General features: G+C 39.9%; 1 long non-coding RNA gene across 1 annotated transcript; it reads left to right on the forward strand.

The window, feature by feature from the left end:
• Positions 1 to 34,364: 34,364 nt before the first annotated feature.
• Positions 34,365 to 86,557, forward strand: LOC126075870 (uncharacterized). Its single transcript, XR_007517307.1, has 3 exons — positions 34,365 to 34,453; positions 35,682 to 35,742; positions 85,951 to 86,557. It is a non-coding gene; the product is annotated as an uncharacterized LOC126075870 (long non-coding RNA).
• The last annotated feature ends 57,622 nt before the right edge of the window (positions 86,558 to 144,179 follow it).

The following is a 144,179-nucleotide window of genomic DNA, read 5'->3' on the forward strand; positions in this document are numbered from 1 at the left end:
ATGAACAGGAGATGTCAGGCATATAATGGGGAGTTATTTTCTTTTTTTTCCAAGCTGAATGAGTATCATGTGTAAAAGTGTGGAAACACCAGACAATATGACATGGAAAGCATAAAGGATGTGCTGGGACAATAAGGCTGGGCTGCATATGCAAACTCATACACAAGGCTTGGCTGCTACTGGGCTAGAGAATAAAAATCAGTTGTGCTAAGAAGATATTTTATATTGAAATCAGCAGAGAGCATTAAAATATTCTTTAAAAGGGAAGAATTAGGTCAGATCTTTAAGATTAATTAGATTTAGTGTGCCACCACTGAGGAGGATGATACACAAAAGCCAATCCTGGACAAAGATCAGTTGAGAAGTTATTGTAGTAAGTCTTCTGTGAAGAGATAAGGAGCAGAATCAAGGCAAAGGTAATGCAAATGGAGTGGAACGTATGGCTATATGATATATTAAGGAAATCAAATCCACTGGGTTTGTGTTTGATTTAGATGTAGGAGTTGAATAGGAAGAAAAATCTCAAGTAACTCCTAGGTTTCTGGGTTTGGAAATAAAAGAGACGATGATGCTATCATTACGGAAAGGAGGAGGAACAATTTCATTTGCAGACATGTTGAGTGGCTGTGAAACATCCAAAAGAAGTATCCAGCAGACAGTTTTATTTATAATTTATATAACCACCAAGTGAGAGTATGTCATTGGGGACAAGAAAATGTTGAACTGATTGAGAGACCTACCACATTTGCCCTGTTCTCCATATGCAAGTTCTATTTTTCTAATCTAATCATCCTTAGAATCTTAAGCAAAGCGAAGAATGCTCGAGTCACCTTTTATATGACACTATATAACTGAATTTCGACGGCACTGGGTATATAACTAAAGAGATACAGTACTTCCACAAATAACCAAGTGTTTTCTTTTGGCCTCAAAAATCCAATGATATAGGCAAAAGAGATAATTATTTTGGTTTTCATTTTACGAGGAAAATGATATTTAAAGAGGTTAAATGATTTGTCCGAGGTCATACTTACTCTGTGAGAAATATGACTAAGTCCTTTGAAATTTTTTTCCCCTTAACATGCTCTGAGACCATTTATTTAGCGATGGGCAAGTGCTGCTATTTACTATAGTGATCATTCTACACATTCATTCATTCACTTGTTAATGCATTAATTTATTAAACACGTTTATTCTGCTACTAACTACCTGTACGCATTGTACAAGTCACTTATCTCTCTGGGTTTATTTCTTCATTTGTTGATAAAAGGGTTAGGCTAGGTCAAAATTTATTTTGTTGTTGTCTTTGTTCCAACACGAGAGCTGACTTATGCATTGGACACACTAGGCACAGTGCCTAGGGCCCAGAGTACTTTCAAGGCCCATGAAAATACTTAATTTCTTTTAAGACCCAGAGGAAAAAAATGACTTTTAGAGTCAAAGAGTATACTCTTCTTTTTACCAACACGGTTGTAAAATATAATTTTTATTTATTTTTTATTGAGGAAGGTGCCAATAAAGGCACAATGTAATGGAATGCATGGCTATATGATATATTAAGGAAATCGAATCTACAGACCCTACAGTACCAAGGACCAACAAAAGTCATAATATGGCCCTGCCCAACACATCAAGGGATATGACACACTGGTAGTGCATTGCAGCTCTGATTCTCAATGAAGGAGCTCTGGTGGTGGACTACGCGCTCGGCTGCTAATTGAAAGGTTGGTGGTTTGAACTTACCCAGTGGCTCTGCAGGAGAAAGACCTAGTGATCTGCTTCTATAAAGACCACAGCCTAGAAAACTCCATGGGGTAGTTCATGCTGTTACACGGAATTGCCATGAGTTGAAAATTAACTCGCAGCACCTAACAACACCAACACCATTAATGGGTCATGTTCTCATCCCTCCATCACTGAGAAATCATAATATAAGATTCCAAACCCTTGTGTTCCCAGAACTCTTTGTTTGTTATCTATTGTAGCAACACATTCATTGTCACTTATCTGGGTATGTATCTGACTCTCTTACTGGATCTCAAGCTTCTCCAAGGTAGTGACACTGCTTTATAATGTCTGTACTCTAATGTCTGGTGCTTAGTATACTCCACTCAATAAATGTGAATGAACAAATGATATCCTTTACTGGCTACTCAAACCATTTATAGTTAGAAATGTCTCTGCCACCTTTGGTAGAAGGAGGAGGTATGACCATCAAGAATAGGACATTGGCATATAGTACTTTCTTAACTATAAAAAGAAGCTTAAAGCAGAGACTAAGGCCAGGTAGGAGGAACAACTGTTACTCTTGGCTTGAGTTAACATCTGTATTCTACACCTCAGTCCCAGGGTCTCAGTCGGACTTCTTTATGGTTACTGGGTGACTCTTTGCCCAGCCACAGGAGCTGGTTACACAGTGGGTGAGATTCAAGGTGGGAAGGCGTTTTCAAATCAAGCCTGATATAAGACCTAAAATGTAAATTATTAGGGTTTTTTTGTTTGTTTTTTAACTTTATTTATTTCACTGATGTTATTGAGACTATACACGACAGAACATACACCAATTCAACATTTTCTACGTGTACAATTCGGGGACACTGATTACATTCTTCGAGTTGTGCAACCATTCTCGCCCTCCTTTTCTGAGTTGTTCCTCCCTCATTAACATAAACTCACTGCCCCCTAAGGTTTCTATCTAATCTTTCAAGTTGCTGTGACTGTTTGATCCCATATAGAGAGTTCTTAAAAGAGCATAATGCTCAAGGCCAAGTTTTTTTTTTTTTACTAGTTAAGCCAAACTATTGTTTGGTTTTAAGAAGACTTCAGGGGATATTTTTAGTTTAAGGTTTAAAGATTATCTCAGGGAAATAGTTTCAGGGGTTCATCTACCCTCCATGGCTCCAGAAAGTCTAGAGTCCATGAGAATTTGAAATTTTGTTCTATATTTCCCCCCCTTTGATCCTGATTCTTCTATGGAATCTTTGATCAAAATGTTCAGTATTTGTAGCCTGGCACTATCTATTTCTGGTCTCAAGGCAAAGGAGGCAGTTGTTCATGGTGGCAATTAATCACACATTCCATTTCCACCTCCTATTCCTGACTCTCCTTTCTTTGTTGCTCCAAACGAATAGAGACCAATTGTCGTGCCTCGGATGGCCGATCACAAACTTTTAAGACCCTGGGCACTATGCAACGAACTAGGAGATAGAACATAAGCACTAAACACATTATTAGGCCAATTAACTGGGGTGCTCCATGAAACCATGACCCTAAACCTCCAAACCATGGAACCAAATCCCATGAAGTCTCAGCAGCTACTCTTTTTTTTTTTTGTCATTGTTGTAAACATATCTATGACACAAGTTTTGCCATCCAAATTTTTACAGGTGTACAACTTATTGACAGCAATTACAATAATCAGCTGTGCAACCTTACCCTTAACCAACAAAATTTTTCCATCACTTTTAACCCCCCTTTTTCCCCTCTCTCTCACCTCTGGTAACTACTATTAAACTTGGGGCTCTGTACATTTGCCTTTTCTTGTGTTTTTATATAAGCAAGGTCATATAATATTTGTCCTTTTGTAATTGGCTTACTTTTAATACGCTCTTTTGAAGACATCACATAGGTTCACCCGAAGAGGATGCTTTCAAAGGACATATAATCTGTCCCCCATAATAGTTTTACAGTAATAGCAATTTAATCTGAGTAATCAACCCAGGTTTTTCTACTTACCAGTGAAATTGCACATGGAAACTATAGAACTTGAAACTCTACCTTTCACATTTCTGCCTTGATCCTATTTGATGGTTAGCGATGTTAAGAGGCTACATATCAATCATCTAGTGTTTCAAAATCAAGCCCTTCAAAGTGGGTTAACCCATGACACAAAAGGTGCTCGGTTACTTCTTGGCTCTACAGGGTCATTAAATCCTGACCTCTCTCTCCACCCAGCTGCTTAGGACTAACTGGCTTTCATTCTTAAACAATTATTATTATTTTATCAGTTGTATTAAGAATTCCAAAATTTCAGTCTGGTCTGGAATATCTGCTGAGGTCATATTCTTAAATATACTAAGTGGTAATGTCATAAATTACCATCTGAAAAACACTAATATTTGAGAAGCTGCAATTTTCTATCAAGTTCACTACTGTAGTATCATAAATTGCCACATTACATGGCTCTTAAAAAAGTTAAATATATAACTAAGAGATTTATATGTGTATATATATATATGATTAATCCCACATCAATTACTTTCTTTTTATTCTCATGGCTACTCAGGAATGCAAAGTGCAGAGCTTACATAAGTGCTTTTCTTTAGTGTATGATGAAGTAAGACAAGAATATTTTGTAAAAGGGAGAGAGGACAGTAATTTGAATGTCTGTAGAGATGGCAATATGTTTCGAGACAGCTTGAATTGTTTCATCTACTAAAAATTCCAGGTTGAAAAGAGTAAAATTACCTCTTCTCTCTAAATGCTTTTACCCTGGTAGCATTGTTACATAATTATCCACAAGAGGGTATGTCATGTTACACAGTCACTACCTTTTTTTTAACTAGAGATGTCAAAGACAAATAGATGAGAAATGATGTCCCTCAAAAGAGACATCAAAAGTTCATCCAGACAAGCTTCCTTGTATTAGTTGCCCTTTTAGTAATTGAAGTCAAGCTATGTGTTTTCATTTAAAAACACATAAAACCTTAACTTGTTCCTCTCTCTTGTCACAGCCTAGAAGGCCCCATATTAGTTCTCTAATCTCATCTGTTTCCCTTTTCTCCAAGGACATTGCCTTCTTTTCAGTTCATTGAATGCCCTAAATTCATTCCTGCCTCAGGGCCTTTGCACATGCCTCTTCCTGCCCACCCCCTACTACTACCCAGTGGTTCATTTGGGTTAGTCCCTCCCATTCTTTCTCTATCACTTCACCTTGTTGATTTCTTTTACACTGTTTATCACAACTTGAAAAAAAAAAAAAGGGGGTATTACTTCTTATCTATCTTCCCCAGCTCCATCAGGGCTGCTACCATGCCTGTATGTTTGTTTGGGACGTCCTGTATTACAGGTGGCTAGTACTATGCTTGCTCCATCACTGATGATTTGTTGATTGATCGAATAGCAGAAATTTCTACTCGAATTTTCAGTTGTAGTTTGTTTGGGACGTCCTGTATTACAGGTGGCTAGTACTATGCTTGCTCCATCACTGATGATTTGTTGATTGATCGAATAGCAGAAATTTATACTCGAATTTTCAGTTGCTGCCTTACACACATATAATTTATTCTTACAGCCTCACATCCAAGCTCAAATATCTCTCTTAGGTAGGGGTAAAATTCACCCATAGAAATAACTCTCTAAGTTTGTAAGCAGGAGAAAGATAACTGAGCTTTTTTGAAATTGAGAATTCTTTCTGCTCATGTTTATTTTCTAATGCTCACATATCTTTGGAAAACAAATATTTGGCTGTCAGTAAGTTTCAGATATGTCATCAAAATGGAGGATGAAGCCTGAAGCAGTCAATCTGATATGAATTAATGAATATGATTGTGGAATTTGTGTGCTATATGGGCCCTGTCTTCTTGGTAGAATGAAATGTAGTGTTTGCAATACTTCCCTACCTTTTAGCTATAGAGAAGAAAATGCCACAAACTACAATTTAAACTCAAAGAAAGCAATTATTTTATCTAACTAAGTACCATCCAATTTATTTTTTTGTTTTGTTTCATTGATGATGGAATTTAACCCAACCTTTTCCTTTAAAGAAAAAATCCATTCTAGAAGTTTGGAAACCATTATTAAAGTATTAAATCATTTCTGAGCCATTAGTATCTTGAGTATCTTAATCCCATCTTGTTCTTTTGTACCCTTCCTAATAAACATGGCCACATTTTATGATGGTATAAGACAAGCTAAGAAAATTTTAATGCAAACTTCAGCAGGATCAGGGAAACAGCTGAGAAACCACTTACTTGTATTCAGAATAATCCTCCCACTTTTAATTTAACACAGCCTCACTAGTGGGAGTTTATCCTTGCTTCTCTTTCAGCAGCACAAGACCTGGGTTGCCATTTTGGATGTTCTGTGTTAAGGGAAGTTGGTAGACTGAAAGTGAGGTGCTTATATTAGATAAAGTGTTGGCAAACTATTTTGTGTAAAGGACCAGATAGTATATACTTTGGGCTTTACAGGTCATACAGTGTTTGTCACAACTCACAACTAAACAACTCTGCCATTTTAGTGGGAGAACAGTTGTAGACAATACATAAATGAATGGGTGTGGGTACGTTCCAATAAAACTTTATTTACAAAAATAGTCTGTGGGTCAGATTTGGTCCACAGGATATCGTTTGCCAACCCATGTGTCAGAAGATCCCTACACAGATGGTTTTGTGAGAGTGTGTTGGCCATAGGATAGATTGAAAGTCAGCACATAATTATTAAATACCTACTAAATGCTAAGGTTTTCAGATGTAGTGTCATAGCTAAGCTTCACAACTGATCCTCATTTTGAAGGTATGCAAACTGAAACTGCCTGACTTCTAAGGTGTGCAGGCAGATTGCCAACCCATTCTCCTCCTCCAGGTTCAAACACATGCCATACAGTCAAGCAACCTGGGTTCGTATCTTACCATGGCTATTCACCAACTTTGTGCTATATGGCAAATTGCTTGACCTCTGTGTGCCTCACAGTCTTCATCTGTAAAACAGGGATGAGAAAAGTACCTACCTCATTGAGTGAACCACATACAAGGTCAGAACAGTACCTGGTACACTGTGGATGTGTCTAACTTCAAGCACAATTCTGCAGAAACTGAAGGTTCCAGAAAACTTTTTCAGAGGTTCCACAAATATTTGATTCAAACAATGCTGTTAGCGTATTTTTTCACTATTTAAACCACTTTAATAAAAGGAAACATATACTCACATGCAGTTTATAAAAGTTAACACATTTTCTTCCTCTCCATGTTAACTTATGCTCACAGTTAACTTCCCCCACCCCGTGGGCAGACATTGCAGCAAAGCTTTTCCTGGTCTTTCTGCTTACTTAAAGATTGTGCAGAGAGTTCAAGGTAAGCTGATAAAAAATAGCTACCACCACTTGAAACCACTTATCTGTGTGAATCAGGATTGTCTTGATGGTGTGCAAGCAAAATAAAACAAAATCTAAAAAAGGAGGCTGAAGTAGGTATAAATTTTCTGATGAACAGAAAAAAAATTTTCATTCTTTCCTTGATCAACTTTATAGTAAGTAAACATTGTAAATTATAAAATACCTTTGTACTAAAAATTACCCACCTTTTTTTCTATTTTATATGTTGAGGGTTCATGTATGTTATCATTTGGCATTGAGAAAGACTTTCCCCAATAAAAACGTTTAATATTTACTACATCAGAGCTTCAGTTTTAGATCAACGCATTTTTAGATCAAGACTTGAAACCCCTAGCATGAGAATCATTCCTGTGTGTCTTTTAAAGAATCATACCCTGATAAAAACTAGGAGAAGGCAAAGAGCTTCCCAGGTCAAGTTCCGCATTCTCTTCCACTCCTCGCCATTATCATCATATCCTAGTGGCTTTAATATATATTTTCTCATATGAGCCTCATGATAATCCTCTGAGTTTGTCAGACAAGCAGTGTTAGTCTCATTTCATAATGAAGAAATGGAATGAGACTCAGAGAGTTTAAATGACTTCCCAAGACTACACTAAGTAAGTGATACAGTTAAATCTCAAATCAGGATGCTTACAACTACTGATCCAGGGCCTTTTCCCATCATTTTGATGTTAAAAAGATCACTGGGACCTTGGGATGGGGCTTTGAGAGTTCAGAGGTCAATCTTCAGCCATCACAACTACCGCCGTCATGGAAAGCTAATGGAAACACCAAATATAATCTCACTCCATGGTTGTTTTCCTATTGCTGACCAGGCTCACTGGGAATAGAAGGGCAGCCTAGAAGTTTGTGAGGTATTTCAATTTTTGTTCTAGACTCTGTCCCACTTCCTGCAAGAGTCATTCTTCATAATGCTTTACTACGAATCCACACATAGGTCTGAAACTCAGTCCTGTTGATGGTCTCCTAGAGTCTATGCCATGAGGATGGGGCTGCATTGGGTATTTGTATTCATAGCACAAGGAGGTGTCTGATTCTTATCTGGAAGAAAGGTATGATTTAGTCAAGAATCACTCTTCATTCTTCTTTTTCTTTAGACCCCACTTGATTTAACATTTTCTTTTTCTTTGGCTATCACTATTTGGGGGACACTTATAACCGGAACATTGTGATAAGTTACTAAGTAATTTTAGAAATTTGATCCTGTCCCCCTCAAATTTTTTGTGCATATTACCATCAGCATAATTTTCTCAAAGCACCCAGCAAATTCACAGTGCCTCCCAGAGCAAGGCCAAATGTATCTTCCTGTGATTCAAACATCTCCATAACATGGGCATGTCTATTAACACCTATTTGCATACCCTCTACCGGGGTCCTATCCACCTCTCCACAGTCTGCTCTCCCAGACATGCTTATTGCTGCTTTGTGTCTCTGTCATTGATGATCCATCTGCCAAACTTCAGTTCTTTCCACAGATCCAAATACCACCCCTGATTCTAGACCCAACCCTAGCACCATTTTCCATGATTTCTTCTCCAGTAATTTTTAGCCCTTTAGAGTTTTCATAACAAAAATTTTGTACTTGATGGCACTTGTTTTATTTTATGTGTTCATCTCTAATCCCTAAGCACACCATAGGTAACCAAATAAAATACTTAAATTGTACCCATGCTTTCCTGCCCACCCATGGTAGATACCTACTAAATTAGAGTAAATGCTTAATAAAATAATTCATAGATTTAATGAAATTGAGATCATCCCAAAGCATAGATATAAAAACAAACATATTTCTGAGACATGTCTAAGCACATGGTTCATGCTTATTTCCAGGTAATTTTCCACTCTGCTTTTAAACAGAAGAGACACCTCAATCATACTTCTATAGTTTGTTTTTGTTTTTCTTCCTTGGGCATTGTCATTGTTATGATAGTTATTAAATAAAATGTGCCACTGAATTATATATAAACACTGGAGAATGAACTATAGCAAATATTTAACAACCGCCTCTCTTCTAATTGGTTAAACAGAATGAGTGGTGCATTAGCTGGTTAAACTCCTTCCACGTGGGGAGATTGTTTTGATTTCCTTTGTCTAGAAGATTTGGAAAAGTCTAATGGAGCCCTGGTGGCATAGTGGTTAAGAGCTTGGCTGCTAACCAAAAGGTCAGCAGTTCGAATCTACCAGATGCTCCTTGGAAACCCTATAGGGGTAGTTCCACTGTGTCCTATAGGGTTGCTATGAGTTGACCTCAGCAACAATGAGTTTGGGCTATTTATTTATTTAACGTAAGGGCTGCAAAAGACTTCTCTGAAGTATTAAACAGCAAAGATGTCACTTTGAGGACTAAAGCACACCTGACCCAAGCCATGGTATTTTCAATCGCCCCATATGTATGTGAAAGCTGGACAATGAATGAGGAAGACTGAAGAAGAATTGTTGTATTTGAATCATGGCATTCGCAAAGAACATTGAATATACCATGGATTACCAGAAGAACGAACAAATCTGTCTTAGAAGTACAGCCAGAATGCTCCTGAGAAATGAGGATGGTAAGACTTTGTTTCCGGAGGGACCTATCCCTGGAGAAGAACATCATGCTTGGTAAAGTAGAGGGTCAGCAAAAGAGAGGAGGACCATCAGCAAGATGGATTGACACAGTGGTAGCAACAAGGGGTTCAAACATAGCAACAATTGTGAGGATGGTCCAGACCAGACAGTGTTTTGTTTTGTTGTGCATGGGATCGCTATGAGTAGGAACAGACTTGATGTCAATGAATGGGACATAATTCTGTCTTTCACTACCCACCAAAGAGAAAGAACTAAACACAAAAAGATTCTTTGAGTAAATTTCTCCATATCACCCTATCATTCTTCAGCCCTTATGTGTTTAATTAAAAAAAAAAAAAAACTACAGCATGAGAGAGAGGCACATTCTGTTTGTATGTAAGAAGTGAGAAGAGAGGAGTTGGAAGTGGTAATACCAGCAGGCATTTTATACCTGCTCCAGAGGATGCACGTGCATTTTGCCTTGGAACCTGTCCGTAAGTCACATTTCTTCAAAACTAGTTGAGGCCAGTCTGTTCTGGTCACAGTCTGTGGGTAGGAGGAGAGGGTGAAGACACTGCTGGTACCAAATTTTATCTACTTTGATATGTAAAAAGACTTTCTCCACCTTAAGTTGATGTCATGATGATTGGAAAAGAAGAACTTGGTTCACTGAGCAGAAGCAATCTGTTCTGCTCTGTTCTTTGAATCCAGAGGAGACCAAGGGCTGTTATTTCAGATCCCGACTGGCCTAAATTTGAGTGGGGGATGAACTGGGAATGTGAGATAACTGGATAAGGTGTGCATATTAAAATTAAAAAAAAAATAAAAGCACATGCCTTTTGAAACTTTTTAAGACTTTGCTAGTATTTTTGTTCTCTTTAACTTTTTTTTTCTATATTCTAGACTCTTCTGCTGTGCTAGGATTTAACCTATTGGATTGGAGGAAATGACTAAAACTGTAATCATATTTGCAAAAAGCACAGGAAGGACATTAAGGGTGTAAATGACAAAGTTCTCCCCTAGGGTAGGAATTGGCTAGGCAAATGGGGACAGAACTGTATGAATATTTAAAGAAGTTTTCCTTGAATTCCTAATGGGAAATTGCTACTCTCTGTATTGCTGTTCATTTGTCACTCAAGCCTTTGTTTTGTAGATTATAGTAAGGCAACCCCACTCTTCGAGCCCTGGTGGCACAGCTACGGCTGCTAACCAAAAGATCCGCAGTTCGGATCCACCACGTGCTCCTTGGAAACTCTATGGGACAGTTCTACTCTGTCCAATAAAGTTGCTATGAGTTGGAATCGACTCCATGGAAATAGGTTTCTTTTTGTTGTTGATGTTGTTGGGATGTGAAAGGAAACATTGAATGCACACACCTTTTAGGAAAAATGGCACTAGACTGGATGGTAGTTGGAAGATCTGGGTTCCAGTTCCAGCGCATCCCTGTTGGACCTTGGATAAGAGTCTTTACCTCGCTGGGTTCTCAGTCCTTAGTTAATAGAAGAGCTTGAACTAGAACAGGATTTCAAACGGTGCTTAGTTAGTGGAGTGGTACGTAAGAGCAAAATTAAATCAACCAGGATTCCTATCCACCACTCCCTGACTCAATTAAAGAAGCTTTTTTGTTTCCTGAGGGCTTTATCTGGTGGCACCGTGGTTAAGCACTTGGCTGTTAGAGGTAGCCAGTTTGAACCAACCAGCTTCTCCGTGAGAAAAAGATGTGGTGGTCTGCTTCTGTAAAGAGTACAGCCTAGGAAACCCTATGGGGCAGTCCTACATTGTCCTATAGGGTTGCTATGAGTCGGAAGCAACTCAACAGCAATGAGCTTTTTTGGTTTGGGGGCTCTGTGAAAGAAAATTCATAAACCAGGGGCCTGTGGGCCAGGTGATTTGGTGGTCCTGCATTTTTAAATTTGAAGTAATTGCTAATAATTGAAAACAAGATTCCACTTTAGAAATTAAAGACTGCCAGATTCTCCTGAAAATTTGGAAGCTAATAGCTCTCGTCCCTTAGACATACCAAGTGTTCAAAGGTGCTCATACGTGCTTTTCCACTCCCTGGATTGCTCACCCCTCTCCTTCCCACCCCCAGGTCTGCATACGACTTATTCTTATCGTTTAATTCTCCACTATAACACCTTGCACAGCTCATTCCAGACAATTCTGTCTACTACCTCCTTTCCCAGCTATTCCTTATACCCTTGCCCTGCCTTCCTTTTCTTCTTGGCACTTACACTACTTGCACATGTATACATTTTTTTTTAATTGTCCTCTTTTTTATTAGTCCTTCCTTAGAATATATAGCTATGAGAGCAGGGATTGTATCTGTTTTGTATATACTTACACTAGTACCAGAAACCCTGGTGGTGTAGTGGATAAGGGCTATAGCTGCTAACCAAAGGATCGGCAGTTCAAATCCACCAGGCGCTCCCTAGAAACTCTATGGGGCAGTTCTACTCTGTCCTCTAGGGTCGCTATGAGTCGGAATCGACTTGACAGCAATGGGCTTGGGTTTTTTTTTGTTTGTTTGTTTACAAACAGTACCTGCCATCTATGAAGCAGTTAATACATATTTATTAAATGAATGGGCCCTCACCTGGCAAAGGCAGCAATATTCTAGAAAGGAGTAGTAGATAAACCTTCTAAACACAGTAAGGTGACCATAGTCCCCACCACACCTATTGTGTTGTGAACACCGAGTCCATTTGTTATTGAAGTAGCTTTTCTTACACTCAGTCCACTTGTCCCATTTATAATCCTGCTCGTTCTCTGTGTTTTAATTTATGACATGCCACACCTGGTATAAGATGTTGTTCCGGGCAAAAAGTTCTGCTGCTAAAAATAGTTTGGAAAACGCTTGGAAAAGAGTGCCTTTCAAATCCTTTCCAGCCCTAACAGTTAGTCAATTCATGCTTCCCAGTCATTCAGATCTGTAAGCCTGAAATGCGAGTCGTGAGTGTTCAGCCTTCCTTCATAACCTCCTTTAAATGTTTTTTTTTTTTCTTTTTCTTTTTCTTTTTTAAGTCAATCCCCGCAGGAACAGACCACGTGAGCCCATTAAGGGAACAGTTCATTCCCACCTGCCACTTATAGCTGGCCAACAATCTCAGCTTCCCCACTCCATCGGCGATTATGTAAAACCATTCCAATCCTGAGTGACAGGATTTGCAAAGACAGCTGTTGAGGACCACAAACACTTGGAGAAAGGGAAAATGTGAGGTAGGTTGCTACATTCTCCTGCTTCTTTTTACTGAAAGAAACAGCTGCAATGTTCGCCTGTAAGACGAAGTAAACAAAAGCTGACGAGTGCCCGGCACCATTTAGCAGCAGCAAATGCTCAAATGGCTTTTTCCCCAGCAAGGTCGCCGTCCCAGCACCCCAGGCTCGTTCCCCACAGCACGGAGGGAAGGGAGCTCTTTGCAAGCCCCATTCACTTGGCCAAGCACTGCCCTCAATATGCAATTCAACCCGAATGAAACAGTGTGATTCAAGTTCCCTGACTCTTTCAGCATTCCATTACTGGTTATCACACACGGCATTCTCAGTTTTCGGCAACCTCTGTGTGCACCAGGCACAAATGCCGTGTTTATCTCTGAGAGGCAAGCATTCTTAGGCTCAACGGCATGAAGTGTCTGCGCGACACAGACTAATGGGGAAGTAGATCCCTGCATGGGAAACTGCAAGGTCTGCTTCGAGGTTCTCTCTCTAATTCAACCGTGGCTGGCTTGCTCCTTTTGTTTGCTCTGCCCTTTTATTTGCTTATACAGAAAACAGAGTATTCATTTATTCCGATTCCCGCCCCCCTCTCTCTGCATCTCCAGGGCCATCTGTCTGTCTGAAACCGTCTTTGGTCGCACAGTTGTGAATCCAGGTGACAATCAAAATGAAGAAGTGATTTCCCCTCAGTGTTTTCCCTGAGTTAAATTTAAAAAAAAAAAAAAAAAGAGCTTTTGTTTGAGTTTGTTTCAAGTCCTCCAGTTGAAAAACTGTACTCTGAACAGAAGGGAATAAAGCCTACTGATCAGGCACTGCACTGATGTAATGTAAGTACACTGTGCTGGGGCACTATTTCCTAAATATGGTTGAATTGAACAAGTTCTTAAAAAAAATGCATGGGACTTTGGACATTTTATTGTTATTGTTAGGTGCTGTTGAGTCACTTCTGACTCCTAGCCACCCTGTGTACAACAGAATGAAACAGTGCCCAGTCCTGGGCCATCCTCACAATCACTGCTATGCTTGACCCCACTGTTGCAGCCACTTTGGATACTTTACGTAGTTGTATTTTCTCTCTTTTCTGCTTGGTTTAAAATTAAGATTGTTTTCATGTGTGTCATTCAGAGCAGCTGCGTTGACAAGTGAACGTGCTAAAAAGTAGGGAAAAAATTATTTTGTCCCCTGACCTCCAACTATTCAGCAACCGAATATATCCATCACCTTTGATTTCTAATCAAAGATACTCACAGATGGAGTAAGGGATGAAGAAGGAATTTGTCGAGAGGATTCTTTTATCGTAGGATGCCTCCTGACACTCAGTTGTGTTACTGACTTTTACAAACCCATTGCTCCTCTCAGAAGTATTGATTCAGTTGAGTTAACATGGCAAGTGAGAGGAAGAGATCAATGGATTACTTCTTCAAAACATTTATCTTCCTAATGGAATCTGCTGATTTTTAAAACCTTAAAGAGACAGGTACAGGAGTTGGGGGAGGAAGCTGAATGGAAATGTCTCCGTCTTCTTTTTTTTCTTTTTTTCCTTCATTTCCAGAGATGAAACTATGAGTTAAGGACTATTATTTTCTGGGTCTTCTTCTCCAACATCCTCCATTATCATCACCTTTTGTTACTGCTGCTGCTCTGTCTACCCTGAAGGAACATGAGATGGCCTTCCTCAAATATCTAGGTTTTAAATTCAATTCACATCTCTTAGGTGAAGTGGGTTTGGCTGACAACCACTCACTGTCACATGGTCTAGCGGTGTTATCAGCAGAGGCATTCACCCGAGCGCGGGAGGCAAACACAGACGTCTCCTATAAGCTCATCTTTCCAACCGTGTCCTGAACGCAGGTAGCCATTCCTGAGCCAAACATCTCTCTAACGTCACTCACTCTCAGAACGTTTCAGGAATAGGTGATGTCCTTATAAATACCACATGTAATGGGAGGAAAACTACATTCAGTTGATGAATTCTGTGATCTCTAAAATTCAATAAAGAGTACTTAACATTACAGAAGTCAGCATATGGCAGGTTCAACATGGGATCAACTCAAGGGGAATTTATAACTCAAGTACAAAAGGGACTCATTACAAGACAGATTCAGGTGATGGGGAGCCCCCCTGTAGGGTTTCTGCAGCAGACGCACTGAGGCCACAGGGCATCTACAAAGCCAGTGTCCAAGGCCATTCTTCTAACTCCCTTTGAGTAAGAATGGTTAGCTGCCATTTGTTATTGTTTTTGTTGTGTGCCGTTGAGTTGTTTCTGACACATGGCAACCCTATAGGATGGAGTAGAACTGCCCCATAGGGTTTGCTAGGCTGTAGTCTTTAAGGGAGTAGGTCACCAGGTCTTTTCCACTGCAGAGATGCTAGTGGCCTCAAACTACCAACTTTTTGGTTAGCAGTTGAGTGCTTTACCACTGTGCCACCAGGCTTACATTTTGCATAGTGTATTCCAAGAACTGTGCTTTTATAAGGTATCTTTAATCTTCACAACTGTGCCAAGGAGAAATTAGGTGCATTTTTTCAGATTAGGAATTTAATGCGTTGGAATGGAAGGTGAGTTGCCCTAGGCCACATAACTGATAAAAAAAAAAAAAAAAGTTTTTTTTTTGATAGGTATCATTTTTTAAAACGTAGCATAAAAAAAATAAATGTAGCATAGATGATGAAAAAGGGCTACCTTTTCAAAGGAGTCATATAGACTCAAAGAGCCAAATTCTTCTATAGTTTAGTGTGTTCCTGGGTAGAGAGGAGCTTCAGGCAGCTGAATTAACTCCTTTTTATTCCCTAGGATATTATTTATAAAAGTTCTTATATGGGTCAGCTTAGTTTTATGTAGTAAATACTGATCTATCTGAAAGGATCCTTGCCTTATTTCCTCTGCTTATTTGTAGGAAGAAGTTTATGTATTGGGGGAATTTAACTTATTTCTGAATTTTATCCGGGAAACAAGATCCAGATGTTTGTAGACATTTGTTATTTGCTTTAAGTAAAACAGTAGGTTAAAATGAAGGAAGTGTATTGATTACATACTGAATCTTCCTCTGGAGAAAGTGAAATCATTATATCCTATATCCTGTCACACCTTAAAATCTTAGGATACACTCTAATAAAAAGGAAACTTTTTATTGCCTTTTTATTTGTAGATGACAGGGGTGGAGAGGTATAGTAGATTATATTAACAGAACCAAATTAATCTAAATTCAAGATTGAGACCACTGGGAAAGGCAGAGCTGGTGAGCAAGAGCACTTTCTAGGAGAGTTCACTGTCAAGTTCAGACCAAGTTCAGGGTCCTCTCCCCCTCCCCCACCACTCCGGAGGCCTGATCCTTGGATTCCCTTTCAGGCAGGGGCACTCCAGGAGTAAGAGGAGCTGGCTGCAGCCCTGTCCATATGTGTGTGTCTGCTGGCTCTCCTGCCTGTCTGGCATCTCCGTGCCCTTCCTCTTCCGCACTCCCTTACACAGCCTTCCAAGGGGAACGTGCTGTCCTTCCAAATATGACCCTAACTGATTTAACAGCTGGAGGCAAGAGCAACACAGATTGAGCTTTTTTTTTTTTCCTTGCTAAAAGATGTTCGGAAAATTCATCTAAAAAACTTTTTTTAAAGTTTCATTCATAAAAATTGTTGAAGAATTTCTCAGTGTCTCAGGTTAACAGGTCTTTTGGAGGGAATGATTGTTTGGTTGATTATTTTTTCTTCTCTCTATCCACAAATTTGGAAAGGACTAGAAAGTCTAGGAAAGGAGAGACAATTCACACTTAGCCACCCACACTTTTCCCAAGAGATTCTCCACTGCCATGCTATCAGGGAGTTCCCTGGAAGAATACAGAGCCACCATATTTGTGAGAGAACTGGGTCATGCCTTGGATACCCAGGCTTTCTCCCTTTACTTGCCCTGGAAACAATGTATACCTTCTGGCTCTGTACTGTGTGTCAGAGAAGTGATCTGGTATACATTTAAGGAAGCACCTCAATCTCTGACTCTCTACAGAGAAGGCACATTCCTTGTCTTCTTTACATAGTTTTGTTATGACTTAGGGGACTTGGAAAAAATCCAGCTGAACAACTGAGTCAGCTTGAGTTCACATGGAACAACTCATTTCACACCAATGTCATTTCCTTTCTTTCCCTCTTTATTTCCTTCCTTCCTTCCTTCCTTCCTTCCTTCCTTCCTTCCTTCCTTCCTTCCTTCCTTCCTTCCTTCCTTCCTTCCTTCCTTCCTTCCTTCCTTCCCTCCCTCCCTCCCTCCCTCCCTCCCTCCCTCCCTCCCTCCCTCCCTCCCTTCTTTCCTTTCTTCTTTCCCTCTTTATCTCTTTCTTTCTAGTTAGCTCAAGGATATCCCAAATATATAGCAGGATATGTCTTAGTTATCTTGTGCTGCTATGACAGAAATACCACCAGTGGATGGCTTTAACAAAGAGAAGTTTATTCTCTCACAGTTTAGGATGCTAAAAGTCCAAATTCAGGGTGCCAGCTCCAGGGGAATCTTTCTCTTTCTGTTGACTCTGGAGGAATGTCGTTATCATCAATCTTCCCCTGGACTAGGAGCTTCTCTGTGCAGGCACCTCAGGTCCAAAGAATGTGCTCTGCTCCCGACGCTGCTTTCTTGGTGGTATTAGGTCCCCGTGTCTCTCTGCTAACTTCTCTCTTTTATATCTCAAAAGAGACTGGTTTAAAACACAACAAATATTGTAGATTGAGTCTCATCAACATAACTGTCAATAATTGCACCTCATCAATATCATAGACTTAGGATTTACAACACATAGGAAAATCACATCAGATGACAAAGTGGTGGACAATCACACAATACTGGGAATCATGTCCCAGCCAAGTTGACAGATATTATGGGGGGACACAATTCAATCTATGACAAGATACTTGTCCAACTCTTGTCATAGTATTTGTTTAATGAGTTGAAGTCAACTTCAAAAGTTGTGGCTAATATGTGCTTTGGAGTTTAGCCCTTGACCCAACACCTGACTGGAGATCACAAAACTGCAAAGGACAAGTAACACATTGAATGACAGGATCAGGATTCAGTAATATCTCAATGTGGGCTAAACCCAATAAGATAAAATTTAGCAGTACTTAGTAATTATGAAAATTGCATTTAAGCACAAAATATTTAATATTATAGCTTTGGGGTAGGATAGGCCAAGTTTAATATCAGTTAAAAATAATTTGAAGATTTTATTTTTCTACCTTCAATGTGACATAACTTCTAAAATATCCCAAGTTATTTTAATCTGAATTAGTAATAAAAAGTAATAAAAAATAATACCTATCATTAAGTACCTAGTAAGTGTTAAGATAAACTTACAATGAAGGTATAACTATTCCTATTTAACAGATGAGAAAACTGAAATACAAAGACGTTAAGTAACCAGCCTGTGGTCAAAAGAGCTAGCAAATAGCAGAGCTAGGACTTTAACCAAGGTTGAGTGGCTCCAAAGTCCTTTCCTCTGTGCTATTAATGAAGGAAATTTTCCATGGAACTTTGCATTGGTTATTCATATCACATAAAAAGAATGCTATTCATTTCAAGGAACCAAAATTAAGTCAAGACACTAAGGAGTATCTAGAGAAAGATGACCAGGATAATAAAGTGTCTAGAAGCTATACACTAAAAAACACAATTGAAGGGATGGTAAATATTTAACATGAAAAATAAAAGATTTTGAGGATGTGGGTGGTGGTGGTTGTTAATTGCCATCATATCAATTCTGACTCATGGCAACCTCATGTGTGCAGAGTAGACCTGCTTCATAGGGTTTTGAAAACTGTGACCTTTAGGAAGCAGATCACCAGGTCTGTCTTCCAAGGCACATCTGGGAAGTTTGAACTGCCAACCTTTCGGCTAGTAGTTGAGCACTTAACCATTTGTGCCCCTGGAGGTACCTTCAAATATTGCAACCTAGGGCCAACTGGAAGTTATAGGCAAACAGATTTTAACCCCAAACAAACTTTCCAACAATAAAAGCTTTCTTACAAACAAGGGAAGAAAAAGCTCTGAAAATTGAGCACTTTCAGTGACTAGAAGTACTTGAGCAGAGACTGAGAGCCATTATTGAATGAAATTCTGTCTTTGTAGACACTTTGCCTACGTGTTGTTGTTGTTAGCTGCCTTTCCGTCATTCCCTGACTCATGGTGACCTCATGCACAATGGAATCAGACTGTTGTGATCCATGGGGTTTTCACTGGCAAATTTTCTAAAGTAGATTGCCAGGCTTTTCTTCCTGTTGCCTACTTGAGGGCTTCTTAATCTGAGATCCATGAATGAACTTCATGAAGTCTTTGAATGCCCTGAAATTATATGCAAAAATACATGTTTCCCCCCAAACTGGGGAGATGGTATATATATTTTATCAGATCCTCATAGAAATCTATAGTTGATGAACCAATAAAAGAAGTCCTTTCCAGTTCTGCAATTCTGTTCTGTAAATCTAGTTTTACCCATCACAGATGTGCACCCCAAAGAATTTTGTGTCTGATTTAATGTTAGGGACAGGGAGGATGAACAATTGAAAACTTTTTAAGATTTTAGTAGTTGAGAAGTTGGTGATACCATTGGGAGATAAAGAAAATGAGGGAGGAGCAACCTTGAGGAAAGATAAGTAAGTCGAAATACATGGACAAGCTGAACTCTGTCTAAGGAAGCACTGAGTATATAACAACTATTCTTCTATATCATATGGCAAAAAATACTGAAATCTAGGGATAGTACTGTGGTTTGCATGTTTCTATGATGCCAGAATCTATGCCAATGGTATTTAAATACCAGCAGGGTCACCAGTGGTGGACAAGTTTCAGCAGAGCTTCCAGGCTAAGACAGACTACAAAGAAAGGCTTGGAGATCTACTTCCAAAATAAGTCAATGGAAACCTTATGGATCACAACAGAATATTGTCCGATATATTGCTGGAAGATGAGCTCCCTAGGTTGGAAGTCACTCAAAATACACAGTGGCCATGACAATGGACCCCAGCATATCAAGAGTCATGAAGATGGGGCAGGACTGGGCAACATTTTGTTCTGTTATACATATAGTTGCCATACGTCAGAGCCAACTTGATATCGACTAATGACAACAAATTAATAGAGAAAAAGCCATTTGAAACATAGCACCCTAAAATGTTACACCTGTAACTGGTCTAGAGATGACTTAGTCCAATATTTCAACTGAAGATACCACATCTCAGCAAACTTAGGGGCATAGTCTCTAGTGAGTGGCAGAATAAGGAGGTTCCCTGGCAGCCAATCCAGGACTCTGTCTATAAATTTAAGAAAGAAAGAAAGAAAAAAAAAATCCAAATTTCTAAAACCCTGAAATATGGAATAAAGATACGACCTAAGTTTTCCAGCCAAAAAAAAAAAAAACACTAGTCTTAACTACGTATAATACACAAAGGCTCACTTTGTTAGGGTGTAAGGCGAGACTATAACTCTGTCCCTTAGGAGTTTTTAACGTATGAATTCCATTCTTCAACTTACTATGGGATGTTTTCACAGTGTGTTTCAACCTTGGTGCTCACAGTCTGAGTTACCTCGGGAAATTTGCACAGATTTTTAAACTACAAAGAACAAAGAAGCACATGGACACGTTAGCCTAAGTGAATTAGGTCTCACACGTCTTTTGGTTTCCTTTCAGGTGTTGTCTTTTGAGCTTCTAAGATCAGAGGGATACTAGCTCCGGGAACACTAGGACATAAGTCAATGTTCTTCTCTTCCATCCTTACTACTCTGATGAGGAGATTCAGTCTGTGTCATCAGAGCACTGCCCAGGCCCGTTTCTGAGTCAGCAGCTCTTCAGTATATACCTAAACTTTTCCATTGTCTAATTTTTTTTTAATCTATCTGACAAGGTCAAGGTGGGGTTGAGACATGAAAAATTTGAAGCTGTTTTGTTTGAGACTTATTTCCTGAGAAAAACAAAGTGCTTTTCATAATCTGAAAGGTTATGGAATTTCAACAAGCAAGTTTTGAGTATGTGAGTATGTGTGTATGTGTTCATTTTTTGAGGTGCTCAAATTAAATAAAATTTTGATTGGGGAGTTGCTAAAATGACTTGGGTGTCAGCTGTTATAACTTCAACTTTGAATAGTAAACCCAAACACACGCTCCAAGTTCCAATTCATACTGAAGCTTTATAATATATGGCCTTGAAGTAGAGGTAGAATGATCTCTTGGGAGAGGCATGAACCAATTAAAATTCAGTTGGCTGTCTTTAGGAAAGACATAAGCACTTATATATCCTTTGAGAAGGTCTTAAGAGATATACACCTGAGCTTTAAATGGCTACTCATTTGACTGTAAAGTTGAATTTCAATTCATCCGGGAGTCAGAGCATAAGAAAGATTCAAAGAACAACACTCTGATATTTCCTGTTGTGCTAGCAGGGAGAAAAGAGCTCCTAGAAAATGAATGCCTTACACATTCGCAGATATTACCAACCACTTATAAAAACAAGACTATTGTTATACGTAAAAGTCACTCCTTTTAGAGGTAGCCTAAGATCGAATTGAAATGTGGCTGACATTTCCAGCTCAAGATAAAATGTTTTTTATATCATGTTTAAGCTCCCTTAGTTAAAAATAAATAAATAAATAAAAGAAAAAGAGAAAGGAAAAAAAATCCATAACCTAGTATTTATAAGCAATTCCAGCTAGTCAACCAACAGATCTGTTGAGTGCCTCCTCTATAAAAGGTACAGTATAAAGTGAAGAGGAAGAGGGGGACTATAAAAATATACAAGACTACATCTACACTCGCGAAGGTCAGCATCTAAGAGCAACAATAGAGAGAACAACTGGCATGTATGGAGCACTCAGCTGTGCCTGGGCGTGTGCTAAGTGCATTATTTTCATTATCTCATTTGGCATCAACACAGGTAAAGCACTTAGCCAGGTACCTGGCACAGAAAGAATGTGCAATAAGTGGTAGCTGTGATTTCATTACCAATTCTATGAAGGGGTTATTATCTATGCTTTCAAAATAAGGAAAGTGAGCCATGGTGAGGTTAAGAGATGTGGGCAAAGTCCCTTAGCTGGAGAAATCTTACATACACATACGTAAAGATAATATTCTGGGGAAAATGGTAGCCTGAACAACCATCCTGCCGCCCCAGCCCTCAATTCTAATTCTAATCAACTTCCAGCTACCTAGCTTAAGCAGAGCATCTTCTGAGGCAGGGTGGCAGGTAGTACCCGGGGGGTTGATACAAGACCTTCCATCTGTAGGGATCCAGATGGAGAGAGCCAATGGGAAAATGATTCCCATGCACCAGTAGTGATAAACCTGGGGGCAAGAATCAGAGTGCCATGTTTCCTGAAGAAAGCATGGCCCTAGGAGTATCTGTAGACCCCTAAAGGACAGTGTGCCAGCTTGAGGGTAGCTGCTGGTCTCTTTGGCTTGGGAGGAGTTTGGAAGGAGCTAAACAGGTGGGCTCAGGTCCTCTCTGCACTTAAAGCTGGTCAGGCACCTTGTAGCTGTTTAGAGAAGTGACTTCCTCTTGATACCTTAGCTGGAAACTGACAATTTGTCAAGAACTGAGACCTCAGTATCTTTCTCTGCTGCAACTTCAGTTCCCTAACTTCTAGCCCAGACAACTAGAACCATGAGTAACCAGCTGCCCTTGAGTCGATTCCAACTCACGGAAACCTGAAGTGCATCAGAGTAGAATTGTGTGCCATAGGGTTTTTAATGACTGATTTTTCTTGGAAGTAGATCACCAGGACATTCTGTTGAGGCACTTTTGATCAAGGCACAGTGAGGTCAAACTTCCAACCTTTCAGTTAGCAGCCAAGTTCATTAATTGTACCACCCAGGGACTCCAGAACCATGAGTAGGCCATGAAAATAACAAACACCCTCAAGGGGACAAGCTGAAGACCAAGGAATACTAATTTGCACACCAAGAAGTAAAATAGAACTGCCAGAGGAGACAATAATTCGAGAAGCTGGACTCTACGAAGAGGAATGGGGAATCAAGATGGGAGGAAGATGCATTAACGACCTGCATTATGCAGAGGACACAACCTCACTTGCTGAAAGTGAAGAAGGCTTTGAAGCACTTACTAATGAAGATCAAAGACCACACAGCCTTCACTGTGGATTATACCTCAAATAAAGAAAACAAAAATCCTGACGACTAAATCAGCAAGGGACATCGTGATAAACAGAAAAAAGATCGAAGTTGTCAAGGATTTCATTTTACTTGGATCCACAATCAATGTCCATGGAAGCAGCAGTCAAGAAACCAAACGATGTATTGGATTGGGCAAATAGGCTGCAAAAGACCTCTTTAAAGTGTTGAAAAAGAGGTCACCTTGAAGACTAAGGTGCCCTGACCCAACTCATGGTGTTTTCAATCGCCTCATATGCAAGCGAAAGCTGAACAATGAATAAGGAAGACCAAAGAAGAATTGATGCCTTTGAATTGTGATGTTGGTGAAGAATTTTGAGTATATCATGGACTGCCAAAAGAACAAACAAATCTGTCTTGGAAGAAGTACAACCAGAATGCTCCTTAGAAGCAAGGATGGCAAGACTGTGTCTTACATACTTTGGATACATTATCAGGAGGGATCAGTCCCTGGAGAAGGAGACCATGCTTGGTAAAGTAGAGAGTCAGCAAAAAAGAGGAAGACCTTCAACAAGATGGATTGAGCCAGTGGCTGCAACAATGGACCTAAGTGTAACAACAATTTTAAGGATGGTGCAGGACTGAGTGGTGTTTCATTCTGTTGTACAGAGGGTCACTAATGAGTCAGAACCAACTCGACGGCACCTAACAACAACACCAGAAGAGACAAACAACAACTTTAACAAAAAATAAAAAGAACCCTTACAGAGATTCAAGAATAGAACTAAAATAACTTCCCAAAGTTCAAAAATGTTGCTCATAAATTTAAAAAATTTTAATTACATTAAGATAAGGATGGTTTCTGATGGGAAAGGCTCACCAATAATATGAGGTAATATATGGCAAATGCCAAATGAGTAGTTTTGATTCTCAAATTGAGTTGATCTATAGACTCACCTGGTATATTTGTCTAAAAATACAGATTTCTCAACCTACTCCACCTGAATAAATCAGAAACTCTGGAAGTAAAGCCAAAGAAACTGCATTTTACTTTAAAGTAGTCCATGTGATGGGCACTGGTTATATGGAACCATTGAAGCTGGAAGCAAATGTTGAATGAGTTATCAGGGTGAAAGATCACTGGGGTCTGTTTGGAGTGTAGAAGGGCCCCATGAAAGAGATGGAACTAAAATGGGCTGTGAAGGATGGACAGAGTTTATAGATAATGGCTCAAAAATACGAAACAAAGATCAATGAATGTTTTGTATGCATGACCCCAAATTTCCACTAGGTACACCTGTAGTCTCATATATTTGTCACAATTGTAGATCACATGTCACAACTAAACCTTTCATATGTATAAACCAAGCCCACTGCCATCAAGGCAATTCTGATCAATAATGACCCTACAGGACAGAGCAGAGCTGCCACGTAGGGTTTCCTAGGCTGAAATCTTTACGGAAGCAGATGCCACATCTTTCTCCCACAGAGTGGCTGGTGGGTTTGAACTGCCAACCTTTCGGTTAGCAGCAAAAAGCTTTAAACCACTGTGCCACCAGAGCTCTTCTTTATATATATAAGTCTAGGTTTAAATAATATGAAACACATCAGATAAATAAGAAGTTGGAGCATTGCAATTTTGCAAAAGTTTTAAAATCCTGGATTCATCTGTTGTTGTTACGTGCCATCAAGCCAGTTCCAAATCATAGCGACCCTATGCACAACAGAACAAACACTGCCCGGTCCTGTGCCATCCTTACAATCATTATATGCTTGAACTTATTATTGCAGCCATTGTGTCAGTCCACCTTGTTGAGGGTCTTCCTCTTTTCTGCTGACCCTGTCCTTTGCCAAGCATGATGTCCTTCTCCAGGGGACTTATCCTTCCTGACAACATGTCCAAAGTATGTAAGACACAGTCTCGCCATCCTTGCTTCTAAGGAGCATTCTGGTTGTACTTCTTCCGAGACAGGTTTGTTTGTTCTTTTGGCACTCCATGGTATATTCAATATTTTCACCAACACCAAAATTCAAAGGCATCAATTCTTCTTTGGTCTTCCTTATTCATTGTCCAGTTTTGATAGGCATGGATTCATCTAGTTCACATTTTTATCACTGTGTATTTGTGTGTGTGTGTTTAATAACTGGGAAACACAAGTTGAGTTTTTTTTTCAGTCCTAGTTTTTTAACACTGGTAATAACTATGGTCCATGTCTTTGCCAATGTTCCATTTCAAGAAAGATGTATCACTGTTTTGGCAAGGTATGAGTGAACAACAAGAAGAATAAATAGAGTGCTTAGAAGACAAATGTGTAACATTGTGCTCAATTTGATAGAATCACCCTTGCACATTTTTCTCCTACATTTTCTGAAGTTCCACTAAAGGAAAGGACATAATACTTCTTGGCTTTTTTTCCTTCAAATGGCTACTTCAAATTCCTTGATGTAAAATAACATGGGAATTACAGACCAATAAAATGGCTCTTGTCTTAGTTTCCTAGTGCTGCCGTTACAAATATCAAAAGTGGGCAACTTTAAAGAACAGAAATTCATTTCCTCACAGTTCTGGAGGACAAAAGTCTAAATCAGGATCTCATTTGTGTCAATTCCTTCTTTGTAGGTCATCCCAGGCATTCCCTGGCTTTTTAGATATGGTGTCTGCCTTCCCTTGTATATGTGTGTATGAGTCTGTGTCCAATCTGCTCTTTTTATAACTCAGAAGTGATTAGGTTTAGAACCCACCCTACTCCAGTATGATATGATTAACATAAGAAAGAACTCTATTTCTAAACAGGATCACATCCATGGGTATAGGGGTTAGGATTCCAGCTAATATTTTGAGGGAACACATTTCAGTCTGTAGTAGTTCCTGATAATTTCCAGTAGGCTATTCTTTTGGAGCTGCCCAGCCCTCAGGAGGTGTGATAGATTTGAATTAATCCATTCCAGATTTTTCCCCCACACCCTTGTTTATTGAAAGTCATCAGAAAGCTCCATGAGGCTGACTTTCCTGCAGTTGTGAAACCAGTCTACTTCCTCCAGATAAATGAGCCTGATACTTCCACAAATCACAGAACCCCAATCTCATGAAATATGCTGAAAAAAATAAAAAGTATTCCACATCAAATGTGGGATGTAATGTGCACACTACCCTTCTAAAACCGATTTGTTTTCTCTTCTGGCAGTCCATGGTATACTGAATATTCTTCACCAATACCACAATGCAAATGCATCAATTCTTCTTCTCTCCTCCTTTTTCATTGTCCAGCATTCACATACATATGAGGAGATTGAAAGGCTTGCCTCTAGTTCTCAGGAAATATCACACTCTTTCCAGCCTCAAAGCTTCCCCCACAACTTAGGAAGTAAATCTGATTTTTTTATTATGGTAAATATATACATACGAAAACATCTGACATTTCAACAGCCTTCACAAGTACAGTTAAGTAACATTAATTTTAGTCATCATATTGCCTTACCCATTCCTAATCCATACCATCATCCTTAACAAGGCTTTTTGTACATGTTGCTTTGGAACTCTTCTCTCCTCCACCACCCACCACCAATCACCACCATTATTTCCGAACTAAATTTGTCCTGACCTTCAGGTTTGAAGTGGTGCCCTGGTAATCAGTTCCATAAAATGATTCATTGTTCCATTGTGTCACTGATCATAATCAGCTCAACGGATGCTTTCCCTGCCAGTGTCTAAGCTACATGTGGGCAGACTCCAGGTCTATCAAGTTCATTTTTGAAACTACAGAAACTTACACAAAATACAAACTCAAATATGGATTAAAAGGCTCCATGCTTCACAGGTCTGTCCTTACCACTAACCCAGGAGCTTCTCTGGAGCAGAGACCAGGTTTAGTTCATTTTTCTATTTTTGGCACTGGTACAGTGCTTGAAAGAGAGAAGATGTTCAATAAATGTCCTTAAAATTTTTCAGGCTTTTGTTTATTTGCAGAGTCCCTGGGTGGAGCAAATAGTTAATGCATTTGACTGCTAACCAAAAGGTTGGTGGTTCCAGTTGACCCAGAGGTACCTCAGAAGGCCTGGTGATCTACTTCCAAAAAATTAGCCACCAAAACCCTGTGGAATATAGTTCTACTCTGATACAAACGGAATTGCCATAAGTCAGAAACAACTCCAGAGCAACTGCTCATTGTTGTTTATTTACATGTTTGTTTATTTTTGCCTACATGAAAGCCTGGGACAGAAATTGAGAAGGGTGGATCTCAATGATGATATAAAAATATATATGCTCTTTCTTGTCATTATAGTCCCAACATAAAATATCTGTAGAATAAAAGTAAGCCAGAATAACTGAATATTTAATGAAGTCAAGGCACCTCAGACAGCTGGTATACTTCTAAAAGCAGAAGTAACAGTAAATTAAATGATAGTTTAAAAGTATGTTTTCAGGTTGCCAAAAGATCACCTCAAATACAGCTCTTGGCAATCATCTTCTCATCACCGAATTACCAATTTACTCCTTCCAACAGCAGAGAAACCATTGAGGAGACAAGCACAGCTGCAGCACAGCTGGGATCTGTGGCAGTGACCTGGCTTCAAATTACATAAGTAATAGGGACCTTGCATGGCCCATACCTCTCCTTCTCCTGAGAACATCTCTCAGCTCTTCAACTTTTTCATAACATTTTGTTCCTTTCAGTGAGAACATCCAGCAGTCAAGTTGCTTCTTCCCATAATATTGAAAACTGGTTCCACAGTAACTTACCGTTCCTACTTATTATGTAAAACAAGGGTAATGGCACATTTCTCTGAGAAAGGGTGGGGCTATAGCTTTGTCTCTCTTCAATATTCTGGTGTGCAGAGCTGGTCACAGGGAGTGGATATGAAAGTTTGCAACAGGGCCAAGTCACCTCCTTAGAAGGAAAGAGATTAGGATCCCATCCACTTTCCTTCAAGGTTAATGGATTTTAACTTCCTTAATGGTTTGGGATAATCCCAACTGAGGTCCTTTGGCAAAAAGGGACTCTCTCTTACAGAAGAAATATGTGGACTGATGACAAAGCCTCAACATCAGGGCTTGGTGTTCCGGAACAGAGTGGCTAAGACTGAAAGTATCTCCTCATGCAAATATGGCAGAATTAGGAAAATGGCTGGGCTTGTGAAGGACTGCAATCACCGTCACATGAACAATCACCAAGGTCCTAGTCCAGCTAGACCATCATCACAACAGTAGATTCATGTGTGCCAACTTCACAGAAGGTTTCCTACTGAAACAATGTGAAAACCAGAGTCAATCATGGGTTCCAGCTCTCTTGTCGCCTGTGGTTTCTAAGCAGGACTAGTGTCTGAGTTACCTAGTGCTGCCATAATAGAAATACCACAGTGGGAGGCTTGAAAGAAGAGAAATTTATTTTCTGATTCTTTAGGAGACTAGAAATCTGAATTCAGGGTATGGCTTAAGGGGGCAGTCCTTCTTTGCCTATTTCAGCTTCTTGTAGCTGCTGGCAATCCTTGGGGTTCCTGGACTTATAGATGTATCTGCCTTCTGGGTCTGTCTTCATAGGCATCTTCCCCCTCAGTGAGTTTCTATATCTATTCTACTCTTTCTAGAACTCTGAAGTAATTAGGTTTAGGACCCACTTTACTGTGGTAGGAAACCTTGATGACACAGTGATTAAGTGCTATGGCTGCTAACCAAAAGGTTGGCAGTTTGAATCCACCAGCTGCTCCTTGGAAACTCTATGGGGCAGTTCTACTGTATCCTATAGGGTCACTATGAGTCGGACTTGACGGCAACGGGTTTTTTTTTTTTTTTTTACTCTGGTGTGGCCTCATTAACAAAGCAAAAGAAACTTATATTTCCAAATAGAATCATATCCACAGGTACAGGGGCCAGGACTTCAATATATATTTTGGGCAGACACAATTCAAATCATAACAATTGGTATGCCCTTTTGTTCTAGATTGGCCCCTGAGATTCAGAGCCAAAACACAGAGAAGAAGCCTCAATGGAAAGAGAAGTTAAGGTTTTAGTGATCCATTTGAATATTTTATGAAAGCAATGCTAGATGCTTTCCTTTATACTCCATGCTGATGAATGAGAAATGTTGACCATGATGTCAATTGTGTTATCGCTGCCTGAACAATTTATCAAACTTACTGGCTTTAAGCAATACAGATTTATTATCTTACAGTGTGGAGGTCAGAAGTCCCAAATAGGTCATATTTTTGTGCTGTTGAGTCAATTCCAACTCATAGGGACCCTACAGGACAGAGTAGAACTGCCTCATAGGGTTTCTTAGGCTGAAGTCTTTTTTTTTTTTTTTTTAATTGAACTTTAGATGAAAGTTTACAGAACAAAGTAGTTTCTCATCGAACAGTTAGTACGCATTGTTGTATCACATTGGTTAACAACCCCACGACATGTCAATACTCTCCCTTCTCCACCCGGGGTTCCCTATTACCAGCTGTCCTGTTCCCTCCTACCTTCCAGTCCCTGCCCCAGGGCTGGTGTGCCCCTTTAGTCTTGTTTTTTTCCATGGGTCTGTTCAATCTTTGGCTGAAGGGTGAACCTCTTATTAGGCTGAAATCTTTATGAGTTCTTTTTCTGGTGGTGGGTTTGAACTGCCAACCTTTTAGTTAGCAGCTAAGTGCTTAACCAGTGCGCCACTAGGGCTCTTCCTAGGCTAAAATCAAAGTGTCAGTGCAGCTATGTTCCTTCTGGAGGTTTTATGGGGAAATTTGTTTTCTTGTTTTTTATAGCTTCTAGAAGAAGTCACTTGCATTCTTTGGTTCATGGTCCCTTCCACCATCTTCAAAGCCAGCAGTGTAGCATCTTTAAGTCTTTCTCTTTCTCTCTCTCTCTTTTGCATCTAATGTCACGTTTTCTTCTGATACAAACTCTTGTGATTACATTGGGACCATCCTGAAATCTAGGATAATTTCCCCATCTTAAAATCTATAGCCTTAATCACATCACAAAATCCCTTTTGCCATGTAGCATATTCTAGGGATTAGAACATAGATATCTTTGGGGGGTCACAACCACCCATCATCACCTCAGCGGGCATCAGGACTTTTAAAAAGACAGTGGTCAAGATAGGGCAAAGACAAACAATGACTTAAACAGGAAGTGTTATTAGTGTAATGCATAAGACTTAGTGAATTTAGATTCTAGTTTGGATAAGTAGCATAGACATAAGTGCCATTAACTAGATCAGTGATATACTAGGAGGCTTCAAGAAAAAATACGCATATAATTTTAGACATTTCAAGTGACAAATTAACACAGTGCCAGATACAAATACAACTGTCCTTACAATATGTCCTTACAAAGAGTTTGGTGTATGTATATACTGTTATATATTTTAACCTAATATAATTCAGATAAATATCTTCAAATTTGGAAAGAGGTAACTGTTCACGACACCTACTTTCCTATATTACTAAACAGTATTAGTCACCTTGAAGACTAAGGTGTGCCTGACCCAAGCCATGGTATTTTCAGTTGCATCATATGCATGTGAAAGCTGGACAATGAATAAGGAAGACCAAAGAAGAACTGACACCTTTGAATTGTGGTGTTGGTGAAGAATATTGAATATACCATGGACTGCCAAAAGAGCGAACAAATCTGTCTTGGAAGGACAAGCAGAATGCTCCTTACAAGCAAGGATGGCAAGACTGAGTCTTACATACTTTGGACACGTTGTCAGGAAGGATGAGTCCCTGAAGAAGGATATCATGCTTACTAAAGTACAGGGTCAGCGGAAAAGAGGAGGACCCTCAAGGAGATGGATTGACACGGTGGCTGCAACAGTGGGCTCAAGCATAATGATTTCAAGGGTGGTGCAGGACCAGGCAGTGTTTCATTCTGTTGTACATAGGGTTGCTATGAGTGGAAACTGACTTGATAGCACCTAACAACAACATGTAGGTAACAAACTTAGGTGTCAGTTCACTTCTCAACTCTGTTGATCATATATCAAACAAGATGCAGAACTAATTCTTTCACCCATTTTCATAAGAAACAATCTCAGAGGGCTTAATGCGATTTGCAAAGTTTTCCCGACAATTTGCGGTGGTATGAGAAATGATCACAGTACAATGTGCACAGCTGTTCCACCCCAACCTCCTCTCACAAAGTTGCTTCTCTAGTCTTTGAAGATAGGATCCACCCAACATATGAACTCCGGAAGTTTGCCTTCTACCCAAAGTACGCAGGCTAATTTCCCCTAAAGCCATTGAGGCTTAAGGTTCAGGCCCAATTGGCGTGGCCCTGCAAGTTCTAAGAGTTTCTGGGAGCTGTAGAATATTCTAGGTGGGGCCTGAAGCCAGACAGCAAAGACAAAACATTTCTGAGAAAAAGCCTCAAGAGATTTCGAAAGCAAGAGGCCTGAATATTTCAGCCTCTTGTAATTTTTTCTGGTTTCCTTTCTTATTCTAAATATTCACTTGTGAACTTGATTTTGAATTTGTATTTCATATTCTTTTTTTTTTAAAAAAAAAAAAACCTCAAAACTATGCAAGCGTCAGACATTGCAAATCCCACATATTCTGCCAAACTGGGTTCATAAAAGCACTTTTCAAACAAAGATGGCTCTCCCCCACAAGGATTTTTCATATTAGACTTGCAGATAATAATATTTTTGCATATAATTATGTATAATTAATTTTCATGCACCTTTTTTATCCCATGTAGGTCAGAGTCTGTGCCCATGTCCAATTCATTTTTGGGGTCCACCATACTTAGGAAGTTACCAGGCATTCGGTCAGAATTTTATAAAAAAAGTATTGATCCATTAGATAAAGGAATGGATTAATTTAAATTAATTCATATATGTGATTTGATATAATGGATGAAATAAAAGATTGTGGGTCAGCATTAACTGTGTACTTGCGTTAGCCATAATGTTTCCATGCGGGAACAGGTCTCTATGAGTCGGAATCGACTCGACGGCACTGGGTTTTTGTTTTCTAGTCCCTCTGACTGAAAAATAAGTTCTCAGCAGAGGTGCAGTCTTCCCTCCTCCAAGCTGTGAGATGCCTGGGGAAGGTTCACTTTTGGTTCCCCAGCTGTTGCCCATGAATAGAGGGAACAGTTTAAGATGGAAGCTTGGCTGCGATCACAGGTCAAGCCAGGGTCTCTTTATCAATGTTGTTGCTATTGTGTGTCCTCATCTCATAGCCACCCTATAGGACAGAGTAGAACTGCCCCATGGGGTTTCCTAGGCTATAAACCTTTACAGAAGCAGATCACCAGGTCTTTTCTCCTGCAGAGCGGCTAGTGGGTTCAAACTGCCAACGTTTCAGCTAACAGTTGAGTGCTTAACCATTGCACAACCTGGCTCCTTCTTTGTCAGTAAACCCACACAGTAGTGAAGCTAATATTCTGATCTCCCATCTGCCTCCAGTATGCATCTACTTTTCACAACTTATAGTGGGGAAGCAGCATATTTACTCGTTATCCTTAAACCAGAACAACTGCTTCTGAAAAATAGGATGCTAGGCTTTGATGCTTGCTTTGGTAGGTCAGGAAGTCACTGCTCTGAGAGTTGCAGAGAAAAATTGGCCCAGCTTTGAGCTGATTTCAGGGAGAAAAATAAGAACTACAAAGTTTTGAGGTGGCTTCTGACTAGCAGCAGAATGAACAGGAAAGCAGGAGAAGTGACCCTTGGAGTGTTGCCAAAGGAGGAGAAGGATGGCAGAGAAGCCCAGAAGGGGATCAGACAGCGAAAAGCTCGGAGAAATTAGGGGTAAGACAGGAGAAAAGAACTCAGGGCCTGAAGGATCAAAAGGAGGCAAATACATGATTCTAGAGCCCAGCCAAATGGCCAGGGCCACTGAGGGTAAGAATTCCTTGGGTGGTGCAAACAGCTAACACACTTAGCTGCTAACTGAAAGGTTGGAAGTTCAAGTCCACCTGGAGGTGCCTGGGAAGAAAGATCTGGTGATCTATTTCCAAAAAACTAGTCATTGAAAACCATATGGAACACAGTTCTACTCTGACACACATGGGGTCACCATGAGTCAGAATCAACTCGACAGCAACTGGTTAATTAAGGGTAAAGAGAAAGGAAAAAGAGAGGCAGCAAGTCAAATCAAGGAAAAGGGCAGAAAAATAAGAAAAAAAGATTTGAGGGATTATGTACTGGCTAGGGGTGGGGACACAAATCTGTTTGTTGTGTTAATGTTTTCTGAAGCTCATCTGGTTCCTTTACAATCTTAGTTTAGGATTTCTTTAAATAGCTCTAAAACGGGATCATTAGCTGGGAGTTATTGCAAATCAAAAACAAAACCACTGTGAATGCGTGGGAGTTCTCATACCCCTAATCAGAAAGGCCTGTGTCATGTTTCCAAATCCTATCCCTAGAGACAATGAGACATTTTTAATGATAGTGTTTCCATAAAAGCCTGACCTAATACTATCACCATCCAGGCCAAAATGTGCAGAAATCACAAAACCACTTTCAAATCCAGGTCCTCCTTGAAATTTAAAATTATATTCTAAGACAACAGCCATATGACTCTTAAAAGAAAAGAAGCAGCACAAGGAAGGTTAAAAAGAGAAGTGGGAGAGGAAAAAAGAGTAGCCAGAGTTTGGTTACATCCTCTAACAAAACACATCCTGTCTCGTAAGTGTGGGTTTATGAGATCTTAGCCCAGTGGTTTGAAGCCTCAGAGACTCATTTTAAACAAATTGCCAAGGAACAACGCCATACTTAAGTGCTCAGGAGAATTTTATATCCCCAGTTCACTAACGTACTAGAAGTGACCAAACCCCACCCTCAATGGTCGCTAAAATGGTGTAAGTCCTAGAGAGCCCATTGCCACTGACAACGGCCAATAGTTTGGGGAATTTATGTGATGACAAACACTTGCTTTAACAGCAGAGTCTTCCTTTGTTTGATAGCTCTGTGAAGTTCTGTGGTTGGAAGATGTTTATGTTCACATGAAAATAACTGTAAGCAAACCTTCCTATGGTAAACATCATCTCTCCAGAACAAGCAAATTCCATCTTTTTAAATAGACAAAGGCAGTAGCAACATGAAGCTAATGCCTTTGGTTCATTTTGTTGTAAAAGTAGTTGGAAGTTTCTTAACTCTGTCCTAAGAAACTATTTAATTTCAACTATTTTAGGGTATATAGTTCTGATAAAGCTCTTTGCGGGCAGCTGCATCTTTAACTAGGCTGGTTAGGTAAGAACAGGTACTCTGTGGATTGAGAGCTGTCTTAACAAATGTAGGACTGGATTAATTTTTTTAACCAATGAGTTTATTTATACTCTGCCTTCTTCCAGAAAAGATTTATGCCAGCTTAGCCAGTATGAAGGTCTCAAAGGTACAACCCACCAACCCACTTCCGTAGTAGATTCTGACTCATAGCAACCCTATAGGACAGAGCAGACCTGCACCATAGAGTTTCTAAGGAGCGCCTGGCAGATATGAACTGCTGACTTCTTGGTTAGCAGCTGTAGCACTTAACCACTACGCCTCCAGGATCTCAAGGTAAAGGTACTCATAAAAGCTTCAGATTAAAATCTAGAACATATAATGTATCCAGATAGTTTTCCATTATCAATGTGTTAATCTAAGCTTGGAAAGGGCTTTTAAACTTCAGTGAAACATCAACTAGCTTTGAATCTGCATTTATAGTAAGCTATTTTGTCATTTGGGGGTCTGCACAATAAACCTATTGTTCCTTAAAAAAAAAAAAAGGAAAAGAAAAGCAGCCTGTTGATGTTGCTTTTGTTCATTTTATCATCCAGCAGCCTGTTCAGGATCATATGTGGGAAAGTATGTGTACAAGATTGAGCTCTGTCCTCAGCATGGCAATTTCTTGGAAAAACAGCCTTTTTAAATTGGTAGCTATGTAAAAAACAACTGAGAAATTTTACTACTATGATGAGGTTGTTTTTTTTATTCCGTGTGTTTCAAAGCTATAGTTTAAAATCAGGTAAAATTCAAAGTAGACCATTGGTGTGATGTTTTAATTCCATTTTTATGAAACAGACTACTTAATGGAGATTATTAGTGGATTCTTGTAATAAGAGGGAGAGAGTACCATCTTTAAGATGATCTACTGTGCCTCAAAGATTCCTTTGTTACTAAGATTAATTTAAATAGTGACAAAGAGGATATATTTTTTACTGGATTACTTCAGTACTGCATGAATGTTATGCCAATAAGAATGCTCACAAGTTTCCCAAATATAAATATGATATGAGGGCCCAAGTCCAGAAATGAAAATTTACCTCTACTGAGTTCTAATCTCAACACTGAAATGGACTCATTCTAAAATATTGGCCAGCTGGAGTAAACCCAATCTACACCCAGATTCCATCTGTGGAGGTAGTGGGGCCAAACATCTCATATTAGAAGAACATTCATTGTATATCTGTTACTGTAAGTGAGAATCAGGGAATTTACAGATTTGACAATTAGTACAATTTTACTGAACATTTAAAAGACTCCACTAAATTTGGTGGCAGCTGATTAATTAAAAAGTCCATTATGCTACTACCATCCATTTTCCTTTGGGCAATTTCATAGCCATCACTTGAATGAAAAGAAAAATGAACTCATGTAATACTAAGCATGATCTCCATAGTAGGTGAATAATTACTACCAACAACAGTTTCTACAGGCTTTATTCCTGTCCTATACAATTGAAATTCTAGATTTTACAATATTTTAGAGTGATGAAGCAAATAGCATGATGTTTTTATGTCCCTAGAAATCCAGACACAGCTTTGGAGAAAAGAAGAAGAAATACAGGGCAAGTTTCCTTGACAAAGGTGAATTTTCTTCCTTAACTTTTTGCCAGAAGGATCATCTCAGCAGATGAAAGTTTACTTCAATCTCCAAGTTATCACATTCTTTGAATGTTAGGTCTTTCTGCTGAGGCTTATGGGAAGGTATCTGTCTTAGTTATCTAGTGCTGCTATAACAGAAATACCACAAGTAGATGGCCTTAAGAAAGAGAATTGTATTCTCTCACAGTCCAGTAGCCTTGAAGTCCAAATTCAGGGCACCGGCTCCAGGGGAAGGCTTTCTCTCTCTGTCTGCTCTGGAGGAAGGTCCTTGTGATGCATCAGTCTTCTCTTGGCCTGGGAGCATCTCAGCGCAGGAACCTTAGGTTCAAAGGACTTGCTTTGCTCTTGGCACTGCTTTCTTGGTGGCATGAGGTCCTCAACTCTCTGCTTGCTTTCCTTTCCTTTTATCTCTTGTAAGATAAAAGGTGGTGCAGGCCACACTCCAGGGAAACTCCCTTTACATTGGGTCAGGCATGAGACATTAGTAAGGGTGTTGCAATCCCACTCTAATACTCTTTAACATAAAATCACAATCACAAAATGGGGGACAACCCCATAATACTGGGAATCATGGTCCAGCCAAATTGATACACACATTTTTGGGGAGATATAATTCAATCCATGACAGTATCTCATTTTATAATGTGGATTTTTGTTTTTTTTATTTTTGCTCCTACTGGAAGGATAAGACAAGATATTCATGTTACCTTAAAGAGCAGTTGAAACACTTCAAATCTATTCACAATACCTTATATGATTGCCATACAGAACAAAACTAGACAGGATAAGGAAATACATGTAAAACGGACAACTACATTAATCTTCCAATTCCCAGGGACTGCAGAAGATGCTTCCTTATTTGTCATTTCAAAATAGCTAATGAGGGATGTATAATTAGACATAGTAACATTGAATTTACATTTGTCTTAGTTATCTAGTGCTGCTATAACAAAAATACCACAAGTAGGTGGCTTTAACAAACAGAAATTTATTCTCTCACATCTTAAAAAAAAAAATAGGAGGCTGAAAATTTGAATTCAGGGTGGCAGCTCTAGGAAAAAGTTTTTTCTCTCTGGTGGCTCTGGGAAAAGGTCTTTGTCTCCTTTCAGCATCTGTGGGCCCAGTGATCCTTGGAGATCTCCATGTGTCTTGGCATCAATCCTCCCCTGGATCTAGGAGGTTATTGGTGCAGGGACCCCCGGTCCAAAGGATGCATTCCCTTCCCAGCACTTCTTTCTTGGTGGTAACAAGATCCCTCTCTCTCTGCTGACTTCTCTCCTTTTATGTTTTGTAAGATAAAAGATGATGCAGGCTACACCCCAGGGAAACTCCCCTTACATCAGATCAGGGCTATGACCTGAGTAAGGGTGTTACATCCCACCCTAATCCTCTTTAACACAACCCAATCTTGCCTCATTAACCACAGATGGAGGTTAGGATTGATAACACATGGGACAATTACATTAGATCACAACGTGGAGGACAAGCACACAATACTGAGAATCACATCCTAGACAAGTTGACACAGACTTTGGGGGGACACAATTCAATCCATGACAACATTGCTCACAGTTTTCTTCCCCTCACTGCCATCCACATAACCTGGAAGGCCTTTGTTGCTGTTGTTGTCGTTGTTAGGTGCTATCAAGTTGATTCTGACTCACAGTGACCCCATGTACAACAGAACAAAACACTGCCCAGTCCTGTACCATCCTCACAATCGTTGTTATGCTTGAGCCCATTGTTGCAGGCTTGGGCTACCTCAAATGTCATATTGGGTTTATCTCATTATATATTTTGTGGCACCATGTTTTAATGTTTTTAATATTCATCCCATTACATTTTTGAAGCACCATATTCTTGACTGCCTCTGACACTAGATTGCAAGCAGTTTGTCTTAGAGTTCTCTAGAGAAACAGAACCAGTAAGATAGACAGATGGATGGATGGATGATGACAGATAGATAGATAGAGAATTTATTTTAAGGAATAAAATAAAAAAAAACCAAACCCATTGCCATTGAGTCAATTCTAATTCATAATGACCCTACAGGATGGAGTAGAACTGTCTCATAGGGTTTACAAGGAGTGGCTGGTGAATTTGAACTGCTGACCTTTTGGTTGGCAGCTGAGCTCTTAACTACTACACCACTAGGGCTCCATTTTAAGGAATTGGCCCATATAATTGTGAGGCGTGGACAGTCCAAAGTCTGTAGCTTGCTAAGTTCTCATTTGACAAGTAAAGGACAAAATATAAAACAAATGACCATTAGCTATTATTATTATTGCTAGAGGCCAGTGAAGACTACTTGGGGCTAATGCTGCTCCTTAGACCAGTATTTGAGAACTATGGATAGTTTTTTATGTAGGTGACGAAGTGCTGTGGAGCAAACTTAGGATTTGGAGTTTCAAATTCATCCTGAACTAAAGTCCTGAATCTACCACTTCAGTAGTTGTGGCTTCTTTATAACTGCTTCGCTTTCTGAAGCCTCAATTGACTCCTCTGTAAAATGGAAATAATGATTACTACCTCTTACCAGTGTTGTTGTGAAGATCAAATGAAATAAATATATGAAGGTGCTTTAAAAACTGCCAAAACATATACATTTTGCACCATAAATATTATAAATGCCTGGCACTCAACTGCTAATCCAAAGGTTGGCAGTTTTAACCCACTCAGCAGTATTGTAGAAGAAAAGTCCTGGTGATCTGCTTCTGTTAAGATTACAGCCATGAAAACACTATGAAGCAGTTCACTCTGTAATACTTGGAGTTGCCATGAGTCGGAATCAATGGGATGGCAACTAACAGCACTGGCAGATTATGAGTGTAGCAGTGAGGAAGGTACACGGATACACTCAGACTCTAATTCTTCTGACAATATATGATAAACACATAAAAGAGTGTTTTCCCTCTGTCCAGCGCCCCTCTTCTCTGAGATTTTACCTCTTTTCATCCCCATGTAGCAATCAACCAACCAACCAACAGGAAAGGATCAGAGAAACTGTTTCACTGCTTGCTCTATATCCTTTCACCTTAACTGATTGAATCAGGGTAGATAATTGACTCAAGCTAGGCCAATTAGTTAGCTTCTTGGGAATTTAAAATTGGGACACCAGGGCTCTAGTAAACTGTTTGTGGTACTGAAGTAATGATGATGCTCCAGGGCTCAAATAGCCATATTCAAAATGGAGAGCAGAAAATGAGAAAGGTGCTCTACAGAGACAGAGTAGAACAGATGAATGAAAAGGTTAAGATAAAGAGAAAATGGAATCAGAGAGGAGACAGAGACGCACAGAGTGAAACATGGAAACACAGAGAGACACACAGAGATGAGAACAGTGATAATTTGATAAAGCCTTAGTTCCTGATGGATTTCAAGTTCCTGGTTCTACTCCTTTCTGAGGTTAATAGATGCACTTCCTCACACTGTACCTCATCAGATAGCCTATATCTGTTGAATAAAGTCTTAGGGATGCTAACCACCACTCATCTGTCAGTTTGTCATGCTGTGGTAGCTTACGTATTGCTGTGATGCTGGAAGCTATATCACAGGTATTTCAAATACCAGCAGCGTCACCCATGATGCTTCTTCTGAAAGCAGAGAATACCAGAAAGATGTTTACCTGTGTTTTATTGACTATGCAAAGGCATTCAACTGTGTAGATCATAACAAATTATAAATAACATTGAGAAGAATGGGAATTACAGAACACTTAATTGAGTTCATGAGGAACCTGTATATAGATCAAGAGGCAGTCATTCAAACAAAACAAGGGGATACTGCGTGGTTTTAAAATCAGGAAAGGTGTGTGTCAGGGTTGTATCCTTTCACCATATTTATTCAATCTGTATGCTGGGCAAATAATAGAAGAAGCTGGATTATATGAAGAAGAACGTGGCATCAGGATCGGAGGAAGACTCATTAACAACCTGAAATATGCAGATAACACAACTTTGCTTGCTGAAAGTGAAGAGGACTTGCAGCACTTACTAATGAAGATCAAAGACTACTGCATTCACAACTAGATAACTGGGAGCTCCTAAAAACCAAACACCTATGCTCATCCAAAGACTTCACCAAAAGAGTAAAAAGACTACCTGCAGGCTGGGAAAAAGTTTTTAGCTATGACATTTCCGATTAGAGCCTGATCTCTAAAATCTACATGATACTGCAAAAACTCAGCTACAAAAAGACAAATAACCCAATTAAAAGATGGGCAAAAGATATGAACAGGCAGTTCACTAAAGAAGACATTCAGGCAGCAAACAGATACATGAAGAAATGGTCACGATCATTAGCCATTAGAGAAATGCAAATCAAAACTACAATGAGATTCCATCTCACTCCAACAAGGCTGGCATTAATCCAAAAAACACAAAATAATAAATATTGGAGAGGTTGTGGAGAGACTGGAACACTTCTACACTGCTGGTAGGAATGTAAAATGGTACAGCCACTTTGGAAATCGATTTGGCGCTTCCTTAAAAAGCTAGAAATAGACCTACCATATGATCCAGCAATCCCACTCCTTGGAATATATCCTAGAGAAATAAGCGCCTTTACATGAACAGATATATGCACACCCATGTTCACTGAAGCACTGTTTACAATAGCAAAAAGACGGAAGCAACCAAAGTGCCCATCAACGGATGAATGGATAAATAAATTATGGTATATTCACACAATGGAATACTATGCATCGATAAAGAACAGTGAGGAATCTGTGAAACATTTCTTAACATGGCGGAATATGGAAGGCATTACGCTGAGTGAAGTTAGTCAGTTGCAAAAGGACAAATATTGTCTAAGACCACTATTACAAGAACTCGAGAAAGAGTTTAAACGGAGAAGAAAATATTCTTTGATGGTTACGAGAGGGGGGAGGGAGAGAGGGATATTCACTAATTAGTAGATAAGAACTACTTTAGGCGAAGGGAAAGACAACACACAATACTGGCGAGGTCAGCACAACTGGACTAAACCAAAAGCAAAGAAGTTTCTGGAATAAACTGAATACTTTGAAGGCCAGCGTAGCAGGGGTGGTGGTTTGGGGACCATGGTTTCAGGGGACATCTAAGTCAATTGGCATAATAAAATCTATCAAGAAAACATTCTGCATCCCACTTTGGAGAGTGCTGTCTGGGGTCTTAAACGCTAGCAAGTGGCCATCTAAGATGCATCAGTGGGTCTCAACCCACCTGGACCAAAGGAGAATGAAGAACGCCAAGGATACAAGGTAATTACAAGCCCAAGAGACAGAAAGGGCCACATAAACCAGAGACTACATCATCCTAAGACCAGAAGAACTAGATTGTCCCCAGCTACAACTGATGACTGCCCTGACAGGGAACACAACAGAGAACCCCTGAGGGAGCAGGAGAGCAATGGGATACAAACCCCAAATTCTCGTAAAAAGACCAGACTTAATGGTCTGACTGAGACTAGAAGGATTGCGGTGGTCACGGTCCCCAGACCTTCTATTAGCCTGGGACAGGAACCATTCCCAAAGCCAACTCTTCAGACAGGGATTGGACTGGACAATGGGATAGAGAAAGGTGCTGGTGAAGAATGATCTTCTTGGATCAAGTAAACACTTGAGGCTATGTTGGCATCTCCTATCTGGAGGGGAAATGAGAGGGCAGAGTGGGTTAGAAGCTGGCGGAATGGACACAAAAAGAGAGAGTGGAGGGAAGGAGAGGGCTGTCTCATTAGGGGGACAGCAATTAGGAGTATATAGGAAGGTTTACATAAATTTTTGTATGAGAGACTGACTTGATTTGTAAACCTTCACTTAAAGCACAATAAAAATAAAAATAAAAATAAAAAAAGACTACTGCATTCAGTATGAATTAACACCTCAACATAAAGAAAACAAAAATCCTCACAACTGGACTAATAAGCAACATCATGATGAATGGAGAAAAGATTGAAGTTAACAAGGGTTTCATTTTACTTGGATCTATAGTAACTACACATGGAAGCAGCAGGTCAAGAAATCAAATGACATATTACATTAGGCAAATCTGCTGTACAAGACCTCCTTAAAGTGTTAAAAATCAAAGATACCACTTTGAGGACCAGGTGTGCCTGACTCAAGCCATGGTGTTTTCAATTGCCTCATAAGCCTGTAAAAGCTGGACAATGAATAAGAAGATTGAAGAAAAATTGATGGCTTTGATTATAGCGTTGGAGAAGAGTACTGAATATTCCATGGACTGTCAGAAGAACTAACAAATCTGTCTTGGAAGAAGTATAGCCAGAATGCTCCTTAGAAGTGAAGATGGCGAGACTTTGTCTCACATACTTTGGACATGTTATCAGGAAGGAACAGCTCCTGGAGAAGGACATCATGCTTGGTAAAGTAGAGGGTCAGTAAAGAAGAAGAAGAAGACACTTGATGAGATGGATTGATACAGTGGCTGCAACAATGGGCTCAAACATAGCAATGATTGTGAAGATGACACAGGACTGGGCGGTGTTTCATTCTGTTGTACATAGGGTGGCTATGAGTTGGAACTGACTCAATGGCGCCTAGCAAAAATAAGGATGCTTATTTGGATTTCTGTTATTTGCAACCAATAACATTAAGAAAAAACATTCCATGAGTATCAACATATATGAGCAACTATATTAGTTAGGAGGAGCCCTAGTGGTGCAGTGGTTAAGTGCTCAGCTGCTAACCAAAATGTCAGCAGTTTGAACCCACGAGCCACTCCACAGGGAGAAAAATGTGGCATTCTGCTTCCATAAGGATTACAGCCCTAGAAACCCTGTGGGGAAGTTCTACTCTGTCCTATAGGGTCACTATCAGTCAGAATCAACTCAGTGGCACATAACAACAACAAATATTACCAGTTAGGATGATTTTCAGCCAGTTCAACGGCTTAAGTATCACCACCACCACTACTGTTGCTGTTGTGTTGACTTGGATACATGATAACTCCATGTGTGTCAGAGTAAAACTATGCTCCGTAGGGTTTTCAATGGTTGATTTTTTCTAAATAGATTGCCAGGCCTTTCCTCAGAGGAGCCTCTGGGTGGACAGGAACCACCAACCTCTTGGTTAGCAGCATTTTTTGTTTTTGCTACTTTGTGTTCATCAGATCCTATTGCAACATGGCCAATAGAGTAAACAAGCATGAGACCCTGAGGGATGATGAAGAGATAGAGCCCCTGTCGATTAAATTAGGGTAGAGAGCCAGAGAACTGAGGGAGCATTGGGGCAGCACTGTAAATATATCCTATCCCTGCCAGGTAAAGCAAATGCTTTTCTTAGCTACCAAGAAAGAAATTGCCAGCTCAGTAGCTGGCCACCAGATTTAGTCTGGAAGGCAGCTGCAATTGAAAGTGTCATCTGATTAAATTTATGATAGTACACTATCATTCTCTGTTCTGGACTGGCCAAATAGGCAAGTTCATTCATGGAATAATGGAGATTATTGCCCCTACATTTTTCAAATCTTTGTTGGTAGCCATGGTCTCTGAGACACTCCCAGAAATGCCACATTGCTTTTGGTTTACTATTTTGCTGGGCAGCGGGAGATCCAGGGCTTCCTGCCTTGATAGGCTTCATTCCACAGTCAAAAACGTAATATGTGAATTCTGCTGTTTGCTGAGCATGTGTATTTCAACTCAGGAACTGGTAAGTAAAGAATGGAAAAGTTGATATATTAGGTCCTATATGAAATGAAATAGGGCCAAAATTTCTTTTATCATATGAATTCCACAACCACTCCTACCAGTGGAATAGTATAAAGGACAGGGTTCCCAGGGATAAGAATTAGCTCAATGGCTAGTCATTCCCGAGGAGTGTGACCCTTCATCCCATGTACAGTTAACCTGGTCAATGACTAGAAATCCCTTTGAACAAGGCTAGGAAGAAAAGCTGTAATAGGTGCTTATGATGTTATCTTAGAGTTATCCTTCAAGTGTACCTGCCCTCTTCATTCAAGGGTATTTGGGTCTGTGAACTCTCTCAGACATTGGAATTGAGTAAACCACTGAGGCTTTTCTAGTGACCTGAGCCAGGCCTCTGGGGAACTAATTTGGAGTTTGGATTTTTTGTTTGTTTGCTCTTGTGTAGATCATACGTACATATGCAAAAAAAAAAAATGTGTATAGATCAATAAAGGAACCCTGATGGCACAGTGGTTAAGCACTCAGCTACTAGCTCAAAGTTTGGCAATTCAAACCTACCGAGCAGCTCCATGGGAGAAAGACCTGGTGATCTGCTTCCATAAAGATTACAGCCAAGAAAATCTTATGTAGCAGTTCTGCTCTGTCACATGGGGTCACTATGAGTCAGAATCAACTCAATGATACCCAGCAACAACAACAACAGATCAATAGGGCCCTAATGAGTTGCCTATCTATTTTGGTTCTAGGTACCCCACGATCAATTAGCCAGCTCCAAAAATCCCTTCTTGTCAAGCCATTTTGTTACCACTTTGATGATTAAGGTAGCTAAGCCCACTGGATTAAGCCTACCTTGATCCTGGAAAGTAAGAGCAGCTACTGGCCCCTGTCACAGGAGGATTCCATCATCCCCCTTAGAAATCAGAGAGCCCCGTTCAACAGCAGGTTCTCCCACCTTCACTGAGGGCAAGTGTTGAAACTCCATGGTTTACTAACCATGACTTACATAGGGAATTTAAAGGTTTGCACCCGCCATTTTCTGCTTTAAGCTCTCTGTGCAACTCCAAGAGACCCATCCTCTGCAGAGATTTTGCAGTGCTTTGTCCTCCACAGGACTTTGAGCTAACAAGTTCCCAGGCAAAGCTAATGCTGCTGGTGAGGGGCCAATTCTGAGAATCAGTAGTAGAGCAGTGGCTTTCAAAATTTATTATACATAAGAATCACCTGGGGAACTTGTTAAAATGTAGATTCTGATTCAGTATATGTGGGGTGGAAGTGCAAATTCTCAGCAGGGTTTGGAACTGGAACAGCTAGCGCAGAGCACTTAACAATTTCCACAACCCAGGGACTTCTTGAGCTGTAATATTTAAGTTAAATTCTTCAGGTATGTGTGCAACATTTTCTTCTACAAGCTTCCTAAAATAGTCTCAAATCATAAGGAATTGTCTGTACTTGGTTCCTATGTTTGAAGTCACCCTGCCCACCAGAATATACCAGCTTTCTACCCTTGGCCATAAAACAGCCATAAATACAACAAGTGCTAGAGTATTATCAGTTAAGAGCTCTGTTGGCAATGACATTAGCTTTGTGGAAATGGAAAGGCTTTGAATTGATAGTGCAAGACCAGTTCTTCATCCAGATTTTTGATCAGTTCTAGACAAGCATTCCTGGGAATAATGCCATTCCCATTATCCTCCATGCTTTTAGCAGCGTCCATTATCTGAGACGATATCCTTTTCTTCATTAGTTTATTTCCCTTTTGCTACATGAACTTCTGTACATATTGTTGTTGTTAGGTGCCATCAAGCTGGTTTCAACTCATAACGACTCTATATACAACAGAACAAAATACTGCCCAGTCCTACGCCATCCTCAGAATCGTTGCTATATTTGAACCCATTGTTGCTACCACTGTGTCAATCCATCTTGTTAAGGATCTTCCACTTTTTAGCTGACCCTTTGCTATGCACAGTCAAACGTAATTCTAAAAGTTTAAGTCATCACTTAAGGATTTGAGATTATAAAGGTCTCACTCTCCTTTATTTAGAAAAAGTGGAGTTTTCTTTTTCAATTGATATGCAGAAATACCAACTGTAACATGAGCTATAGTCAAATTCTATACCTTAGCCTGGTTGTATCTTCAGTCTTGCAAAAGCTATTAAGTCTCTTTGGGTATTGGTTTCCTGCAGTTAAAGGTACGTGTTTTGGGGAGGGAATAGGGGGAATGTTGAGAGCCGGAAATTGTTCCTCTCTATTTATCCCCCACACAACACAACTGGAACTAGAATAAATTGATTTGAAGGCCACACCTATATTCTTATCAGAGTGAATAAGTCAGGCATAAATGTAAACCAAACCCCATGTTCGGATTGTTTCTTTATTCCTCATGTAGGAAGAGAGTTGTTAACAAAACTAAGACAATGACTAAGCTAGCACCATTCTAACCCTTGGAAAAATATACCATCAGAAATAACAGAGTCAAGAAAAGGCCAAGTTTCGATTTTATTCATCATCAGAAAAATTACTTCTGTGGAGCAGAACACTTCAAATCAGTGGTTCTCAAACTTCGGCTGGCTTCATAGTGACCTAGACAGCTGATTAAAACAGTTGGCTGGCCTCAAGCCCAGAGCTTCTGATCCAGCAAATCTGGGCTTGCACACAACAATTTGCATTGCTAACAAGTTTACAAGTGATGCTGACGCTGATGCTGTTGGTCTCGGGGAACCTGACTTTAAGAACTACTTTCTTAAGGCATCATTGGAAAGGAGAACGTGAGCTCTTTACTTCATCAGTTCAGTGCCTGCCACTGGAATTCTTTGGGGGAGGGGAGAGCTTGCAATCAACTCTAGATCCAGACCTCCAACCTACCCACCTCCCAGCATGCCTACCTTGTAGGGCTGATGAAGTTGAAACATAGAAGGTACTGTTTCAAACAATTATAAAAAAGTACAGCTTGTTCATCACCCTTATGGGGGAAATTGGCTTGAAATCAGATTCTCCTCAGCTCTCTTTATTGAAAAGGAGCCAGGAAACCTTATATGATTTTATTTTCACTTCCATACTGATGGAAATCTTAGTTTTGTTTCTCTTCCCAATAGTGATATCTAAGAATCACCAGAAGAAGCCCCTCAAGGAATCACTAATTAAACTAAACCAAAGATGAAGCCAAGTAGGATAGTTTCCTACCAGGGGAAAAGCATCTCTGAGTCAAAAGAATATGACAGTGATTTAGTTGTAGTTCCTAGAGCCCACCATGTTCTTAGCATAAAATAATACTCTAATGCATCTCACACAGGTCTTTGTATATATCAGGACCTTAATAAGAGCTAAATGAATGAATGAATGAATCAAATAGCGAAAGTAAAATATTAGTTCTACAATGTCTGCTATATAGTATCGTACAAGCCCAAAGAACATTCTGAGTTGAAGTTAAAACCTCAGAAATCTCAAATTCCGTGCTTTACATCAGCACTTCATGAAAAAGGCATAAATTGTGGTGTCTCCTTAGCTCACAGTCAGAAATTTTTCCAACGACTGCCTCCAATTCATTTGGTAAATTTCAGTCTTCTCAACCACAGAGTGAGCATAAAACCAATCAAAATATCCCATTCTCCTGGCCACAGTGATAGGTCCAAGAGGTCATCAGGTGACTACACTGCAATTAATTACTTAATATGGCCCTTGTAGCCATAGTCTTTATAACTTCTACCAAATGACTGGGTTGGACTATGCAAATGAGGTGTTTGTGGCTCATCAAAGGGATTGTATAGCTTGCTAATAAATAAGGTGCATGGCACCCTTGTGGGGATGGGACCATGCAAATAAGGTATATGGAACCCTAAGAAATGTGTTATGCAAATGACACAACCTTGCTTACTGAAAGTGAAGAGGACTTGAAGCACTTACTGATGAAGATCAAAGACTACAGCCTTTGCTATGGATTACACCTCAACATAAAGAAAACCAAAATCCTCACAACTGGGCCAATAAGCTACGTCATGATAAACAGAGAAAAGGTTGAAGTTGTCAAGGATTTCATTTTACTTGGATCCACAATCAACACCCATGGAAGCGGCAGTCAAGAAATCAAAAGAAGCATTGCATTGAGCAAATCCGCTGCAAAAGACCTCTTTAAAGTGTTGAAAAGCAAAGATGCCACCTTGCAGACTAATGTGCACCTGTCCCAAGCCATGGTGTTTTCAATCACCTAATATGCATACAAAAGCTGGACATTGAATAAGGAGGACTGAAAAAGAGTTGACACCTTTGGATTGTGGTGTTAGCAAAGAATATCAAACATACCATGAGCTTCTGAAAGAATGAACAAATCTGTCTTGGAAGAAGTACAACCAGAATGCTCCTTAGAAGCAAGGATGGCAAGACTGTGTCTTACATACTTTGGACATGTTATCAGGATAGCTCAGTCCCTGGAGAAGGACATCATGCTTGGTAAAGTAGAGGGTCAGCAAAAAAGAGGAACACCCTCAACAAGATGAATTGACACAGTGGCTGCAACAATGGGCCCAAGCACAACAATGATTGTGAGGATGGCACAGGACTGGGCAGTATTTTGTTCTGTTGTACATAGGGTCTCTATGAGTCAGAACTGACTCAACGGCACCTAACAGCAGCAACAAAGGGTTTGGTCAGCTTTGCCATCCTGCTAGATTTAAAGGGAGACACAGAGAGAGAGAGAGAGGAGCTGTAACATGGAAGATGGCAAAAGAAGGCAGCGCAGCAGTAGCAAGAGCGATAGTGGTGCAAGACAGCAGGAACTCGGAGACTAGCAGCAGCAAGGCCCCAGCAAGGCCTGGCAACAGAAGGAAATAAGAAGCTATCCCGATCAAAGATCTGCATCCTGCACTGTTCCTGTTACTTCCAAATTGATCCTGATCCTGAGTTGTACCCTGTTACTTCCCTAATAAACCCTGTAGCTGTGAATATAGTCTGTGAGCTCTGAATGGCCATTGCAATGAATTATCGAACCCAGGAGAGAAGCAGAGAGTCCCATGGGAGGGACAGCCAGTGTTAGAATTGGTAAAAAGGTTGGAGAGAGGAGGTATGTCTGACATCCCCTTCGTAGGGATCAGCCTAGGGCTGTTGATCTGGATTCTCCTTCCTCCTCATGAAGTTAGAGGAAGTCAGATACTCCTGCCATGACATTTTTACAGTGACCCAAGCAGAGCCAGTAAGACTTTCTTCTGGGATATTTTTAAATTGAAACCCCAAGGGAGAACTTTCTTTTTCCTTTCTGGTAACACAGCTTTTTGGAGGTTACCTGGGAAGACACCAACTAGGTAAGTAGATATGTGAGACTGGAGTTCGAAGAAGAAAGGAAAGTTGGTGCAAGAAGTAAAGAGCTAAGAATGTATGAGCTTGTTTACATACTAGCTATCTGGTCCCAAAGGAACCCTGGTGGTGCAGTAGTTAAAGCACTTAGCTGCTAACAGAAAGGTCAATGGTTCGAACCCACCAGCCACTCCGAGGGAGAAAGATATGGCAGTCTGCTTCCACAAAGATTAACGGCTTTGGAAACCTTCTGGGGCAGTTCTACTCTATCCTACCGGGTTGCCATGAGTCAGAATCAACTTGATGATAACGGGTGTTTTTTGGTATCTGGTCCCCAAACTTCTGTCTTTCTTCCTGGTCTCATATATAGGCCAAAATTTTCAGCCCACCTTTGCAAGTTAACTTCTAGCTGATGGAACATGAGCAAAAGTAATAGGTGCTGTCCCAGGCCTGGCCCATAAAAATCGCTTTTGTCTGATCCTCCGTGCTCTTTTACTTTTTCTGGCTTATTAATAATATAGATGACAACCTTGAAGGCTATGAATTGAAGATAGCACAGTCACAAAGATACCTAGATTCCTAAATCCTTACTTGAAGAAAGGCTATTAACTGATCAAGTACACCCATTTCAACTTTATGTCAGCTGGAAATGAGCATCTGTCATGTTTAATTGGTATACATTTTTGGATATGCAGCCAGCATTTTCTTAACTAAAGAAGAAAGTATTAATGTATAAACACCATTTAAAACATGGAGTTATATGACATATCCAAGGGAGTAAGTTTAGAAAAAGAATATAAGTGGTTTGGAAATTGAACCCTGTGGCACTTCCACATTAAAAGATTAGAAAAAAGGGGAAAAATTAGCAAAGGAGTCTGAGAAGGAGCATCCAGGAAGGTGGGAGGAGAATCAAGGGGCTGTGCTGCTCTAGAAGTAATGTGAAGAAAAGTACTAGAGAAGAAAGGACCAATTCGCTACATCAAATGCAGTCCCAGAGGCCCTTTGTTTCTTCACCTCTTTCTTCAGCTGTATGTGCTACCCCAGCACTCTTCCAATAAATTTTTTATTTTCTTAAAGTAATTTGTTTTATAGTTCTGCCAATAAAGAATCCTTGACTGTGGAAAGTAGTCTCTAAGATGGACCCCAGTGATTCATACCTCCTGGTATACATGTCTTTGTGTAATTTCTGACCCTTGAGTATGGGCTGACTTATCGGCCCACTTCTAATGAACAGAATGCAGCTGAAATGACAAGATATCACTTTTAAAATTAAGTTATAAAAAGGTTATGGCTTCCATCTTGGGTGTATTCTCTCTTGCTCCCTTTTGGATCACTCATCCTGGGAAAAGCCAGCAGCCACATTGTCAGACAGCCCTGCGGAGAGGCTCACATGATGAGGGACCTACACCTGCCAATACCATATGAGTGAGCCTGGAAGTAGATATCTTCTACCCCTAGTGAAGCCTTTGGGTGAGGCCTCAACCAGAGCCAACACTTGACTTAAACCTTCCTTATGTGGGAGTCCAAGGGTAGAATAGATCCATTCATCTCCTGGGAGTAATGGAAGACCTCACAGATAAAAAGACTTGTAAGTTAGGTCTCAAAGGAAATGAGTAGGAGCTCTGTAGGTAGGCAAAGAAGAACCTTACAGAGGGTAGGAATATATATGAGAGCAAGAAGTCGGGCTGAAATTGCGCTACCCAGGGAATGGGGAGCAAGTCTTTATTAAGGAACACTGAGCGCATGGAGAAGAAGGTGAGAGGAGGGAGTTAAAATTTCAGAGGTGGGTCAAGATTTGCAAATCTAGCTCTGAAAGGATTCTTCAAGAGTTAATGTCAAAAACTGCCATTCATTGTTCAATAATAAATTTTTGTTGAGCTTCTACTATGTACCAAACACTATTTATATTATCTTATTTGCTCCTCAGTTAAAAACCATTCTATAGATAAAGAATCTGGGGCTCCAAAAAGCAAGATAATGTGCCCAAAAGACTCACAGCTAGTCCGTGGCAAGGCATGAAATCAAGTCTATATCATCTCTCTCTAAGTGCAGAGTGTGTTTGGAAAGATGGTGAGTTAAACTTTATGATTGATGTGTTAGTTCCTGCGAGCTTCCACAATAAAATATAAAGTGGGTGACTTTAAAGAACAAAAATTTATTGTCTCACTGTTCTGGGGGCTAGAAGTCCAAATCAGGATATCGGTTGTGTTGGTTCCTCCTGAAAGCTTTGAGAGTTTCATACCTCTCTCCTAGCTTCTGGTGGCTCTCAAAAATCCCTGGCTTCCTTGACCTGCAGCTGCATCTGCCTGTATCATCACATGGCCATTCTTCCTCTGTCTACATATGTATCTTCTTCTCTTTTATAAGGATACCAGTCATATAAAATTAGGACCCACTTTACTCCCGTATGACCCCATGTTAACCTGTAAGATCTTCAAAGACTCTATTCTCAAACAAGGTCAGGTTCACAGGTACTAGAGATTAGGACTTCAACAAATCTTTTGGGGTGACACAATTCAATCCATCGCAATTGGTGAAGGGTTGATATATAGAAGTGGGGTAAATGGCTAAAAAGGTATGTTGGAGTTGGATTTCAGAAGACAGTTTTGAATATGAGGCGAAGGAATTTGTACTATATCTTGAGATAATGGGGAACAAAGATTTTTGAGCAATGAGGTGACATAACTGATGTGTTTTTGGAAGATTTCTTTGGTGTCTAATGACAGTATGGATTAGAGGGGAAGAGACTGAAGGAAAGAGGCCTGTCAGGCAGCTAGTTTAGGCATATGGCAAGAGGGGTCTAAGCTGAGTGATGGCAGCAAAAAAAAAAAAAAAAAACCTGAAAGATGGCAATGAGACAAATCCCTTAAATGAAGAATCAACAGGACTTGGTGACTAGTTTAACACAGAGTTAATATCATGGATTGAATTATTATGTTCCCCCAAAAATGTGTGTATCAATTTGGCTGGGCCATTATTCCCAGTATTGTGAGGTTGTCCTCCATTTTGTGACTGTAATTTTATGTCAAAGAGAGTTAGGGTGGGATTGTAACACCCTTACCCAGGTACACATCCCTGATCCAATGTAAAGAGAGTTTGCCTGGGGTGTGGCCTTCACTACCTTTTATCTCTCAAGAGATAAAAAAGAAAGGGAAATGAGCAGACAGAGGACCTCATACCACCAAGAAAGCAGCATCAGGAGCAAAGTGCATCCTTTGGACCCAGGGAACCTGCAACTGAGAAGCTCCTGGATCAGGGGAAGATTGAGGACAAGGACCTTCCTCCAGAGCCGACAGACAGAGAAAACCTTCCCCTGGAGCCAACGCCCTGAATTTGGACTTTTAACCCACTTTACTGTGAGGAAATAAATTTCTCTTTGTTAAAGCCATCCACTTGTGGTTTTTCTGTTATGGCAGCACTAGATAACTAAGACAGTTAGGGACTGGAGGTTATGAAGAGGAAACCTAAATGATAAGGAGAAAGATGGTACCATAAACAGAAATAAGGAGGTGAAGGGAAGGATCGAGTTTGAGGGAGGTGCATGAGAGGAAAGGGAAGATGAATTTCAACTACATAAACTGAATTATAGTAAACAGTATTGAATATGAATGTGTCACTTGAGATCAGGAGAGGTCTTCACCAATGATAAGGATTTGGGATTCATCTGCATAAAAAATAGAGGCCATTAAATCATCTGAGTCAATGAGCGTCTATGGACTGAAGAAGTACAGTGTAGTAGACACTGTTGGTTTCCAATATCCATTCTACACCTTGACCTTCCTAACCAAATTTTCATTTGGTTCAGTTATCATCTCAGCTCCCTTCAGCTGTGTACTTCACTCAAGGTTGTTTCCCGATATAGTGGGTAGATCCTGATTAGTCTAAGCCAATAATATTTATTTCAGTCTCTTCGTTGGAAATTTACATGGGGGTACAAATCTAAGTAATGATAGTTGAGAAGTCTGCTAGGAAACCCCTAAGCAGGCATGAGAGGAGATGGCCCCTTCTTTTTCTCTGAAAATTGCCATGTCTTGACATGAAACTTGGAACTGTTCCACCATCTTGAAGCCTTAGGGGAGCCAGAGTTCATTATGCAAATCTTCCTAACTATGATACAACCAGGAACCAAACCTTGGCAAATTATTCAGTTTCAGAGGTCTAGAAGAGAAAACAAGACCAATGAAACACAGAAAAGCATTGGTCAAAAGCCAGGGAGACAAAGAAAATAAAATTAGGCTTGGAAGCCAAGGTATTAGGGGATTGAAAAGAAGCAGGGAATTCTGACAGAATGAGCTAAACATTTGGAGAGAATAATCCTTTCTGACCAACCTATTCAAAGAGCTGCTCTGAGGTGAGTCCAGGGTCAGCAAAAGGTTGTTCCTGAACTACTAAACACTGTTTCTTTTTTTTAAAAGTAACATTCGTACTGGCTGAGCAAGTCATTCAAAAACCAGCCTCAATTCAGCTATTATTCAGATTCACTCTGTCAGTGTGAAAATATGGATTGAAATGGACTTTGCTACTTGAAATTAAGTGTGATCACACTCAGCAGCCTAGGGAAGCTCTCCAATTCAAACCTCAATTACGAGAGGCCTTGAGCCACGGGGAGGTAGGAGTAGCATTCAAAAAGAGATTTCTTTCTGTGGGATTTTCCCTATTCATAGCCCGGGTCCCATGCGAATGTACTTTCGCTTATGTGGTTCTTTCTCCTGCTTTCAGCACTGTCTTCTCACTTCTCCCTCACAGTTATCTCTCCCTAGAACTTATACAGAACTCTTGGGTAAAAGCCACATATGTCTTCGTGAGCTTTGAAACTAACTAAAACTTACTCTTCCTCAATAAATCTCTGCCGAGCTACCACACAGCAACTGTGAATTCCCAGCGTGGGACTGGCCAAGGTACTAAGAGAAGCTGGCTGTGTTCCTGTGCTTTGTTTATCTTCAGCCCTAGAGAATCAAGAGACACTGACACCAAGATCCTCAGAGAAAACTTCAGTCTACAGCTCTTCTCAAAGCACAGCTCTTTACTTAACCTGGCTTGAAGATTTGCCACTTAGGCTTCCCAGAGTTTTGGCTGGGTTAATTTTGCAAAAAGGTAAAGCCGACAAGAGACAGAATCCAAAAAATGGTGACTAAATACAAACATTGCTAGCTATTAGGCAAGATTCAAGACTTGAGAAAAAAAAAAAAAAAACACGACTGAAATTACCCAGGGTTGTTTAGGCAGTGGCTAATCAGAAGAATGGGTAATGTTTGATTGTAAAGTGGGGGCCCAGGCATTCTTTTCTGACTTAATGCGTTTGTGGGAGTTCACATTTTTTTCCTCAGCTTATACTAATTGGAGGGGTGGAGGGGGGTAGGGGAGAGTTGGCAGCCAGTACATAAAGCATTTACTGGCTAAAAATACCTACACTTCTGCCAAAATTGTGTTTGTTTGTTAAAATACACTCCATCCTGTCGTTGCAAAACTCAATGCTGCTTCCCCCTCGCCTGCTCTGTGGAGACATGGGGATTGGGTTTCAGGGTGAAGTACCAGCTAATGTTTTTGGGGACATAAATGTGCCAGCTGCTCCTCCAGCATTCATTTTATTTCCAGTCCCTCGGCTGGTTTTACACTTTGTTTTTGTGTAAGGGAATCAGGATTAGAGGGCCTTTGTTAGTGAGGGAGAGTGAGGGAAAGAGAAGCATCTCTTTTGAGTTCCATCCACACAGGCAGCCTGGCAAGCAAGGCTCAAAGCTTTGATTTACTTCTCACCAGCTGACTTTTTCAAGAAGAAATGATCCACTGCATCAGGCCGCTGTGTTGGAAGCTGGTATGACAATGGATTTGGGTGACTGGGGTTTGCAGGATGCGATTTGTAGCCACCCAACCAGAGTTACGCTTGAGCTCCGTGCAGAAACCACACTCCCAAACCTGGCAAGAGGAGTTTGTAAAAAGAAAAGGTGGTCTCTGTCTGAGGACTGAACAGAAGGTCTGGGTTGCTACTTGATTCTTTGACAGGGTTAGCATTATTTTTACCAACTTGGAAATGCTGAAAAAGTCTCCCTCATTGGTCGGCTAGTTTCAGCATAGTGACTTGCTGTAACTCCACCAGTGAGATTCTCCTCTGATGAGCAAACCGCCCAGTCCCTGGGGAGAAAGAGTGGCCTCTTTTATTGAGCAACAACTGTTAAAATGGAATTGCTAAACACACATGCATGTGCACACCCACACGCGTGCACACACGTGCATGACACACACGCACATGCATAGCTGCGTGTGTGTACTTGCACACGGGTGCACGCATGCATTCACCCATATGGTCAGGTACACAAACACACTCAACCTATTTTTTAGCTGTTATTTAAGATTGGAACAAAATTACTAAACGAAGTTCCCCCAGTGAACACTTCCCTCTTTTATTTTTAAGAACAGAGAAAGACAAAGTGAAAAAAGGAGCGTTCCATAGCCTCCTTCTCTTCCCCCTCAGAGGCCAGAATCAAAACACTCATTCTGAGGATGGAGCAGGGGTGGAAAAGTTCAAGAAAATTAGGCCTTGTCTATTTACTGGCTCCTTAAGGCGCTATTGTGGCTCAGCAGCTGTTCTTTTGCTTCTAAGGAAGACCTGCCTGCAAGTAGACTGAGGGTGGAGGACGCCATTGGCGGGGGGGGGGGGGCAGCCACATTTAATGGTTTTTGCACCTCAGGAAAGATGAGCTTTGTTGCTCAAAAAAGAGCAGAGATCCTGTTTCTGGTTGCTGTTATCAGAACCTGCTTTTAACCAAACACAGTTGGATGGTAATATGAGGCTGTGTGTGTGTGTGAAGGTGGAGGGGAGTAGAAGAGAGGATCAGATCACACTCTACTCAACCTTTAATTCTGTATTTTAAAAAAATATATAGAAAGGGCTTAGATTTTTCAGCCAAATGAAAAGCAGCAAAGTGGCTGAGACTTTATGACTAAGAGAGCGTTGCAATGGAAAATATGTAAAAAGAGAAGCTAAACCAGCTGGCTTATTTAATTTTGGCTTTTTCCCCCCTTTTCACATTTTTTTCTCCTTCAGCTTAAACTAGGGAAAAATGTACTGTGTAAATATAGAGAGTTTTTTCCTAGTATTTGGCCCTCGCAAAATTCTTCACAGGACTTCTCAGCTGCACACTGGAATTGGGCGTGAATGAGACATTTCACTTGGGTCACAGGCTGGTTCTTGCTCGGTGTTGTAAGTAAAAGCTCTTACTATTCCAGAAGCCTCCTGTGCCTGGGGCTAGGGGATGAGAAGGTGGGTTGGTAGGAAGGGGAGGGAGAACCTCAGTAAGTCTTCATCCCCCCACATTATTTTATTGCAGGAATGTTTTTTTCTCCTGTCCTTCTATTATATCCAAAAGCTAAATTTCAAAGTACAAGGAGCCCCAGTGGTGCAATGGTTAAGGACCTCGCTGTTAATCAAAAGGTTAGTGGTTCAAACCCACCAGTGGCTCTGCTGGAGAAAAGACCTGGTGATCTGCTCTCATAAAGTTTTCAGCCTAGAAAACCCTACAGGTCTGTTCTATATGGCATTTTTTTTTATATGGCATATAGGGTCGCTCTGAGTCAGAATCAACTTGAGGGCACATAACATTCCAAAGTACATAAATGAATTCGTACATTTCCAGTGTATTGACTTATTCATATATTTGACAAACATCACTTAAGCACTATCTATATAACAGGCACTGTTTTACATGCTGGGGAAACAAAGACAACAAAAACGTATTCCCTGCTTTATACTTCAAACAAAGGAAGAGACAGCTACCTAGACCAGCAATTATAATAATGTACTAAGTACCAGGAGTCCCTGGGTGGTGCAGATGGTTAAGTGCTTGGCTACTAACCTGAAGGCTGGTGGTTTGAATCCACTAGTGGTACCTCAGAAGAAAGACCTGGCAATCTACTTCCAAAAAATCAGCTATTGAAAACCTTATGGATCACAGTTCTATTGACACATATGGGGTTGCCCTGAGTCAAAATTGAGTTGATGGCAACTGATTTATTTATTTTTGTTGGTTTGTTTTAGTAAGTACTAGTTTTTTTAGTAAACCAAAGAACAGAAAAAAAAAGTAACTCTGCCTAAGAGAGCAGGGAAGGCTTCTAGGAGGTAGTAATATTGGAATTAAGTTTTGAGAGGTAAACGGGAGCTTACCAGAAGGCCATGGTGAGGAAGGGCATTCCAGGCAGAGGGGAACAACAGTGAAAGGCCTTGTTTTCACCTTGGGTAAGTGGGAGTATCTGCAGTGGTATACTCAAACTGGGGTTCTAGAACCCCCAAAAGACAGCATTTAGAGGTGAAGGTGGAATTAAGCCTAGTGGAAAATAGCACCCATACCTCATACTAAGGAGACCAAGTGCAAAGACAAAACCCAGTAGTGAAAAAAAAAATTTTTTTTTTTTTTTGTAGTGAAGCAGCATAGATTTGGGATTGTAGGTAGGGGAGAGAATCTGGAGAGAAATTCTTGAACAGAGTAATAGGAGCTTTTTAAAAGCAGCCTATGGAGGCTGTCTAGGGATGAGGGAGGGCAGCGTTGAAGGCACAGAGCCTGTTGAGGTAGGCACGGAAGCAAGACAAAGCATACCATAGCCAGGGAGTCAAGGTCAGTCTTCATGACTGATGCCCAAGTAATTGAAGAGGATGATAGAGAAGAGCGAGTCGGGCTAGATCATGTGCTGAGTGGTTTGAGCACCTTCCTTCCAACTGGGATTTCCCAAAGGATGGCATGGGTACTACTGTTAACAATCAAGATGTTGTTACATGGTACACAAATGATGTTTTAAAAAATTTTAATAGTTATATGTTTGTTTTTATACAAATGAGAAAAATATGTAACTAGTACATTAAGCCCAAATTTTCACATGTAAGAATATTGCTTAAGATAAAGCAAAAGTAGGTAGCACCATGGTGAGTTGATATAGAGACAAAATCAGGAAAATGTACAAAGAGGCTGTGCAAAGACATAGCAAAAATTGGTAAGGTGCTCTATAAATGACTGAAGTTTGAAAACTTTGGCAGCAGGCAACAGGAAGCTCCTGAAAAGCTTTAAGCATTGCACTATATTTTGGAATGTTGATTTTTTGGGGGGTGAGGGGATGGAGACTTGAGGTACCTGCTAAGGGGGATTGCATTTATCTTACAGAATCACAATAGACTCTGCATAATTTTCAGGTTCATGTTTCAGTGTAGGTTCAATATAAACTCTAATTTGACCCCTGAAGCACTTAGATGGTACTTCTAGAAACTCCTTTTAAGAATTTGAAATGCCCATGATTTTCCTCTAATCTTGAACCACTTGATGTATATATTCAGATGAATAATTTTAGTAAAAATGTACAGTGGTCAGAAAGACTTCCACGGTATGGGGTAATGGGATACTAAACCATGTCTATTGAATGTTAAGTAAATCTGTCTTTGCAATTATCTTATTAATTTGGTATACATAGACCTTGTAGTTTTTGTTAGCTGCTGTTGAGTTAATTACAACTCATGGCTTGGGTGGGGCGAACAGTTAAGCACTTGATTATTAGCCAAAAGATGGGCAGTTCGAACCCACCCAGAGGCACCTCAGAGGACAGCCCTGGTGATCTGCTCCTGAAAAGTCATAACATTGGAAACCCTATGGAGCAGTTCTTCTCTCCACAGATAGAGTTGTCACGACATGGACCTAAGTGTCTTATTTTGGGGATATACTTGGTAACATTAAGAAAACTTAACAAACACAAATATCTGTCAAATGAGTATCTCCACCCACTTAAAAGTGTTCTCCTATGCTTAAAGATCATTAAGTATCTATGATAATCATACTCTCATGCAACCAAGGATTTGATTTGTGAGAAATCTGGGCTCAGAGTCACTTACAAATTGAAAAATGACACCAAAAAACTATGGCCTGCTAAGCAGTGTTGTTTCTTGGTTCCAGGAAAAACTCCAAAGAGGACTTTTCTCCAGCCAACACACCTATTTTGCTATAACTTCCTGTTTGAGGTGTTAGTTTTGTATGTCAGGGTAGATTAACGGCTGTAACAAATAATCTCTGAATCTCCGTTGTGTAAAATCACAAAAATGTATTTCTTACTTATCAAAATTCAATGCAGGTGTTCATAGTTGGACAGCTCTCCTGCCTGCCTCTGTGACTAGGGAATCAAGGGTTTTTCCATCTTGCGATGCGGCCATTTTCAAAACAGGGCATCCAAAATCACCTGAGAAGGTGGGAAAAATATGGAAATCATATATCAGATAGTTACTTAACTTTACATGGGTGTCAAACAAGATGTCTGCTGACATTCTATTGGTCAGAAATAGATCAGGTCCATGTGGGCAGAAACTGAATCCTTGGTACCACAACTCATTCCCTGCCTTAGTGTGTAGAATATAGTGAGCACTTAATATTTGTTGAATAGGTGAATGAATAAATGAATGTTGCAAATCCTATGCTCTGTATCTTGAAAAAAAAGCTAAGTGATAAAGGTTCTTGAAACCAAATTACTGTCTCATTCTGAGTAGTGAATAGTATAAGCAAGTCAGTGTTTCATCTGATCTAAAGAAACCTATCAGTTAGGCAATAACTTTAACTGTGCCACGTAACAACCTCTGCTTTCAGATAATTTACAATCCAGCAGGAGAAACAAGCAGTAAAACGTGTTCATTGTTATTTTAAATTACAAGGAGAGGGGCTCATTGAAAGAGTAAGGGCAGAGTAAGGGGACTACCATGAAAACAAACGTGAAGTGGGAGACTATTGGGTTAATCCAGGCCAGCTTCCTGGGAAAGATGCTCATTGAATTAAAGTTTGAAAGTCTCTTTGTAACATTTTTTGGGGGGAAATTTATTTGGTACCCTGAGGGCCAACAAAAGATTTTGTCCACAAATCTTGTTCATCTCCAGCTTTGTGTTTTGTCATTCATAAGGATAAACCTATAAATTATGAGAATGGATGAATCAGGCTGCCATTTTAGTCCTCCAGCAGAGTTCAAGACATGAAATATTTGTGCCTTGTATTCTCTCTGATAGATTGTATTATTGTTCAAAATACTTACTGTCTGTCCCTGTGGGAAGGATTTAACATCCCTCGCAGACATGGCCATGTGATTTGCTTTGGCAAATGGCATGTGAGTGAAAGTGACATGTCAAGTTTGAGCAAAAACTTTGAGAGCCATTGCAAGGTTCTACCGTCTCTCCCTTTTCCCTCTGACACAGCTCAGTCATGGCCCCAGATGGGGTTCCTCTATCAGCCTGGATCCCAGGGAGAAGAGGATGAGGAACAGAGCCACAAACTGACAGGCAGCCAACGTGTAATATAAGCAAAATATAAACTTTCACTTTTGTAAGGCACTGAGCTTCAAGGATCATTTGTTTTATAGTATAACTCAGCAAATTTGACTGATGTACATTCTTTTGTGAAAATTGTATAGAATTCAGCCCAAGCTTTGAGCTATACACCTAATGGAAGGACTGCCATTCCCTATTGGGTGGGTCTACATTTTTATCCAAGTGCACAGCTTTGGCAAGACAAAAATGCAGTCATGGAGAGAAAGTGGAATTCTCAATCACTGAAGCTAGGGGACAATTCTGTATCAGTTGACTTCAAAGATGCTGAAGATAGCTTGCCCTGTAGCTCTCTGCTAGATGTGCCAAGGAGATTCCATTTTAGATAACAGAGGAAAACTAATAATAGATTGCTGTCAACTAAAAGAGAATTTCTGTTTCTGCGAAGGAAAATCAATAAAAATTTTTTTAAAGTTTTATCTGCTAATTTATACTGAAACAAAAATAGAGCTCATCATAATATCATTAATAGTAATACCTCCTAGAGAAATATAAAAAAATGCATTCAAGACAAAAATAGTTTATAGAAGTTAGCTAAGCTTTTAGTTGATGTTCCTTCCTCCTCACTTCCTCTTCCTTTCCAAGTTTCTGCTCCATTTCCCTTCTTTGTTCTTTTTCCTTGCCCTTGCCCAGAATCTACTCATGGACATCTCTGGATAATGCAGAGTTGAGATATAGATAGACAGATAGATGATAGATAGATAGATAGATCTCCCTACTGAAGGCAAAAGAAATATATACTTATTTCTAGGAGTTCAGTCTATAACTCAAATATGAAAAAAAAAACAAAAACTTGCTTAACCCTAAACTTCTAAAGCTTGGAAGTCTTCTAAAAACCACTTGAAATTTGAGGGTTTTTTTGACACTTTCTTTGAAGTAAAGTGTATTCCCATTTCCCCGAGTTACGTGGCCATAAACAACGTCAATTCAACTCCATAAGCTTTCATTGAGTACCTGCTGGGACCATAAAGTCATGTAGAACTTGCGGTTTAAAAGTATGGATTATCTCACTGAAGAGCCATTTTGTCATAAGCTTTTCATTCCAAGGGCAATTCCAGTTAACTTTCCAAATATTCCTCCATTTGAAGTATGGTAGACATTTTTATTACCTCCCATGCTTGATAAAGTGGACGGTCAGCGAAAAAGAGAAAGACCCTCAAGAAGATGGATTGAAACAGTGGCTGCAAGAATGGTTTCAAGCAGAGCCACAATTGTGAGAATGGCACAAGACTGGGCAATTTCCTTCTGTTATACATAGGGTTGCTATGAGTCAAAACTGATCCCACAGCATCTAACAACAACTTTGCTAGTCAATATTATTCTCTCTCTAACTGTGCTGAGTTTTTAAAATGTTCAATATAAGGTGTATGTGAAAAGGGAGACTTAGAATTTAATCACTCAAGTCACTTTTTGGAAACTGAGCATTAAAAGGCAAGACAGACACTTCCAGCGTTCAGACTCAAAGCAGAAGTAGGAGCAGTTAGATTTCCGTGCCATGGTGTCTGAATATGCAAAGGTTTTCTGATAATCAGGAGAGGTATATTGAGTTACTTGTGGCAAATGTTTTGCTTTATTTTTGTAGCTTTGTAATAAAGTGAAAAGAGCCCTGGCTGAGGAATTTAGGAATCTCTAAAAGGGTTTTATATGCAATATTTTTGTAATCTAACAAAAAATGTAAATGGTTTACAATTTCATGACCATGAAAATGATAAACTACTCTTTGTTCTGGATTGCTTTATAGAAGGGTTATAATCAGATTGATCTAAGAATTCAAAGTCAATCATGTATGCATATGGAAGAGAGTTAATACCATTTTTCATAATTGCTCCTTGTTTGAAACCATCAAAAGAAAGGGGAGTATCGCAAAACACTGCAGTCCAAAAATACAGCAGTCCTTCAGTTACGCGGTACCTGAAGCATATAATGATGATAATTCCTGGGTGTATCAACCAAGGAATAGGCCAGCTGATTGTTAAGTTGCCTCACTATATGAATAATCATTGTGTGAGTGCTAGGGTAGGTCATTCCTTCACAAGTTCAAACTTTGAGGGAAGACAATGTAACAACTGCTTAGCTAGCTCTTTTCCTGGAAGCCAAATGCCAAGTAAGTCAGTGTCTTCGGATATCTGTGCTATAAGACCCACAAAACACCTAGCCTGTGACTTTGAGAACATTGATCACTGGAGGTTAGAACTAAGTGAAACTTTTAGAAATTCGTAGCCCATTTCTCTTGTTTTAAAGAGGTGAATATCGACACCTAGAGAAATAGAGTAATTTGTCAAGGTTACAAATCTAGCAATTAACACACATTGCCCTGATCTGCTAACTCCTGGGCCAGGGCTTTCCTCTCTGCTGTGTCTTTTGGAAACAAACCACCATCTTCTAAAATTGAACTCAGGAGTAACAGTCATGAAATGTGAATCTATTAGGATAGGATTCAAAAGTATGGAATATCCCCTTGATAATATAAATGTGTAGCAATAATAAAAATGAGAGGCTTAAAATGTGGTCCCCCTTACTCAGTACTATGGGAGAAAAAGGAACCCTGTAGTGCAATGGTTAAAAGCTTGACTGCTAACCAAAAGGTCAGCAGTACAAATCCACCAGCTGTGCCTTGGAAATCCTTTGGGGTAGTTTTGCTCTGTCCTGTAGGGTCTCTACAAGTTGGAAGTGACTCAAAAGCAGTGGGTTTGGTTTTTTTTTTTTTTTTGGCAGGGAGGTATGGGAAATTAAAAAAAAGACTCTTCACTCACATATCAAGCTACCAAGGGAATTCTATAAATTATTTTCTCCTCGGAGTCACCTTGCATTACTCTCACCCATTTTGGGTACTCCTTAAAGGTGAGGATTATACCTGAGGTAGAGATGGGAAAGATACGCATTAATAGTAAAATTACCTCTATACCAGGGACAAATGCTGGCCTAATTTGATTTTCCTTTCTTCTTATCCAACAGTGTTAGGACATTAATCTTCCTATTATTAAATTTGTATTATACCAGAACTATGCTTATGCTTAAATATATATATCATGCAACTATAAAATATGAAATCGAGTCATACAAACACCCTTGAGATAATTCGTATAAAAAAAAAAAAGTGCTATTAGATCAAGTTTCCACATCTATCAGGAAATTACAAACACAATACTGCCATACGTTCCTGTAGTATTTGTTGTTGTTTAGTTTTTGCTTTGTGGAAATTACCTTCAGAGCAATGAGTAAATTTAATCTTCTTATTATTGCCCTACCCTGTGTCTCACCGAAGGCCTTATCATCTCGTTTTCTATCACCTACATTTTCTTCTGATTCAGCTCCTGATTACATCTTCTTAGAAAAAAATGAAATTTATCCTCAAAGGGCACATATCTGTCACCATTAAAGATCAGCTGGAGAGAATGAAAAAATATTGATCAGGCTCTTTAAAACGTTTCAAAGATTTGATTAGCCATAGGAAGAAAACTGGAATAAGCACATGGCCTTCTAATCTTTACTACAAGAGGAGACCCTTTTCGTCAGTAGGAACACTTTCTGGCACACTTGTGAAGTATCAATCTTTTTTACTTGAATAACCATCATTATATAAGGGCTTCCACAGGTGGTGGTTGTTGTTAGGTGCCGTCGAGTTGGTTCCGACTCATAGTGACCCTATGCACAACAGAATGAAACACTGCCCAGTCCTGCGCCATCCTTACAGTCGTTGTTATGCTTGAGCTCATTGTTGCAGCCACTGTGTCAGTCCACCTCGTTGAGGGTCTTCCTCTTTTCCGCCGACCCTGTACTCTGCCAAGCATGATGTCCTTCCCCAGGGACTGATCCCTCCTGACAACATGTCCAAAGTATATAAGACGCAGTCTCGCCATCCTTGCCTCTAAGGAGCATCCTGGTCGCACTTCTTCCAAGACAGATTTGTTCGTTCTTTTGGCAGTCCATAGTATATTCAATATTCTTTGCCAACACCACAATTCAAAAGCGTCAACTCTTCTTCGGTCTTCCTTATTCATTGTCCAGCTTTCGCATGCATATGATGTGATTGAAAATACCATGGTTTGGGTCAGGCGCACCTTAGTCTTCAGGGTGACATCTTTGCTCTTCAACACTTTGAAGAGGTCCTTTGCAGCAGATTTGCCCAGTGCAATGCGTCCTTTTATTTCTTGACTGCTGTTTCCATGGCTGTTGATTGTGGATCCAAGTAAAATGAAATCCTTCCACAGGTATATCTCTAAAGACTTCTAATCAGGTGGCTTGAAGCCAAAGTTGAAAGAAGTCCTGCTACATGTCCTAGACTATTCTCTTATAGCTTGTGTAACAAAGGTTACTATAAAAAGGGCAGAAACATTTAAGCTCTAGTAAGTTTCATCTGGCCAATAAAATCACCATGTCAGTAAATTTTAATTTATTAATGCCTAAAATATAAAAATACAAATGTGTATTCTGTGTGTATGTGTGTGTATGTATGTACGTGTGTATCTGTGGTTGAGCAGTTTAATGATTTTGAATAAAAATGTTTTTTCAATCCGCTCCAAGACAATCATCCCAGTTAACCTGCACTGTAGTCCTTTGGGGGAATTTGGAAAGAAGAGAAGACGCTTTGTTTCCCCTTTTGCCACTGGACTAGAGCTGCCTTACCTCTTCCAAACACCCTGACTCATCATGGGCTACAACATCAGAGCTTTACCTCTTTCAAACACCCTGACTCATCATGGGCTACAAATATCATAACCTCCTCAATGAGTGGGAAGGACCCTAATCATTGCCCTTTCCACTGGAGTGAGGGCCACTCTCTGTAAAGGAGAGGAAAAGCTGTAGGCCTCATGGAAGAAAGGATAGCCCCCACTTTTTTTAGAACTATACCCTGAAAAACCAGGTGGAAATAAAAGGGGCACAGAAAAGTGGACCCATCTACTGAGCTAGTGAGCAAGAGTAGAGGAGAGATTATAAAATGGGGTCCTAGAGCCAAGCTGGCAGGATTTCAGTTCTACCTCTGAGCTTACTTTGTGAACCCGGGTATGTTTCATAAATTCTCTGTGCCTCAGTACCTTGTCTATAAAATGAGGATCATGGTGCCTACACTGTAGAGTTTATTATGTCATAGAGTTGTTAGAACAGTGCCTGGTACATGGTGAGCATTCAATTAATAGAAACTAATATTATTACTTTTGTTGTTAGTTTGTCAAGTCGATTCCAACTTACGGTGACCCCATGTGTGCAGAGTAGAGCTGGTCCATGTGGTTTTCAACGCTGTGACTTTTTGGAAGCAGATCCCCAGGCCTGTCTCCCGAGGCACATTCCGAGGCACTAACCTTTCAGCTAGTAATCGCGCACTAAACTGTTTTCCACCACCCAGGGACTCTTATATTATTACTAGAGACTACCATTTATTGAGAGCTTACTATGAGCTCACATCCTATGAGAAAAGACAGGACAAAGACCAGAAGTAATGACAGCCCATTCTACCCAACTTCTAAGCATGCTTGCTGAGCTAAATATATCCATGCTCTATGGAAAAAAAAAAAAGAGAGCGAGAGCACACCCTGTCAAGAAGTCATTGTCATGACAGCGGTTGTGAAATGCTGGCAACCTTGCTAGCCAGGCCACTGCTAGGGACTTCTGGAGCTGTCATAGATAAAGTGGAGGACCTAGTAAAGGAACTGAAGCTTGGGTTGAGATGCCTCATCCTTCTATAAATGAAAGGGGAGTGGTTTCTTTATAAGCCCCTTGGGCTTTCTTTAAGCTGCCTCAGCTCAAGAGCCTGAATCTAATTCTAGATATGCCTCATTTGTGCCAAAAAACACTACGGGGACAACTGGTATTCAGGCACAGGGACCAATTGCAGCATCTCCAAATTATCTGTTGTTGTTGTTGCTTTTGTGTGCCATCAAGTCAATTATAGTGACCCTACAGGACAGAGTAGAACTGTCCCATAGGGTTTCCTAGGCTGTAATCTTTATAGTGACAGATTTCCTGCAGAGCCATTGATGGGTTCCATCTGCCAATCTTTCAGTTAGCAGCCAAGTTCTTAACTCTTGTGCCACCAGGGATCCAAATTATCTACTAAAAAGTCCACTTTGAAACCAGATTTTTTTTTAATTATGTTTTAAGTGAAAGTTCACAAATCAAGTCAGTCTCTCATACAAAAATTTATATACACCTTGCTATATAATCCTAGTTGCTCTCCCCATAATGAGACAGCATACTCCTTCTCTCCATCCAGTATTCCCGTGTCCATTCAGCCAGCTTCTGTCCCCCTCTGCCCTCTCCTCTCCCCTCAAGACAGGAGCTGCCCATGTACTCTCATGTGTCTACTTGTGCCAAGAAACCCACTCCTCACCAGTATCATTTTCTATCTTACAGTCTAGTCCAATCCCTGTCTAAAGAGTTGTCTTTGGGAGTGGTTCCTGTCTTGGGCTAATAGAAGGTCTGCAGACCATCACCTCCAGGGTCCTTCTAGTCTCAGTCAGACCATTAATTCTGGTCTTCTCATGAGAATTTGAGGACTGCATCCCACTGCTCTCCTGCTCCATCAGGGATTCTCTGTGTGTTCCCAGTCAGGGCAGTCATCGGTTGTAGCCGGGCACCATCTAGTTCTTCTGGTCTCAGGCTGATGTAGTCTCTAATTTATGTGGCCCTTTCTGTCTCTTGGGTTCAAAATTACCTTGGTTTTGGTATTCTTCATTCTCCTTTGCTCCAGGTGGGTTGAGACCAATTGATGCATCTTGGATGGCTGCTTCCTTGCGTTTAAGACCCCAGATCCCACTCACCAAAGGGACACAGAATGTTTTATTAATAGATTTTATTTTGCTAATTGACTTAGATGTCCCCTAATACCACAGTCCCCAAGCCCCCACCCTTGCTACTCTGGTCTTTGAAGTATACAGTTTATTCAGGGAACTTCTTTGCTTTTGGTTTAGTCCAGCTGTGCTGACCTCCCTTGTATTGTATGTTGTCTTTCCCTTCACCTAAAATAGTTCTTATCTACTATCTAATTAGTAAATACTCCTCTCACTCCCTCCCTCCCCACTCTAATAACTATCAAAGAATATTTTCTTCTTTGTTTAAACTATTTCTTGAGATCTTATAATAGTGGTCTTATACAATATTTGTCCTTTTGCAACTGACTAATTTCACTCACCATAATGCCTTCCAGATTTCTCCATGTTATGAGATGTTTCACAGATTCATCATAGTTCTTTATCGAAGCATAGTATTCCATTGTGTGAATATACCATAATTTACTTATCTATTCATCCATTGATAGGCTCCTTAGTTGCCTCCATCTTTTTGCTATTGTAAAGAGTGCTGCAGTGAATATGGCTGTGTATATATCTATTCGCGTAAGGGCTCTTATTTCTCTAGGATATATTCCAAGGAGTGGGAGGGCTGGATCCTTTTTAAGGAAGTGGCAAGTCAATTTCCAAAGTGGTTGTACCATTTTACATTCCCACCAGCAGTGTATAAGTGTTCCAGTCTCTCCACAACCTCTCCAACATTTATTATTTTGTGTTTTTTGGATTAATGGAGTGAGATGGAATCTCGTTGTAGTTTTTATTTGCATTTCTCTAATGGCTAATGATTGTGAGCATTTCCTCATGTATCTGTTAGTTACCTGAAAGTCTTCTTTAGTGAAGTTCCTGTTCATATCCTTTGCCCATTTTTTAATTGGGCTATTTGTCTTTTTGTAGTTGAGTTTTTGCAGTATCATGCAGATTTTAGAGGTCAGATGCTGGTAGGAAATGTCATAGCTAAAAACTTTTTCCCAGTCTGTAGGTGTCATGGATTGAATTATGTCCCCCCAAAAATGTGTGTATCAGTTGGACTGGGCCATGATTCCTGATATCCTATGATTTTCTTATATGTTATAAATCCTGCCTCTATGATGTTAATGAGGGAGGATGGGCAGCAGTTGTGTTAGTGAGGCGGACTCAACCTACAGGATTGGACTGTGTCTTGAGGCAATCTCTTGAGATATAAAAGAAAGAACCAAGCAGAGAGACAGGGGGACCTCATACCACCAAGAAAGCAGCACCAGGAGCAGAGTGCATCCTTTGGACCTGGGGTTCCTGAGCCTGAGGAGCTCCTTGACCAGGGGAAGACTGATGAAAAGGAATCTTCCTCTGGAGCCACTGTAGAAAGAAAGCCTTCCCCTAGAGCTGACACCCTGAATTTGGACTTGTAACCTACTAGACTGTGAGAGAATAAATTTCTCTTTGTAAAAGCCATCCACTTGTGGTATTTCTGTTATGGCAGCACTACATAACTAACACATTAGGTAATCTTTTTACTCTTTTAGTGAAGTCTTTGCATGAGCATAGGCGTTTGACTTTTAGGAGCTCCCCATTATCTAGTTTTTCTTCTGCATTGTTAGTAATGTTTTGTATACTGTTTATGCCATGTATTAGGGCTCCTAATGTTGCCCCTATTTTTTGTTCCATGATCTTTATCATTTTAGATTTTATATTTAGGTCTTTGATCCATTTTGAGTTGTTTTTGTGCATGCAGTGAGGTATGGGTCTTGTTTCTTTTTTTTTTGCAGATGGATATCCAGTTATGCCAGCACCATTTGTTAAAGAGACTGTCTTTTCCCCATTTAACTGGCTGTGGGCCTTTGTCAAATATCAGCCGCTCATATGTGGATGGATTTATGTCTGGATTCTCAGTTCTGTTTCATTGGACTATGAGTCTGTTGTTGTGCCAGTACCAGGCTGTTTTGACTACTGTGGCGGTATAATAGGTTCTAAAATCAGGTAGTATGAGGCCTTCCACTTTGTTCTTCTTTTTCAGTAATGCTTTACTTACCCAGGGCCTCTTTCCCTTCCATATGAAGCTGGTGATTTGTTTCTCCATCTCGTTAAAAAATGTCATTGGAATTTGGATTGGAATTGCATTAAATGTATAGATCGCTTTTGGTAGAATAGACATTTTTATAATGTTAAGTCTTCCTGTCCATGAGCAAGGTATGTCTTTCCACTTATGAAGGTCTCTTTTGGTTTCTTGCAGAAGTGTATTGTAGTTTTCTTTGTATAAGTCTTTTACATCTCTGATAAGATTTATTCCTAAGTATTTTATCTCTTTGGGGGCTACTGTGAATGGTATTGATTTGGTGATTTCCTCTTCAATGTTCTTTTTGTTGGTGTACAGGAATCCAAATGATTTTTGTATGTTTTTCTTGTATCCAATACTCTGCCGAACTCTTCTATTAGTTTCAGTACTTTTCTTGAGGATTGCTCAGGGTTTTCTGTGTATAAGATCATGTTATCTGCAAATAGAGATACTTTTACTTCTTCCTTGCCAATCCAGGGGCCCATTATTTCTTTACCTAGGCTACTTGCTCTGGATAGGACCTCTAGCACAATATTGAATAAGAGTGGTGATAAAGGGCATCGTTGTCTGGTTCTCAATCTCAGGGGGAATGCTTTCAGACTTTATCCATTTCGGGTAATGTTGGCTATTGGCTTTGTATAAATGCCCTTTATTATGTTGAGGAATTTTCCTTCTATTCATATTTTGCTGTGAGTTTTTATCATGAATGGGTGTTGAACTTTGTCAAATGCCTTTTCTGCATCAATCGATAAAATCATGTGATTGTTGTCTTTTGTTTTATTTATATGATGGATTACTTTGTTTTTCTAATGTTGAACCATCCCTGCATACCTGGTATGAATCCTACTTGACCATGGTGAATTATTCTTTTTTTTTGATATGTTGTTGAATTCTATTGGCTAGAATTTTGTGGAGGATTTTTGCATCTAATTTCATGAGGGACATAGGTCTGTAATTTTCTTTTTTTGTGGTGTCATTACCTGGTTTTGGTATCAGGGATATGCTGGCTTCATAGAATGAGTTTGAGAGTATTCCATCCTTTTCTATGCTCCGAAATACCTTTAGTAGTAGTGGTGTTAACTCTGCTCTGAAAGTTTGGTAGAACTGTCCACTGAAGCCATCCAGGCCAGGACTTTTTATGTTGGGAGCGTTTAAATTACCTTTTCAATCTCTTCTTTTGTTATGGGTTTATTTATTTGTTCTACCTGTTTGTGTTAGTTTAGGTAGGTGGTGTGTTTCTAGAAATTCATCCATTTCTTCTAGGTTTTCAAATTTGTTAGAGTACAATTTTTTATAGTAATCTGATATGATCCCTTTAATTTCAGTTGGGTCTGTTGTGATATCACCCATCTCATTTCTTATTCCGGTGATTTGCTTCCTTTCCTGTTTTTCTTTTGTCAGTTTAGCCAATGGCTTATCAATTTTATTAAGTCTTCCCAAGAACCAGCTTTTGGTCTTGTTAACTCTTTCAGTTGTTTTTCTGTTCTCTATTTCATTTAATTCTGCTTTAATTTTTATTATTTGCTTTCTTCTGGTGCCTGAGAGTTTCTTTTGATGCTCTTTTTACTTGTTCAAGTTGTAGGGATAATTCTTTGATTTTGGACCTTTCTTCTTTTTGTAGGTATGCATTTATTGATATAAATTGATATCTGAGCCTGCTTTCGCTCTGTCTCAAAGGTTCCAATCGGAAGTGTTTTCATTCTCATTGGATTCTATGAATTTCTTTATTCCATCCTTAATGTCTTCTATAACCCAGTCATTTTTGAGCAGGGTGTCATTCAGTTTCCAAGTGTTTGATTTCTTTTCCCTGCTTTTTCTGTTATTGATTTCTACTTTTATGGCTTTATGGTCAGAGAAGTTGCTTTATAATATTTTGATGTTTTGGATTCTGTAGGTTTGCTTTATGACCTAGTATTTGGTCTATTCTAGAGACTGTTCTATGTCCACTGGAAAAGAAAATATACTTGGCTGTTGTAGGGTGGAGTGTTCTATATATGTCTATGAGGTCAAGTTGGTTGACTGTGGCATTTATATCTTCCGTGTCTTTATTGAGCTTCTTTCGGGATGTCCTGTCCTTCATTGAAAGTGGTGCGTTGAAGTCTCTTACTCTTACTGTGGAGCGGGCTATCTCACTTTTCGATGCTGTTAGAGCTTGTTTTATGTATCCTGAAGCCCTGTCACTGGGTGTATAAATATTTAATATGGTTATATCCTCCTGGTATATTGTCCTTTTAATCATTATATAGTGTCCTTCCTTATCCTTTGTGGTAGATTTAACTTTAAAGTCTATTTTGTCAGAAATTAATATTGCCATTACTGCTCTTTTTTCAATGTTGTTTGCTTGATATATTTTTGTTCCATCCTTTGAGTTTTACTTTGTGTCTTTAAGTCTAAGGTGTGTCTCTGTAGGCAGCATATAGATGGATCATGTTTTTCATCCATTCTGCCACTCTCTGTCTCTCTACTGGTGCATTTACTCCATTTACATTCAGCATAATTATGGATAGGTATGAGTTTAGTGCTATCATTTTGATGTCTTTTTTTGTGTTTTGTTGACAGTTTCTTTTTCCCACTTAATTTTCTGTGCTGAGTAGTTTATCTTTATATATTGTCTTTTCCTTTTATTAGTTGCTGTTGATTTTGTTTTTGCTGAGTATTTTTTTCTTGTATTTTATTTCAATGAGTAGGATTGTTAGTCTCCTTTGTGGTGACCTTAATATTTAGCCCTATTTTCTAAGTTTAAACCCAACTTTTATTTCTTTGTATCACCTTGACTTCCTCTCCATATGAAAGATCTATGACTACATTTTTTTGTCCCTCTTTATTGTTTTAATGTTGTCATCTTTTAAATAATGACATCACTGTTTCCCTGTTTTGAATGGTTTTTTATCTTGATTTATTTTTGTGACTTCCCTAGCTGGGTTGACATCTGGTTGCTCTGTCCTGTGTTCTAGTCTTGGGTTGATATCTGATATTATTGGTTTTCTACCAGAGAACTCCCTTTAGTATTTCTTGTAGTTTTAGTTTGGTTTTTACAAATTCCCTAAACTTCTGTTTATCTGGAACTGTTTTAATTTCACCTTCATATAGAGACAGTGTTGCTGGATATACGATTCTTGGCTGCCAATTTTTTTTTTCCTACGGTGCTTTATATGAGCCATCCGATTGCCTTCTTGCCTACATGGTGAAACCAGATTTTTAAAGGAAGTAGAATTTTGGAAGGGACCCACAAATCTGTTTTGCATCACCAGGAAAACAGCTTCCCTGTTATCCTTTAACAAAGAAAAGGTCTCATAGATGAATTTCCCTTAGGCAGGTATTATTTCTGGTATTTCAACTCCACAAGCAATTGACCTACAACAAATAAACTAAAATAATGATAATAATAATATAATTACCACATACTATTGCATTATCAATGCCTTTCTTCCAATCAGTGCTTTATTAAGGGCTTTCTTATAAAGAAGATCTCTACCTTCCCATCCCTAGCTCTGTTTCCCACCAACTCTGATAAGAAACCACTCTCAATAAGTCTGAGAAATGTCCAGCAGGATTATTTTAAAGAATATAATTGCAGCTGTTGAGAAAGAGACTCAATGTAATTAAGATTAAATTAGGATAAACTTGTTTTCGGGAGACTGATAATTATACCCTGGACTTTAAAATAACCAAATTTATGCCTGTAACCTCACCCAGACTGAGGACGGGTACCTACCCATTAATCTACCACAGTGCTTTGGTGGATCTCGGAGTGTAACCAACCATAGTTTTTTGTTTGTTTTGTTTTGTATTTCCCACATTGGCACACAATTCTATTTAACTAAGGCAACTTGTGTATTTGCAAATGACAGTATTTACCAGTGTTGCAACCTTCTATTGTGAAGATTAACCTGTATGCTGTCATTGAAAATGCTGCTTCCTCCTTTGAGAAGTGTCATATTGACTGCTTTCTCATCTAAACTGCTTTTCCCTTCTATTGCCTTCTTTTAATGCAACCCAAACTAGACTTCTAATGTTCACCAATAGGCCTGTTCCCCTCTTCTTCCCAGGCACAGAGCCAGAATGTCTTTTTTAGCCTCCCTTGAGGTTGGGTGGTGCTTATGATTGACATCTTACCAAGAGAATGTGGACAAAAGTAATGGGTGCTATTTCTTGGCCGGGGCCATAAGAACCTTCCACATGCGATCCTTGCTCTGTTTCCCTACTGAATGGAGAGGACTCTAAGAACTTAGAGTAGGCGGGTCTCCTGAGTCCCAGGATGACTGTGTAGAACGGAGTTTTCTCCACTCCAATCCCACCATTCCACACTGAGCTATGATGTGAACAAGAAATCTTTGTCTTGTTAAGACACTTACATTACTTATTACATTACATTACTTATCAAATAAAATTATTTTCTCACTTCCTCCACTTTCTCTATTTCTGTAGTCATATCACATTTTCTTCACTTCCTTCCTCTCATTTCTCCTGAAAGAATTATTGTGTGCCCAATGTATATGTTAGGAAAAGAATAGAGTGCACAGTAACTATGTTCGAAGCAGATCGAATGAAAAACCAACCACCTTACAATATGATATCACAATAATTTAGGTCTACTAATTTTCTAGGAGAAGGGCTGGCTAACTACAATCTGGCCTGTTTTTATAAAGTAAGCTTTACTGGAACACTGTAATGCTCATTCATTTTTATCTTGTTCAATGCAACTTTCACACTACTGTTTCAGAGTTGAGTAGTAATGACAGAGACTGGCTGGCTCACAAAGCCTAAAATATTTACTATCTGGCCCTTAACAGAAAATATTTGCTGATCCCTGCTCTAGAAGGTTTTTGGCAGGATTCTCAGGGGAGGTGACACATGAGGTGGGTTTTGGTGGAGTTTGCACTGGTGGGAAAGGAGGGAGAAGGCATTCGAGGGAAAGGAACCAGTAGCCAGGCAAAAAGTATGTAAGTGTAAAGGCTACTCAAACAGATCTGAGAAAACACTGACAGGGAGTTGTTTCTATTCCTCAGAACACCAAGCACTAGTAGGAATGAGAGACATTTGCAGTTCAGCAGTAGATTGTCCTTGCCTTCCACGAGGAAGACCCAAGTTCGATTCCTGGCCAAAGAAACTCATGCCACTACAAGTCTGACAGTAGAGGCTTGTGTGTTGTTATGATGCTGAACAGGCTTCAGAGTAGCTTCAAGACTAAGACAGATTAGGAAAAAAAACTACTTCTGAAAATCACGGAATACAAATCCAGTGGATCACAGCTGTCCAATCCCAAACCAATCATGGGAATGGTACAGGAGCAGACAGTATTTTATTCTGTTGTGCATGATGTCATCATGAGTCAGGAGCCAACTCAAAGGCAGCTAACAACAAGAATGGGAATGAACAACTGGAAGAACCACACAGATGAAGTGCTTTGAAACAAGCAAACCTGTTGACTTCAGACCCTCAATTCTGTCTTGGTGCCAAATTTTAAATGAGTAATATTATATCATCACTAAATAGTCTCAAGTTCAGATAAATAAGCTCTAAGTCTTTCTGCATCATTTCATAGCATATACCAATAATATTTCCCAGAGAATGAAGTAGAGGGAAGTGTGGGTCTGGAACTGACCTCATTCATCAATTCTGTAAAGATCCCACTGATAAAAGGGTAAACTGTGTGTTACAAAAGAGAAAAAGATGAAGAGCTCAGCAGGAATAATGAGCAAAGTATATGCTTACATACTTCTTAAAAAAATAAATAAAAATGGTAAATAAACATAAAACATATTTACTCATTTATTTATTCAGCATATTTCTGAGCACCTATTATGAGTCAGAATCAACTGAATGGCAAAGGATTTGGTTTGGTTTTTGGTATTACATGCCCTAGTGGCACAGTAGTTAAGAGATCAACTGCTAACCAAAAGCTGACAGCATGAATCCACCAGCCACTTCCTGGGAACACTATGTGACAGTTTTGCTCTGTCCTATAGGGTTGCTATGAGTCATAATTGACTCAGTGGTGGCAATGGGTGTTATGTGCCAGGCATTCTAAATTTGGGGACTCAATAGTGGACAAAACAGACAAGATTTTTGCTCCCAAAGGGCTTTCTTTTTAGCCACAAGAGACAGAAAATAAGCAGCACAATATTTGTGCAGATAAGTTCAAATTTGTATAAGTGCTGTGAAGATACAGAGCTTCTTTATAACAGAAAGTCAGGGAAGACCTCATGAGGAGGTGGTATATGAAATGACAACGGAATCATGATGTGATGTTTAATTTTACGTGTCAATTTGGCGAGGCTTTGGCACCCAGAAGTTCAGTCAAACATACTCTAGATGTTGCTATGCATGTATTTAGATATCATTAACACTTTAAATCAGTTGACTTGAAGTAAAGTAGATTACCTTCCATAATATGGGTGGGCTAATCTAAGCAGTCGAAGGCTTTAAGAGCAAAATCTGAGGCTTCCTGAAGAAGGAAAGAATTCTGGCTAAAAACTGCACGCAGATATCTGCTGGAGTTTCCAGCCTACTCCTTGTCCTGCAGATTTCAGAATCAAGACTGCCAGAGTGTCCAGACTGTCACCTGGACAAAACTGCATGGCCCAATTCCATTAAAAAGTTTATCTCTCTCTCTTTCTCTCTGCATATATGTATTTATATGTAAATATATATGTTAAAAAATATATATATATTAGATGCATATAAATACATATATTTTACCAGTTGCCTTCAAGTTGATGCTGACTCATAATGACCCTATAGGACAGAGTAGTACAGCCCCAGAGGGTATCCAGGGCTGAAATCTCTACAAAAGCAGACTGCCACATCTTTCTCCAATTGAGAAGCTGGTGGGTTCGAAACACCGTTTCAGGTAGCAGCTGAGCGCCTAACCACTGCACTCCCAGGGCTCCTTATATGCATATATACACATATACATGTACACATACACATATGTTGTTGTTAGATGCCATCGAGTCGGTTCCGACTCATAGCGATCCTTTGTACAACAGAAGGAAACACGGGCTGTTCCTGCAGCATCTTCAAAATCGTTGTTATGCTTGAGTCCATTGTTGCAGCCACTACATGGATTCATCTCATTTGGGGTCTTCCTCATTTCTGTTGACCCTCTACTTTACCAAGCCTGATGTCCTTCTCCAGAAACTTCACCCTGCTAACATGTTCAAAGTAATCAACATGAAGTCTCATAATATTTGCTGCTAAGGAGTATCCTGGCTGTACTTCTTCCAAGACATATTTATTCGTTCTTCTGATTCTGACAGTCCATGGTATAGTCAATATTCTTTACCAACACCTAATTCAAAGGCATCAATTCTTCAGTCTTCCTTATTCACTGTCCAGCTGTCGCATGCATATGAGGCGATTGAAAATACCATAGCTTGGATCAGGTACACCTTAGTCTTCAAGGTGACATCTTTGATTTCAAAACTTTAAAGAGGTCTTCTGCAGCATATTTACCCAATGTGATATGTCATTTGATTTCTTGACTGCTGCTTCCATGGATGTTGATTGTGGACCCAAATAAAATAAAATCCTTGACAGCTTCAATGTTTTCTCCATATATACCAAACTGATTGCAGTCAAGTCAATTATGACTCATAATGATCCTATAGAACAGAGTAAAACTGTCCCCATAGGGTTTCCAAGGAGCAGCTGGTGGATTCAAACTGCCAACCTTTTGGTTAGCAGCCGTAGCTCTTAACCACTGTGCCACCAGGGATATATATATACACGCACGTATACATATACAGTGTATTTGTATGCAAATAAGCTTTTTTTTTTTTTTGCCAACTGTGTAACACCCCACACATACTATTCCATAAGTGTGCTATGCTATGCATTATGTGTGTAGGCGCATTATTTATGTGAGCGTTATTTGAGAAAATATGGCATATATATAGACCCACTCCTCACTTATCAACTGTCTCACTTTCCAAGTTTGGATTTATGACAATAATAAAAATCTACTGTACAACTATTCTGTACATTAATGAAGTACATCTTGCAGCAACGAACCACAGGGTGTGAGGTGAGAGTAATGCCGGCTGTGATGGTTAATATTATGACACCTTGGCTGGGCTATGATTCTCAGCAGTTTGGCAGACATGTAATGATGTAGTCATCCTCTATTTTGTGATCTGATATAATCATTCTCAATTTAATGATCTGATGTGAGCAGTCAATGGTTTGAAAAGGGAATTGCTTGAGGGTGTGGCTTGCATCCACCAAAAATGGATGTTCCAGCAAGGCTCACTTTCATTCTTGATCCTACATCTGACTCATCAACATCTGACCTTTGGTTCTTGAGATGTGAGCCAGCAGCCTGCCACCTGACCTGCAGATTTTTTGGTTCTCCAGCTCCCACATAACACCAACTTGCTCATAACGATCTGATCTTTTGAACCTAACCATGTCAATATAAAATGGTAGTTCTGGAGAACCTTGGCTAATATACATAAGAAGAAACTGGCTATGCAAATGTTTTGGAATAGAGTGTTCTAGGCAGAGCAAACAGCAGGGATAAAAGTTTGAAAGCAGGAAAGAGGTTGGCCCATTTGAGAAACTGAAATAAGGTCCGTGTGGCTGCAGGGAAAGAGTGGAAGATGAGAAGGTTAGTGATGCTGTGAGGAAGCAATCTGCTCACATAGGAACTCATGGGTCTAAATATGATGCTTAGCCTCTCTAGTCGTAGAAAGAAAAGTATAAGAGGAATAATCCCGTTCTACTATCAAAAAAGAATAGATTTGATGCACTGAACATTAACGACTGAAGAACAGATGAATTGTGGGATGACATCAAGGCCATCATACATGAAGAAAGCAAGAAGCCATTAAAAAGACAGGAAAGAAAGAAAAGACCAAAGTGGATGTCAGAAGAGACTCTGAAACTTGCTCTTGAACATCAAGTAGCTAAAGTGAAAGAAAGAAATGACGAAATAAAAGAGCTGAACAGAAAATTTTAAAGGACAGCCTGAGAAGACAAAGTAAAGTATTATAATGAAATGTGCGAAGACCTGGAGTTTGAAATCCAAAAAGGATGAACATGCTCGGCATTTCTCAAGCCAAAGAACTTAAGAAAAAATTCAAGCCTCAAGTTAAAATATTGAGGGATTCCACAGGGAAAATATTGAATGACGAAGAAAGCATCAAAAGAGGATGGAAGGAATACATAGAGTCCCAGTACCAAAAAAGAATTGGTGGATGTTCAGCCATTTCAGGACATAATATATGATCAAGAACTGATGGTATTGAAGGAAAATGTCTAGGTTGCACTGAAGGCATTGGCGAAGAATAAGGTTGCAGGAATTGACGGAATACCAACTAAGATGTTCCAACGAACTGATGCAGCGCTTGAGGTACTCACTCATCTATGACAAGAAATTTGGAAGACAGCTGCCTACCTGGCCAACTGACTGGAAGAGATCCACATTTGTGCTCATTGTTAAGAAAAGTGATCCAAAAGAATGTGGAAATTATCATTAATATCACAAGCAAGTAAAATTTTCTGCAGATCATTCAAAAATGGTACATGGACAGGGAACTGACAGAAATTCAAAATGAATTCAGAACAGGACATGGAATGAGGGATACCATTGCTGATGGATATCTTGATAGATCTTGGCTGAAAGCAGAGAATATCGGAAAGATGTTTACCTGTGTTTTATTAACCATGCAAAGTCATTCAACTCTGTGGATCATAACAAATTATGGATAACACTGTGAAGAATGGGAATTCCAGAACACGTAATTTTACTTATGTGGAACCTGTACATAGACCAAGAGGCAGTCTTTTGAATAGAACGAGAAGACGCTGTGTGGTTTAAAATCAGGAAAGGTGTGTGTCAGGGTCGAATCTTCTCACCATACTTATTCAGTCTATATGTTAAGCAAATAATCTGAGAAGCTGGCTTATATGGAGAAGAACAGGGAATCAGGATTGGAGGAAGACTCATTAACAACCTGCATTATGTAAATAACACAACCTTGCCTGCTGAAAGTGAAGAAGACTTGAAGTACTTACTGATGAAGATCAAAGACCACAGCCTTCCATTGTGGATTACATCTCAACTCAAAGAAAACAAAAATTCTCACAACTGGACCAATAAAGAACATCATGATAAACAGAGAAAAGATTGAAGTCGTCAGTAATTTCTTTCTAATTGGATCCACAATTAACATCCATGGAAGCAGCAGTCAAGAAATCAATGTATGTCATTTGGCAAATCTTCTGCTAAAGACCTCTTTAAACTGTTAAAAAGCAAAGATGTCAGCTTGAAGACGAAGGTGCACCTGACCCAAGTCATGAGGCTTTCAATCACCTCATATGCATGTGAAAGGTAGACAATGTATAAGGAAGATTAAAGAAGAATTGATGCCTTTCAATTACGGTGCTGGTGAAGGATATTGAATATACCATGGACTGCCAGAAGAATGAACAAGTCTGTCTTGAAAGAAGTATAGCCAGAGTGCTCCTTGAAAGCAAGGATGGTGAGACTTCCTCTCATGTATTTTGGACATGTTATCACAAGGCACCAGTCCCTGGAGAAGAACTTCATTCTGACCGAGTTAGAGGGTCAGCAGAAAGGAGAAAGTAACTCGACGAGATGGACTGACACAGTGGCTGCAACAACGGGCTTTAATATAGCAAGAACTGGAGGATGGCGCAGGACAGAAGCATTTCATTCTGTTTTGCATGGGGTCACCATGAGTCAGAACCAACTCATCAGCACTTAGCAACAACAACATTGAGGTTTATAAGAATGTGTAATTTACCCAAGTCACATGACTTGGGAGCATGGAAACCCAGGAATATCTGAATCTAAAGCAAATTGCTCCTATTAGGTACTCAGTAATGAATATTATAAAGAATACTAAATATAACATGGACTGCCAGAAGAATGAACAAATCTGTCTTGGAAGAAGTACAGCCAGAATGCTCCTTAGAAGCTAAGATGGCAAGACTTGGTCTCATGTATCAGAAGGGACAGTCCCTGGAGAAGGACATCATTATGGATTGAATTGTGTACCCCCAAAATGTGTGTCAACTTGGCCAGGCCATGATTCCTAGTATTGTGCGGTTGTCCACTATTTTGTGATCTGATATGATTATCCTACGTGTGATAAATCCTGGCCTCTATGATGTTAATGAGGCAGGATTAGTTGCAGTTATGTTATAATGGGCCAGACTCCATCTATAAGATTAGGTTGTATCTTGAGTCAATTTCTTTTGAGACATAAAAGACAGAATCAAGCAGATAGGAGAGGGACCTCATGCTACCAAGAGAGAAGCACCGGGAGTGGAGCACATCCTGTGGAACCAGTGTCCATGCACTGAGAATCTCCTAGACCAGGGGAAGATTGATGACAAAGACCTTCCCCAGAAACAACAGGGAGAGAAAACATTCCCCTAGAACTGGCTCCCTGAATTAGGACTTCTAGCCTTCTAGGCTGTGAAAGAATAAATTTTTCTTTGTTAAAGGCGTCCATTTGTGGTATTTCTGTTATAGCAGTACTAGATAACTAAGGCAGAATTCATGCTTGCTAAAGTAGAGGGTCAATAAAAGAAGAAAACCTTCAATGAGATGGACTGACACGGCGGCTGCAATGATGGGCTCAGGCATAGCAATGATTCTAAGGATGGCGCAGGACGTGGTGGTGTTCTGTTTTATAAAGGGTCGCTATGAGTCAGAGCCAACTCAATGGCACCTAACAACAACAAACTATCACACTTACTTCTAAATATATATATATTTTTAATTGGTATAGTTTCAAGAAATGGTATCTTTTACAGTACTGGTCAAGGGATATATTGGTGCAAATTTTCCTGAGGGTACTTTGGTCAGATATTTATCATGACTTTAGAATATACACGACCCAGCAATTCTTGTTCTGGGAAATTATTCTGAAGAAATCATAAATGACTCTTTTGGTTCAATGATATTCTTTGTAGTATTGTCTATTTTGTTTTGTAGTATTAATATTAAATAACAATAATAAATTCCCAAAAGAGCAGACTCTTATAATCTCTTTGAGATCCTGGAACCTCCTGAAAATAGTTCCATATGGGCTAGGAAAATATATTAAGTATAAGTTGAAGACTTAACACTGTAACACAATGTTGTAAATTGAGGTTTGACAATAATAGAGTTTTTCTTTCAGGCAAGACCTTTACTCATATGGTAACAATAAGAAAAACCTGGGCAAAATAAAAATCATTCTTTTTGTAAACCTAGTAGAGTGGTGGATGCAAGGAAGCCTTGATGAATTGAATTTCAGAGAGGAACAATCAATCCCTTCTTAGGCAGGAAGCTCCCTTACCTGGGGCAAACTCCTGGTTTAGGTCTGGGTGGATGGAGAAGCCAGCATGTTGTAGCTTGGGAGGCTTTGGCAGAAAGAGGATAAATCAATCAAGATCAACCAGAAAGGCTGACAGGGAAGACTAGAGTATGAAAAACCTCAAATGAAAAACAAATTTCTCAGTCTGAGAAAGTTCTCCCTACCTCAGCTCCCAAATTATAGTGAATAGGAATCAGCAGAGGAGAGGCAAAAACAGCAAGTAATCACATAGTTACTCACATTCTCATGATGCTTGAATGCCAAAGCTCTGGTGGATTTCAATTCACCAGAGAAACTACAGCATAATAATCCCTCCTTTTCTGAGTTTAAATACTGGCAAGGTCAAAACGGCTTTGAAGTAGATTGAGAGTAGGGTTAATCACAGATGGATTTAATCTAATAAAGCTGTGTTCCAGCACCAGCTCAACGCTCCTCCAGGAGATCGCTCAATGGTCAATCTCTCACCCTGACCAAAAGACAGAAGAAAGAACCTACCCTATCGGGACAATAAACAAAACAAAACAAGAGTGTGCTTCAGTCTCCACTTTTCTTTAAATGCAATATCCAAGATACAATTTTAAAAAAATTATGAAATGTGCCCAAAAAACAGGAAAACGTGACCCCTTTTTAAGAGAAAGCAGTCTAAAAAATAAGACCAAAAGATGATCTCGCTGTTGGAATTAGCAGACAAGGATTTTAAAATAACTATTATAAATTTGTATAAGAACTTACAGGAAAAGATTAATATAATGGGTGAAAAGATAGAGTTTTCCAGGAATAAAACAGAAACACTAAAAAACAACCAAATGGGAAATTATAGGACTTCAAATACAATACCTAAAATTAAAAAATGCACTAAATGGGCTTAATAGCCATAGGTTTCTCATAAATATGCACTGCTCAAGTCTCCTTCTATGGGGAGCAAAATTGATTGCCTTGCTTCTGTTTTCTGGGTCTATCATGGCAATCTCATCAAGGCCAAGCTTTCCATAGGTTTCCCCCAGTCAGTGGCTGACAATGTCAAGGGTACCAAGGGCACTCACAGACCCATTTCTGTGGGCTGCTGGATTCTTCTAATGTATGACTTTGGCTTGAGAATTCCCCATCAGCCTGGCATTTTTTTTAGACCTGTATTAGTGTCCTAGATATTTCCTATAAAATCTTTGTGCTTTTTCCCCATCTTCACAGCTATCAAACTTTTTTGTGACCCGAAGTTTCTGTCTACCATCTTCTGATCCCTTTTCCTTTATTCTTCACAGATATTTTTCCCAATGAATCTTTTAAAAGTCTAGTCCTATATTTGTATCTACTTTTTTGTGGGCTCAAGCTAATGCAAGAAAACTGTACACTTCAGAAGAAAGAATCAATGTATTTAAAGACATGTCAGTAAAGATTTTTCAGCCTGAAACTCAGAGAGGTAAAAGATTGAAAAGAAAAAAGAACAGAGAATGCATCACTGATTTAAGGAATAAATCAAATGGTTTAACGTACATGTAATTGGAGTCTCAGCTGACAAGTAGAGAGGAAATGTTTGAAGAGCTAATGACTGAACAACTTCCAAATTTGATTAGAAATATTCACCCCTAGATAAAAGAATTTCAATGAATATCAAGCAAAATGAATACAAGCAAAACAATACCATGGCACTTTATGGCCAAATTGATGAAAACCAAGGATAAAGAGAAAATCTTATGTGTAATGCGTGAATGGGAGAGATTACATACAAGGAAACAATGATGAGGATACTGGCTGACTTTTCATCAGAAGCAAAGTAGGCAAGAGGGCAATGGAGGTGCTGAGGAAGGGAAATAGTCAGGCTGGAGTTCTACAACCAGCAAAAGTGTCCTTTAATTGTGTGGATCAGATTATCGAGGCTGAGTTTATTGCCAAAAGATCCGCATTACAGGAGATACTAAAGGAGGTTTAGGTTGAGGGAGGATGGTAGAGGATAAAAGCTCAAATCTATAAAAAGAACACTAGAGATGGTAAATATAGATGTTTTCTTTTTGTTTTTGCTCAATTTATTTGGAAGAAAGTTGATGGTTTAAAGCAAAAATGATCTTGTGCAATTTGTAGCATTATATATATATATATATTTTTTTTTTATAGAAGTGAAATGTTCAGGACCATGGCACCTAAGGCTTGAGGGGGTGGATGGTGATATATTGTTGTGGAGTTGTTTTGCCTTATATGTGAAGCAGTGTCATGTCAACTCAGAGTAGACAGTGGTGGGATGGGGATGCGTATTGTGGTCCTACAGCAACCACTAGAAAAATAAAACAGGGTGAAGCTAAACACCAAAAAATAGTAAGCAATAATAACCACAGGTTTCTGAACATGATCCACAAAGAAATATTTTATATCACTACCCGGAACCTGAGTGCCTCCACCAAACTCTCACTCACACAAATATAAATATAACCGAAACAAAAATTTTCCAAAGCAATACTTGCTAAGTACAATGAACATTCTCTATTTTATTTCATTTTTTACATTAATTTTGAGCCACTGAACCAATTTTACTACCAAATTCTTCTAGTGGGTCATAACATGCAATTGGAAAAACACTTTTCTATAGCATCTGCTATGTGCCAGGAGGTTTGTTATTTATTTATTTACTTACTTACTTGCTTTTTCTACTTACTTGATTTTCACAAAAATGTTTCATGCTAGATGAATGGATAAATAAATTACAGTATAGTCACACAGTGGAATGCTACACAAAGATAAAGAACAGTGATAAATTCATGAAACATTTCATAACATGGAGGGATCTGGAAGGCATTATGCTGAGTGAAATTAGTCAGTTGCAAAAGGACAAATATTGTATAAGACCACTGTTATAATAACTGGAGAAATAGTTTAAATAGAGAATATTCTTTGATGGTTATGAGAGGGGGAGGGAGGGTGGGAGCAAGAGGGCTTTTCACTAATTAGATAGTAAAAAATAAATAAATAAATAAGAATTATTTTAGGTGAAGGGAAAGACAACACACAATACAGGAGAGGTCAGCACAACTGGACTAAACTAAAAGCAAAGAAGTTTCCTGAATAAACTGAATGCTTTGAAGGCCAGGGGCGGGGGTTTGGAGACCACGGTTTCAGGGGACATCTAAGACAATTGCCATAATAAAATCTGTTAAGAAAACGTTGTGCATCTCACTTTGGAGAGTGGCTTCTGGGGTCTTAAACACTAGCAAGCAGCCATCTAAAATGCATCAATGTGACTCAACCCACCTGGAGCAAAGGAGAATGAAGAACACCAAAGACACAAGGTAACTATGACCCCAAGAGACAGAAAGGACCACATAAACCAGAGACTGCATCGACCTAAGACCAGAAGAGCTAGATGGTACCTGGCTACAACCGATGACTGCCCTGACAGGGAGCTTAAGGGACAGCCCCTGAGGGAGTAGGAGAGCAGTGGGATGCATACCTCAAATTCTCATAAAGAGATCAGACTTAATGGTCTGACTGAGACTAGAAGGACCCCGGGGGTCACGGTCCCCAGACCTTCTGTTAGCCCAAGACAGGAACCATTCACAAAGCCAACTCTTCAGACAGGGATTGGACTGGACTATGGGACAGAAAATGATACTGGTGAAGAATGAGCTTCTTGGATCAAGTAGACACAGGAGACTATGTTGGCATCTCCTATCTGGAGGGGAGATGAGAGAGCAGAGGGTGTCAGAAAGTGGCAGAATGGACACAAAAATAGAGAGTGGAGGAAAGGAGTGTGCTGTCTCATTAAGGGGAGAGCAATTAGGAGTATATAGCAAGGTGTATATGAATTTTTGTATGAAAGACTGGCTTGATTTGTAAACTTTCACTTAAAACAATAAAAATTTTTTAAAACAGGTTCATTCTAAAGATGTTATCCATATTTTAGAAATGGTGAAAGTAAGACTTGGAGAAATTAACTAGCATTCTCAAGCATTCTAAGGCTAGTAGGTGGGAGAGGAAGATAGAAATCCAACTACTGTGCTCCTAATCACCATACCACATGACCTCCACCTTAGCCACTGTATTTGGAGACCTGGATACCATGTATGGGAGTATGTACCTACATGCATTTTTCTTAGGATAAAAGATAAGTTTTCGTCTGTAACCTGAAAAAGCTTAAAAAACACAGTACAACACTGTCTAACTGTACTGATCTAATTTAGTTAGCTTTTTCATACCATATCACTAAGATCTGTCCTTGTTTTCTGAGCAGAAACTTTAAAAAAAAGCTCTACTCCCTTGGCCAAATTGGAACTCTAACTTTCGAGGCATCATAGCGTCTGCATTCCTTTGTACATGCAGTTGGTAGGTGGGGAGCAACAGAAATCTACAAAACATGTAAATAAGAAACTTTAATCTAGTGAGGCTATTTTTCAGTTCTAAGAGTCTATAAACCTATCATTCTAATCAAGGACTCAGTCACCTGCTATTCTATGACTAAGCCACAAGATAGGCAGTTTTCTAAATTGTTCAAAAAGACATACAAACACGGGTTCCTTTGTTTCCTTGTTACTCTGCACTGAAGTTTTTCAAGGCTCTATATTAATTAGCATTTCTTGAAATGATTTAACCATATTCCTCTTAGTTTATCATCTATCAGAGAGACAGAATGATCTAGCTTTGCTCAGGATAATAGTTTTTTCATATACTTGTATAACTAAAAAAAAAAAAAGATAACTATTTATTCACCCTGTAGCTTTTTCCTCTCCAGACTAAATAAACACAATCCCCCTCATCTTCCACCATTAGTTTTACCCTCTGTGTATTCATTTTAAGGAGCCCTGGTGGCAGAGTGTTCAACAGCTCAAATGTCAACTGAAAGGTCGGCCGTTGGAACCCACCAGCCACTCCTTGGGAGAAAGATGTGGCAGTCTGCTTCCATGAAGATTTCAGCCTTGGAAACACTATGGAGGCAGTTCTGCCGCGTTCTATGGGGTCACTCTGCAATCGCTAGGTATTGTGTGAAGCTGGACAAGCTACTTAACTTCCCTTGGCCTCTGTTTTCTTATTTGTAAAATGAGGATCATAGAGAAACCGACGTATTTTATGTGAAGATTAAGTGAGATACATATTGTATGTATTGTGTGTCAAGCATTCTGAGTAGTATCTGGTATACCATCAGTGCTCAGTAAATGATAGTTTCTTCGTTGGTTGGTTTTTGGCAGATGACCATTATCATCATGGTTAAGTTCAAAAATCCTACTGAAATTGTTTAGTTGGATTATGTCGAATCTAAAAATTTGGCAGGAATAGAAATAGAAGTCTTTCTGATTTATCTTTATTTTCAAGGATGTAATAAGCTCCTCCATTTGTCTTTTCTGATATTAGTAAAGTTTTACAGTTTTGTTTATATTAAATAGGACATGCACCTCTCTTATAAGAATACTTCGCCTTAAATATTATTTTGTTATTCTGACGTGGAGAAAAGGGCTTCTAGTTATTTGTGTACATTTACTTTGATTCACCTTCTTTATTGATGCTTATAGTTTTTTTTAATTATTATTATTCCTTTAAGTTGTGTTTTTTTAATTTGAAATCCTAATACCTAAAAATAACATTTTATTTTCAAATATGAACTCTTTTGATTTCTTTTTCTATCTTTTTGCATTGACCAGAACTTCATAAACAATATTGAACACATATGAGAATGGTCGTCTGATTTCTTATTGATTTGAAAGAGAAAGTTTCAAATAGAAGAAAGGAGAAGAAACTTTGGAGTAAGACTTGAATGTTGCTTAATGCTCGTTGTGCCTCTTACTAGCCTGAAACACGAACAAATCCCATAACCTTCCTGAGCCCCAGTTTCTTCACCAGTAAGATGAGGATATGAACACCTATCTCTCAGAGTCATAGGAATAAATGAAGTATCACGTACAAAGGGCCTGGCAGTCATGGAAGACACTCAGTATATTTTAGTTCCATCTGGTATATTCTTTATCTATTAAGGAAATATATCATTCTCTTCGTAAATCTTTAATGTTTCTGTTACAAATGGGTAATAACAGTTCTTAAATTTACTAACTTTGTGATGAAAACATAACTTGAAAATTATCTCACATACAAAAAAGACATCTTGTATATCTCCTAGCATGTATGGTTTATCACAAGCCCCTAAAAACACACTTGTTTCATAGTACCATAGTGCCAGTGGTGGTGAGATTTAAAGCAAATAAATATTTGCCGAACACTTTATTGAACGAATGAGCTCAGTTAGTTCAGTTAGTTTCATGTACTCAGTTAGTTCAGAAAAAAAATCCCTAAGATTTGTTTTCTAGGTAATTCGATAAAGGCAGCAGTTTACAGGTGAATGCCCTTCCCTTTGGTAAACTCACAAAAGGTACACATATGCACACACACACACGCACGCATGCACACGCAGTCAGATACCACCAACACAGAAAAATGAGTAAATCGGTTCTTACGACTACGTTTGATTTCCATTGGTTTTCCTCATTATAGGCACTTAGAATTTCAAGCTAGAATTCTGATTTATATTATATCTTGCCAAAAATAGTCAGTGTTTGAGTTGTTTGTCTTCTGATGGACCTATATATAATATTGGCGAACATGTAGGAACCAGTGGTGAAGAGTGAGGAAAGACAATAAAAAGGAAAGAGCAAAAAGAGAAATAACATTGATTGCCAAATTTAGAGACAACCTGGGTATTTCCTTAGTGATAGCTAGACCACTGAACAGTATTCTTCTAACCCCACTACGGGATGTGGGCACTTTTGGTTTCATCACCGTTTTAAAGATGAGGAAACTGAGGGTCAAAGAGGTTCAGTTACTTGCCTGTAAGTCTTACAGCTGGCTCCTGCCAACGGAGGTACCTGACTTCAGGCCCACACCCATAAAGCCTCTGGTCTGTCATCTCTTCAGGAGCAATTACATTTGTGTATAGGTTGTGCTCCTATATGGAAACAAGCACAGTCACAGATAACTGAGTGTGTTCAGCAGTGGCAAAATAAGCCCTGAACACTAAGCTGCCTCTCTGAGAATATACCACCTCTCCCTCACACACAGTATCACAAACAGGTTGGAAGATCTGAAACGTCCTCTCTCTGGTAAATGCAAATTTCAAGATAATGACTACATCTGGCAGGTGGTAGAAGAAAGAAAGTGTTGGGATAGAGGAGGAACAAGCAGGGAAATGTAAGTTATTGGCACTATTCTGATACTTAGGTTGGAAAGTGGTTTCAAGATATTCAACATATTATTACATTATAATTTTCATGAAAGGAGCTCTGGTGGTGCAACAGTTACGTGCTCGGCTGCTACCCAAAAGTTGACAGTTCAAACCCACCCAGTGGCTCCACAGGAGAAAGAGCTGGCTATCTGCTCCCATAAAGATTACAGCCCAGAAAACCCTATGGGGCAATTTTACTCTGTCACATGGTGTGGCTACGAGTCAAAAATTGACTGGACAGCACTGAACAACAATTTCCATGTATGTTACATTTGTTTCATGTGTGTTTCACGTCTTCTTTAGTATGTATCAAATTTTATATAAATTATCATTTAAAATCTTAAAAACAAAGGAAAAGACCTCCTGAGCTTATTTGTGAGTTGCAGAATATAAGCAGGCAATTAACAACTCCTAAGTCCCTCTACCCGGAGTCCCTCCAAAAAAAGCCAAACCCACTGCTGTCAAGTCAATTCGGATGCATAGCAACCTTATAAGACAGAGTAGAACTGCCCCCATAGACTTTCCAAGGAGCACCTGGTAGATTCGAACTGCCAACCTCTTGGTTAGCAACCGTAGGTAGCACTTAACCATTACACCACCAGGGTTCCTACCTGGAGTCCCTAGGCGGTACAAACGGTTAATGTGCTCAGCTGCTAATGGAAAGGTTGGAGGTTTGAGTCCACTTAGAGGCACCTTGGAAGAAAAGCCTGGTGATCTACTTGCAAAAGATCACAGCCATTGAAAATCCTATGGAGCACAGTTCTGCTCTGACACACATGGGGTCACCATGAGTCAGAATCGACTCAGTAGGAACTTGTTTTAGTCCTTCTGATCTCATTCTACCAAAAAGACATATATATAAGCCAGGTCAAGCCCCTGGTTCTTTCTTCCTGATAACCTCATCCTCCTGGTCAGAAGGCTGGGAGTTACAGACCAGGTTTTTGGAAAATTATTTGCACTAAAAAATAAGACAAGCTCTCTTTCTTTAACGGCTAGTCTTTCTTTTGCCAAAGCTTCAAGGGGAAAAGAAAGCCTGCTTCGTTGCTACCAATTCATAAACACAGCTCTAAAGGGCAAGGAGCACACTTTGTTCTCCTTGCATTACCCCTTGCACTTAGTAGGTGGACAATTGATGTTTGTTAATTGCTGTATGAATGGGTGAGTCAAACCTCACAATTTCCATGGAGAATCTTAAATGTCACTCCCCTAGTAATTTGACCATGCTGCTCAACCTACTAAAAAGTTCATAATGAACTGCCCACAAACACAATCTTGTATGAATGTCCCCTGTGTTCCCCAAATCCTTTGTGGCCCATGGACACAATTGCTGAACATGAGTCATGCTTCTACCACTTCTCCCACACAACTGGTATTTTTAATACTCCAGCATTTCCTGAAGTAGAGCTTTCAGGAAATGGTTTTTGCAATAATGACCTCACCCTCCCCATGTTTTTCCCTCACCCCTACCACAGAATCCCAGAATAGCTGAGCAGGTGTCCAAATACCTAGAATTACCCAAGAAACTTCACAATCTCTCTTCTGTTTCCTACTAAAATCACAAGGATAATCTCTTATCCTTTGAATTTAAAAGGAATGTGTACATGAACCAGCACACCCATATTTGTGCTTTATTATTTATATCTAGGCACAGTTTATTCTCAAAACTGGCAGTAGTCACTACACACCAGAACTAAGCCTACAGTGGTTAAGAGCATGGACTCCGGGCTCCAACAACCCTGGAGACTGAATCCTGACTCTGCCACTCCTATGTGGCTTCAGACCAGTCATCGAGCTTTTCAGAGACTTAATATTTTCCTCTGTAAAATGGGAATAACAGAAGAACCTATTTCTTGGGTCGTTGTGTGAAAATCAAATAATCCATCTAAGTCTTCACCACGGGGCCTGGTACACAGCAAGTGCTCAATGTAGACTAGTGGTTATTTGTTTTATCAAGTATTCCCAAACCTCAGGCCTGGTCATTCCGTCTCAGAGTTTACCACACAACAGTCATTGTGGCTGCTCAGGGCCCTGAGGCACCCAGATACATTCAGAAGCTCACCAGGCCCAACCCATTCTGGGGAGCCATATCTGTCCACCCTTTGAGAAAGAAATATCAAGACAGACCAGAAGGAGAGAAAGTAGGGATAGACAGGGCACATCTGTTGTTGCTGTTAGCTGCTGTCAAGTTAGCCCCCAGCTCACAGCAACCCCATACACAATGGAACAAAAAGCTGCCTGGTCATGTGCCATCCCCACGATCGACTGGGGATTGGACCATTGTGATTCACAGCATTGTCTTTGTTGGATTTGCAAAAATAGATTGCCAATCCTTTCTTTCTAATCTGTCTTAATCTGGAAGCTCCACAAAAACCTGTTCAGCATCATAACAACAAGCAAGCCTCCACGGACAGACGGGTGGTAGTTGTGCTTCAGGCTGGGAATGGAGTCCCTGGGTAATGCAAATGGTTAACACACTCAGATGTTAATCAAAAGGTTGGAGGCTCAAGTCCTCCTAGAGGCGTCTTGGAAGGAAGGCCTAAAGCCTGGTGATATAATTCCAAAAAATCAGCTTTGGAACCCCAAGGAGCACAGTTCTACTCTGACACACATGAGGTCGCCATGAGTCAGAATCCACTCCACGGCAACAGGTTGGATAAGACCTGAGGGAGGCTGTAAAACCAACTGGACACGCCCAGGTTCAAAGCAAATAAAGACAAGACCACTGCTGTATGATGTGGGGTGGGGGGAGAGAGGTGTGACGAGATGTGAGGAGAGGGTGTTTGTTACACAGTGAGCCTCCTTCAAACTATCATGGCAGAAGTCCAGCCTTCTTTGGAAAGGAGAATGTTTGTCTATGGCTGTTCTGAAAAGAAAAACCAGACAGCAAAGATGATGATGAAAATGACAGTTGGACTAAGTCAAACGGGTTCCTGCTATCCTCATCAAGGTCTGGCCACCTGACAAGCGTCCCAAGGGACCTGCCTAGGCCTCCCAAATGGCAAAGGATAGAGCGGCCCGCTCTCAGGAGGATGCCCTGGGGTGCAGCCAAACTGCAATTACTCTAGAAATCAGATTGGAGTGGCTCAGACACAGGGGGGAGGTGGGATGCATGCCTTCCTGGGCCACCCACCATTCAGCCTAGCAGAGGAGTTCAAACAAAGCTGCCTCGGAAGAAGTGCTTCGAAGTGTGTATATGAAGGAAATCCTGCTGGCAGTGCTGGGAAACACAGCAGCAGGCAGCACACGCTGGCCCTGGCAGTCAGCAATGGGTTGGTTCAGGCTGGGCAAAGCCTTTCTGTGAATGTGGCAGGAAAGCAGACTCCTCTGAGACTTCAGGCTCCATGAAGGTTAAGGAATCAATAACAAAAAGACATTAACCCCACTCCTAAATGATATTTCATGGCCATCAAATGGCCATGACAGTCCCATCAAAGCACAGCCCATATATGTAGACTGGTGGGAGAGGTTCCCAGCAATTTAGACACATTGGCAGTCCTGAGGGTGGGGAGTGCAATGACTGTGGGTTTTCTCCCTTTATGAAGGGCAGAACTTTGCATGACAAATATTCCATGCATAATCTTACTTGGCATAATTCTTTCTGGATCTAATAATGAGACTCAGTTTCTGTCTTAGCCAAAAGTCCTAATTATTGGGAAAATAAAGCCCCTATTATTTCTGTAAATCATCAAGTAGGGTTGGTTTGATGTAAAAGGAGCCCTCAAATTTATATAGGAGACTTCTTGCTCTGTGTGACCATGAGGATGTGACTTAACCCCTCTGGGCCTCAGTTTCCTCATCTATAAACGCTTTTTAAAGGGGGCATTCGTGAGTGCCTTTGAATTCTCCTACGCTACCCTAATTTATTATTTTTTTCTTTTAAGATTTTTTCAGTTGAGGCATAGCATGCATTCAATAAAATGCACAAAACAATGTCTTATTCTGACTTAGGACTTTATACCTTTCAGGGGTGGAAGATGATGGCGGGGTAATATTGATTCTCTCCTTGGACTAACATCAGAGGTCACTTTATAGATGGAAAAACGAGATAATCAAGGGCATAAAGAACACATCAGTCATATATCACTCAGCTTAGAATGCCAAAATCCTGACTCGTGATGTTTAGTCTGGTAGACTAGGGCTCAGAGCGCCCTACCCTGAGCTCAGGGAGTGGCTCACCACAGGAGTGCAAAGAAGCGGTAGTACGAGAGGAGAGTTTTAGGTCACAAAGAAATGCCTAAAAAAGATGAGCACGAACATGGCTGGAAATTTATAATTCCCTCTGACGTTCATGGTCGGGCACAACTTAATGGCCATAATTATTGGGTGCTTACTGTGTGCCATGCATTATACAGACAGTTTAATATGGATTATCTCCTTTAATCCTTACAATAACCCTTTTTATTACCCCATTTTACAGATGAGAAAACTGAAGTTCAAGGAGAGTAAACTGCTTTTTCCCAAGTCATATTGATAGAGAGTGGTAGAGCTGGGATTTAAACCCAAGCATTCTGGGTTGGCGCAAATGGTTTATGCTAGGCTACTAGCCTAAGGATTGGGAGTTCAAACCCCCCAGCAGTACCACAGAAGAAAGGCCTGGAAATCTATCTTCACAAAGACTACAGCCAAGAAAGCCCTATGGAGCAGTTCTACTCTGTAACACATGGGGCTGCCATGAGTTGGAGTCAACTCACTGACAATGGATTTTTTTTTTTTTTAATTCTGATACCATAACCTACAAACAAACTTCACCACAAAATTACTCAATTTCCCACAAGCCACTTCCAGCTACTCTGCAACCAAGACACCACCATGCCCCAGGAAAACACACTACCCCAGCCCCACAGCACACTTCATGCCTTCAGAGATTCCACCTTCATTCCTGCCTCTGTTGGCTCAGCCCTTCCTTGGCGTGGTCTTCCCCCTCCACTCTGCTGTCCATATCCAGTGAAGCCCTTCAAGGCTTCAGTCAAATGCCACCTTCTCTTAGCCCTTCTATTCCACACAGATAATCCTGTCTTCTGAATTCATTTTAAAAATGTCATCTATTCCATTCATCTGTGATCTTCATCATATTTTAAATGTGTATATCATTCATTCATTCAATAATAACCACAATGATTGTCCGAATTTTCAGCTACTAGAGAACAGGAACCATGCCTTCTATCTCTTTTGCATCTCCCATTATTTATTGTGATACAAAATTTATAGATGAAATGATATAGTTCTGTACTGTAAATATGAGAACTATATCACATGACATTATAGCCATACCATGTATTTCTTAACTAAAATATTCTCCTCATTTATTTCCCAAGCATTCGACCCATTCTTCCCTAGATTGAATTGCCCTTTCAAAGTCTTCCTCTCAAAGTCATGACATTTCATCTTGCCCTTTTTCCTTGTTAAGACATTAACAACTATGTATGCATGTGTGTGCAGGTGTGTGTATGAATGAGTGTACTGACAAGGCGGGGTGCATGGAATCATAACAGCCCACTGCACCTTGCCTTAAGCAAGCACCCAACATAGTATTACTTGCACGCTAAGCAGCAAACCTGCCTGAGAAGTGAGCAAATTTCTCAGGCCACTGCTCACTTTGGTGTGTTGACAACCTGGGAGAGAAGACTTTAATTGCAGTTGTAAGGTAATATCTACCCCTGATTCCCTTTGGATTGCTTGTTTGCAGTCTGGAATTGCTAAACCGGTTCTGCAAGTTTTTCTTATCCATTTGCTCTGCTTGAAGGAAGAAGGGAGAGTCCCAGGTTCACTCAACTGTAAATAGTAACTCCGACTATGAGTCTGGTTTTTTTTTTTTTTTTAAGGTCAAACTGGAGAGACTGCACAGTGGTGAGGGTGAGGCAGACAACTCTCTGGATGTAACAAATGAGAGAAATGTATTGCATATATACTGTTCTGCAAGCCTGGGCAGAGGAAAAAGTGAATAGAAAACAATCATGGGGAGAATTGTGCTCAAACTTGATCTCTTAAAAATATGAAGGTTGGCTTTTTGTTTGTGTTTTTTGTTTTTTTCTATTGTGGTACGTATGCATGTAACAAAAGATGTGCCATTTTAACCTTTTTTACCTGCATAATTTGGCGACATTAATTACATTCACCATGTTGCATGATTTTTTAAAAATAAAGTTCTGGCCTTTGCTTAACCCATTGCCAATATCCCAAGAGTTTTTTTCTATTGTAATATAAACATTATTTGAAGTTACAAAGAGCCTAAGCACAACCCAAAACCCAAACCAAACCCAGTGCCATCCCGTCGATTCCCTACAGGACAGAGTAGAACTGCCCCCATAGAGTTTCCTGGTGGATTCGAACTGCCAACCCTTTGGTTAGCAGCCTAGAAACCTGAATATTAAAAAAAAAAAAAAAATAGTTAAGTTACTCAATGAGCTAGCCAGCCCCAGCTTGTCTTGAAATAAACACGTGAAACTAAGCTCCAAATGCACAGGTTCAAAAGCACTCGATCCACATGGTCATGCTGGGCTCTAGCTTTACACCAGGCCTGAGTGGACACAGCACTGAAGCAAGCCCAGGCTCTATTCTCTAGGAGCTTACAGTCTGGGGACAATGATACACATGTATAGAGCACACTGTAGCACAATGTTGTTGTGTACCATCGAGTCAATTCCGACTCACAGTGACCATATAGGACAGGGTAGAACTGCCCCATAGGGTTTCCAAGGCTATGATCTTTACGGAAGTAGACTGCCACATCTTGCTCCCAAGGATCGGCTGATTGGTTCAAACCACTGACCTTTCTGTTAGCAACTGAGCTCTTAACCACTGTACCACCAGGGCTCCTTATAACATAATAAAACCAAAAAGAAAAAAAAAAAAAAAACCCATAGGACTGAGTAGAACTACCCCATAAGGTTTCCAAGGAGCAGCTGGTGGATTCAAACTGCCGACCTTTGGGTTAGCTCTTAACCACTGCACCACTAGGGCCCCTATAACACAATAGGACTGGGCAAAACACAGAAGGCAAGGATGAGAAAACCCTCTTTTCAATGTTTTGATTTTATGAAAGCTGCTCATTGATTGTGGGTTTTGGGGTTTTGTTTTGTTTTTTAAGTAATGATACCTGAACTTCAGGCTCATTTTTCCCTTTTCCTAGCCATGAGATCTAGGTGATGAGTACATTATCACTTGGACCTCAGTTTTCTCATCTGTGAAATTAAAGTGTTCGTGTAGATCAGAGGTTGGCAAGTTATAACCCGAGGACCAAATTGAACCTGATGCCTGTTTTGTAAATAAAGTTTTACTGCAACCCATCCATACCCATTCATTTCCATACTGTCTATGGCTGCTTTCATGCTACAGTGGCAGAGCAGTTGTGACACACAGCCCATAAAGCTAAAACCTGTATTATCTGGCCCTTTACAGAAAATGTTTGCTGAGCCTTGGTATACACAATATCTAAGGTCTCTTCTAGAGGCTTGCCAGGTTGTTTTTAGACATACGGAAGCACTTTGAAAACTGCAAATAACCCTACAAATGGAAGAAATGATCAAAAGGTGCATGTTGGTTCCAGGACGTTAGCAGCTCTGCATGTTTATTCTCATTAACAGCAAACATTTATTCCATTGGGTCTCAACTCTGGATTTATGTTAGATCACCCTAAGGATTTGGTGGTGTAGTGGTTAAGAGCCCGGCTGCTAACCAAAAGGTCAACAGTTCAAATCCACCAGCCGTTCCTTGGAAACCCTATGGGGCAATTCTACTGATTTATAGAGTCGCTATGAGTCAGAGTCTACTTGGCAGCAACAGGTTTTGTTTGGCTTTTTAAGGATTTTTTAAAAAAATATAAGTGCCCAGGTCCATATGTCTAGAGTTCCTGATTTTATTGGTACGGGGTGGGGACTTGGTATCAGTACTTTTTAGAAGCTCTCCAAAGAATTCCAATGTGCATTCAACATTAAGAATGCTATTTACTGAAAGCCTATAATTGACTCTGAAATTATAATAAGGTGTAAGTCATACCTCTTCGAGTAGTTTTAGATCAGATTTGATAAGCTGTACACATAAAACAATTAAAAATATATACATATATCTGCAGAGCCCTGGTGGCTCAGTGGTTAAGCATTCAGCTGCTAACCAAAAGGTCAGCAGTTGGAATCCACCAGCCGCTCCTTGGAAACCATATGGGGCGGTTCTACTCTGTTCTACTCTGTCCTGTAGGGTCGCTATCAGTCGGAATTGACACGATAGAATTGTGTTTGGTTTGTTTTTGTTTTTGCATTGCTATGTATCAAATAAGGAGCTCTAGTGGTACAACGGTTAAGTGCTTAGCTGCTAAACAGAAGGTTGGCAGTTTGAACCTACCCAGAGACTCTGTGGGAGAAAGACCTAGAGACCTACACCCATAAAGATTACACCCTGGAAAACCCTATGGGGCAGTTCTCTGTCACACGGGGTCGCTATGCGTCAGAATCAATTCGACGGCACCTAGCAACAACATGTATCAAATAAGCAGTATAAACGAGTAGTCCCCAAACTCAGGTCTGCAGACGGTTGCAGAGCTGGCTACAAGAATCATCTGGAGAAACTGTTAAACATACAGGTTTGGGAATCCTCTCCCCAGAGATTCTGATATTATCTGTGGAGAGGTCTGGGTATCGGTTTTTTTTTTTTTTTTTTAATGTTACCGTGGTGATTCTAGTGAGTAGCCAGGTTTGGGAACAATGCTCTGGACAAACTCTGCTGTAGAGATTCGGCATTAGACAGGGAACTCCTAAAGTTAGGGCAGCCATTTATCTTTGAATTCCCACAGTCTAAGCCCAGCACAGCCCAGCACTGGAAACCCTGGTGGCGTAGTGGTTAAGTGATATGGCTGCTAACTAAAGGGTCAGCAGTTCAAATCCACCAGGCGCTTCTTGGAAACTCTATGGGGCAGTTCTACTCTGTCCTGTAGGGTCGCTATGAGTCGGAATCAACTCAATGGCACTAGGTTTGTTTTTTTTTTTTTAAGCCCAGCATGTGGAACTTAGTATTTGGTAATAAGTAGAGATAATTTAGCAAGTGATTGGTGACTGGTTTGGTGTACAGAGACACATACAGGAGGACTTAGGCATTTAAGCTTGACCTTGAAAGAGATAAGGCTAAGACTCTGGTTCTACATATTAAATACCCCTCAGCTGCAAACTTCCTCCACCTACCCCATATTCATACCTCGACTATCCACCCAACCAAAAAAATTATTATTTTGGAGTCGCGCAGGAATTAATCCTCCTTTATTTAGACTGAAGTCCACATGACTGCTTAAAGCTTTTTCCTGGGCAAAGATCATTTATGACAACTGGGCAGGGTTACTGCCCCATAAACCTACCTTCTCTCATCAGCTTTGGTTGTTGACACTTGCAATGTTTAGACAGGGTTGGGCAAGGGGTACTTTGGCAGTCTGTGGGGAAGAGTACTGAACATAAATAAACATTGCATCTCATTACAAAGTCCTGAATGGGCAAAATATACTGGTCCAAATGCCATGATTAGATAAGCACCTGCAACAGCCATTATCTTCAAAGGGAAGTTTCAGCCAACTTTGGGCCCCTGTGGTACCTTGTCCTTACACTTAAGCAAGTCAGATGACCTCTATTTTCACATTAAGTTAATTTCAGAAGCAGCCTACCTGATAGTTATTGTTTCAGACACTTAATAATTACCTCAGGGTAGCCTCCCACATACTGTGAAATACTCCTCACCCAAAATTTCTAGGGTTTCAGATGAGCTTTCAGCTACACCCTAAACATGTCCTTTATAAAGACAGGTCATTTTAAATGGCTCTCAATGACAGTTTCACCCACCCCACAAAAGAGAACAAGGTGTGATGTTGACCCACCCACACACACACATAAAGATGCATACCTTTGGTGTGAGAGCAAGTAGAGATGCTTACTCAGGTGGCCAGAATGTAAACCAAGGTTGAAACTAGAGGATGAAGCTGATGGGAAAGGAATCTCTAAAGCAGAGACCACTGAAGGCCTCTATGCCTCAATCTTCTGAAAAATCAGCCACTGAAAACTCTATGGAATGAAGTTCTACTCTGACACACATGGGGTGTCCATGAGTTGGAATCAATCCAAGGACAACTGGTTACACTGAGCTACTGTGCCAAAATAGAACCTAAAGATATGAGTCATTCAATCAGATGGCCTTGTCTGGTCAGAGTGCAACTTATACATGTAGGAAATTATTGACTACATGGAATGGGTTCAAAGCATGGAAAGACCCCTCTGTTCAAATGTCTTTAACACTCAAGTATTAAAGTGTCTAGAATCCCATCATGAGCGTCTAGTTCCCTTGTATGCCTATACTGGAATAGAGGAATATACCACTGAGAGGAGTATGGGCTGGAGGACTGAGTGAGCAGAGAGACTGTTGCATGAAAGGGGCCTTACTGGGGACCAGAAAGACTCTCCAGCAAGCCATATTTCTGATGATAAAGAAAATTAAAAGAAATGACCTCCTGGGTAAAATGAACTGAGTGCTCCTTCTCTTCCTAATAGCATTAGAATTCGTTGACATGGTTTGAGAGCTGACTACCAATGACTACAGGGCCCATCAATTATCAAAAGCAGCAACTGCAGCAGAATGGAGCATAAGCTTCTAGGAATGAATCGTTGTTGTTGTTAGTTGCTGTCAATTACGACTCATAGTGATGCCGTGTGCACAAAGTATAACTGCTCCATAGGGTTTGGGTTTTCAGGCTGTGAACTTTCAGAAGCAGATCACCAGGCCTGAGAATGCCATAAGAACATAGGACAGCAACTAACCTACTGCTAGGATTTCAGAAGCCCTGGTGGTACAGTGGTTAGCACTCAGCTGCTAAATGAAAGGTTGGCAGTTTGAACCTACCCCGCAGCTTGGAGAAAGACTGGTGATCTGCTTCCATAAAGGTAAGAGCCAAGAAGACCCTATGGGGAAGTTATACTTTGTCACACAGGTTTGCTATGAGTTGAAATTGACTCAAGGACACCTAACAACAACATGGTTTCAGGAAATCCTGTTCTGAGTTGGTGAGTTTTAAAATGAGATGTGAAGGCTAAGAAGGAATCTGTCATGCAAAAAGTAGGGAGAGCGGGTAAAGGAGAAGAATGTTTCAGGAAGAAAGAGGGCATTTGTACTCCAGAGATTTCAGTAAGGATGAGAACTAAGAAAACTCAACAGACCTTCAGGCTGCCTCCAGCAACCTCTGAGGGCGCAGTGTCTACTGAGTGGAGTGGGTGTGAAGCTGACTGGAGGGTATTAAGGGGAGAGTTTGTGGTAGGAAGTGGGCACGTAGGTGCAGACAATTTGTTTTTAGCTGGAGTGGAGGAGGATGAGCTTGGTTGTGCTATTTCAGGCCATCAGTATATGCAGCTTTCAGTTTCCATTTGAGTCCCAATCCTGGGGTCGGTGCATTCCAGATATACAGAAATCACGACCATAGAGTGAGTCATCTCCAATTGTCTCCCTACCAAATTCCCCACAGTCACTATTTAACATCTTTTCCTCAAGCCTCCACCTCCCACCCACTCCTCTCTCTCCAAGATGACTGTTTCTTCACTGAGACTGAAGCTGCCAGATAAAGGCTCCCTCACCTCTCTGATCCACCTCACTGTGTCTCTACATCTTCACCCTCCTTTTTTGCTGTTGTATTAGAAGAGAAATATAATTCCTCCATTCCAAAAGTAACTCCATATAAGCGTTGATCCCTCTCTTTACCTCTCCTCCATAAGCTTGCACCAACAATTATACTTTCACTATGTATTTAATTTCTTCCTCACTGTTGTTGTTTTGTGCCATCAAGTTAATATGGACTCCCAGTGACCTCATGTGACTGAGTAGAACTGCCCCAAAGGGTTTACTTGGTTGTAATCTTTACAGAAATAGATCTCCAGATCTTTCTCCCGTGAAGCTACTGGATGAGTTTGAACCAGCAACCTTTCAGTTAGCAGCAGAGCACTGAACTGTTGCACCACCAGAGCTCCTTTCTCCTTCACTACTTCCATCTATTCCTAAACTGACAATTTACTCAAGTCTCCACTTTTCTGAACAGTTCTCACACAATCTTGCTTATCATTAGAGCCAATCTCCAACTCTGGAATTTTACCTCAGACCTTCTTGGATAAAAGTTGGTCAGATTACTGACTTCACTCCCTAGTGACCCACTCACCCCTCGGCCCTTGTATCTGGCTTCCCTATCTGCCTATGTGCTTTCGCCCCTCCTGAATCGCTCCTCCCTTCCAGAATGGAATTCTCTCACATCACTGCCTAGAAGCTCACTACGCAACTGCAGGGTTCCAAACGTTTGACCCTCAAGTAAAGCCCAACCTAGCACCAATCCATGGAACCAACCCTCATCCAGGCCGAAGAGATTTAAGAGTAACTTACTCCAACTTGGAAAGCCTGGGGGTGTAGTGGTTAAGTGCTCCTTGGAAACTCTATGGGGCAATTCTACTCTGTCTTATAGGGTTGCTATGAGTCAGAATTGACTTGACAGCAATGGGTTTGGTTTTCTTCTTTTTTTTTTTTTGGTTAACTCCAACCTCTGAGTTGCAGCATTACCTAAGGAATGCCACTGCTCCATGTACGAGTAAGTCTCTGTTGTAAGAATCATCTTGATCCTCCTGTGTGAGTCCTCTTTATTCAGCACTTACTATGTGCCAGGCTCTTTACCAGACCCCTCATACACATGATCTCATTTAATCTTCATGGTGCCCCTATACTGGTAAGCATCACACCATCTATCTATAGACCCATGTTGCAGAGGGTTTAAAAAACTTTTCCAAGTTCACATGATCGATAGGTAGTAGAACAGATTCAAAGCAGGCATTCTGGCTCCAGAGCCTGTGCTCAGTAAATAGTCATAAATTTTAACAGAAGAGGGGGTGGGGAATGGGTGGGTGTGTCAGTGTGTGCTCACTTGCATGTGCAAGTGCGATAGGAGTGGGGTACCCTGCAACCTGATGCTAGAATTTCTGGTCCTGATTAGCTGCTGCCTGACAGCAAGAGCTATTATTATCACTCACTCCTGTGCCCCTAACACTGGGCCTGTGGGGACTTGCCCTTCCTTCCTGCTCTTGGGCCCTCTCATGTTGACAGCTGTGCTGGAAAATCACATGCTGGCTGCTGCCACGCTTACCAAACACAGGTTGTACGTGCTGGTTTGAACTTCCTGCCTGACCCTGGGTTCTGCCTTGTACCTGCCCCTACACAGAGGGTTGGTTTACTTCCGGATCAGGGCCTTCCTTAGTCTGTCTCACTCGGTGCAGCTATCTGAGCACTTCTTGTTGCCACATTTCTCCACAGAATCTCCTCCTTGTTCTCCCTGACAGAATTCATCTTTCACATCCTTCACTACGTTCCTTTAACTCTTCGCTTCTAAGCTCCTTCTGGCTCTTTCCTCAACCAATGATGGATTGAGTTAATGCCATACCTGTCTTCTTAACCTCTTACTTATTTTTGTGAAAGATTTGTTGTTTTGAATTGAATAATTAGAGCACACTCTTTCAGAATAGGGATGATATGAAAATATTCAAATTAGTAAATTTGTTGGGAACAGCGAGTCCCTGGAAGGAGAACTCTATCAAGAAAATAAGAACAATGATAATCAGAACAACAATGGCCAATGATCAACACTTTCAAAGTGCTTTGCAATTAGCAAATACCAGATTCACCGGATTCTCAGGGTCCTGTAAGATGAGTTCTGTGACTTGCCGAAAGCCATGCTGCAAGTGTAATGGGGAGCCAGGACCCAGCTCCTTGGCTTCTCACTCCAAAGCCCATCTTCTTTCTCAACTGTACTTTAAAGAAAAAAATTTCAGTCTCATTAGCCAATTCACTATGGTCTTCTGGGTCATTTGAAAACCCCAAGTAGAAATTCCCCGTATCAGCATTGTGTATTCTCCAAGAGCAAGCATCTTCAAAAGAAACCAAAAACAACAAATGGCAAGGACCAATGGCTTCTGGCTTCTCGTTAGTGGTTGTGAGTCTTAGTTCCTTTTCCCTTACTCCATGTGAAATGTTATATAGTACCCTAGGGGAATTGTGGGCTTTCCAAGAGAGAAGCAGAGAGATACAAGTTTAGGAAATGAAACTTCACTGGACTGAACTTCTCCTTCCTCCCCTGTAGCAATGTTAAGTATGCACTTATCTTCTTGCACTTTATTTCATTGAGACCAAAACAATCTCTATTTTAGTTCTTTTACTCCTGCTGCTGCTACTGCTGCTGTAACAAAATTTAAAATGTAGAGCGTGAACTGTTTACAAATCTTGTCTCTGATTAGAAAATCGAGTGCACATTTTTTGAGGACATCAGTTCCTTCAGGATGAGGAGGCAACTTTGGGAAACATTTTCCTTTGATATATGAGGTACATTGGTAACCTGGTGGCACAGTAGTTAAGAGCTCGGCTATTAACCCAAAGGTCGAGAGTTCGAATCTACCAGCCACTCCTTTGAAATCTTATGAGGCAGTTTTACTGTGCCCTACAGGGTCACTATAAGTCAGAATTGACTCGATGGCGATGGGTTTGGCTTGTTATATGAGGTATACCTGGTGGCACAGTGGTTAAGTGCTATGGCTGCGAACCAAAGGGCTGGCAGTTTGAATCTGCCAGGTGCTCCTTGGAAACTCTATGGGGTGGTTCTACTCTGTCCTATAGGGTCGCTATAGGGTTGCTATGAGTCAGAATCGACTCGACGGCACTGGGTTTTTTTACAGGCCAAATGGACTTCCCTTTCTGGCCTAAATCCTATGTTTAACAAAATAGTGTGTAGTAAATAGCAAAGTAAGGAATTACTCCTTCGCTGAATAAGCTACGCTTCTAGACGACAGGCTTCCTGCCCCTTCAAAGTGAAGAAGTGTTCGTTTCCGGCAAACGAGCTGCATCCACTGCAAGTTCTGGATGATACTGGTCTTAGGTAAGAAGGAAACATCTTTAAAGGCCGTAACTGTCACAGTTTTAATGTATTATAGTTTGAGGACTCCTTTCAAGAAATATTTGTCTAATGTCTTCTGTGTGTTGGGAACCATCCCAGGTTCAGTGTACACCCCTCCTTCCATTCTCCACACAGTGGTTAATGATCAGATCACGTCACTCCCCTGTTTCAAATCTTTCTTTGGCTTCTCTTGCACTTGGAACAAATGCCAACGCCTTTATTTTATGAGTAATATTTATCACCATCTCACATCATATTTTAATTTGTCTGCTTACTTATTTAGTGTCTGTCTCCTCCTAGCAGGCAATAATATCTTCATGTGAAATTTGTCTTCATTATTGCTGTATTCCCAGAAGCCAGAATTCTGGATTCAACTCCACGAATAAGCATTTAGGATGCCACCTATAAGTCAGTTCTATTATATTTTTCTTCATATATTGGAGAAACTGTAGCATTTGTTGTTGTTTTCAGGTGCTATTGAGTTGGTTCCGACTCATAATGACCCTATGTACAACAGAACAAAACACTGCCCGGTCCTGCACCACCCTCATGATCGTTGTCATTGAGGCCATTGTTGCAGCCACTGTGTCACTCCATCTCCTTGAGGGTCTTCTTCTTTTTCACTGACGCTCTACTCTACCAAGCATGATGTCCTTCTCCAGGAACTGGTCCTTCTTGATAACAGGTCCAAAGTATGTGAGCGAAATCTCATCATCCTCACTAATAAGCATTCTGGCTGTATTTCTTCCAAGACAGATTTGTTCATTCTTTTTGCAGTCCAAATAGGATTTGAGGATACCATTAATGGTAAATAGGACACTAAATTTTGCTTGTTACTAAAGATTTTTCATTTCACACATTACAGAGAAACTCTTCACTCAGAGTTTTTCTATTCTCTTGGTGTTACAGGCACAAACCCAATATCTGAGTCAAACAGAAAAGTCTAGTAAGTATGCATCTTATCTCAAATGTCAAAGAAAGAAAGTGAAACACAGATCTATTTGTTCCACATTTGTTGAAGAGATTCCAATAAACTCAGGGCCTCACACCCACTCTGTGAATTCCTTTTAATGGTTTGATTTCGTTTTTAAACCTTTTACTCTCCAGAGATGAGAAAGAGAGGAAGATTAATTTATACATTGAACAAACATTTTTTCCAACAACTGCTGAGGCCAGGCATTTAGCTAGAAGAGAGTGTGAAGAATGAGAAGATGAGTGATGAAGGGCAGAACCATGATAATGCCGCCATGTAAGACACAGGTAGAGAAAAGAGACTGAAAAGGAAGCATAAGCATCAGTGGTAGGAGGGGGACTAGAAGTATATGTTGCTATGGACGTGAAGGAAGCTGAAAGTATCAAGAGGAATTCAAGAGAATGGCCAACGGTGGCAAATGCCACAAAAACCCAAGCAAGAAAAGAATGGGAAGTGTTCACCAGATTTGGCAGTTGACCTTTGTCACAATTTCAGTTGAGTAATGAGGGTAGAAGCCTAATCAAGAGGAAGTGAGAATGGACTTTATTGAAAAGTGAGTAATTAAGACAATGAGTTAGTACTGTGGCTTTGAGGAGCTTAGTTTTGAAGACAGGAGAAAGATAGGATGGTATCTAAATAGGAGCTTCTGTGGAAAATAAAGGAGGTTTATTACTCAAAAGTAGGTTTTAAATTGTACACTTGAAAGAATAAGTGTATTTTATTGTATCCTATTTATACCTCAATAAAGTGTTGTGTTTTTTAAAAAGCAGGTCTTAGAATGCCACAAAATATTAGTATTTGTCTCATTTGGGAATTAAATTTCAAATTAATTATAATATATTTAGGTATTTCCTGATATGTGAATGAGAAAAAGTCAAGATAATGAAAAAAACAGAAATATGTAAACTCATATCTCCTGGTTCACAACTAAAAAATAGAAGAAGATCAGAAGTAATAAAAGCGTTCTTATTCCTATGGTAGGAAGCAGGAAGACATGATGACCTGAGATATGGGCCAACATAGATTACAGGCTGGAATTATAATAGATTATATAGTTTTATGTAAGAGACTAGATATTGAGCTAGATTATGACCCAAATTAAGGCCAATACAAGCCACATTAAGGCTCAATGTGTTTGCTGAGCACAGATAAACAGACATTAATATCATCAAAACTTCATTTGGGGTCATAATGAAAATGACTGTAGAGGGAGACACTGAGTAGAGAAGGGAGAATATCATCCAAATTAAACACATGGCTCGTTCGCAGAGGTTCAGCAATTGCTCTGCCAGGGTCCTAAAAATTGAAGTGAATAAAATGCCAAGGTTTTAAACAATTACTCAACAGTCAGTAAACTCAAAGATGGGACAGTTAGACAAAACTGAAGTGAAATATTAACTTGGTGAATGCTGTTTATTCAGAATGCAACCACCTAGAATTCTCTCTACCTAGTTTTTCACATGCAGTAGAAAAAAAAAGAAAGCTAATAGACTAAATACTTACATGTACAGTGCTTTAAATATTTTTAAAGCATCCTTTTCCTCATTGAATCCTTAAAATGATTCAAAGAAGTAGGCAGTGGGCTAGGGCCTTTTTCTCCCCCCAAGGTGACATTTATCTGTGTATTTTCACATAAATGAACCCTGAGAGGTAATAAGGTTTCCTTTGACTTGTCCCATTTTCCACAATATTATCCAGAGAAGCCGATTTTTCCAGCAACTGAAAACGCAATAGAATAAGGAAGGGGAGATGACAAGAGGCATTCTATATCTGTTGAAATATGTGTAGGCACCTTATTAATTACAAAAGAAAATCTAAGCACTAAGGATAAGTGGCATGGTCCCCAGCTTACTAATTAGAGAAGTAACCAGTGAGGCGAAGTGATGTGACCATTTCATTCCAGACTGCAATTCATGATTAAAAAAGCAGATTTCAGTCCCTGTCATAAAATTAATAAAGATTCATTATGATGTCGTATACCCCTATGACCTCAGAGCCTACAGTGGGAAATTATGGTTATAAAGGTATGATGAGTTATAAAGCCCCACAATCTATTCAGCATCAATTTGGTATCTGATGTACTGAAAACTGCCTTCATCCCTTTTCTTATTTCCTCCAACTTATTCCTATTTATTCCCTCCCCCCTCCATAATAATAAATAACATTTACAGAATTAGGATCAACTCAATGGCCAGCTGGTTTGGACTTTGTAGAGGTCTTACTATATACCAGGGATTGTTCTAAGCACTTTACATGTATAAAAAAGAAAAAAAATTTTTTTTATACTTTACATGTATGGCATCGTTTAATTATCACAACAACCCCATGAGATAAGTGCTATTCTTTTCATATCCATTTACAGATGAAAAGGTCATGATACAAATAGGCTAGGTAACATACCCAATTGGCACACAGCTGGTGAGTGTCAGAGGAGGAGTTCAAATCCAACCAGTGCAGAATTAGAGCCCTTGTCTTCAAATATTGAGCTATCTTTCTCCCTTATCTCTGCCTCCATTTTTATCTCAGGTCAGAATCATCTCATCCGTGGAATAGTACAACAGCCTTCTTGCTGATCTCCATTAAACTTACCTCTTAACACATTATTATCATTTATTATAAAGTAATATATGAATACACTCCCCAGGTAAAATGTTATAATAGCATAGATTAGATAAAGTCCCATTTGGTCCCCAGCTACGATCCCAGGCTCCTCCCCGGGATCTGATATGTCCCCTCCTACATAATTTACTGCATATGTATAGACCTTTAAAAATATACAGTATTGTTTAAAGGATTTTTTAAAAATAAATGTTATTTTACCAATTGTTTGAAAATTTCATTTAAAATTCATATGTCTTTGAGAACATTCTAAATCACAATGCTGTGATTTTGAAAGAAGAAATACCTGGTTATGACACTCCCTTTTGTATGACACCTATTGCAGTGTTTTACTCTTCTTTTCAATACCAGTGACACTAAGCAAAGCTCTCCAAAAGAAAAAAAAAATTCTCTGAGTCTTGCCCAGTGTTGTCATGCCCTGAGGCCAGATCTATTTCTGGATAACCAGACTATTGAACTTACCTGAACACCTCATTCCACAGCATCCTGGAGTACTTGAATTACATTATGGTTCTACTCACTGAGCCAATGCCTTCACAGACTTGAATGTTTTTACCTCTTGTCATGGATTAAATTGTGTCCCCCCAAAATATCTGTCACCTTGGCTAAGTCATGACTACCAATATTGTATGATTGCCTACCATTTTGTCATCTGATGTGATTTCCCAATGTGTTGTAAATCCTATCACTATGGTGTAATGAGATGGATTAGTGGAGGTTATATTGATGAGATCTACAAGATTAGGTATTGTCTTAAGGCAATCTCTTTTGAGATATAAAAGAGAGAAGCGAGCAGAGAGACATGGAGACCTCATACAGCCAAGAAAGCAGTGCCAGGAGCAGAGTGCTTCCTTTGGACCTGGGGTTCCTGCACTGAGATGCTCGCAGACCAAGGGAAGACTGATGCATCACAAGGACCTTCCTCCAAAGCTGACAGAGCGAGCAGAAAGAGAAAGCCAACCCCCGAAGCCGGTGCCCTGAATTTGGACTTCTAGCCTACCAGACTGTGAGAGAATAAACTTTTCTTTGTCAGAGCCATCTACTTGTGGTATTTCTGTACTAGATAACTAAGACACCTCTCTACTTGTTTACTACCTCCAGAGCAAAAGCTCTTGAGGACAGGAATTACACCTATCTTGTTTCCTACTGCAGCCCCATTTTTTAGTTCTGTAGCTGAGGTTCAACAAATATTTGGTTAATGAGTAAATGAACCCAATAGTGTATAACTAACTCTGATTCAAACTCAAGATTCCATGAATTCTCTACTTTGACTTTTTGAAACCCTGAAACGTCCCTGGTCATTGTATAGTTTGGATGTATAGTTTGGATGACTTAAACCTTTATAGAGCTACAGTCGTCACAAATACTCAGCTAAGCAATATCTACCTGTGGTGTGGAGCATGGAAAGAGCAGACCTTCAGAGTCAGCCACCTAAGTTAATAAAACATCATCAACTCATGCTTACTGTGTGACCTGGGACAATTTTCTTAACCTCTTTCTTCAGCTTCTTTGTCTGTAATAAGAAAGATAATAAAACCTTTGTGATTTAGTGAGAATTAGGTGAAATAATGTATTAATGCATGTTATAACACATAAGACATTGAGTAGGTACTCATTAAATGGCAGTCTGTTTCTCCCTCCATCTACTCCCTGACCCCTTACTAATAATAAGGCTTTGACTTTATCTACCCTGATAAGCATTTCTCTTCCTTGTTTCCATGTGCGGCACTCTGGGCAGCAGTTTCTTTCTCTTCCAGTGCCGACCTACTGATTGGTTGGAATCAGTCCCAGGACTCTGGGCTCTAGAGACTGCCATTAGATGTGAAGCATTATGGATCATATCCAAGTTCTGTAGCACATAACGGTCCTGCCCATTAAACGAAAAAATCCAAAGTGTTGTAGCTACTTTACAGAGTGTAATATATATCCAAGAGTTTATAATAGGGTTTCCAAATGCGATGTTCCAAAAACTCAAAAATTACTCATTCCCTCATAGAAATAAATTGCTATGCTTAGGCATTAAAACAGACACTTTGCTCTTGACTCTAAAATTTTCCCAAAAAGGCTTCACAATTATTATTTCAAAACCGGTGAATGTTATTCAAACAGGACAAGGTAGAATCCTTAACTTAATATAACCGGATTTAGACTTTCATCTTGTGGTATTCTTTACCTATCTGCCACCATTTCTGCTACCTCAAATTCTTTTGGATCTACCCAAAAGCCCCTTATTAACAAAGTCTTAGATACTCAGAAACATTTGCATTTATTCTGTCATGTGCATACCCTAACAAGGCAACCCAGGGCTTTAAAAAGAAGGAGACTTAGCTGAACAAAATTTTGCTTGTATTATAAGTCTCATTCTTCTCCAACAACATTTAAGAATTTCTTCCCACAAATCACTGGGGCAAGCCTATTGGGTTGCTACATTAGTGGTCCTCTAGCAATTTTTGGAGTCCCTGGGTGGTACAAACAGCTGCTAACCAATAGGCTGGAGGCTCGGGTCTACCCAGAAGCACCTCGGGAGAAAGGCCTGGTGATCTGCTTCCATAAAATCAGCCTTGAAAATCCTATGGAGCATGGTTCTGCTCGGACACACAGGGTCTCGGTAAGTCATAATTGACTCCGTAGTGACTGGTTTTTGGTTTTTTAAAAAGTGACATCCATTGCTTTTTCATACTGTGCTGCTTATTTGAATGAGAAAAATGCCCAGCTCAACAAAGATAGTGTTTCTACTGTCTAGTTTGGCTCCAACCACATTCTTTGAGTGGAAATCAATCTGGCATCTTCTAAATCATGTTTAAAAAATAAATTGAGTTCTTGTTTTGAGATCTGGATGATGTCAAGAATATTTGGAGTATTTTCTTCCTGTGTCCTTGGCTTGAAGAGTACATCTTTTCTTCAAACATTAAGCAAGAGCCATCCAACTAAAAGTATAGTTAATAGGATTAGCGAAACATACTACACCCAAAAGAAGAGTGGTAACTGGATTACTGTATCATAGCTCCGATTTGGTAAGAGCTGGTCTCAGAGTTCCTTATTTATATAAAGCCCCAAACCAAGATAAATTCAAACATCACTAATGCACCATTGTTAAGGAACACCAAAGTAGAAATTAATAGCTAAATGGGCCTGAATAGGTCCAGGAAGAACTATATTTTCTCAGTCCTGGGTTCCAGGGTTCTTATTTTTTGATCTAAATATTTAAGATGCAGGGGAAGAGATGCATTCAGGTCATCTAAAGATTGCTGTGAACTTTTATTATGTTCAGAAACCTGCACAGGGATTTTATGGAGACGCCAGTTTAGAAAAAGATGTGAGTTCACTTTAAGAGACTTATAATAAAACAAGTCTGAGGAAGCTAGCTGAATGCAAATATCCATAGGGACATGGAATAGGGGGCAATCAGGGAATTTACAAACTGTGTGGTGGGCTATGCATTCAGCCCTGCAGACCAGGTATTTGCTGGGACACAGGCAAAAGGGGGCTACCCAACCAGGAGGGTTATTAAAGGACCTAGATCTTACCGTTGCCCCAGTCATCCTAAGTGCATCCTATATCATATGTCTCTCCAAGGTGTGGTGTCTGCAGAGCAAAATGCCAGAGAATCCTAAAGTACAGTATCTTAAAGTATAGTGCATAGTATTGTTAGTTCCTTGAAGCATCTTATTGTGGTTGTGTGTTATCAAGCTGACTGTGACACACAGTGACCCTATAGAGCAGAGTAGAACTGTCCCATAGGGCTTCCTATGCTGTAAACTTTACTAGAGCAGATCATCAGGTCCTTTCTCCCATGGAGCCACTGGTGGGTTCAAACCACCAACCTTCTGGTTAGTACAGAGTGTTTAACCATTGTGCCAACAAGGCTCCTGAAAGCATCTTGTTAAAGCATCTTGAGTCTTCCAAGATGAAAGGAAACAAACAGAACTATAAAATTCATGCTCAGAATATTTCATCAATTGACAGGTTAACTATAATTAGTAATAAGAAAAGACAAAGAAGCAATAACTGAAAATAGACACATCTTAAAAAGACAAAAGTCCCAGCCCAGTTAATCACAAATTAAAATTAGTATCTCCTGTGTCTCCCTGTCCTCCTCCCACTCTCCTTCTCTCGTCCCTCGCCTCCCTTTTAGCTTTTTAAAAAGCAATTTTGCCCAAGCTCAGCTCCAGTTAAGCCACTTACATTACATTGGTGTGAAATCAGAGCTTTGCTCTGGATATTGGGAGCTGAGATGTATTTTTCTACATATCTTGTAAAATTATCCACCATTCCAGAAAATCCAACTACACCCTTAGAAAAACCTTTGTGTTTCTTCCTGGACCATGCAAAAAATTTTAAACAAGGTGTTATTCAGTGGTAGTCTTTCTCCAAGTAGTGAGAAGTGAGATTGGTAGGGGGAGAACAGAGGTTGAGTTATCTGTGAGTAGGGAGTTTTTTAATGCCTCAATTAAAATGGGTAATTAGATGCAATAGAGATTCCTCGGATGCTACAAAATTATATAAAATCCTCATATCCAACTCCTTAATTTTGAGGGAGGTTTCTCTTTCATTGTAAACAATGTTCTTTATATTTGCCATCTGGTAATGCTGAAACCAAAGTCTCGGGGTGGGGGGGCGGAAATACTGAGCATTTAAACATACCTTCAACTTCTCAAGGACAAAGAATCAAACAGCTACATGGTAGACAAAAAATCTCCTTCCTGGATAAAAATCCACAGGAAACAATGTCAGGAGGAGTTAAAAGAATTATCTGCTTACAATACCAAGCCTAGAATATGGCTGTGGGGGTCCCTGTAAGTAATAACTTCACCTACTAGTTTCACCAACAAAAAAAAACAGTCCAGAAGTTTCCAGACAACTGACCCAAACTATTCTACAGGAAATTATACAAGTTCCTCTTAAGCACCTCCACCAAAGAAAAAAGGTAAAAAATGTCTCTGATCAGAAGAACTGGGTCACAGGATGAGAGTGAAGCCATTCTCTTGAATATTATTAACTCCTTGATTTTTAAGAAAGCATGGTTCCCATTAGGCCTAACAGAGTTTCTTAAATGTGACCTACATTCAAGCATAATTATCTTTCTTTCCCAATTGGCAAACATATACTGCATAACCTTGTTCTAAAATCCCATAATTAATATAGTTTTGAATGTTACAAGAAAAATTATCTGACCTAAAATGTAGTAAGATAGATAATAGTCGAATTAGAATAGTCTGACTGTACATTAGCCCTACCTTGATGATGTTGGAACTACATGCAATATGATTCATTTTACCAATAAGAGTTATCCATAGAGTTCACTGGGAGAAAAAGTTAGGAATGCTGCACCCTGACTGAATATTCATAAATACTTTTAAATATTTTTAAAAAGTACAACCAAAGACTAAAGCTAAAGCATTACTCGCAAAGCCCTATGGAATTAGGACTGTAATTTGTAGACCATTGTCTTTATGCTATGATATTTACTTGGTTTTATCTGAGAGACACGCTGTGGCTGAGGAGAAAAAGTGTTAACATGTTTGGATCTAAACGTTTAGATCCATTCAACAGCCCTATGATCATACGATTCTCTTGGAATCCCAGTTTCTCATCTGCAATGTGGGATAGTTGCAACATCTTTCTCACACAGTTGTTGTAAAGAACAAATATAATAAGTTGAAGTAACTCATAAACTGAGAAGGATTAAACAAACGCTTGAGTCATTATATGCCTTCAAATATCAAGAAAATTGTGAAAGAATATGCTACAAGACATACTAAATATGCCCACAGAAACAGTTTCACAAATGTGGGTTATAAATAAATACTGAATATGCATCTAGAGATTTCAGGTCATACAGACGTGTGTCTAAATACTAACATGAATTCCCAGATAAAGATGGCAGATTGTCCACATGTATTTACGTTCTCTTCCATCCAAAAGTCCATTAAAAGTCAGCAAAGGAATACAAATGGGTATAAAGGCACAAGCTAAATTAACAATGAGAAGTGCCCATTAGCTGATAAAAAATTTTAACAAATTTTTAGAAGATAAAAAATGGATAGAGGCATGCTAAGATATAAAAGGTGACCAAAGAAGTTAGTTTAGAGTAAAAGAAAGAGGGATGGAGATAAGCTTCCTAGAAGAGCCATTGAGATGCTCAGAATTCTGAAAATACAGACACCCTAGGAGTGGGAGTGAAACATAAGGCTAAAAAAATAGATAAAATCAATCAAAAGTCTATTTATGGAGCAGATGATTTCACCCCTCTGTAAATCATAATGCCATCATATTTTTATTGCCTTTCTCTAAAAATATGAATTTCCTTATTTTTAGAAATGTCATTACTATGAGAAACTCACACCAGGATAAACAAATAGGAGAAACTTGTTCCAAATCAGAAAGAGATAGTACAGAGAACAGAGGTTTTTCAAGAAATTCTAACATCCTCAGAGATTCAAGAACACATTCCATCTATTTGACACCAGCAGGATGCTACAAAAAAAGAACAAACTGAGATTAAATAGGAGCCCTTGAATTAAAAAAAAAAAAAAAAAATTACCATTACCAAAATAAAAAAGCAATTAGAATTTTTGGAATATAAAATTGAGAAAATAGCCCAGAAGATAGAATGGAAATATAAATAAAAATTATATACAAAGAGATCATCCAGGAGGACTAACAGATGATTCATAAGAATTATGAATGGAAAAAAATGAAGGGGAGAAAATTGTTTATTTAAATGATACAAAAGAATTTCACACAGCTGAAAGACTTAAGTCTTTAGATTGAAAGAACACTCCAGTGGCTGAGAAAACACCTCCATCTAGGATCATTGTAAAATTTTAAAGCACAAGATAAAGAAAATATTCTAAGAGCCTCCAGAGAGAAAAAAAAAAAAAAAAACAGAGCATCTACAAAGAATGATAACCAGACTACCATTAAACTTCACATCAGCACCACCGGATACTCAAAAAAAAGGAAAACCACCTTTAAGATTCTGATGGAAAATTATTTTTAAACTAAATTTTCTGTACCTAATGAAATTATTATTCAAGTGTGAACATAGATCACACTTGCATGTGTGGATTTTCACACATTCAAAGAATCAGAAAAGTTGCATTTCATCTACAATTTTGCTGAGTATGTTGAGCACATACTGCAGCAAAAGAAGTAAACAAAGAAAGCAAAAGACTTGAGTTCCAGAAATGGGGAAACCAACTCAATAAAGCAGAGAAAGGTAACACCAGGATGATCACTGTGTAGTAGACCTAGAGGAGAAGCACAGACAGGAATCAGAGGAGGAAGGTTTTCAGAAGCAAGAAGTTTCTGGAAAATTTTTAACAAACTCTCTAGATGAACAAACGGGGGAAAAATAAGGATAATATAGGAGTTACTATAAGATAAAAGGCAATTAGAAACTCCAGGAAAATTAAAAAGCTGTATAAAAAAGAAAGTATACACTACTTGACCCTGCAGTAAACAATATTGAGCCTCAATGTAAACACTACTTGTTGATTTATAATTTTAGAATAAGCCCATAGACAAAGATTGGTAGAATTAATTATGATTAAAGAGCAGAAGGTAAATGTTAATAATCTTGACTTTGGAGGTAGAAGTGGGAGAGAAAAACTAAAGAGATGGGGACTGTTATGAAAGTGGTATTTTACCTAGACATGCATGTTGTTATTGTTGTTAGGTGCCATTGAGTCGGTTCCGACTCATAGTGACGCCATATACCACAGAACAAAACACAGCCCAGTCCTGCGCCATCCTTACAATCATTGTTATGCTTAAGCCTGTTGTTGCAGCCACTGTGTCAATCCATCTCAGTGAGGGTCTTCCTTTTTTCCACTTACCCTGTACTTTACCAAGCATGATGTCCTTCTCCAGGGACTCATCCCTCCTGACAACATGTCCAAAGTATGTTAGATGCAATCTCACCATTCTTGCTTCTAAGGAGCATTCTGGTTGTACTTCTAAGACAGATTTGTTCATTCTTTTGGCAGTCCATGGTGTATTCAATATTCTTCACCAACACCACAATTCAAGGGTGTCAGTTCTTCTTCAGTCTTCCTTATTCATTGTCCAGCTTTCACAAGCATATGATGTGATTGAAAATACCATGGCTTAGATCAGGCACACCTTAGTCTTCAAGGTGACATCTTTGCTTTTCAAACTTGCATAGGTAACCATAAAGGATCTAAAGTGCTGATTTGACTAAAAGGGAATATTAAGTGACTTAATCAAGTTGCATTCTCATCTAGCAATATCGGAAGACAATATGTAATAGCTGAAACTGATAACTCAAAAATTAGCAGTATATTATTTACAGATGAGGAATAACTAGCAAAAGAAATAGCTATAAAAGTGAAAGTTACATCTGTGGCGACTGGCAATAAGAAGGGGGACAAGAACTATTGCTTCTCAACATAGCACCTGTATTCTTTGTTGTTGTTGTCGCTATTATGAACATTTTTACTTTGATAAAAATTTTTAAATGATTTTTATAAAATCAAAGTATATAATAATACTAAAAATTTATAATCCACTAGCCCGAGCCCCCAAACCCATTGCCATCGAGTTGATTCCAACCCATAGCTACCCTATAGGACAGAGGAGAACTGCCCCATATGGTTTCCAAGGACTCCCTGGTGGATTTGAATTGCCCAACCTTTGGTTAGCAGCCGTTATCTCTTAACCACTATACCACCAGGGTTTCCAATAATCCACTATTACACACAAATTGATCTAATTTATATAGAGATTAAGCGAAAGAATATTATTCCACAATATCTTTAACGCTGAACTTGATCTCAGAATGGGGCAATGCTCACTTTATTTTGATAAAGAGCTGCTGACTAATTTCCAACTCTTCCAAACCCAAGGAGATAGTAAGTGTCTTCAAACACCCCCTCCATTTGGGAACATCCATGCTCACTAATCTACCCTGGGCAGGGAATGCCTGATTATTTTATTATGTCATTTGCTACTGCAGAAATTATTCGTGATCTTTCGCTAACAAACTGAGAATACGTAGGGCTGATACCTTGATGCAGAATTCTAACCATAAAATTAGTAAATTTAGGAGATTCCCCTCTACCACCAACGCTCCCTTTATCTACCCTCTAAACATCTACTTCTACCACCACTACTCATGCATTTTGCAAGGAATGTTCTTCGTGAGCAGCAGACAACAAAGGGAATTTCCTGCAATATGATACTGAAGCATGATCTTGAATGTATACTATCTTGCCTACTGAATATCATCCCTGGCCATTACTCAGCTATTGTTCTCTTTGGATGGGGAGACAAAGATGAGAAGCCCATGTAAGTGCTCAAACAGTACCCTCTGCTGGTAGAGTTTGAGCTGAAGATTTGGTTTGTAGCAGGATTTAGTCATATTAACACCACACAGAAAGGAGAGAAGAAAGCAAGGTGAAAACTGTAAGCCAGGATGTAAAAGACGAGCACAAATAAAAAAAATCAATGAATTTTAGTTAGAGTTAAGGAAACTGACTTATTTTAGGCATCCTCTCACATCGATGATACAGATGTACTTTATTAAAACCTGATAGAATACTCTCTTCTTATGAAATGGATGCATTGATGAGTGGTTTTGCATATGACATCCATTCTCTGCTTTACAAAATGCTTCACCAGTGGTTCCCCAGTGAGTTCCTCTGGTGCCCTGAACATGTGGTGTGATTTACACACCATCTTTCAGGAACATATTGACTGTGTAAAATGAAGTGGTTTCTTGAGTCACTATCCAGGGCTCTTCTGTGACATGAGAGATGTCTGCATTACTTGACATGTTTATGAATGCTTAGGAAAAGTTCAAAATTCATTTTTGCTCTTCTTGCTAACACAAGGAGCAGTGGTTTGGAGATGGCAGGATTAATTTATCTGATGAAGGAAGGAATGAGTAACATATGTTCTCTAGGGCAGGGGCTATCTTATGATCTATTTTGCTTAATATGGTATAAATGCTTAATAAATTGAGTAGCAATTAAAAACAGCTGCAGTTCTGCATTTAGAAGAATAGAACCAGCATTTTATGTCCTGGACTAAAAACCAATTGGATATTCAGCTCTCTGTCCCTATCATCCTGGTGGGATTCACAATGGATAAAATACATCTCGTTCTCATGAAGCTTTTGCAGTAGAGGAAAAAGTCGATATATTTTGAGGCATTAAATAGTAGGGCACCCTACTGGCCTTTATTCCATTTCCCCCAAAGGAACAATGGGGGGGATTTAAATGCCCACAGGAGCCAAGCAATAAGGTAAAACAGTGGTAGACACTAAGTGTAATAAGAAACACGTGGTCCTCTTGGTCCATCTTTCATTTTTGACTGATAGATACGGATAAACAACAAAAAACAGTTGCCTTTGAGTTGATTCCAACCAATGGGGACCCCATGTGTGTCAGAGTAGAACTGTTCCCCATAGGGTCTTCAATGGCTGATTTTCAGAAGTTGATTTCTAGGCCTTTCTTCTAAGGTTCCTCTGGGCTGACTTGAACCTCTAACCTTTCAGTCAGCAGCTGAGTGCATTAACTCTTTGACTACCCAGAGACTCTGAGGTATAGGTACAAAAAGATAATTCCCTACTCTAAAAAAAAAACCAACCATGCAAACACCGTGATGATGGTAAGAAAAGCCCCCGGTCAATGATAGGAAGGCAATAAGGAGTGGGAAGTCTGTGAAGCAATGAAGAGTATACACTCTACCTTAAACTGGTCAAATCCTTAGCATTTTTCCTTATTACCATGAAGCTCTGAGGGCCAAGGGCTGCAGACTGTATGATTTTTTTCAAGAAGAGTTTGAAGTGAGAATATTTATGTAACATTTCCTCTCTGGGGCTCAAATCTTTACAGAAGAGTCTGTGAACCAAAACAAGAATCCGCAGACTAGATTTATCCCACATAGGCCAGCAGCGTGTATCTACTACAGACTAAATGTTCTTTCCTCTTGCCTCTGGGTCTTTGCACATGGCCTTCCTTCTGCCAGTAATTCTCTTCTTCCATTCCTCACTTCCTTTCTCCTATTTAACTTTACTCACATCTCTCTTGTACTTACTCAGATGTTACTGCCTCCAGGAAGTCTTTCTTGATTTTCTAGATTAGGTTGGATGTCCTTATGATAGGTTCAACCAGCTTTCTGTACTTTTCCATCATAGCTCATTTGTTTTTGTTTGTAATTACATGTTTATTTATGTAATTATTTAATTTTTTTTTTTTACTCCTCCACCACAAAGGCAGAGGCCACATCTCTTTCATTCAGCAGTTCATTGCCTATCATAAAGTAGGCATCAATAAATAATTGTTGAATGAATGCGCAATAACTTTAAAGTGGCTCTTCCTAGGTATAAAAACCATGGTGCTTAAGAGCTACAGCCGCTAACCAAAAGGTTGTCAGTTTGAATCTACCAGGCACTCCTTGGAAACTCTGTGGGGCAGTTCTACTCTGTCCTATATGTTCACTATGAGTAGAAATTGACTTTGCGGCAATGGGTTTGGTCTTGGTTTCCTAGGTCTAGCTGGAATTGCTTACCTATGGTTAACATTATATGAATCCTACAATTTGTAATTTCTAGTCAGGAAGGTTTGGGTTTTAATCCCAGATAACCTACTTGCTGGCTGTGTGATGTTGAGTAAGTCGCTTAACTTCCCAGAGTTTGTTTCCTCATTAAACTAACAACAAAAAAATGAGAGTATTAATACTTACCTCAGGTTTGTGCAGAGGCCTAAAGATGATACACCTAAATACTTACATGGTACTAGTACATAGTAGGTGCTCAGTAAGTGTTCAGTTATCGTTACCATAAATACTAATAATTAGTCTACTCACATAGCCTGCCCAGACCCCCTCTGGGACCAGCGGTGAGGGATTGGCAGATCTAAGCTAACAGACCCACTTCCAAGCTTTTGACTTCAGAACAGCATTTTTCCACCATCAAGCTAACTAGACATGGACGCCTGCTCTGCAGTCAGCATCCAGAAAAATAGATCTTAAAGAGACGTTACAATGCAGCGTTTTAAATCCTGGAATTTAAAAAAAAAAAAAAAAAAAATGTCAGGAAGACTTATTCACTTCTCTTTCCTGACTCTGTAACTGACCTTAATCAGCTCCTTAAGAATTCTCAACACATAGCTCCGGGCCCACCATGTGCCAGGAACGAGTTATGAACTTAAAGTGGAGCAACAGGCATGGTCTCACCAGGATGGTGCATACGATACCTTGACTTAGGACACCTGGAAAGAAGGCAGCATGGGGTGCATCTTGGGAAATACATATTGGGGCCAGACTGGCCTGAGTTTAAATTATTTGTCACCAACCAGCTCTGTGATCTTGGTCAAGTCATCAGGCCTCACCTGTAAAACCAAGCTCATAATACTTGCTTGGAGGATTGTTTTGAAGATTAAAGATAATACGTGGGCAGGAGCCTGACACAGAAGAGATGCTCAATAAATGATAGTTATGAAACGAAAGGAGCCCCTAGGTGGCACAAACAGTTTGCCGTCAGCTGCTAGCCAAAAGGTTGGCAGTTTGAATCCACCCAGAGGTGCCTTGGGAGACAGCCCTGGCAATCTGCTTCCAAAAGGTCACAGCCCTGAAAACCCTATGGAGCAGTTACATTCTGCACATGTGGGGTCACCATGAGTCAGAATTGACCCAACAATACCAGCATAAAACAACAATGTAACAAAAGGGGGTAAGAGTAGGTACTCACTCTCTGCGCCCACCCTCCCCAAAATTAAATGCTCTTTCATTTATTCAAAATGGCACAAACCACAGCAGACTGAATTATACATTGTAAATCATAGGCTTTTGAATTTATAGAAGAAATAAGACAATCTTTGGGAGGTTTAGGGCCATGGACAAACTGCGTTAGAAATTCAGCTGCTCTGTATAGCTCTTTGTTCTCAATCTATTTTGATGGAAAGGCAGGGAGAAATCTGACCCCAATAATAACACTTCCCTGGAAGGCTGGAGCTAAGCCAGCACCTCGTAGTCACTTTCTCATCATAATCCCTATTCTAGCATTTGCTTTCTGAGAGCAAGCTGGTTCTGGGCATGTCTGATGTTTTATTTCTGCCTGACTTTGTATCAAAATGTCCATGAGTCCCTTCATCCTCTTTTTTTTCTTCTTCTTCTTTTTTTAATGTCTACAGAATCACAATGTATCTCACACTAGCCTCCCTGGCCCTTCCCCTTCCCCTCAAATTGAGCACAATCCAGGTTAGCATTTATTGGTTCATTTGGAGTGTCTGTAGCACTTGGTGATATCTATATTGCAAGCAGAAATTATCGCAATATCATTAATATCACACACAAGTAAAATTTTGCTGAAGATAATTCAAAAGTGGGAGCTGTCAGAAATCCAAGCTGGATTCAGAAGAGGACGTGTAACAATGGGAATCGTTGCTGATGTCAGATGGATCCTGGCTGAAAGCAGAGAATACCAGAAATATGTTTACCTGTGTTTTATTGACTATGCAAAGGCATTCAACTATGTGGATCATAATAAATTATGGATAACATTTCAAAAAATGGGAATTCCAGAACACTTAATTGTGTTCATGAGGAACCTGTACTTAGACCAAGAGGCAGTTGTTCGAACAGAACAAGGGGATAGTGTGTGATTTAAAGTCAGGAAAGGTGTATATCAAGGTTGTATTCTTTCACCATACTTACTTAATCTGTATGCTGAGGAAATAATCTGAGAAACCAGACTATGTGAAGAAGAAGGGGGCATCAGTACTGGAGAAGGACTCATTAACAACCTGCATTACACAGATAACACAACCTAGCTTGCTGAAAGCGAAGAGGACTTGAAATGCTTACTGATGAAGATCAAAGACCACAGCCTTCAGTATGGATTACACCTCAATATAAACAAAACAAAAATCCTCACAACTGGACCAATAAGTAACCTCATGATCAACAGAGAAAAGATGGACGTTGTCAAGGATTTCATTTTACTTGGATCCACAATCAACACCCGTGGAAGCAGCAGTCAAGAAATCAAAAGATGTGTTGCATTGGGCAAATCTGTTGCAAAAGACTTCCTTAAAGTGTTAAAAAGCAAAAACGCTACTTTAAGGACTAAAATGTGTCTGACCAAAGCACTGGTGTTTTCATTGCCTCATACGCATGTGAAAGCTGGACAATGAATAAGGAAGACCTAAGAAGAATTGATGCCTTTGCATTATGGTGTTGACAAAGAATATTGAATATGCCATGGACTACCAGAAGAATAAACAAATTTGTCTTGGAAGAAGTACAGCTAGAATGCTCCTTAGAAGCAAGGATGGTGAGACTTATCTCACATACTTTGGATATGTTATCAGGAGGGGCCAGTCCCTGGAGAAAAACATCATGATCGGTTGGTAAAGTAGAGCGTCAGCAAAAAAGAGGAAGACCCTCAATGAGATGGACTGACACAGTGGTTACAACAATGGGCTCAAGCACAACAACAGTTGTGAGGATGGCGCAGGACCAGGCAGTGTTTCATTCTGTTGTATACAGGGTCACTATGAGTCAGAACTGGCTCGACGGCACCTAACAAGAACATATTGCAGCACTCTCTGAGTCTGACCCAGGTGCCTCTTTGTCTTTTGATTGTGAAAAACAGGATCTTTGTCTGATTTACCTCTGTTTTCCCAGTAATTGCTAAAGAGTACATGCTTGTATCCACCCACAAAAGAAACTAATTTTGATTGACATTAAGCAAGAAAGGAAATTATTCAAAGCGTATTGGGTAGTTCCCAAAACTGCCAGGAGGCCTGGAGATCTAACTTCTAAGCTACATGGCCAGAGTTAAGGCCCCAAGTAGCACTCAGAATTTGTCCTCTGGAGACACCACTGCAGATTAGACACTGCCCTTAGCACCAGAAACACCATGGTCCAGGCTGCTGGATGCCACACCTCCTCTACTACCAGCAGGAACCCGGCTTTGCTGCTACCACTATTGTCACTATTGACTCCTTCTCTCTCTCCATTCTTTGGTATCTGTTGTTGTTAGTTGTTGTCAAGTCATTTCCAACTGATGGCAACCCCATGTGTGCAAAGTACTATTCCATAGGGTTTTCAAAGCTGTGACCTTAAAAGCAGATTGCCAGGCCTGTCTTCCCAGGTGCTTCTGGGTGGGCTTGAACCGCCAGCATTTCCGCTAATAGCCCAGTGCTTAACCATCTGCAGTACCCAGGGATTCTTCCTTGTAACTACCTTCCAATTAAAAATCTTGGGCAAGTATCCAGGCCTACCTACACGGGAGACTGGGACAGTTTATATCTAGCATTTTCAGTTTCTAAAAGGGAGATCATTCCCTGCCAAGCAATACTCACAAGGTAGAGAATTCCCTCTAATAAGATACGTTTCAAACTCTGGACAGCCCAAATCATTACTGCACCTACTAGCATTGACTGGAGTCCAGATTGTCAGACACACTTTTGTTTTCCTAGTGCTCGTTGTCGTTGTTGTTATGTGCTGTCGAGTTGCTTCCAACTCACAGCGACCTTATGCAATATCCAAAAAAATATGCTTGTTGGAATAAATAAATGAATAATGGATTCCAACGTCTTTCTTTCTGGGTTGCCATGACATGCACATTGATTCTTCCTTTTGTCCTGAGTCTTTAAAGTGGCAGACTCACTATGCCCCACAAAGTGGATGCTAAAAGCAGCAAGCTGTGGGCCCATAAGCCGTGTTCACTTCTGTTGCTCCAGCCTGGCTGGCAGCATCCCAGAGCTGCCTGGCTCCCCTTCTCTTTGGCTTTGCCTTCTCTTTTTTGGTCTTTCCCTTGCCCTTTGGACTGGATGACTGCCTTTGGCTCACTTGCTTTTTGACCCTGGGCACTCCACAGTGTTTCTCAACAGGAGCATGATTAATATTTGATTCATAGCACGTGTTTATTGAGCAGAACTGTTTTAAGTTGCAGAATTTTTTAGCATCCCTGGCCATGCTCGTTAAACGTGAAGACTGCTCTATAGACATTGTGACAACCAAAAACTGAACACCCATTTGCAAATCGTCCCTAGACTGGGAAGGAGGAGGCAGGACCTTAGGTTGGGAACTACTGCTCCACAAGGTCTCTGCTCCTAGTCACCATCTGATTCCTCCCTGGTGAGATGATCCCTCCCAGTTCTGCACCCTGGGATTTGGACCCAGTGACCCATCCACCTCGACAACTAGAATTCCATACCCACTTGGAGGAGGGAAAATACATTGATCTAAATTAGCATTGGGAGGACTTCTCCTCTGTAATTGAACATAGAGTTAAATAGAGCTGAACCTGTATTCCTACTCTGCTGTGTGATTGGGGCAAACAACTTGATCATCCTGAGCTCAAATTTCTTCATTTATCAAATGGGAGGTGTCCTAGGTCAGGCTCCCTAGAAGCAGAGCCTGAGACAGGGATTTTTGGCACAGCGATTTATTGGGAGAGTGTTCTCCGGAAAAAAGGAGTAGAAGAAGTAAGCTGGGGCAGGGAAAAATACCCCAGCAAATAAACGCTGAAGCATGAATTACATCAGAATGAGGCCCATCTTGAAATAAGGGAACCAACCTTTTATACTCCCATCATCAGTCAGTCACTGGCTGAGGTCAGGGAGGAGGCTTCCATTGGCCAAGGGAAGCCACCCTGCTCCACCAAGGATTCAGCTGTAGGTTGTCATCAGCCATCTCTCAGAGCAGCTGGGGGAAGGGTTTGTAACAGTGAGGGGCTCTGGGTGGGGCACCAACAGCACCCACTACAGGAAGTGATAATAAGAAGTATCACTAGCACAGTGTTTGGGGCAAAATAAGTGCTCAGTAAATAGTTTTATTGTGTGGTATGAATTAACATGTTGGGACATTTTAAAGGAGCCCTAGTGGTGCAATGGCTAAGCACTCAGCTGCTAATCAAAAGGTTGGCCGTTTTAACTCACCAGCTGCTTCGGAGGACAAAGATGTGGCAGTCTGCTTCATTAAAGATTACAGCCTTGGAAACCCAATGGGGCAGTTCTACTCTGTCCTATAAGGTCTCTATAAGTCGGAATCCACTCGACGGCAGTGGGTTTTATGGGTTTGGGGACTTTTTGACAGGTGAGGTTGGGGGTTGGGGGGGAGTCACTGCAGGAGAGATAACCAGTCAATCAGCCTCTCATTCCCTTTCAGGAGCCTTCATATTTCCTGGCCTAATGTTGGACTCTGAAGGGCCACCCTAGCCACTGTATCCAATTATCTACCTTTTTCACCATGAACAAAAGGCCCAAATCTTAGAATATCACAACTGAAGGAAGATGGTTGCCCAAGTCTAGCCAGAGCTTTTCTGAGACACAGGGTTGTCAGTTTTGCAAAAAAAAAAAAAGACCCCTGGTAGCGAAAAGATTAAGCACTTGGCTGCTAACCAAAAGGTTGGCAGTTCGAACTCACCCGGCAGCTCCTCAGAAGAAAGACCTAGTGATCAGCTTCTGTAAAGATTACAGCCTAAAACACCCTGTAGGGCAGTTCTGCTCCCCAAATATGGGGTTGCTATGAGTTGAAATTGACTCCACAGCACCTAAAAACAAAATAAGCTTTGTAAAAGAGAGAGAGATTCTTGCTTCCTTTGGGAGTGAAGAAGGGAGGTAGGGGAAAAGGAGGAATGATGGGGGGGCACATTACTGGGATATTGAAAAAAAAATCATGAATTTGAAGACACTGTGACAAAAAGAGGAGAAACTAAAACTAATTGGCAAGGAACAAGGACTGGCTAAATCCATCTTCTTCCTCCAAAGGAGCAAAACCAATCATTCAGAAAAGTCACACACCCTGGCTCATGGAAAGAAAGATAAGCAGAAATAACAGAAGGTGATTGGTGAGGCTCAACTTTTAAAGGTTTGAAGAACTTTCTTGGAAATAAAGCATTTTATTTCTTTAGATACAAAGAAAAATACAGAGGGAAGACGCCATTTATCCCCATGCTGTCACATACTGGTGCATGTTACTTTGCCTTTTTGGTTTATGAAAATCCCTGACGGCTTCTCAAGTGATGCTATAAAGTTCTTTTCGAACTCTGGCTTTATGCACTGATTCTCATCGGTGGATGCCTTTCTTAGTAGAGGAAATGAACTTTGAATACTGGCCTAGTACTGGTATAAAAGCACCTATCTGCCTTCACCAATCAGTTACTGTCTGCAATGTCATAAATTTTTTTTTTCCAATTTTTGTTGTGCTTTAAGTGAAAGTTTACAAATCAAGTCAGTCTCTCACACATAAACCCATATACGCCTTGCTACACACTCCCAATTACTCTCCCTCAATGAGACAGCCCACTCTCTCCCTCCACTCCCTCTTTTCGTGTCCATTTCGCCAGCTTCTAACCCCCTCCACCCTCTCATCTCCCCTCCAGGCAGAACATGCCAACATAGTCTCAAGTGTCCACCTGATCCAAGAAGCTCACTCCTCACCAGCATCCCTCTCCAACCCATTGTCCAGTCCAATCCATGTCTGAAGAGTTGGCTTCGGGAATGGTTCCTGTCTTGGGCCAACAGAAGGTCTGGGGGCCATGACCACTGGGGTCCTTCCAGTCTCAGACAGACCATTAAGTATGGTCTTATGAGAATTTGGGGTCTGCATCCCACTGCTCTCCTGCTCCCTCAGGGGTTCTCTGTTGTGTTCCCTGTCAGGGCAGTCATCGCTTATAGCCGGGCACCATCTAGTTCTTCTGGTCTCAGAATGATGTAGTCTCTGGTTCATGTGGCCCCTTCTGTCTCTTCGGCTGGTAATCGCCTTTTGTCCTTGGTGTTCTTCATTCTCCTTTGATCCAGGTAGGTTGAGACGAATTGATGCATCTTAGATGGCTACTTGCTAGCGTTTAAGACCCCAGATGCCGCTCATCAAAGGGGGATGCAGAATGTTTTCTTAATAGATTTTGTTATGCCAATTGACTTAGTTGTCCTCTGAAATCATGGTTCCCAGACCCCTGCCCCTGCTATGCTGGCCTTCGAAGCATTCAGTTTATTCAGGAAACTTCTTTGCTTTTGGTTTAGTCCAATTGTGCTGACCTTCCCTGTACTGTGTGCTGTCTTTCACTTCACCTAAAGTAGTTCTTATCTACTATCTAATTAGTGAATTTCCCTCTCCCACTCTCCCTCCCTCCCCCCTCTCATAACCACAAAAGAATATTTTCTTCTTAGTTTGAACTATTTCTCAAGCTCTTATAATAGTGGTCTTACACAATATTTGTCCCTTTTGCAACTGACTAATTTCACTCAGCATAATGCCTTCCAGGTTCTTCCATGTTATGAAACGTTTCACAGAACTCACCGTTCTTTATCAATGCGTAGTATTCCATTGTGTGAATATACCATAATTTATTTATCCATTCATCCGTTGATGGGCACCTTGGTTGCTTCCATCTTTTTGCTATTGTAAACAGTGTTGCAGAGAACATGGGTGTGCATATATCTGTTCTTGTATTTCTCTAGGATATATTCCAAGGAGTGGGATTGCTGGATCATATGGTAGTTCTAGTTCTAGCTTTTTAAGGAAGCATCAAATCGATTTCCAAAGTGGTTGTACCATTTGACTTTCCCACCAGCAGTGTATAAGTGTTCCAGTCTCTCCACAGCCTCTTCAACATTTATTATTTTGTGTTTTTTGGATTAATGCCAGCCTTGTTGGGGTGCGATGAAATCCCATTGTAGTTTTGATCTGCATTTCTCTAATAGCTAATGATCATGAACATTTCCTCATATATATGTTATCTAGCTGAATATCTTCTTTAGTGAAGTGCCTATTCATTTCTTTTGCCCATTTTTAAATTGGGTTATTTGTCTTTTGCAGTTGAGTTTTTGTGGTATCATGTAGATTTTAGAGATCAGGCGCTGATAAAAAAGATCATAGCTAAAAACTTTTTCCCAGTCTGTAGGTAGTCTTTTTACTCTTTTGGTGAAGTCTTCGGATGAGCATAGGTGTTTGATTTTTAGGAGCTCCCAGTTATCTAGTTTTTCTTCTACATTCTTTATAATGTTTTGTATACTGTTTATGCCATGTATTAGGGCTCCTAATGTTGTCCCTATTTTTTTTTCCACGATCTTTATCATTTAAAATTTTTTATTTAGGTCTTTGATCCATTTTGAGTTAGTTTTTGTGCATGGAGTGAGGTATGGGTCTTGTTTCATTTTTTTGCAGATGGATATCCAGTTATGCCAGCACCATTTGTTAAAAAGACTGTCTTAGATGCTTCCAGGTAGACCTCTTTACAACAAAAACCAAAAAAAAAAAAAAACAAGTGAAATGAATATATTTGTGACAAGCTGTGAGCCCTGAGCATCAAAGGCAAGCTTAGACAATGAACTGAGGGGCAGGGGGAGGAAGAGACTGTTCAGAAGTGGAGAGGAGTTACCGGACCTGAATCAGGAGGAACCTTCAAGCACCATTCCTGGAATGTGGCAGTGGCGGCAGTGGTCTGGTACTAGCGTCCGGCTGCAGTTTCCTGAGGGAGAAGCAGCTAGCGACATAGCCTACTCACACCTCTGGAACCTGAGGAGAAGGGCGCTCTCGGCAAAAGCTAAGTAATTGCGTATATTTGTACCACGTCCCCCACCACTCCCAAGCCGGCTTCAGCGGCTGAATCCCTGGGCCTGAGATAGACCCTCGTCAGCACCTACAGCCATCCTCCTGGCCTTGGGGAAGGAAAAAACTTGCAATTCGGGGGAAAAGATAATTTACTAGCTTCAAAAACTGGGAGAGCTCAGGACAGAAGTGACTCTCGCCTAGGCATAAACCATCCATGGACCTTGAGCACCTTTCCCTTCTGCATGGACCTGTGTGGGCCCATTTCGGGAGAATAGGACCTTGTTCACATACTCCAACCATTTCAGCTATGCGGTGGACAGATGCGTGTTTGACGTTTGACATTGCTTTGCCTATTAAACAAGGTCCTCACCTACCCACATCAGGGACCTAAGGACTGGTGGCTCCACGTGGGTCGCCCAGCGACCCATGACAGGGGTCCAAGGATAGCTGGTACCTCCCAGTGCTTACAATCAAAAACTTCGGGTGCCCATGGTCCCTCTGCAGAACCCACCCACCAGCACGATCTAGGGAACAGAGACGCGTTTTCCTCAGAGACACTTGGGGGTCGGTTCTCAGCCACCTGCCTTGTTCAGGGCATGACCCCCGGCTGCAATCAGATACCGGTATATATGCCAATCACTCCTGGCCCTCTAAGACTATAGGACAGAGCCTGTACCACACACTTGATATCAGCTACCTGGAAACCTGAGCTGAATTCATACAAGAAAACTGAATGGACTCCTAGACTGATATACCTGATAACAGCTCTAGCCAGCTGGGGACAGGACACCAGAGCTCCAAAGGCAAAAATAATCAAGCTTGCTCACTCAAGCAACCCATAGGGGTATACCAGAACAAAACAAAGCAAGCAGCTTGACACAGTAAGCAAGCATAAAATAAATACAATAACTTATAGATGGCTTGGAGACAACAGTCAATATCAAGGCACATAAAGAAACAGACCATGATCACCTCAACAGGCTCTCAAAACAAAGAATCCAGAGATCTTCTAGATGAAAGTGCATTCCTGGAATTACCTGATGCAGAATACAAAAGTTTAATATACAGAACCCTTCAAGGCATCAGGAAGGAAATGAGGCAATATGCAGAACAAGCCAAGGAACACACAGATAAAGCAAGTGAAGAAATTAGGAAGATTATTCAGGAACATAATGAAAAGTTTAATAAGCTGGAAAAATCCATAGACAAGCAGCAATCAGAAATTCAGAAGATTAACAATAAAATTACAGAATTAGACAACTCAGTAGAAAGTAAGAGGAGTAGAACTGAGCAAGTAGAAGCTAGAATTTCTGAACTCGAAGATAAATCACTTGGCACCAATGTATTTGAAGAAAAATAAGACAAAAGAATTAAAAAAGTTGAAGAAACCTTAAGAATCACATGGGACTCTATAAAGAGAAATAACCTATGAGTGATTGCAGTACCAGCATAGGGAGGGATAACAGAAAATACAGAGAAAATTGTTGAAGATTTCTTGGCAGAAAACTTCCCTGATATTGTGAAAGATGAGAAGATATCTACCCAAGATGTTCATGGAACTCCACATAAGGTAGATATTAAAAGAAAGTCACCAAGATATATTAGAATCAAGTTTGCCAAAACCAAAGATAAAGAGAGAATTATAAGAGCAGAGAGTGATAAATGAAAAGTCACCTACAAAGGAGAGCCGGTGAGAATAAGCTCGGGCTACTCCGCAGAAACCATGCAGGCAAAAAGGCAATGGGATGACATATTTTAAAAATTGAAGGAAAAAAATTGCTTGCCAAGAATCATATATCCAGCAAAACTGTCTCTTAAATATGAAGGTGAAATTAAGACATTTCCAGATAAACACAAGTTTAGGAAATTCATAAAAACCAAACCAAAACTACAAGAAATACTAAAGGGAGTTCTTTGGTTAGAAAATCAATAATATCAGGTATCAACCCAAGACTAGAACACTGGGAAGAGCAACCAGAACCCAACCCAGACAGGGAAATCCAAAAATCAAAGCAAGATTATAAAAAAAAAAAAAAGCCCAAAACAGGGTAACAGCAATGTTATTATATAAAAGAAGACAACATTAAAATAATAAAGAGGGACTAAGAAATGTAATCATACACCTTCCATATGGAGAGGAAGATACGGCGATACAAACAAATAAAAGTTAGTTTTAAATTTAGAAAAATAGGGGTAAATAATAAGGTAACCACAAAGGAGACAAACTATCCTACTCATCAAAATCAAATACAAAGGAAAAATACAGACTCAGCAGAAACAAAACCAACAACAAATATGAGGAAAGGACAATATATAAAGAAAATCTACTCAGTATATAAAATCAAGAGGGAAAAAGAAACTGTCAACAACACACAAAAAAAGACATCAAAATGATACCACTAAATTGATACCTATCCATAAATACCCTGAATGTAAATGGACTAAATGCACCAATAAAAAGACAGAGAGTGGCAGAATGGTTTAGAAAACAAGATCCATCTATATGCTGCCTACAAGAGACACACCTTAAACACAAACAAACTAAAACTCAAAGAATGGAAAAAAAGATATCAAGCAAACAACAATCAAAAAAGAGCAGGAGTGGCAATATTAATTTCTGACAAACTATACTTTAAAGTTAAACCCATCAGAACGGATAAGGAAGGACACTATATAATGATAAAAGGACAATACACCAAGAAGACATAACCATATTAAACCCAATGACAGGGCTGCAAGATACATAAAACAAACTCTATCAGCATTGAAAAGTGAGATAGACAGCTCCACAATAACAGTAGGAGGCTTCAACACACCACTTTCAGTGAAGGACAGGACATCCAGAAAGAATCTCAATAAAGACACGGAAGATCTAAATGCCACAATCAACCAACTTGACCTCGTAGACATATACAGAACACTCCACCCAACAGCAACCAAGTAACCTTTCTTTTATAGTGCACATGGAACATTCTCTAGAATAGACCACATATTGGGTCATAAAGCAAGCCTTAGCAGAATCCAAAACACTGAAATATTACAAAGCATCTTCTCTGACCATAAGGCCATAAAAATGGAAATCAATTACAGAAACAAGCAGGGAAAAGAAATCAAACACTTGGAAACTGAACAATACCCTGATCAAAAAAGACTGGATTATAGAAGACATTAAGGATGGAATAAAGAAATTCAGAGAATCCAATAAGAATGAAAACACTTCCTATCAGAACTTTGGGGACACAGCAAAGCGGTGCTCAGAGGTCAATTTATATCAATAAATGCACACATCCAAAAAGAAGAAAGGGCCAAAATCAAAGAATTATCCCTATGACTTGAGTAAATAAAAAGAGAGCAACAAAAGAAACCCACAGGCACCAGAAGAAAACAAATAATAAAAATTAGAGCTGAACTAAATGAAATAGAAAACAGAAAAACAACTGAAACAATTAACAAGACCAAAAGCTGTTTTTTTAAAAAAATTAACAAAATTGATAAACCACTGGCCAAACTGACAAAAGAAAAACAGGAGAGGAAGCAAATAACCCAAATAAGAAATAAGAGGGGCAAAATTACAACAGACCCAACTGAAATTAAAAGAATCATATCAGATTACTATGAAAAACTATACTCAAACAAATTTGAAAACCTAGAAGAAATGGATGAATTCCTAGAAACACACTACCTACCTAAACTAACACAAACAGAGGTAGAACAACTAAATAGACCCATAACAAAAGACGAGATTGAAAAGGTAATCAAAAAACTCCCAACAAAAAAAAGCCTTGGTCCGGACAGCTTCACTGCAGAGTTCCACCAAACTTTCAGAGAAGAGTTAACACCACTACTACTAAAGGTATTTCAGAGCTAGAAAAGGACAGAATACTACCAAACTCATTCTATGAAGCCACCATATCCCTGATACCAAAACCAGGTAAAGACACCACAAGAAAAGAAAATTATAGACCTATATCCCTCATGAATGTAGATGCAAAAATCCTCAACAAAATTCTAGCCAATAGAATTCAACAGCATATCAAAAAAATTGGGTATCAAAAAAATAATTCACCATGACCAAGTGGGATTCATGCGAGGTATGCAGGGATGGTTCAATATTAGAAAAACAATTAATGTAATCCACCACATAAATAAAACAAAAGACAAGAGTCACATGATTTTATCAACTGATGCAGAAAAGGCATTTGACAAAGTTCAACACTCATTCATGATAAAAACTCTCAGCAAAATAGGAATAGAAGGAAAATTTCTCAACATAATACAGGGCATTTATACAAAGCCAACAGCCAACATCACCCTAAATGGAGAGAGCCTGAAAACATTCCCACTGAGATCGGAAACCAGAGAAGGATGCCCTTTATCACCACTCTTAGTCAACATTGTCCTGGAAGTCCTAGCCAGAGCAATTAGGCTAGATAAAGAAATAAAGGGCATCCAGACTGGCAAGGAAGAAGTAAAAGTATCTCTATTTGCAGATGACACGATCTTATACACAGAAAACCCTAAGGAATCCTCCAGAAAACTACTGAAACTAATAGAAGAGTTCAGCAGAGTATCTGGATACAAGATAAACATACAAGAATCAGCTGGATTCCTCTACACCCACAAAAAGAACATCAAAGAGGAAATCACCAAATCAATGCCATTTAGAGTAGCCCCTAAGAAGATAAAACACTTAGGAATAAATCTTACCAGAGATGTAAAAGACTTATACAAAGAAAACTACGGTACACTTCTGCAAGAAACCAAAAGAGACTTACATAAGTGGAAGAACATACCATGCTCATGGATGGGAAGACTCAACATTATAAAAATGTCTATTCTACCAAAAGCGATCTATACATTTAATGCAATTCTGATCCAAATCCCAACAACATTCTCTAATGAGATGGAGAAACAAATCACCAACTTCATATGGAAGGGAAAGAGGCCCCAGGTAAATAAGGCATTACTGAAAAAGAAGAACAAAGTGGGAGGCCTTACTTTACCTGATTTTAGAACCTATTATACTGCCACAGTAGTCGAAACAGCCTGGTACTGGTACAACAACAGATACATGGACTAATGGAACAGAATTGAGAATCCAGACATAAATCCATCTATGTATGAGCAGTTGATATTTGATGAAGGCCCCAAAACAGTTAAATGGGGAAAAGACAGTCTTTTTAACAAATGGTGCTGGCATAACTGGATATCCATCTGCAAAAAAATGAAACAAGACCCATACCTCACTCCATGCACAAAAACTAACTCAAAATGGATCAAAGACCTAAATAAAAAATTTTAAATGATAAAGATCATGGAAAAAAAAATAGGGACAACATTAGGAGCCCTAATACATGGCATAAACAGTATACAAAACATTATAAAGAATGTAGAAGAAAAACTAGATAACTGGGAGCTCCTAAAAATCAAACACCTATGCTCATCCGAAGACCACCAAAAGAGTAAAAAGACTACCTACAGACTGGGAAAAAGTTTTTAGCTATGACATTTTTGATCAGCGCCTGATCTCTAAAATCTACATGATACCGCAAAAACTCAACTGCAAAAGACAAATAACCCAATTTAAAAATGGGCAAAAGAAATGAATAGGCACTTCACTAAAGAAGATATTCAGCTAGATAACATATATATGAGGAAATGTTCATGATCATTAGCTATTAGAGAAATGCAGATCAAAACTACAATGGGATTTCATCGCACCCCAACAAGGCTGGCATTAATCCAAAAAACACAAAATAATAAATGTTGGAGAGGCTGTGGAGAGATTGGAACACTTATACACTGCTGGTGGGAAAGTCAAATGGTACAACCACTTTGGAAATCGATTTGATGCTTCCTTAAAAAGCTAGAACTAGAACTACCATATGATCCAGCAATCCCACTCCTTGGAATATATCCTAGAGAAATACAAGAACAGATATATGCACACCCATGTTCTCTGCAACACTGTTTACAATAGCAAAAAGATGGAAGCAACCAAGGTGCCCATCAACGGATGAATGGATAAATAAATTATGGTATATTCACACAATGGAATACTACGCATTGATAAAGAACGGTGAGTTCTGTGAAACGTTTCATAACATGGAAGAACCTGGAAGGCATTATGCTGAGTGAAATTAGTCAGTTGCAAAAGGACAAATATTTTATAAAACCACTATTATAAGAACTAGAGAAATAGTTTAAACTGAGAAGAAAACATTGTTTTGTGGTTACGAGAGGGGGGAGGGATGGAGGGTGGGAGAAAGGCATTCACTAACTAGATAGTAGATAGTAGATAGTAGATAAGAACTACTTTGGGTGAAGGGAAAGACAGCACACAATACACAGGAGGTCAGCACAACTGGACTAAACCAGAAGCAAAAAGAAGTTTCCTGAATAAACTGAATGCTTCGAAGGCCAGCATAGCAGGGGCAGGGGTCTGGGAACCATGGTTTCAGGGGACATCTAGGTCAATTGGCATAATAAAATCTATTAAGAAAACATTCTGCCTCCCACTTTGGAGAGTGGCGTCTCGGGTCTTAAACGCTAGCAAGTAGCCATCTAAGATGCATCAATTCGTCTCAACCTACCTGGATCAAAGGAGAATGAAGAACACCAAGGACACAAAGGTGATTATTACCAGCCCAAGAGACAGAAAGGGCCACATGAACCAGAGACTACATCATCCTAAGACCAGAAGAACTAGATGGTGCCCGGCTGTAAGTGATGCCTGCCCTGACAGGGAACACAACAGAGAACCCCTGAGGGAGCAGGAGAGCAGTGGGATGCAGACCCCAAATTCTCATAAGACCAGCCTTAATGGTCTGACTGAGACTGGAAGGACCCTGGTGGTCATGGCCCCCAGGCCTTTTGTTGGCCCAGGACAGGAACCACTCCCAAAGCCAACTAACTCTTCAGACATGGACTGGACTGGACAATGGGTTGGAGAGGGATGCTGGTGAGGAGTGAGCTTCTTGGATCAGGTGGACACTTGAGACTATGTTGGCATGTTCTGCCTGGAGGGGAGATGAGAGGGTGGAGGGGGTCAGAAGCTGGTGAAATGGACATGAAAAGAAAGAGTGGAGGGAAAGAGTGGGCTGTCTCTTTTGGGGGAGAGTAATTGGGAGTGTGTAGCAAGGTGTATATGGGTTTATGTGTGAGAGACTAACTTGATTTGTAAACTTTCACTTAAAGCACAATAAAAATTATAAAAAAAGAAAGACTGTCTTTTCCCTATTTAACTGTTTTGGGCCTTTGTATGACATCATAAATTTTAAAAATATTTTTAAAATTAGAATTGTTATGTATATATATATTAATTATACCAATAATGTGTTCATTGCAGAAAAATTAGAAAACCCAGATGAAGAAAAAAATATATAAATAACCTACTACATAGAAATAAGAACTGTTAGCATTTTGCTATATATCTTACAGACATTTTCCTATGTGAATGTGTGTGTTTGTATATATGCATGCATACCTATATGTATATAAACACATATCCTCATAATTGTGCTGTGTACTGTTATATAACCTGCTCTTTTCACTAAAACATATATATCATTGGCATCTTCTATATGAATAAATACAGGATATTTTAGTATAACATCATCATTTTTAATGGTAATGCAGAATTCCATTATATGATTATATCATAACTTTCTTAATCAATACATTATAACTGGACACACAGGCTATTTCTAATTACTTTGCTATTATAAACAATACTATGATGAACATCCTTAGCTAAAGCTTTTAACACATTCATGAGTAGTTACTTAGGTAGATCCGTAGAAATGGTACCACTGGGTCAAAGAGTTTTCACATTTGCAATTTTAGGTACAGAGTCAAGCTACATTCTAGAAAGGCTATAATCATTTCTAGGCTTACAGCTTCTAGTTGAGGATAAGACTGACTCTTCTTGAACCTCCAGTCTTTTAGTTAGTAGCAAGCAAGTTGACTGCACTACACAGGGACTGTGTGTAACTGTAATCATTGCCAAATTGATAGTACAAAATGATACATGATATTATATAAAATATTTCAGAAGAAATGCTCACTGTTTAAATAACCCAACACATGCCAAATCTCTCCTAATTGTTGTCTAATTTTATTTTTCCCGTATTTATAACACTGGCAAACACAGATAGTTGGTGAATACTAGCCTGGGAAATTATATCTAAGAACACACACATTCAGTGCCTGATTTTTAAGTTTATGAAATGGGCCTTTATAGTAAGAACTGACATTGATTTTACTTTATTTTACTTCCTGATGTTTAGGTTTTTAACTTAACTCATTGGATAAACAGATTTCCAATCATATTTGTAGTTCACCCAGCTAGTTTAAAAAAATCAGTAATTTTTACCAAAAATTAAAATTTTGCCCAAGCAAATAGAACGGACTGGAGGGGAAATCCAAAAATATGTGATGAAGTAGTAATTATATCCAGAAAGCTTGCAAATAACTTTGGCATCAGGAAGCTTAAATTTGTCCCCGAACTTGCTGGCCTTTGAGAAGTTAACTTAAGTATGCCATAAAACAGAGAAATAGGAATGGCTCCTGTGTTCTGCTCTCCTGCACCCGTGGCCCCATCGCACAGGCATTTTGTAAGAGTTTACTAGCCAAGCCTGCCAAGCACTTTGAACTCCTTGAAGAGAAGTGCTTTGTAAATAGAATTATAGCTTGTGGGGTCCTATACTGGCTAAGTACATTTCTCATGTTTCTTTTAAAAGTATTGCACAAGTAACTTAATAGAAGAAAAAGAAAAGTTTTCCAGTCTTATAATCTACTAGTTTCTGGGAAAGCTTCCCCAAGATAGTCTCCTCTTATATATTTCTTAAAACATTTGTAATACTTGTTGGTGGAAACTTCAAAGATTTCCCCCCCACCCCTGCAAATTAAGACTCAACACTAGATGAAACATTTCTCTGAGAAGAAATAAAAAATAATAATGATATGATAGTTCCTCAATTCTAAGACACCACTGATTCTTCAAGTCACCCTCAATGTAATGCTGTGTTACTAAATAAAAAAGAAACACTACAATAAAAGTACACATAGATCATAAGGCACATTCCAATTTTAGGAGCACTAAAAAGGGGTGGAGGATACACACTGTAGAACAGAGGAATCTTGGCCACAGTAAGAATGACTACCACCATCTGTGTGTCAGCTTGTACTGTAGTGGCTTTTGTCTTGCTATAATTGTAGAAGCTATGACACTGGTATTTCAAATACCAATAAGACCACCCATAGTAGACATGTTTCAGTGGAACTTCCAGACTAAGACAGACTAGAAAGAAAATCTACTTCTGGAAATTAGCCATTATGGATCACAGCAGAATACTGTTGGTATAGTGCTGGAAGATGAGCCCTTGAGTTTGGAAGGCACTCAAAATACACAGTGACTGCAACAATAGACTCAAGCACACTGATGATCATAAAGATGGTGAAGGACCAGGTGAGCTTTTGTTCTGTTGTACATGGTGTCACCATGAGTAGGAGTTGTTGACTGTCCGCAACTAACAACAACCAATACGGCTAGAAATTATTAGTCAGACACCATGTGTCAAAGGAATGCCAGAAGAACAAACGAGTCTGTCTTGGAAGAAGCGCAGCCAGAGTGCTCCTTGGAAGCAAGGATGGCCAGACTTCCTCTCACGAACTTTGGACATGTTGTCAGGAGGGACCAGTTCCTGGATAAGGACATTATGCTTGGTAAATAGAGGGTCAGTGAAAAAGACAAAGACCCTCAGTGAGATGGATTGACACAGTGGCTGCAACAATGGGCTCAAACATAGCAACGACTGTAAGAATGGTGCAGGACTGGGCAATGTTTTGTTCTATTGTACATAGGGTTGCTATGAGTTGGAACTGACTTACCCCCAGTCTGTTCTAACACCAATGTCTCCTTCGGTGTTTCCTCCCAAATGTTATTATGGAGTCTTTCCTTATTAAACTGAAGGAGGTAATATACCCAAAAAACTCTGACAGTTTTCAAACCATAGTATTTAGTCAGAAAAACTATCAAAACACACACACACACACGTGGAAATAATTACCAAAAAAGTTCAGGACAAAGATTACCTTGAGAACAAGAAGGTGGTTGTGTTGGAAGGGGACACACAGAAAACTTTGGAGGTGCTGGCCATGTCCTATTCCTTGACCTGAGTGGTGACTACATGAGCATTCATTTTGTAATTCACTAAGCTATGAATCTGTTTGGTATACTTTTCAGTGCATGTGTTATATGTCACCATGAGAAAGTTTTAAAAGAAAAGTCTCCCCATCCCTTCCAGCCGAACACAGCCTGCCATAGATTATGGAGGTAGATGGTCCTGGTGAGAGGTATATATGTATTAAGTTACTTTCGGCAAACCCACAAGCACAAATTCTTGAACGGGTAGCGTAGGTGATGTGAAGTCATGTTCTTCTTGGCCCTGAATGCAGGCCCAAGGATACTCACTTTAACTGGTCCATGTACAGACCCAAAACGTAAGAGCAGGACATGCAGAGACCAGGTGATGTTTCCAGCCAGAGAATAGATGGGCCTTTACTCTAAGGGACTATCCCTCTGGAAATTTACCAAGAAGAGCTAAAGGACGCTGGGGAGAGTCATAGTCTGCAAGCAACTGCTTGTGAAAGTAACATCACTGCCTTCCCTAGTCTGCTGCCCCACAGAGCCACTGCCCTGGGGAGTGGAGTATAGGAATATCCATTACTTCATTCATGCAGAACGGTAGAGGTTGGTGGCCAAGAATGTGAAAGGACCACAACTCTAAAAGAGGAGGACATGGGAGGATAGACAGTCCAGGGCAGAGTGACCCACAGAGGAAAATTTGCAAACCATCACTCAAACATAATAGTCTGCCATGCCACAAGTTACCATTTTCTCCTCCCCTACTCCCCCGGCTCGCCTTTATATTTTTGGATCATTATTCTAGGTGCAGTGGATCTATTTTGGTTTTCCTAAAGCAATATTTTAGTTATGGAACATCTGTCACCTTGAGAGTCCAAGTAGAACTGTTATTCATCATTTTGTAATAGAATTTTAATATATCGGACATTGACCTATTAGTAAGTACCTAAAATATGCAGAATGCACCAAATTCAAAAGAATAGACCCCCAACACCACACACACACACACACACACACACACATTTTGTCCTACCTTTATGGTACATGGCATACATTATGACATATGTGTCTTAAAGGATAAACATCAGGTCTTTTATTACTTTTTACTACCTCTTATTTTTTTTCATTTTAATCCACTTTTATAATTTCTGACAACATGCCATTCATCTAAAAAACAGCATTTCAAACATTGGTTTTAATAGCATCATTGATAAAGAACTTTTCTACTCTTTGCCCACCTTAAAATTGAGTAAATAATCAGCTGTGTATAAGTTAATGCAAAGGGCTCAGCCACTTAATAATCGTGAGGCCTGGGCAAGTGATTTAACCTCTCTGAGCCTTAGTTTCCTTATTTATAAACGGGGACATAATGCCTGGCTTACAAGGCTGCTGGAGAATAAATGAGATTACATAAATTGGCAATTCAAACCCACCTAACAGCATCATGGGAGAAAAGACGTGACAAAATGCTCCCATAAAGAATACATCATGGAAAATACTATAGGAAAGTTCTACTCTGTCACATGGGGTTGCTGTAAGTCAGAATCGACTTGATGGCACCCAAAACAACTACGAATATACATATATTTTATATATATATGTGTGTGTGTATGTATGTATAAGCAGCTAACACAGTACACAACAAACAGAAGATGGTCAAAAAATAACAGCCTCTTCCCCTTTCCCCTCAGTTTACTGAGGTCCCTGGAGGATACAGCAAACAACCATAAAATGGTATGGTGCATCCTGTGTATCAAAAACGTGATTTTCAAAGGCCTAACATGTTTCAGTTTCTAAAACAACCATTGTACATCCAAGAATAGCTCTGTTTATATCTGTGTGTTTTTATCCATCTGGGTTCACTCAACTCTCAAAGTATCAGTTAGCCTTTCACGTTAGGCTTGTATTTCACTTCCCCTAAGGAAGTCTTCCCTGGGCACTTTAGTTCACAATGATCTCCTCTCTAAAGCCCCCGCTTGCTGAATGCATTAGATAATACCTAAGTGTGTGTGTATGTGTGTGTGTGTGTATACTTTTCTCAATCAAATTATAGACCTCTAAATCAGGAATTGTAACTGTTGTGGGTTGAATTATGTCTGCCAAAAAGATATATTGAAGTCCTAACCCTGGGTACCCATGATTGTGACATTATTTGGAACTAAGGTCTTCACAGATGTAATCAATTTGAGATGACTGGTGTACTTATAAAAAGAAGGAAGCCTGGACACAGACACAGACACATAGGGAAACAGTGTATATGCTGTTGGAGCAGAGATTGTAAGGATGTTTTATAAGCCAAGGAACACCAAGGACTGCTAGAAACTACCAGAAGCTAAAAGTGGCAAGGAAGGATTCTCCCCTGTTGTTCAGAGGGAGCATGACCCCACTGACACATTGATTTCAGACTTCTAGCCTCCAGGACTATGAGAGGATAAATTTCTGTTATTTTAAGCCAACCTCCCCCCCACAAAAAAAAAACCAAACCCACTGCTATAGAGTTGCTTCTGACTCACTGAGACCCCATAGGGTTTCCAAGGCTGTAAATCTCTACAGAAGCAAACTGCCACATCTTTCTATCACAGAGCCGCTGGTGGTTTGGAACTGCTGACATTTTGGTTAGCAGTCAATCGCTTTAACCACTGCACCACCAGGGCTCCTGTAAGCCACCCAGTTGTGGTAATTTTTTGCAGCAGCCCTAGGAAACTAATACAGTAACCAAAGCCTCTTTGTAACCTGAATTCCAGCAAGTTCTCAATATATGCATATTGACTGATTGATAGATAGATAGACAAGGACTTCATCCCTTTGTTAGAACTGTACAACAGGATCTTACAGTCTAGAGTTCACATGAGGGAGCAGCACATTCCCAAAGAATCCAACCGTCAATTCCCCAACAGTCCCCCAAATGGTACCATTTAGAGTAGTTGAGGAAGAATCACCCCAGCTCTGTGATTTGAGCCAGTCTGAGATCTACTACAAATCCAACAGCTTAATCCACTGCTCCCCCAGCTGAGCAATAAGCTGTGTTTCTTCTCAACCGAAAACAAAAACAATTTGTCCAACTAAGAAAATGTCAGGCCAGCAACATGAAGAACAAAAAATCGAGTGCCATTTCCATGAAGTAAAGTTGCTGGGCCAACAGCAGATGCATCCGCTGGCATCAGGCACAGCCCGTTATGTAAGCAGCAACAGCACCAGAGATCAGGCACACACAACGCTCAAGCTTGCAGGCCTGGTAAAAAGGCCCATCTATTGTCTCTGGCAGACAGTGCCAGAGATAAAGTATCCTGGAGATACAATGTGAGGCCGGCTGAAAATGCATGTGCCAAGCCAAAATGAAAGCGAGGCTGCACAATGGTAACTACTGAAGGAGCAGCTGGTCCTGTGGCACCAGACTGTGTCTTTCAACCCATGTCATCAACTCTTGTCCATATAGTAAACATTTACTGAAGAGGTACCTGTCAGTTTCCATTTATTTATAAATAAGTGAATGAATACCATCCAACTTCCAAATTTTTCATGGTTCTTTTTTTTTTTTTCTCCTTTATATTCCAAAACCAGATGAGAAAGGACACCAAACAGTAAAGTGATACCACAGGAGAATGCAGCTCTGTCCTGGAAGGAGAGCTGAGGATTGACAGATGATACACGTTGAGACAATGGAATGAGGCAGTAGCAGGTGATTGCTGGAACAAAAGGAGGTCAGGTTTTATTCTTTTCTCCTGCCAGGACACAAAGAGTTGATCACAACTTTTCTCTAAAAAGAACACATTCCTAAATCAAGGCTTCCCAGTGCAGGGTGAACAATCCCAGCACCCTTTCACCGCTCAATCTCAGTTGGTGGACAAATATTTCTGACCGTTTATAATGAACTTGTAATCTCCTTGGGCTGAGCTGCCACTCAAATAAAGTCCTTTTAAATGCAAATTAGCCATAGTCATCTTATTTTATCCACATCTTCTAGGAAATACCAAAATGATGATGAAAATATAATACTGTACATACTCAGTATCATCCTTAATGGAGGTTTGTAGAGTCCAGTGGTCACTTAAAAAGTTTGCTTTGAGTAATAATGGCCTTGAAGTTCTCTCCTTACCATTAAAAAAATAAATAAATAAGTAAATTGAATCCAATCCATCTTTGGCCAAGGGGTGAACTGGGAACAATACAAGGATGCAGAGGGTTAAATATACCTTCTTCAAAACCAGTGGTGACATTTTCTAGGCCCCAATCAGATGACATGGAGATTTCTTTTACAAAGCAGCATGGTGCATCACAAATGGCCTGCCGGGGCTTTAGGTTTAAACCTCAGCTGGCATCCACTTAGCTGGGTGTAGTAGTTTGATTACATTAATGTGCCAATTCTTCACTGCTTCCTATATCTAGGTCCTGATTCTGGTGCCGATCAGGTAACTTTCTTTGGCCAAAGGGATGTTGCTGGATATGTCTCAAACAGAGGGTTAAAAAAGTATATGTTTCTGTTTTTGCTCTTGCACTAAGCCATTGCCAGGAGACACGCCAGGGCTAGCCTACTGAATGGTGAAAGCCGAGTGAAACACAGCTGAGGCCCCCTGCTCATCCAGAGCCAAGGTCATCCTATACAGCTGACAGTCAGCTGACTCCCAGGCATGTAAGTGAGCCCAGGTCACGCCAGGAAAACTGCCCAGCTGAACCCAGCCTAAATCACCAACCTGTAGACTTGTGAGCTAAATAACCCTTATTATCTTAAGGCACTAGGCTTTGTGGTTGTGTGTTATATAGGATTTTTGTGGCAAAAGGTAACAGATACACTGTCTGATACTGGGAAAACCACTTTATCCCATGAACTTTACTTTTCATTCATTTTCTCATCTTCACAAGGTGGCTGCCCTGATTAAATTCATCAAATTAGACAAGGTAGGTGAAATTTGTTTAGTGCTGTCCTTGCATACAACTGGCATGTAATCAATGATAGTTCCTTCTATGCCTCATTTTCTGCCTTTAGATTTATCCCATCAGAATAAATGCTGCCTTAATGTTCTCACTCTGAATCTCTATACATCATAGAAGCTACATGAGATGTAGTTTTTGTCCCTTTTGGGTCACTGTGATGGATTCCACAGGGTAGACTGACAGATATTTAAACAGAAGGTTTCCCATGACACCCAGATCAATCCTACAACATGCCTAAAATTTCTCAGGTCACTTCAAAGAATTAATTCCCTCTAGACCACACTCCATCCAGGTTTAAGCTCAGGAAAGTATCACTGACTTCCCATTGCCTGAAGACTGTCTGAAGGTAGAGCCCACTCTTCCTGTAACAAGGCTGTCCAGAAGAGCCAGTTCTCAAGTAACAGTAAAATTTTGAACAGATGCTCTAGTTCCCTCACCATAAGATGGGCTAAGAAATTCTGGGATGCACAGTCTATACTGTCTTCCAGAGATCACCAACAGGAGTGAGTCTCAGTTGCCCAGAGCAGTAATCATATCCATAATGTATACTTTATTGGTTGCACTCACTTCACTGGTTCACTTCCCTGCTTCCTAACTGATATTTCCTGGGATCAACTCCCATATAAACTGCTTACATTCAAATTCTTTCTTAAGTCTGCTTCTTGTGGAAGCCCATCAGATTCCAAAGTTCAGACCTAGCAAGTGTATAAAACCAAATCATTCCCTCATTTTAACATTTAATGAGGGTAAAACATTGAAAGCTCAATCCCCACGGCTCTAGTCAGATCCTCAGCCTCTTCCTTCTGGGATTTTTGTGGTAATCATCTAAGCAGTCTCCCTTCTTCCAGGGTTGTCCTACTTTTCCTCACCATTCTGCCTATATCCATTTTCCACATAACTGTCTGGTGACTCTCCTGCTTATAATTCTTCAATGGTCCCTACTATCTGCAGAAAGAGTTAAATCACCCTAGAATAATATACAAGACCCTTTATGATCTGGTCATCTCTACCTACCTCTCCTGCCTCATACCTTACCACTTCCCTGTACCTTCCACCTTGGCTGTAGCAAATAATTTGCAGTTCTTGACTTAGTCTGCTATATTATATTCCTGTGTACTTGCATAAACTATATCCTCAATCTGAAATACATTCCCCCCACATACCTACTCGGTAAACCCCAATTCTTCCTTCAATCCCTGATTAGGAGATGGAGTGGATTGGGCAGTCACATCTACCCTCCTGTAGACTATATATCCTCCAAAGTATATTTTGAATCCATCATTTCCCTCCAACTCCACCCCACCTCTTTGTTAGATCTCCCTAGTATACTCTCATAGCACCATGTGCCTGCCATCATTCCATTTTTCAGAGTTTTAATTTTATATTATTTGTTGTGTTAGTTGATGAATGTCTGTCTCCTTCAGTAAATGGCAAATTCCTATGACAGCTGAGCCAAGTCTGCTTGTGCTCACTGTGGAATTCCTGGTAGAGCGGATGGCACTCAGTAAGCATTCAATAAATATTCATCAGAGTAATTCTTGAATCACTCCTTTCTGTTTACGAAGTTGTACCTTGAAATAACTTCTATCGTTTCACACGTAATCTTCAATAGCAACTTTCTGCTTATATGTTCATCTTCTCACCACCCCCAGTGACTGTGATCTTGACTTCCCAGGACCTTCAT

The sequence above is a fragment of the Elephas maximus genome, chromosome 4, assembly GCF_024166365.1.
Source record: "Elephas maximus indicus isolate mEleMax1 chromosome 4, mEleMax1 primary haplotype, whole genome shotgun sequence".
Classification (NCBI taxonomy): Eukaryota; Metazoa; Chordata; class Mammalia; order Proboscidea; family Elephantidae; genus Elephas; species Elephas maximus.